Consider the following 144,179-nt stretch of genomic DNA (forward strand, 5'->3'; position numbering starts at 1 on the left):
CTAGGCAACCTCACTCACATCCCATGTCTGGCACATGTGCTCAACTTGGTCGTGCAGAGTTTTTTGAGGGACTATCCGGATCTTGATGCACTGCTGCACAAGGTCCGCATAGAGTGCACTCACTTGCGGCGTTCCAGCAACGCAAGATCGCGCATTGCAGCTCTGCAGCGCCGATTATGTCTTCCGGAACATCGCATCATATGTGACCTACCCACCAGGTGGAATTCAACGTTACATATGTTGGAGAGGTTGTGTGAGCAGCAGGCAGCAATAATGGAGTACCAGCTGCAGCAGGCGCAAACATGTCCCAATGCGCGCCGTTCACTCTTCACCACCATTGAGTGGGCCTCATTGAAGGACATTTGCCACATTTTGCGTGCCTTCGATTATTCCACGCGGATGGCGAGTGCAGATGATGCACTAGTCAGCATGACTATCTCCCTTATCTGCCTGCTTGAAAAAACACTGCAAGCACTAAGGGAGGAGGTTTTGGAAGAGGTGGAGGATGAGGAGTCACAAATGCCATCTGCTTCTGTACAGTCTGCGCAACGTGGTTCCTCACAAAGGCCTAGGCAGGGGACACTTTGTGAGGAGGATGAGGAGGAGTCAATGGAGGAGGAAGACATCTGTCCAGAGGAGGGAGGTACACAATGCTCTAGTAGTCAGTATATAGAGCGAGGGTGGGGTGATGCAGAGCAGGCAGAGATCATGCCTCAAGCAGGGGACAGCGTTTCTTGGCCAGTTGGCAGTCTGCAGCACATGGTTGATTTCATGCTGCAGTGCCTGAGAAACGACCGCCGCATCGCCCACATTCTCAACATGGCTGATTATTGGGTGTCCACCCTCCTAGATCCTCACTACCAGGACAACTTACAAAGCCTCATAACACCGTTGAACCGGGAGCGTAAAATGCGGGAGTACCAAGACGCACTGGTGCATTCCATCATGTTCTCCATTCCAACCGAGAGCAGAGCTGCTAGTGCTTTACAAAGCAGTTCAGTGCGTCGAGGCAGTGGAGGAAGCTCTGCACAAAGAGGGAGCAGAAGCAGCGCCTCAGCACAAGGCAAGACCAGTATGGCCGAAATGTGGCAACGTTTTGTGTCCCCACCGCCACAAATGTCTACACCATCACAGATGGCTCCTGTCAACAGGAGGCAACGTTTCCGTCAGATGGTGACAGACTACATGTCTTGCCCTCTCAGTGTACTCCCAGACGGCTCTTCCCCCTTCAAGTTTTGGGTCTCTAAGCTGGATACATGGCCAGAGCTTAGCCAGTATGCATTGGAGGTGCTGGCTTGCCCTGCTGCTAGTGTATTATCGGAACGCGTCTTTAGTGCCGCAGGTGGTGTACTAACAGACCGTCGCATGCGCCTATCCTCCGATAACGTTGACCGGCTTACTTTTCTGAAAATGAACAAGGCCTGGATCTCGCATGAATTTGCCAGTCCTCTTCCAGAATAAATAATTGGTTGGCAACAGAATCCAGGTCTCCTGTTGTGTTCATGTTTCTACCACCTGAACTGCAATCCCTGAGCTCCAACACCGCCAGTTGCTGCTCAGAAGTGCCGTCTGCACAGTCAACGCTTGCTCCAGTGTTACTGGGGTTCAGTAACGTCAGCTGATCCCCAGCTGTGCGTCCGGCAAATTCTCCTGCTCTGTCCACATCCACTGTACTACTAATTTAAAACTTGCTCCAATTATACCTCTGGCTCCTCTGTTTTTAGTATTTACCCTGGGCTCCAACACCGCTAGTTGCTGCTCAGAAGTGCCATCTGCACAGTCAATGCTTGCTCCAGTGTTATTGGAGTTCAGTAACGTCAGCTGTTCCCCTGCTGTGTGTCCGGCAAATTCTTCTGCTCTGTCCACATTCTCACTACTACAGATTTTAAAGTTGCTCCAATTACACCTCTGGCTCCTCTGTTTTCAGTATTATCCCTGAGCTTCAACACCACCAGTTGGCGCACAGAAGTGCTGTCTGCACAGTCAACACTTGCTGCCGTGTTATTGGGGTTCAGTAACGTCAGCTGTTCCCCTGCTGTGTGTACGGCAATTTCTCCTGCTCTGTCCACATTCACACTACTACAGATTTAAAAGTTGCTCCAATTACACCTCTGGCTCCTCTGTTTTCAGTATTATCCCTGAGCTCCAACACTGCCAGTTGGCACTCAGAAGTGCCGTCTGCATAGTCAATGCTTACTGCCGTGTTTTTGGGGTTCAGTAACGTCAGCTGTTCCCTGCTGTGTGTACGGCAATTTCTCCTGCTCTGTCCACATTCACACTACTACAGATTTTAAAGTTGCTCCAATCATACCTCTGGCTCCTCTGTGTTCAGTATTATCCCTGAGCTCCAACACCACCAGTTGGCGTTCAGAAGTGCAGTCTGCACAGTCAACACTTGCTGCCGTGTTATTGGGGTTCAGTAACGTCAGCTGTTCCCCTGCTGTGTGTACGGCAATTTCTCCTGCTCTGTCCACATTCACACTACTACAGATTTTAAAGTTGCTCAAATTACACCTCTGGCTCCTGTGTTTTCAGTATTATCCCTGAGCTCCAACACCGCCAGTTGGCGCTCAGAAGTGCCGTCTGCACAGTCAACAATTGCTGCCGTGTTATTGGGGTTCAGTAACGTCAGCTGTTCCCCTGCTGTGTGTACGGCAATATCTCCTGCTCTGTCCACATTCACACTACTAGTCTACTACTGATTTTAAAGTTGCTCCAATTAGGCCTCTGGCTCCACTCTGTTTTTAGTATGTACCCTGGGTTCCAGCACCGCCAGCTGTTTCCCAGCAGTGTCTTTGGCACGGATACTCCCTCCTGCCCAGCCTGTTTCCAGCACGCCAGCTGTTTCCGGGTAGTGTCAACGTCACTTTGTCTCCAATACGTTGTCCTGTCGTGTTGCGGTCGGGTTAGCCGACTCTATGGTGCCTGCAGTTTAGGTGACTCCTATGTGGGCTGCGAGATCTGGCAATAAAGGCTAGTTCCATAGTGCCAATAGGACAAGCACCCCCTGTAGGACTGTGGTTTTCGGTAACTGCGGCCAGCTTGCGGCCTTGCAACTTTTTTTTTCATGGGTACCTTCTGCTACCCATCCGAGTTCCAGTACCGTCAGCTGGTTCTCGGCAGTGCCTTTGGCTTAGGTGCCTCCTTCTCGGTATCCAAGTTCCACCAACGTCTGCTGGTCCTTGGTAGTGCTTTCTGGCACAGGTACCTCCTGCTTAGTAACTGAGTTCCAGTACCGTCAGCTGGTCCTCGGTAGTTCCATTGGCTCTTGTACCTTCTGCTACCCATCCGGGTTCCAGTACCGTCAGCTGGTTCTCGGCAGTGCCTTTGGCTTAGGTACCTCCTTCTCGGTATCCAAGTTCCACCAACGTCTCCTGGTCCTTGGTAGTGCTTTCTGGCACAGGTACCTCCTGCTTAGTAACCGGGTTCCAGTACCGTCAGCTGGTCCTCGGTAGTTCCATTGGCTCTTGTACCTTCTGCTACCCATCCGAGTTCCAGTACCGTCAGCTGGTTCTCGGCAGTATCTTTGGCACGGGTACTCCCTCCTGCCCAGCCTGGTTCCAGCACCCCAGCTGTTTCCGGGTAGTGTCAACGTCACTTTGCCTCCAATGCATTGTCCTGTCGTGTTGTGGTCGGGTTAGCCGACTCTATGGTGCCTGCAGTTTAGGTGACTCGTATGTGTGCTGCGGGATCTGGCAATGAAGGCTGGTTCCATAGTGCCAATAGGACAAGCACCCGCTGTAGGACTGTGGGTTTCGGTAACTGCGGCCGGCTCGCGGCCTTGCAACTTTTTTTTTCATGGGTACCTTCTGCTACCCATCCGAGTTCCAGTACCGTCAGCTGGTTCTCGGCAGTGCCTTTGGCTTAGGTTACTCCTTCTCGGTATCCAAGTTCCACCAACGTCTGCTGGTCCTTGGTAGTGCTTTCTGGCACAGGTACCTCCTGCTTAGTAACCGGATTCCAGTACTGTCAGCTGGTCCTCGGTAGTTCCATTGGCTCTTGTACCTTCTGCTACCCATCCGGGTTCCAGTACAATCAGCTGGTTCTCGGCAGTGCCTTTGGCTTAGGTGCCTCCTTCTCGGTATCCAAGTTCCACCAACGTCTCCTGGTCCTTGGTAGTGCTTTCTGGCACAGGTACCTTCTGCTTAGTAACCGGGTTCCAGTACCGTCAGCTGGTCCTCGGTAGTTCCATTGGCTCTTGTACCTTCTGCTACCCATCCGGGTTCCAGTACCGTCAGCTGGTTCTCAGCAGTGCCTTTAGCTTAGGTGCCTCCTTCTCAGTATCCAAGTTCCACCAATGTCTGCTGGTCCTGGGTAGTGCTTTCTGGCACAGGTACCTCCTGCTTAGTAACTGGGTTCCAGTACCGTCAGCTGGTCCTCGGTAGTTCCATTGGCTCTTGTACCTTCTGCTACCCATCCGGGTTCCAGTACCGTCAGCTGGTTCTCGGCAGTACCTTTGGCTTAGGTGCCTCCTTCTCGGTATCCAAGTTCCACCAACGTCTGCTTGTCCTTGGTAGTGCTTTCTGGCACAGGTACCTCCTGCTTAGTAATCGAGTTCCAGTACCGTCAGCTGGTCCTCGGTAGTTCCATTGGCTCTTGTACCTTCTGCTACCCATCCGGGTTCCTGTACTGTCAGCTGGTTCTCGGCAGTTCCTCAGCCTTCTTGTACCTTCTGCTACATTTACAAGTTCAAGCTTTTTGAAATCGTTCTTGGTAATCACTCTGGATCTCCCTGACGAGGACCCTGAAGATGAGGACCCTGAAGACCACCCCGAAGAAGACGAGGACCCCGAAGACGACGACCCTGAAGACGAGGACCCTGAAGACCACCCCGAAGAAGACAAGGACCCCGAAGATGACGACCCTTAAGACGACGACCCTGAAGACCCCCCCGAAGAAGACGAGGACCCCGAAGACGACGACCCTGAAGATGAGGACCCTGAAGACCACCACAAAGAAGATGAGGACCCCGAAGACGAGGACCCTGAAGGCGAGGACCCTGAAGACCACCCCGAAGAAGATGAGGACCCCAAAGATGACGACCCTGAAGACGAGGACCCTGAAGACCACCCCGAAGAAGACGAGGACCCTGAAGACGACGACCCTGGAGACGACAACCCTGAAGACCACCCCGAAGAAGACGAGGACCCCGAAGACGACGACCCTGAGGACGAGGACCCTGAAGATCACCCCGAAGAAGACGAGGACCCCGAAGACGACGACCCTGAAGACGACGACCCTGAAGACCACCCCGAAGAAGACGAGGACCCCGAAGACGACGACCCTGAAGACGACGACCCTGAAGACCACCCCGAAGAAGACGAGGACCCCGAAGACGACGACCCTGAAGACGACGACCCTGAAGACCACCCCGAAGAAGACGAGGACCCCGAAGACGACAACCCTGAAGACCACCCCGAAGAAGACCAAGAACATGACCCTGAAGAAGATGACCAAGAGGACAAAGAACAAGAAAAAAAACACCAAGATACAGAAGAATAAGAGACAGAAAACCAAGAAGCAGAAGTACAAGAAGCTGCAGAACAAAAAGCAGAAGAACATTAAGCATAAGACTAAAAATCAGAGCAAAATATATTATATAAATTATAAGCAGAAGAAGACTAAGCAGTGTATGGGGGTGAGTCCGTTCCTCCTCGTGGTGCCCCTGGAAAAGACCTGCTGCTGCAGGCCAAACTGAACGCGGACAAATCCTGTTGTAAATCTTTTGTGACAGGCAGAACAAAATGTGTAATGTTCAAACTTTTATAGATAACAACTACAGGAATGCCTGTCACAAATAAGAATATGATGAAGAAGAAGAATATGAAGAAGATGAAGAAGTAGAATATGAAGAAGAAGAATAGTTGAATAAGAAGAATATGAAGAATGTAAAAAAAAAGAATAATACGAAGAAGGTTAAGAAGAAGAAGATGAAGAAGGTGAAGAAGAAGTTGATGAAAAAGATGCTGATGCTGAGGATGATGAAGGAGAAAGTGTGGGAGAAGTAAAAAAGAAGGTGAAGAGCATGGAAGTAGTGAAACATAAATATTTGACCAAACATAAAAAAACTTAACATAGTCAATATTTCCGTAACTCAGAACGTCTTAAAAAAAATATTAATTCCTACTATTCCATTTGATTGGGCTAAACCTCTATGCCTTTATTGTCTCCCCCACCTCCCCCAATACATTCTACATTATTCTTAGTTGTTTTCCTTCATGTAGAATTAACCTACAAGGAAAGAAAGGGTTTATTTTCATTCCGATATTTGTGTCCCATTGACTTGCATTGGTTTCCGGTATCGGAATCGGCGATATCCGATATTTTTTGGGTATCAGTCCGATACAATCCGATCCGATATTTCTCGATATCGGAAGGTATCGCTCAACACTAGCCCTGATATGTCAGTCTGAGTCATGACTACATTGGCGACCCAGGAAGGTGAGCCTGGAATATGTAGCAAGGGTCCCCGACCCTTTCAAATGTATGTATAGCTTTTCTATTTTAATATACTAGTTTCTCCAAGTGTCCTACACCATTTAATTTTGTTTTACACTCTTAAACAGTTGGAGGAGCTGGATATATGCAGTGGAAGGCTAATAATTATGTAGCCTGGAGAAAATACCAATTCTTGGAATATCATCCATGACCATGACATCTCTAAGAGGGCGCCGCATGCAGCCTCTTGGATGAGATTCCTTTCCAATGTGCACCAATAGGGTAGGGTCAGAAGGTACATCCGGCTGCATGTGACCCACCGCAATGGCCAATTGCTGTACTATTTAGTTTCACAATTGTGGGGCCTATCCTAAAAGTAATATAACACTCCCACAGATTATGCATCAGATGTGCTTCATCAATTACACACTGTGCGCATCAATGGTTTAGCTGACCGTGTGGCCAGAACTGCCCAATTGCAGTGGCCAATGGCCACACAATTTTTTTCATCAAGTGTACAAGAGGGTATTAACACCCCTTGAGTCCACTCTTTTGTGCAAAAAAAAAAGTGTTCAACAAAATTTGTAACTTTTTATCAGCAAAAAAAAAGCTTTATGTCCTCCGATTTTGAGGCTACTCCTGCTACACCTACATAACACTACACACTACATGTTCATGTTCTGAGATAAGGTATGTTCTGTCCTTAGGGGATTTTGTGACAGTGCAACTGATTTAAAGCTATTCCAATAATCCAGAATGTAGTAACCCAGTATTAAAGTATGGATAAATGAATGAGATTTTTTTATTTGCATTAAAATATTGATTTATTCATGGCAGATTAAAGACATGTAAACATTGCATACATTTTTTTTTTAAATACATTATACAGTTCGATATAAAAAGTCAAATATTTATTTTTAAATGAAGTAAAATAAAAAGTACAAATAACGTTAATAGGTAATGGCAAATAAGAACAAAAAGCATCCATTATTTTTAAATTCCATCTTATCCTTCAGCTTAAATATTAAAGTTGTGATTTGATTGCTATAGAAAACGACTCGCCTAGTTGTAATACATTATGATTTAAGATGCTGGCTACTATCTACCTTTCTATGTAAACGTTTAGTATTCATATATGAGGTATTTATCCCACTACAAGTGTAAGTCTTGTCTGGCTTACAGCATACTATACATAGCAGTATATTAACAAATACTTTTCAAGTAATAAATATTTGGGACACTTTGTAGTGCAATTACTTCTAGAAACCACTGACAAATCAACCACCTAAGTCAGAACGGCCAGCGAACCTCTTAGACAGTATATTAAGTTGTGCTTTTTTAGGTCCTGAATGCAATCCAATGAAAGTGCTGATCTCACCACCATACGGCAGGAGAAGGTGGAATTAATGAGAGTAATGCGGGTGATGTCCATATATTATAATAGAGCAGGAGAAGGGCAATACTTAATATAGTTTTCTCAAATCTAGGTGTGGGAAGTAAGTTCCATAAATGCTTTGCTGTACGTCATAAGATCCTTTACGTCTTTTCAAGCAAAGTAGACACTGTGAAAAAGGAAGGAAGAGATATAATTGTTTTAATAGACAAATTTGCATATTCAACTTTACTAATGTTGCTTATAAAGTGGATCTGAGCTTGATTTACCAGCTATGAGTTCTTAAATAGCCCAGGGTAACTACTTTTACAATGACAACTTTCACATTGATTTGATATATTGTTATAACACATGTTTTGCACTTCAGCAAGAAATATTACTGGTTGTTCTGGTTTTAAAATATGGGCAAGAAGTTTGGGCGGAGTACTACAGAGTAGTGGAATGTTACCACGCTAGAAATCAAAGGTTTTAAGACTGCAATGACTTGATGCTATGTCAGTCATGTATAGGTGGAGCGAAAATCTATAGCAAATACATAATTGAAATTGTCAAATAGATTATTTTTGCAGTCGTATATTATGTACAAAACTCTTCCTCAAAGTTTATATCATGTAAACAATTTATGAATATCACTCCATTCAATTGACATTTTTTGGCTGAATCATGTTAGTTTTTTTTTTTTTTTAAAGCATTTTATTATGCAAATAGTTAGATGTGGAAAAAGAATATTAGAAGTAGGCAGTAAATATAATGCGTCATCATGAGGAAAAAAAAGCATTATTCTTTGAGGTACTGTAAAAAAGCATACAGTCTACATGAATAATAGAAGGCACACAGCAACAAACAGAAAAAAATAGTTAGACTAAAAATTGCAATTTTGGCAAGACTCCTTTATCTATAGAAAACATGATAACTTGCTAATCCCATTACTGACCAAACCACGGATCAAAAGGAAAAGGATCCCATTTATATATGGTGTCAGTTGAGTCGTACACTTCTGCTTCAATAACTAACAGAGATAGCGGAGTGCTCTACACACTCCATTGAAATGCATGAGTTGTATTTTTAATGGCACTAGTAAAAGAGGATCCTTCACCAGTTTGAGCATGCCAAACTGGCCACATCATGGAATAAGGGCTGTGCAGCTGAGTAAAAAGTCATTTTTATTTTTTCATTTCTCCTCTCCATTGCAGAAATATTAACTTGTTAAGTTTAGGTTATAATTTATGATAAGTCAAAGGGGGTGTTAACATACAATAAATTTGTATTTTTAAGTTAACATACAATAAATTTGTATTTTTAAGTTAACATACAATAAATTTGCTTTTTCAAGTATGTATTTCTTCTCCTGAATGATGTTGACTAATAATGCAGGGGGAAGAACATGCCCCTAGAGAAGATTAGAGAAGGCATTCTCCTCTGTGGGATACAGCTGTTGTGTAGAGTAGTGCAGAGCTGAGTCTGAAACCTGGAAGTGTTTGTAATCACACTCAGCTCTGCTGTGTCTCCTTTCCCATACTGACTGCTTTGAGATGAGATCTGGAGATGTTTGTAATCACACCCAGTTCTGCTGTTTATCATTTCATGTCTCAATTGCATGTTCTTCTGACTTTCTGGGGGTGTGTTATTTTTTTCCCCTGCATGATGCCTCCTGCTTATGACTGGTCATCACCATGCAGGAGAAGAAATGCACACACCAAGAGAAGAATTTCTGATAACACCCACTTTCTAAGCTAATATTTCTGCAAAAGAGATGAGAAATTAAAAAATAAAAAATATGTTTTATTCAGCTCTGCAGCCACTATTCCATGATGTGGCCAGTTTAATATGCTAAAGCTGGTGAAAGGTCCTCTTTAATATACCATAGAATATATTGCAAAATGGGGAAAAAAATTGATTGGCAGAAAAGTAATAAACAGCAATTACAACACTGTTTTTGATTACATTTTCATGCTGTTCACAGTGTGGTAAGAATGACATATTACCTTTATTCTGTGGGTCAGTATGATTATTGATGATGCCTTATATGAATTGTTGCTTATGTGTTACTTGTTAAAATATAAAAAAACTTTGCGTTGCTAATTTTTTTGGCCAATGAAGCTGTTATCCATTATTTCTTTTATTTAATTCAGCTGCTTCATGAACAGAATCATTGGGTCATATGTGCATCCTTAAAGGGAATGTGTCACCCCCCTGGGCGATATCAGACCTCTTCTATGGGCATACAGGTGATAGAAAAGTAAGCAGCCAAACGGGGCCGGAGGGAAACAAAGCGCGCTCCATGGGAGCGGGGCTTTGCGCATGCGCGGGAGGGGAGGCAGAGCAGGGCACGTCACAGGGCCTCTCACAGGACCCTGTGACGTGTAGGGGAGGGGGGAATATGGTAATTTAGCACAGGCGGCGATTTAGGGGAATAGTAAGCAGATAGGAGGGGTTTGCTTGGCGTCCCCCGGACGCCAAGCCTCTGGAAAACAGACTTTATAAAACCAGATTTCTCTGCAATCAAACCTCTACTATGGGCCATACAGGTAAGTATAGATTTACTTTTCTATACCCGGTATGGCCATAGTAGAGGTCTGATATCGCCCAGGGGGGTGACAAATTCCCTTTAAGGATGCTACCAAGTTAAAAAAATAATCCAAATCTCCTATTCAAGCAGGCAAGACTCCCTGCAATAAGTTAGTTCTGAAGGAACAAGTTTTATTACAAATAAGAGAATAAGCCTTTGACAGGACATGGAGTACATATTGATCTGGAGTACAGAAGCACAGGAGCTCTGGGTTCTGCCACATAATAAAAGTATAATTTATGAAAGCACATCATTAAATCATTAGAACCTAATCTAAAAGCACACACTCAGCATCTAGGAGATTAAATCTTATATCTGGAGTATTGTAAATCCACAATATTAAGAATAAGCTGCGGCACTCACCCAGTAACTTTAAAAAAGTCCTTTATCCATATGCTGGACAAAAGATACAGTTGGTATAGGAATAAAGAACCATTTTAAAACTACAGGGTGAGTGCCATTAGAATTTAAATATAATATCCCTAATCACATCTATGGTTGTCAAACACAAGCCTAAATCCAGTTACATAGGCCATCATCCCTCAACAGAGGGATAGGAGAGGATAAAGGGAAGGGGTACAGGTCCAACTATAATTCAGATATGTGAATGGACATGGTGGTGAATATTAAAAGTTTATATATTTCACTTACCAAAAAGATGAGCAAGAATATCAATACAAGGGCAAGGAGAACAGCAAAACAAATAAGAATGATTGCCCAAAATGGTAATTCATTGTTCCGGGCTATTTCTGTTATAGATAAAGAAAGAGAGTTCATATCAGAAAAATAACAAGCATTTTATTTTCATACTGTGCATTTACATTATGGAGAAAGTGTAATTACTGTACAGTCTTGACTCAATTTCTTATTCACTAGGTTTTAACATAGCATAAGCATTTGCTAATATGTATCTTTCTTTTGGAAGAAGGTAGCAGAACATTACGATAGGCCAGTCAGACGATATGATCTTTATAGGGATCAGAACTCTCTTCTAAAGATATTTTTCCGTCATAAGGGTCTCAGAAAACAGATCTACTTTTGCATATGATTTTTTTTAATCAAAAAGGGGACTGAATTTTAACACAAATAAAGGGACACATTCTAAAATGTTAATTTTTCCTCTGTCCCTTGTGCCAAGTTGGGGAAAAGAAGCCCCTTGTACAAAGCTCCAAATACCTTGCATCAAAGAATTTTGATTTACACATTTTACTTATTTAGGAAAAGTGTTGCCAACTTTTTTACCTGTGACAGTAATGTCCTTCAGTGCGTACTTTGATCCCAACGTATTTCCTGTAATGGTCCCTAGGAAAAATTCATTCTTTACAGTCCCTGAATTTATAGCTGGGTCATCTTCAAAGTAGCAGTTACATGATGCTATAATAGACCCATTCCTGAAAGTTAACAAACAAAAAAAATAGTCACGACTTGGACAGATTATTCTATTTTTCACACACAATAATTAGGAACTTGCTTATATGGTATAGCAACGTAGCTCAGAAGGACGGAACAAAATCTGATAAAAACATATTGTAGCCACAATACTGTGGCTTATTTTCTTTTCTTTTTTACCAAGATGCAATGAACAATTTATAAAGCTGTATGAACTGCAAAAATTTGTCAGATCATGACCTGGAATAAAGCCTAAGTATATCTGACAAGTACAGTACTAGTTTACTGTAGAACTAAGTTTCTTTACATCCAATAGGTTCTTAGACATAGACTATCGTGACGATTAATACATGAGACCAAGTGATTGATCAGTGGCTATTCACATAAAAATTGAAGGATTCAGGGATTTTGTTTGCTGAAGCAATAATAAATACATTGCTATGTATATTATTTTAGATACTGTATTTTGTAAAAGTAAGGCCTGCTCTTATATAGTAAAACAGCCATATTCTTTCTATGCAAAAAAACCCCAAAACATTGAATTATCAATTTGCTTATCAGGACAAAGCATACTCGTGCAAAGACAACAACTCATTCCTACAGTGGACTGATTCTTTCACGCATATACACATATAGTATACGTGGCTATATATTAGGAAGTTGAATCATTGGCTATTTCCTAACATAATTTTTACTCAAATAGTCACCTTGTCAAAGAAATTTGGCAAAAAAGGTGACCAGGTGACAAGTTTCCCAAATTTTCTCTTTGTTTTGTCATCAAGAGAATATGGACACAATCTATGGCACCTATATTCAAAAACTGATGAGAGGAGTCTTTGAGCCTGTGTTCTCCATCCAGATAGAACTTGTATTTACTTTTTTTAAGACTGCTCCACCAAATTACCCAATAGCCAAAATCTCTAATAGGAAACTATTACAGAATTGCTATAAATGGCATTAACAAACATAAAAGTGAAATTTTATTGAAGGTAAACTTTCCGATGAAGTGAAGAGCGAATAATAATTTATTTTTGTCACAAGAGAAGAGCGGATCAAGCACATTACAAATTTGCCTGGCTGCGCGGATTTTCCCATAAAAAATTCAATTTGCAGAGAAGTTATTCTCTTCAAATTGAATGCCCCTTATTATGCTCTGTGGTATTTTTAGATCCCTTAGCATAATAAGGATAAAATGTAGAAAATAAGAAAAACCTTATACTAATCTCACCACTCACCTCTCCGGCTACTCTGCTCCTCACCATTCCATGTTTGTTCCTCATCGTATCTTCTTATCACCGCTGCAAGCAATGAATCCTCAGGCATATTCATACTAGGGCTGGATTTCTGGCTTTGAAGTGGCCTGGGACAGTTCTGCGCAAGCAGGCGTGAGGTCACGTTGTCACAATGTCATAACGCATGCTGTGACCTTGCACATGCATGTGCGGAAACGTCTTAGACCTCATCAGAGCCTCATTAAGCACACATGGTGTTAAGAAGACACAACGAGCACTAGATGGGTGATGATGAGGAAGGCGGTAAGGTGAATATTATATTTTTTTGGTTTTTACCCTTTTGATGGCCCTTTACGGTTTAGCAAAACTGTGCAATAATAATAATAATAATAAAATAACAATTATTTCTAAATGTCAGAAGGAAAAACAGTTACCTAGTTGATGCAAGCAGGCAATATTTAAACTTCTTCCCAAGTCCACTATTTTTGTATACCTCATTCATCTAGAAATAGAAAGAATATATACAAGATAAAATAACTGTATACCCTAGTATATTTAAGTGTTTACTTAGGTTATCTAAAGGGTAACATTTCTCCTTGAGGAGATTGCTAAGCCAGTGAAAAGAGACTTATAGGCCATGCAATGAAAATAGCCTATTTAAAAAGGAAGAGGGCTAGGACTCTAATGCCACCTTTTAGGGTAGCAATCGTAAAAGTCAATATTGACTCTTTAACAAGTCTTGCCACGTGACTTAGGATAAGAAGCCAAACCAGACCCTTAATTTGCAGACACATATTTTGGGGTGTTTGCCCCTCCTCAGTGCAAAACAAAGAGGGTGTTTGGTTTGGCGAGGCTCATTAAAGTGTCAATGTTGAATTTTAGCATTGCTGCATCTAATGCATGGCATTTGAGTTCCAGTCCTCTTTTTTCTCTGAATAGGCAATTTGTAGTGATTATGTACAAATGCTTAGACTTGCTTCATATTTAATGGGAGAAAATGAGCAAGAAGCTGCAGAAGGACATTTACTATGGATCGTATATATTTACATAAAATGTTTGTACAGATAGCACTGATAAATTTACTAATAATTATTAAACATATGAATTTAATATGAATTATAAATTTATGATTCCCAGAATTCCCTGTGGCTTGAGTGGAGAAACTAGTTTGTTAACAGAGATATATAGCTAAAGAATAATGATAACTATGATGTTATCATTGTGTCCAAATTACATATTAGGATGTTTATTACACAAGAGTCCATATTGTATTTGCATAGTTATATGAAACGGCAATTAAGGTAACCTCTACTTTTAGTTGCTGTTGATTTGTGGCCTATAAGCAGACTATGCTTTCTGTTCTTAATGATACAGTGCATTTCTGGAATGCTGGTATATTGGGCTATATAATATGTATAATTGGTGATAGTATCAAACTAATGTTTGTGGATGAGATATTAGGATTCAATACAGTTTTAATTGTATTCACCACAGTGTCTGTTCCAGAAAAAATTGCACATATATGCAATAAAACAATTTCAAATCACCTTCTGCACTATGTCCTGTTCTAGAAGTTTCCTCTTTTCAGGGTCAGCAGGCAAAGAATTGTTAGTGATGGTAAAATTAATGGCATAGCCAAGGTATTTATTTGTCGGGATGGGTTCAATGGTGGGACTGGTTGTTGTTGTTGTTGTCGTAGTAGCTGTGGTTGTTGTTGTAGTAGCAGTGGTTGTTGTTGTAGTAGCAGTGGTTGTTGTTGTGGCAGTTGTTGTCGTAGTAGCAGTTGTTGTTGTAGCGGCAGTTGTTTCTACATCTGTTCTGTGAACTAAACAGGGAAGCTAATTAATTGCATGACATAGTAAAACAGGTCACTTACTTGTGAAATATCACAGAATGCCAAGACGTGAGCATGTACAATAACAATGATTAAATTCATTTTATTCTGCGATAGCATTTCATTAGAGTTTCCTATCTTAGATCCACTTTAGAGCATAATTCTTGCAGGTCAATTTGAGAGAAATAATGAGTATAGTTCTATCATTGATGCTAAGAAGATACTCCATACTGAAATGTTGTTGAGTTAAAAAATGGAACTTACTATTAACATTAATACTTGAGCTTTTCAAGGTAAAGTTGCCTAGAATGGTACCATCTTCAGTAATGTTTAAGAGCGCTTCTCTGACATCTTCTAATGTGAAGTCTCGGGCTAAGAGATCCACATTAAAGGTGCAGACGGATTCTGCAGTAGTATTTGTATTGGATGGCGTTGACCTAGAAATATAGGAATTTTCTATTTAGTGGTTTGGTTAAAGTGTGACACTGGGTGTCCTCAAATACATTGCATAGAAAAAAGTCAATAATAGTTTGGATCAGATGAAACAGAAGTATGGTCTCCACAGATGGTTGTTTTTTTAGAGAAATTGGGTGAAAAACACAAATTATTTATTCTTGCTAAAATCCTAAATGTGTTTTTTATTGCAAGGGAAAAAAATTTATCAAGTATGGGTAAAGGACAGATCATATATTCATGAGCTTATATCATACAAGCTTGTATAGACCAAGAATACCTACCTGAACCCAGTTAGCTTACAGTCAGAAAACTTGTCCTTTACTTTTGGGTTTTTCCCAAAACCATCATTAAGCTGAGGAAGAAATGTGGAAAGAAATAAGTAGTAGGAGACTTTAGTCATGGCACAAATCTTCATAATTCAAAGAAACATTTGAGTAAGATGTAAATGACTATAACTAAATAGTAGATGAACACAATTAACAGACAGTTGTCTGCAAGCTACAGGCTTATGATTTCTCAGGCTCTCAGCTTCTATCTCCCTAGTGGCATATTCACATTGGAATTCCATGCAATTAGTGCGATTTTAGCATTTGTAGTCTTTGTTGCTCTTATGTCTATGTATATGTCAATATTCTAAGATGTATATCGAATTTTGCAATCTCTTTTATACATCCAAGTAAATCACAATGAGTCCCAATTCACTTTTTTCATATTTTCTAATGTATGTTACAAGCCAACTTACCAGTTTCTCAATAAGCATTTGCACTTTAATGTACTGATCGGAGTCTTTTTGTGTTAAATTGCTGTTATACTTAAGGTTGGTAATGGTGAAGTTAATGAAAAAACTTTTCGGCCCAATAGTCTGCAGAGTGGTCATTATTGGTGGTTGAGTAGCTAAGGAAAATATTGAAAGGGTTATAAGCAAGTAATGAGATAACTCTGTGACAAGAAAGTGGTGTATTGTACATACCCACACAATAAATAATGGCTTTTTTACTGCTAAAAAATGTCTAAACATACACTGCTCAAAAAAATAAAGGGAACACTTAAACAACAGAATATAACTCCAAGTAAATCAAACTTCTGTGAAATCAAACTGTACACTTAGGAAACAACACTGATTGACAATCAATTTCACATGCTGTTGTGCAAATGGAATAGACAATAGATGGAAATTATTGGCAATTATCAAGACACACTCAATAAAGGAGTGGTTTTGCAGGTGGGGACCATAGACCACATCTCAATACCAATGCTTTCTGGCTGATGTTTTGGTCACTTTTGAATGTTGGTTGTGCTTTCACACTCGTGGTAGCATGAGAGGGACTCTACAACCCACAGAAGTTGCTCAGGTAGTGCAGCTCATCCAGGATGGCACATCAATGCAAGCTGTGGAAAGAAGGTTTGCTGTGTCTGTCAGCGTAGTGTCCAGAGGCTGGAAGCGCTACCAGGAGACTGGCCAGCACACCAGGAGACGTGAAGGGGGCTGTAGGAGGGCAGCAACCCAGCAGCAGGACCGCTACCTCCGCCTTTGTACAAGGAGGAACAGGAAGAGCACTGCCAGAGCCCTGCAAAATGACTTCCAGTAGGCCACAAATGTGCATGTGTCTGCAAAACGGTTAGAAACCGACTCCATGAGGGTGGTATGAGGGCCCGACGTCCACAGATGGGCGTTGTGCTCACAGCCCAACACCGTGCAGGATGCTTGGCATTTGCCACAGAACACCAGGATTGGCAAAGTCGTCACTGGCGCCCTGTGCTCTTCACAGATGAAAGCAGGTTCACACTGAGCACATGTGACAGACGTGACAGAGTCTGGAGACGCCGTGGAGAGCGATCTGCTGCCTGCAACATCCTTCAGCATGACCGGTTTGGCAGTGGATCAGTAATGGTGTGGGATTTCTTTGGAGGGCCGCACAGCCCTCCATGTGCTCGCCAGAAATAGCCTGACTGCCATTAGGTACCGAGATGAGATCCTCAGACCCCTTGTGAGACCATATGCTGCTGCACTTGGCCCTGGGTTCCTCCTAATGCAGGACAATGCCAGACCTCATGTGGCTGCAGTGTGTCAGCAGTTCCTGCAAGATGGAGGCATTGAAGCTATGGACTAGCCCGCCCCCTTCCCCAGACCTGAATCCGATTGAGCACATCTGGGACATCATGTCTCGCTCCATCCACCAACGTCACGTTGCACCACAGACTGTCCAGGAGTTGGCGGATGCTTTAGTCCAGGTCTGGGAGGAGATCCTACAGGAGACCATCTGCAACCTCATCAGGAGCATGCCCAGGCATTGTAGGGAGGTCATACAAGCACGTGGAGGCCACACACAATACTGAGCATCATTTTGACTTGTTTTAAGGACAATACATCAAAGTTGGATCAGCCTGTAGTGTGTTTTTCCACTTTAACGTTGGGGGTGACTCCAAATCCAGGCCTCCATTGGTTAATAAATTTGATTTCCATTGATGATTTTTGTGTGATTTTGTTGCCAGCACATTCAACTTTGTACAGAACAAAGTATTCAATGAGAAGATTTCATTCATTCAGATCTAGGATGTGCTATTTGAGTGTCCCTTTATTTTTTTGAGCAGTGTACATACGCTACATATAGGTTCCTACTTATTAAGGCTGACATTCCCATAATGCGTCCCCAGAATTGTATTTCGAAATTAAGAATTTTTTTGTGGGAATTCATCAAGACTGATGTTTTGTATGCTAGCTTTATCCAGAGTCTGCTGGAAAAAGATGCCTAAAATTTATTAAGAGGGGTGTGCTTCTTAATGAATTAGACCTATGTTTTGCCCATGCACTAGTGTTATAAATGTCCTCTGTCACTTTTCTGGTATAGTTTATAATAAATCTGTTAGGCAGCACTAGGTCTTTCCTCTTTTCTATTAGCTCCAAACCCTTTTCAGAAATTGGGCAAGGCTGAAATAACAACCCCAAAGTCTCCAAATTTTTGTACAAATATACAAAAAAATTTCTGGCGTAAAATGCTTAATGAATCGGTAGTATAAACACAAAACCAAACAAAATAACAAACCAAATATAATACTACGATACAGGAAAATATTTTAATAAACATTCCAGCTGCCATATTTCCTCATTAGAGTTGACCCCCTTGGAAACATATTAGATACTTACTTGTTCCAGTCATGATCTTGTTGTAACCTAAATGAGAAAGAAAAGTTATATTAGCTTTATGAGTACATTTTTCTCTTCAGCTACACATATAATTTATTATACAGGTAATCTATTAAAGGGAATCTGTCAGTAGGATCAACCCTCCTAAGCCGTCTATATGGACACGCTGGTCATAGGAAGCTGAATAAAATGATATCTTGATATCTGCGATCTGATGTCTTATTCCAGAGAAATCCATGTTTTTCTTAGTATGTAAATGAGCTGTTAAGATCTATGGGATGGACATAAATCTCCCTGAGAATCTGCCTCTAGGGCTTATTGTAAATTAAAGGGAGAATTACCTATATGAGACATGTGTATCAGGAGTAAAGACTGTCAGTCATTACATGTCTCACATTGATAATGCCCATTTCATTTAATATAAGCTCTGGAGACAAATTCTCGGGGAGATCTATGTCAGACAAATTCTCTGGGAGATCTATGTCCTGCCCATAGATCTTATCAGCTCATTTACATATTAAGAAAAGCATGGATTTCTCAGGAATAAGACATCGGATCATAGATATCAAGGTATCATTTTAATCAACTTTCTATAACTTACATGCCCATATAGATGGCTTAGGATGGCTGATCCCACTGACAGATTCCCTTTAAAGCACCACTCCAGCGTTTTTTTTATATTTTAGTGCTGGAGTGATGTAAGTAATCAAAGTTCTCTGCCCCTAGTAATATACTTACCAGCCACTGTTTTTAGCAATTCCCGGCAACACTCCAGTCTCGTACTGCCATCTTGTGATCTCAACTTCTGACTGACCGGAAGTCAGAGGTAACGGTCTCAAAGTCACTCTATAAGAGCCTCATTTGTTGTGAATTCCAGACCGAAAACTGCTGGAGACCAATCGGAGTGGCGTGGATATCAGATGAAGACTTTGGCTGGTAGGTATAAGACTAGGGGCATGGAATTTAGATTACTTGAACCACTCCAGCGCTGCAATAAAACCACTGGAGTGGTGCTTTATGCCTCCTCCTTGCTACCCATAGTTACCAATTACAGTGCAACTTAAGAAAATGCAGTGCACCGTGCAATTTAAGCAAATAAATCTGAACTCTAATTGTATAATTTATTAAACAGTTTTAATAAATGAAGCCCATGTTATACAGTACTTTAGTACAATATAAGTAAATGCATCGTAAGGAGTGGCTGCCATTCCTTTCTTCCTTTTTAGAGATATGCACTAATCTTTTTTTAAGACTCAACTCATGCAAAAAAAATGATGTTAAAGCCCAATAAGTATCTGTGAAATGTACAAGCATTTTTGACTTGTGCTGAGTAACTCTTACTAATTCACTTTATAGATCCTATTGCTCTTACCATTGACATAGAGGCTGTTCTTGTCCAAAGTATAATTTCCCAGTTTGGTAATGTTTGAAGTCATATGTGTAACTTCATCATAAAAAGCCACTCTATCAAACTGAGTACCAGATGTGTCTTTTTTGATTCTGCAAATGGAGTTTACTTTTGTGTTGTTTACACCAGAAATCCTGAAAAGAAATAAATTTGACAGAAACAAAATAAGCACAAATATTACTGCACTACTGTACTATAATTAAAGGGGTATTCTCAAGTACGTATATATGATGTTCTATGTGCGCTGTATTCTGCGCTAATACTTCAGTCAAAAGTCATGGAACCCTAGAGAAGACTCCTGTGTTAATGTGAATAGAGCCTGAATTGTGTATCATGCTTGGTATACAAGATGTATTGCTGCGATACTAAGTATATATGATGAGCTGTATAACAGAGTGTAAGGGATGAGTGCAGCATTTCCCCTTAGCTGCTGTCCAGTGTCTCCTCCTTCTCGTAGCACCCCCTGCAGATATTCTCTCTCTGCCGTCAGCGTCACCCACTAATGAAGCATCACCAGAGCCACAAGTCAACCTTCTGGGTGTGGTTGGCTCCCCACTTGCCATTTGGATGCCTCACGATTCTGTTTTTCCATTGAATCAATAATGTAAAAACTCAGATTTGCAAGTCATCCAAGGGTCATATTATCCAAATAAATGTGATTAATCCCCCAGCTCCGCCACTAGATCTCATATACTTACCCAAAGCTATCAATGCTACAGCCGACCAGTTTGCTGCTGACTGTGCTGTTCTTCATTAAACTGGTTATCTAAGAAGAGAAAAACGCGTCAATTGTTCCTTATAATTCACAGAAATGTATGGCATATATTTCTAAAGGTAATATAGATATATTATCATGGGTGTATTTTTTTGTAATCTTAAAGAGAATATATTGTTTATTTAAATTTAGTTTCATCAATGAAACTCAACATTGTAGCTATTCTAAAGTTTTGTTGAGAGGGACTATATCTGATACACACTTCCAACACTTCATACAAGGATTTATCTCTGCATACAGTGTTGATATCCTGGATTATGTGGCGTTTAACAGTACAATAGCACAGTCATTAAATCCCTTAGTCTCTGTAGACACTGTCCCAGTCTACACAGCAAAGCTTGTAAGTGCTCCAGACAGCAGAAAATGTCTGTAAACTGGAAGTTTTTTATACGGATGGGAACAATTGAAGATCTAAAAAATGCAGAAGATTTCAAATATTCTAATCACATTAAGAGATTTAATATTAGTAAAATGTGGCATCACTTTTATTATTGGCAGGGGACAGACCTCTGGGACTACTGTAGCACCCTGAGGATTCGGCTGCTACAGGGGTATTGCACCTCAACCCAGAGGTGTGATATTCCACTCCCGGGTAAGGATGGAGTGTGGACCTGAGCTCAGAGAGCTGCATGCACTACACACATCCCATTTCCGAGGAACAGACCAACGGTACTCCCACTTAGAAATGTGCAGGTACGACCGAGTCTGTTCCTGGCTGGAGTGGGAGGGGGGTGGAACATCCCAAGTAGTGTAGGGGCAGATAGGGGGAGCAGCCTGGGTAAAGATAGGAGCTCATTGGGTGCTGGTCACCTGAGCTCACACATAGAGGGAGTATATAAGGTGGGCACCATCAAAGATCAGGGTCAGTCAGTCAGCCTTTGCAGAGGAGTGAAAGAGAGCGGAAGAGCAGAGCAGCCCAGAGTGAGAGAGGAGAAGAAAGAGAGACCCAGAGGGGGTGAAAAGAAAGGATTCTGAGAACCCAAATTCAATCCCCGGGTGAAGAGTCGGCAATAGGGTACCGGATCCCAAACTGGTGGGGGCAAAAGCACACCCTAGCCAGAGACCGGAGGCCGTGGGCAGCGTCTGCCACGGCCACCCACCACATCCACCCCGAAGGCAGACCACGTGGAGGGTCAGGGAACCCAAGGCCAAGGGTCTCCCAACAGAAGGCCCGAGGGAGCTGGACCTAGGTGGATCACTAGTGGGGACGGCCAGAGGAAAGGACAGAAGGAGAGCTCAGGGTCACGCTCCGGACTTGTTTGGGGGTTTGCTGAATCCAGGACCTGGTGGACGCAGCACGGCTCGGGTGGTCACTTGAAGCTGGAGTGACCGGAACATCAGCAGTGAGTAAATACCCTAAACTGCACAACCCGACTCTGTCTTCACTTAACATCTACGCTGCACCACCACAACCCCCATCCTCTGCACCTGACCCCCTGAGGCTATACCCCACCCGTTGGGGGTTATACTACCAAAAGCTGCACCAACACCATCAGCCTCAGCGGACCCTGCTGCAGCGGCGGCCATAGTGACCGCAATACAACGGGTGGCGTAGTCGACATTAAGAACTTTATAACATCTGTAGGACTGCCACATACTCTGAGCTTGACACCCTGGGCACGGACCGGGTCACAGCCACTCGGAAGACTACAACCCCCATCTGATCCGGCTCCGGGTATTCCCCTAAAGAATATGGCCCAGGGGGCGCGTCAACTTTGGCGTAGTCGGCAGGATTACGTGCCCGCAACACCCGGGTACTGCGTGCCTGAAGAAAAGAACAAGTTTACCTCAAAAAGAAGTCTCCTGCCGGTTCCGGAGGGTCCCCGCCATCGGACCCCATCACCAGTCGATTCCCGCCGGTTGTCCGCCATTAACAGCTTTTTCCCGCCATCTGCAGAGTTTCCCGCCACTGGGAAGCGGTTCCCGCCATTTCCAAAGGTTTCCCGCCTTGTCAGAGCGGACGCCATTATGGGCGTGCCAGAGGGTGGCAAGAGGCCACCTCCCATCGTGGGCCAGGACCGAAAATGGCGCCAAAAGTGGAAACCGCCCCCACCAACAGAGACTGTGATGCTAGAGGTGTCTGTCAGCGTGAAAGAACAGCCCCTGGAGCTGACAATCACCAAGTGGCCCCGGGACCGCCCTCGAAGGGGGAGGAGACGAAAGAAGAGAGCAAAGATGGGTGTCGCTTGGAGCAGTCTGGAGCGAGCGCACCCGGAGGCAAGAAGCCTGGAGAAAAGTATCGGAGGAGCTTACCCGGAGATGGCGAGAAAGCAGAGCAGCACCGGCCCGTTGGCCAGGAGCCTGCTAGAAACAGAGGAGGGAGAGCAGAGCAGCACCGGCCCGCTGGCCAGGAGCCTGCTGGAGACAACAGTGGAAGGAGAGCAGAGCAGCACCGACCCGTTGGTCAGGAGCCTGCTGGAAGCAACGACCCCACTAGGCCTAGTGGAGGTCCTAGCACAGCTCCCCCGAGACCGGGAGTGTGCGCAGACCGCTCTGGAGGGCCTCGCAAGGAGGATGGCCCGGGTGCAACGAGAGACGTTGGCGGAGTGGAGCCGTGAGATGGCCCAGCAGACCGAGACCCGTCAGCGGAGCACGCCACCCAAGACGAGGAGACAGACCGCCTCTGAGGATGGCGCAGGAGGACTCAAGGCCGGAGACGGCGCCGAGAAGGGAGCCGAACGAGTGGAGGCAGGTAAAGGGGACGTCTATACCCCAAACCGGGAAACCGCGTACCTGCCCCAGCTCCCCGTCGCAGAGCCCGAAGTACCCCCTGCCGTGCCCGTAACCGCAACGTCACCGCCACAGACTAGGCCTCAACCGGAAGCCGCAGCCGCGACCCCTGTGACGTCACACGCCTCGACCCCGAGCGTGACCAAGCAGGAAGTACCACCAGCCTGGTCGCAAGGCCTAGTGCCCCCGGGCGCCGCAATACCAACAGCGCCCCCTACCTCCGCGGAGCCCCCGGCCTGGTCGCAGGGCCAAGTAGCCCAGGGCGCCGCTATCCTTACGGTGCCCTTCACTTTCCAGATACCCCAGGCCTGGCCGCAAGGCCCGGGCAACCCGGGCGCTAACACCACCGCACCCATAAGACCAAGAGTGCCGCATCTGGGAGAGGACCTGTTTACCCAACACACGTGCCCGGATGGGCAGCCTTTCATCTGGCCCCAGGAATATCATGAACTGGAACGGCAGAGGAAGGCTGGGGCCATGTGTGCACCCCTGATCCCGGCTCCAAAGCCCGTAAAGAGGATCTCGCCCCCGCTAGCAGAAGCGCAGTTTGAGTGGGACCCCACCGGAGAAGACCTCATGGGGTTCACTCAGGAGACCCGGGCAGCTGCAGCGGAGCGTGCAGAGTGCTGCCGGCAGCAGCTCGAGGTCTTCGAGAGGGAGCGGAGAGAGAGGCGGGTCCGGGAACAGCAAGCTCAAATAAGGAGTGCGGAGCAGAAGAGCCGGGCCAGGAGAGACCCCCGTGCAGCGCATAGTCCCCGCACCACCGGGACTGTGATCAAGTTTAACATGCAGCATGGGTGGGGCTTCATCCGAGACCACCGCACCCCAGGCGACGTCTTCGTGACCAGGAGAGACGTTGAGTCCCACCTACCGGAGGGACACAGAGGTCGTGACCTTTACATCGGGGACGAAGTCACCTTCACCCGGCACAAGTGTGCCAAAGGACCCTACGCCCTCCATGTGCATCGCCTGACGGAGGAAGAGCTGCGGTGTGAGGAGGAAGAACAAGAGGACCCGGACGGGTCTGAAGCTAGAGGTAACTACAAAGAAAGAGCAGGAGGACGTCGTCGTTAAGTACAGCGGAGTAGAAGCTGTATATAGTTGCCCGTCGGGGCACAGTGAACTGTTACTGCTGATAATATAGTCCCCGTTGGGACCAGCATGTGTGAACTGTTTACCCGTTTATCCCTTAAATCCCACTGACCGAGGACTGAGAGCGGTCATTCCTCCCTTATACCTGGCCGAGGACTGAGAGCGGCCATATCCCCTGTATATAGTTGCGCGTCCTAAAGCGCTCCCTACTGGTTTTACAGGAAAGCCACGAGTTTTTTTCAAGAAAAGACTGTCGCACTTTACCCGGTCACGCGTTGCACAGTGACCGGAGGAGGAGCTAGAAGCGAGGAAAAGTCTACAAGAATGTTTTATATGAAAAGTTTTATTGATATATATATATATATAATGTTTTGTATGATGTTTTATATGTTTATGCAAAAATTTGTATGTTTTGTGGTGTTTTGTTCTTACAGCCCGAGGACGTGCTGTGATTTACCAGGGGGGAATGTAGCACCCTGAGGATTCGGCTGCTACAGGGGTATTGCACCTCAACCCAGAGGTGTGATATTCCACTCCCGGGTAAGGATGGAGTGTGGACCTGAGCTCAGAGAGCTGCATGCACTACACACATCCCATTTCCGAGGAACAGACCAACGGTACTCCCACTTAGAAATGTGCAGGTACGACCGAGTCTGTTCCTGGCTGGAGTGGGAGGGGGGTGGAACATCCCAAGTAGTGTAGGGGCAGATAGGGGGAGCAGCCTGGGTAAAGATAGGAGCTCATTGGGTGCTGGTCACCTGAGCTCACACATAGAGGGAGTATATAAGGTGGGCACCATCAAAGATCAGGGTCAGTCAGTCAGCCTTTGCAGAGGAGTGAAAGAGAGCGGAAGAGCAGAGCAGCCCAGAGTGAGAGAGGAGAAGAAAGAGAGACCCAGAGGGGGTGAAAAGAAAGGATTCTGAGAACCCAAATTCAATCCCCGGGTGAAGAGTCGGCAATAGGGTACCGGATCCCAAACTGGTGGGGGCAAAAGCACACCCTAGCCAGAGACCGGAGGCCGTGGGCAGCGTCTGCCACGGCCACCCACCACATCCACCCCGAAGGCAGACCACGTGGAGGGTCAGGGAACCCAAGGCCAAGGGTCTCCCAACAGAAGGCCCGAGGGAGCTGGACCTAGGTGGATCACTAGTGGGGACGGCCAGAGGAAAGGACAGAAGGAGAGCTCAGGGTCACGCTCCGGACTTGTTTGGGGGTTTGCTGAATCCAGGACCTGGTGGACGCAGCACGGCTCGGGTGGTCACTTGAAGCTGGAGTGACCGGAACATCAGCAGTGAGTAAATACCCTAAACTGCACAACCCGACTCTGTCTTCACTTAACATCTACGCTGCACCACCACAACCCCCATCCTCTGCACCTGACCCCCTGAGGCTATACCCCACCCGTTGGGGGTTATACTACCAAAAGCTGCACCAACACCATCAGCCTCAGCGGACCCTGCTGCAGCGGCGGCCATAGTGACCGCAATACAACGGGTGGCGTAGTCGACATTAAGAACTTTATAACATCTGTAGGACTGCCACATACTCTGAGCTTGACACCCTGGGCACGGACCGGGTCACAGCCACTCGGAAGACTACAACCCCCATCTGATCCGGCTCCGGGTATTCCCCTAAAGAATATGGCCCAGGGGGCGCGTCACTACCACTATCTTTTGTTGAGGCCCCTCCATTCTCAGGATTGATGGGGATTCCTGGGATCCAACCATGACAGAATATAAAGTGATTATATTTTGCTGGGATATACCATCCCTTTATCAAATGGGAATATCCATTTGCCAGATTCTCTTTCTAATAGTCTGTAAAGTTTAAAGGTAGATTCGTATGCACCATTGATAGACTTGTGCTGAACTTGGCTGGGTCTCCCACCAGGTCCAAAAGCAATATAAAAGTTCAAGAAAGCCGAGGCACCAAAATAGCTGTATGACATCTTTGAGGGCTTGAAAAAGGCCAATTATGGCCAAAACGTTGCCTTCTGTGTCATCCCGTGATGTTTTTAACTGACATGGAATAAAGAACAAATTTTTATCAAGAACCTGCGGTTTTGGTGCCTCGGCTTTCCTGAACTTTTATAGTCTGTAAAATTTGTTGGGTCTAGAAACCTGTTAGAGGAAAATTCCCCAAAAATCAAGTTATGGATATAGGATAACTAGCTGTTTGCTGGGAATTTGACCATTTGGACCCCCCAACGATCCTGAGATCGGGGCCTGAAACACAGAGAAAAGGGTACTGTGGCACCATTCTAAATGGGGCTGAGGTGCTCATATCAGCTTTTATTTCATACATTGTCTAAGGGACTGGTGAGTACATGGCTTGCCTATTTCTGTCAGTCCCATAGACAATGAATGGAGCAGAGACTGTGAATATGCACCAATTTTGGGATTGCTGGAAGTCCCAGTGGTCAGACCCCCATCGATCAGTAAGTTATATATTTTTATACGCCTTTGAGGTTTTTTTTTATTAAAATTAAAGGAATTTTATTTTAATCATATAAAACAAAATAATGGCCAAGGCAATGTATAATTCTTATTGTATGTGTTACTGCTTACCAAGGCAATGACATTTTCAGTAGTGGAGTTATATTTTGCAGAGTTTTTTATCCCAAGGTCAGATGTGTAGATCAGGTTTGTCAGTGTAAGGTTGAGAGTGACATCTTCAAATACTGTGGATTCAACTGGAGGTTGGGTCGCCGCCCCTATAGGAGGCTCAACCGCTGATAAAAGGAATAAAAAGGAGAAGAAATGCTTCAAGATTTGATGAGATGATGTGGCACTAAAAAATCTTTATTCCCCTAAGAAGTGCCAAGCTATTTTGTTTTTTAGTACCAAGGCTGTCAGCAGTGATTAGGCAGCATATATGTGCTGACAGGTCCCCTTTAATACATTACTACAGTACATGACTCAGTTTTATATTGACGAGATTACTTTCATTAGCCGCACACTTTCTTCTAATTATTTTATTTGCATTGTTTTTACAGCCTAACTTTATTAATGTGGAGGACTCTCTAATACAGAATATTCACCAGTCACTATTTTCTTTGCAGGAAATACTTACAAGCAGTTGGGACAATTGGCTGTTTCTCATTATATCCTACAAGATAAGAAAAAAAGTCACCATCTGTAGAAAATGCTTTAGAGCTGAAAATAAATAAAAGGAGATATGGATATTGTTATTACCATTGACATAAAGGCTGTTTGGATCCAAAGTGTAGGATCCAAGTGTGGTGACATTTCTTGTCTGGTCCTTCAACTCTTTGTAGTAAGCGACTGTATTGAATGGGGTAGATGCAGAGTAATTGCTGTACGTACAGATGGCATTAACCTTAGTGTCTTTGGAATTTGCCAACCTAGGACGTGAAAAAAGGAAACAATGTAAAGTTTTCTATTAAATACTAACATTAACTATTACATTTGTTGTTATATACCTCTTGTATGTCATAGTTCATAGATTATGAGATACAGAACAGCACCTGGCCCAGCCATACATAGCCATTTCTTACCTTGCCTCCAATAGTTGGCATCTTGATAGATTTCTTAGAGGTCTCAGCCATGGAAGGTTGAGATAGGACTAACTGGGGTCTTCCAGGGTGAACATAAATTACTGCAGTTATTCTATGTGACTGCATATTGCCAAAGTCTGACAATATCCAGAATGCAAGGACTGAAGTCATTTATCTTCAGCATGGAAAACCCCCTTTAAACATAACAGCACTAGATATGTTTCTCACCTTTACACATCAAATACAATTCTAGTGTGGAAATAACTCAGCATGCCCTGATATTGCATACATAATGAAAGGCTCATTAAATCTCAAGCATATCATTGTCAAAAATTATTTATGTAGCAGAAGTAATGTGCTCTAACTTTACATATATTTATATATATTTTACATATACACATGTATTTGAAAGCAGGTGCCTCATGACATAATGGCAGTCATCACATCATCACTACCCTTTAGTGGTGACTATGATGCAAAATGTATGGCGTGCAAAGAATGCGGCAATAAAGAGGCAGCAACACTCAACAGAGTCCCACAGCATGATTGCTGTGTGTATGGGGAGCCGGTTTCCCCACCAGTCTCATATTGATGGCCTATCCTATGTCATCAATATTAAAATCCTCAAAAATCTCTAGACGTCCCCTTTTTACTCCAGTAGGTGGTTTTCCACTCCTTCATTCAAACACTGACAACTTTTCCTAAAATATATGTTCATATATAAGTTGTCAATTATTAAGTGGTGGTCTCATAAGCCAAGTTATACTAGTTAATTTCCTGCAAAATACGGATACTTGTATGTTTAGTTTCTCCTGTTCTATAACATACCCGTATGTTGTAGCATGTCCAAAATGACAGGTCAAATATACAGCACTGCAAAAAACTTTCCGTAGCCTATTTTTGCAGGAAAAATAAAATGAGAAGGTCCAGAAGCCACGTTGTCACATTGCATTTCTATATCGTCTCTTGGTTGGGTAAGGTAGGAAGAAGGATGGCACTTCAACATAGCCATAAGGAGCCCATACACCAAGGAATGCTCTCATCAAAATGCTCGTTTTGCCAATAGCTATTTTGACTGACCGTACCCCACCGTATCAAGCACACTTGGTTTGGCCAAGCATTCGTGTGTTTTCAGTGCGGAGAGCGGTATAATCAGCCGCCAGGCACTTCTGACAGCAGCTCCTGTGAGAGGTTGGTGGCCAGTGGGGCTGAATTCGGGGCATTCATCTGACATTTCTCTCATGTGTGCAGTGGCCTATAGATTTCTTAGCGTTAGTTCATGAGTTGCAGTTTACCATAAAAATGAGCAGAGTTACATTTTAAATGAAAACAGAATATGTCTTACATGAATTGCTCCACTTTACACACGGGCGAACTGTCCTTCAGGCTAGTTTTATTTATCGCCGCATGCAACTACAGAAGAAAAGAATTAAAAGTCTTAAATAGAAATACATAAGAAAAAATGCATCTTAAAAAGTATCTACATATTTTTGGGGTTTCGGTCAATGGGTAAACCCATTATTTTTATTGAAAAAGCCTTGATTGAAGGGAACCTGTGAGCTGATACACGCTGCTCGTGGACAGAGAAAACGTACTTTAAAAGTGTCCGGAGACCAAACCACACAGACGACTAGTCGGACCAATGTGACAGGTGTCGGCTTATCCCCACACGCTCCCCTGGAGTGACAGGTCTCTCCCTTTGTGCGTATGTAGGGACAAACATGTCAGTCATTGGAAGCAGGTTGGAGAAGATGTCGGGGATCCGCATGTCTGACAAGTCATCTGTGCAACTTGGTGGCTGGATGCTTTTAAAATATCTATTGATTTCTGAAGTGAGTCGACATACATAGGAAAAATAATACAGCCAGTGTTGGATACATGTATCAGCTGTCAGGTTCCCTTTAAAGGTTGCCTTAATGGAGCTGCATTCTACATGTTGCGGCCTTGATATGAATTTGTTGTCAGATAAATATGTCTGATCACGCTTATCATCCTATAGACTATGAATACTGCTTTTAACCTGTACACCTAATTTACAATGACAATTTACTTACCAAAGTTATGATGGAAAGTTGAGTATTGTTGAATACTGAGGTATTTGCTGACCCCATATCTGCAGTGTACGGTAGATTAGTTACAGTGAAATTCAAGGTAAAGCTGTTGACAATATTTGTAGATGTGGTCAGTTTTGTACCTGAAGTAAAAGAGAAGAAAGTGGGCCTAAGAATATACAATGAACATTTAACTAAATTCAAGTTTATTAAAATGTATTTATGTTTGACGATCCAAAAAATATTCCATGTCCTTGGTGCAATGACAGGTTATTTTTATTGCTTTTTACTATGATAAAAATCATTCAATGATACATAAACATTGCCATGCCATTTATTAACTCGTATAACTTACTCTGAGATGGAGCTGGGCTTGGTATCACCTGTTCATTGTATCCTTTGTGAAGAAAAAGATGAACATTTTAGTGTTTTGTTGCATTATTCTTAATTATGCGTTTTGTTTTCAAGATATGTTGACATACAGTTGTATAGTATAGTATTTTATACAAGAAAGAAAGAAAGAAAAAAGAAAGAAAAAGAAAGAAAGGTTGATAATGAAAAAGATGCAGAGATATATTATAGATAGATATATGGATAGGTAGATTGATAGCTAGATACATAGATAGATAATACCATTGACATAAAGACTATTTGGGTCCAGTGTGTAGACTCCCAACTTTGTGATGTTATATGTCACATTTTTCAGTTCCTTGTAGAAATTTACTGTATCAAATACAGGGCTAGCCTTGTTGGTATAGTTGCAGATGGCATCGACTTTGGTGTTATTGTTACTGTTTGTCAAACTGCGGATCAGAAATAAGGCATTTACTCTTTACTGATACTTGTATTTTTTATAGAGATAGTTTGTACCATGTAAAGGTGATAAAGGACTGTTCTACCATAGTTGTATACATTCTTCCATGAATGAAAGAAACTAAAAAAACATGCAAAGATGACAATGCAGTGTTAACTATAGAACAATGTGTGGTGGTCTTCTATACGAAGTATAAACATATTTTAAAGAACATAAACCTCTGAGTTACAAAAACTTTTAAAGAGTATTTGTCACCAGGTGAAAAGTGTCCAGTTTCTGCTCTTATTTTGTTCCCGCTGCTCCCCTTAGTATTCCTTTTTAGTTTATTTTAAATCCACTATACAGTTCCAGAGTTATGGACCTTTTATTTAGTGCTACGTTTATGGTCTTTTCCAAGTGGGTGTGGCTCACAGGATTCTCTGGGGGAATCCTGTGATCACTGCCTCCTTGGTAAAAACTATAACATTTAGCATTAAATAAAAGGCCCCTAGCTCTGGAACTGTATGGTGGCTTTGAAAATAAAATAATGGAATACCCAGGAGAGCACTGGGAATAAAATAAGAGCAGAAACTGAACACCTTTGACCTGGTGATAGGTCTTCTTTAAGGGTGGGTTTACATATTGTGTGTATATATATATATATGTGTGTGAAACCCTCCAGAATTCATGGTCAGACAGGAAAACAAGGCATGTTGCCTCTTGCTGGCTTTGGAACGCATCTGGTGGGTGGTAAAATTACTAAAAATTGCCTACAATGTGCAGTATTCCTTACTTTATTATCTGGCATGAAGGTAAAGAAGAGCCCAGACTGGTGTTGTTCATTACAGCATGCAACTAAAAGGAAGAGAAAAATATTCTGAATTTGAAGAATACTCTAAATTCTCTTCACTTATGGGAAACAGATCTAAATACTCACTTGACTAGTTATAAAAAGACGTATGATAATGAAGTTCCCAGAATTGGGGTTCCCAAAGTCCTCCTGATATTTCAGATTGGTCAGGGTGAAATTCACAGTGAGTATAGAATTTGGTGGAGAGGTGGTAATAGGGGGGAGGGTGGAGGCCACAGTAGCTGTAAAAGAAATACAATGATTACACGTGTAAGCACCTTTGTAACAATATTGCTTAGATTTCATTACTAGTTTCAGTTTCTGATGGTTAATGTAAGTTAACTTACTCCAAGATGATGTTGGCTCATTATAACCTGAAATAGAGAGCAATGTTAGTTATTGGGGCTTGGCTTTTCCCAATACAGGTATAGTGTATGAGCTAAGTTAATCCATTATTACCATCAATATACAGACTGGTGCTATCCAGTGGGTATTTGTCCAGCTTCTTGATGCCACTTGTGAGGTTACTGAATTCCTTGTACACAACTATCCTGTCGAACGCTTGGCCTACCGTATTGTTAATGTATGAGCACACCGAGTTGATACTGAGAGAGTTGGGTATCTTTCCAATCCTGAAAGCATAGAAACATCACAGACATATATTCTTTCAGAAGAAATGGTGATATTATTATATATAGTTCATGTAAAATGTATTCATATGTAGTATGTAGTATATCTTCTTTCCTGACTAAATCGATAGCACATCAACATGGTTCCAATCTTTTCCAGTTGACCTACCAAGGGACTAGGGACAGGCACGTGTACTGTAGCATATAGACAATATTTTGCACTTGACAGCTGTACCTTTATCTCACATATAGTGGTCGCACAAACGGTGATGGCTCTAGCTGGCAAAATCTCAACTTAGGATAGCCTTTCCTTGCCATCATAACTTAAAAATAACCTGTCACTGGATTCATGTTGCCTGATCTATTCCAGCATGAACCAGTGCTTGACTATGACTGGTGTGTCAGAGAAAACATAATTTGCAGAGCGGGTGAAGGAACATAGGGAGAGATGAGCATAGTCCAGTACAGTCCACAGTAGGCTTCTCTCTGCAATGATCTAGTTGGCTGACAGATCTCTCCCTATCTATACACATGAGAGAGACCTATCAATCAGAGTGATGACTGGCCTGGGGTGGAGTCAGATTTTACCAAGTCTTTGTCAAAGTCTGCAAAATTATTAGGAAGCTTGTTTTCCTCAGGAAAAATGGGTCAAACAAGAGATTTAACTAACTCTGAAAAGTGAAAAATTGTTACAAGTCTTACAGCAGAGAGGTGCAACACTCTTGAAATTGATAAGATATTCAGACATGGCAGAAGAACGATCAAAAGTTTCGCTGCTAACAGTCAACGGGGTTGCAAAAACTTTGGGGGGAAATTCATAGCAAATTCAATTAGTTTCAAATCAAGTCTCTGATCTTAATCTCTGATCTTAAGCATATGTCATTTATATCCTAAGGCTGGATACGCCTTTATTTCACCATATTTAGCTGTGAGTTTAGGCCTTACCTGAATATAAGATTCCTGCAGCCTGTAAATGCTCCACCTATACTGGTATTTTGGAACACTTGGTCACTCTATTAAAGAAATGAAAATGTGTTTACATACAGTATACAAATATGATAAAGACTTAGACAAATGGTTCCTATATGACATATCTTACCAGTGATATCATGATAGCTGACATGAAGCGGCTGAACTCGGAAGATGGATTATCAAGCTCTGGGTTGTAGGTCACATTTAGCAAAGTCACGTTGAATGTGAAATCCACTAGGTTTGGAGATCCTGTTGATGGAGCAGCAGCTAAGAGGAAAGATATAATATAAGTATATTAACAGTGCCGATATAGGAAAATGTGTATTCTAGCTTATTAGTAATGATTATTATGCCAGCAGTAGTAAGGTGGTAATGAAAAAATCCGAGCCATATTCTATTAACAGAAGGGGCAATTTTCCATTACAATGACTAAAGTAATTAGTTAAGCCTAGTGGAAAAGAAGTCAGCATCTCCTTCCTGATGGTTAACAGATACAGTTCCTAGTAAAGGTGGCATACCTGTGGTAGATGGTTTTGATGTGGCACCTGTAGGAGATACTGTAGAGGCGGGCACATTGGTAGTGGTTGGAGACTGGCTCACTGTCTGGACTGGTCCAGTACTGATGACTGATGGATTCACTACAGCTCCTGTTGATGGAGCTGCTGCTAAGAGAAGAAATATAACATAAGCATATTATCAGTGTATTTATAGGCAAATATGTATTCTAGCTTATTAGTAATGATGATTAAGTCAGCAGTAGTGAGGTGGTAATGAATATTCTATTAACAGCAGGGGAAATTTTTCAGTACAACAACTAAATAGGGAAACCTAGTAAATATAACAGATCTGTCACCGCCTCCACCCTGATGGTTTCCAGATATATATTTAATTGAAAACAAAGTAATGTAAGTCATGTGAAAATGTGAATTGCTAGTAAAGGTGGCATACCTGTGGTAGATGGTTTTGAAGTGGCCCCTGTAGGAGATACTGTAGAGCCGGGCACATTGGTAGTGGTAGGAGACTGGCTCACTGTGTGGACTGGTCCTGTACTACTGACTGATGGACTCACTTCTGTTGATAACATAAAGCAAGAAATGATGTTACTCACCAAGTGCCGATCATAGTTACAGATGAGGGAATACGTGAGAGAATTTGGATCTCACCAGTAGTTGATGCTGCTGTTGTGTTGGGTCCATTGGGCTGCTGCACCGGCGCATTAGTTACAGGGACAATAGGAGCCTCAGCTGAGGAAAGAACATAGGGATTAAACAAAGGGATCTTGGCAACAGAGAAAATACAATAATACTTTGTCACCAAAGTTATGAAGATAGGAAAGTATTTTGCAATGCTACGAGACATGATCTGTCCCTGTCCTGGGCACTAATTACTATGACAATGCAGAAGACTGTGATATGTTCATGTGTATGAGACCTATAGCTACAAAAACAGTACAATTATTGTTGGCCGACTTTTTTCTTTATGAAAAGCAAGGATTATGGTAACTTTCCTAGAGCTATAATATTCCTTCACCTCTGTGAATGGTACCTAGTTACTGTGTATAGAGGGTTAAAAGAGACCCAAGACCATCAAGTTCAGCCTCTTATTATTACATATGACAATTAATCCAAAGGAAGGTAACAGAACACCTTTTCAAATGTAGTTGTCATTTTATAGCCTCTAGAAAATTTTTGTAATTAATTAAACATCAGGGTTTGGGATATGCAAAAAAGTGCAGCTAATGGTGAACTATATTCCTCCACATAGTTATGAAAGTAGCCTGCACCAAACCAGGAGGACAAGCGGGCAGGAAGGTGCAGAGTCTATACTGCTGAAATCATCAGTCAGCTTTGGAAAGAATCGCTGATTTCTTAACTTGCTTAGTTACTATGGGAAAATGTTTAAAACTTGTTGACTCATCCGAGAAAATATCCCTAAGATCAAGTTATCCATTGGAGATTTAAGAAATGTTGTCCTGCAAGGGTATTCAGCTTAACTCAGCTATTTCAACTTGACAAACCCAGTCTGCAGTTGCTAATCGCCTGTTAATAGAGCTGCAGCTTAGAGAAGAGATATAATATACAGTTAGTATATTAACAGGGCCTACATAGGCAAATGTTAACTCTAGATTATTACCAATGATTATTACATCAGCAGTTGTGAGGTGGTAATGAAGAAATCTGATCCATGTTCTGTTGACAACAGTGACAATTTTTCATGACAATGACTAGTTAAGGAAAAATATTAGATCCATCAACAGCTCCTCCCTAATGGTTTCCAGATATGTGTTTTTATTTTTTTTAATTAAAAGTAATGTGAACATGTAAATGACTCGTAAAAGCTAGCATACCTGTGGTAGATGGTTTTGACGTGACATTTGTAGGAGATACTGTAGAGCCGGGCACATTGGTAGTGGTAGAAGACTGGCTCACTGTGTGGACTGGTCCAGTACTACTGACTGATGGACTCACTACGGCTCCTGTTGTTGGAGCTGCAGCTGAGAGAAGAGATGTATTATAAGTAAAATAACAGTGACTATATAGGAAAATGTGTATTCTAGCTTATTAGTAATGTGTATTATATGAGCAATAGTATGGTGGTAATGAAGAAATCTGATCCATATTCTATTAACAGCAGGGACAATTTTCCATTACAATGACTAAATAACTAAGCCTAATAAAAAAAAAACAGATCCATCAACATCTCTTCCCAGATGGTTTACAGATCATGTTTCTATGTAAAAAAATAACCTGAAAGTGATGTGAAAATCTGAGTTACTCATAAAGGTGGCATACCTGTGGTAGATGGTCTTGAAGTGGCACCTGTAGAAGATACTGTAGAGGAGGGCACATTGGTAGAGGTAGGAGACTGGCTCACTGTCTGGACTGGTCCTGAGCTACTGACTGATGGACTCACTACGGCTCCTGTTGATGGAGCTGCAGCTAAAAGAGATATGTTATAAGTATATTTATAGTATCTATAGAGGTAAATATGTATTCTAGATTATTAGTAATAATTCGTATGTCAGCAGTAGTAAGGTCGTAATGAAGAAATCTGAGCCATATTCAATTGCCAGCAGGGTCAATTTTCCATTAAAATGACTAAATAGCGAAGCTTTGTAAAAATAACAGATCCCTCAACATTTCCTCCTTATTAGTTTCTAGATAAGTGTGCTTTTTTTAAACTCAAAACAATTGGAAAATGTGAGTAGTTACTAAAGGTGGCATACATGTGGTAGATGGTCTTGAAGTGGCCCCTGTAGAAGATACTGTAGAGGAGGGCACATTGGTAGTGGTAGGAGACTGGCTCACTGTCTGGACTGGTCCAGTGCTACTGACTGATGGACTCACTATGGCTCCTGTCGTTGGAGCTGCAGATAAGAGAAGAGATATAATATAAGTATATTAACATTGTCTATATAGGAAAATGTGTATTCTAGATTATTAGCAATGATTATTATGTCAGCAGTAGTGAGGTAGTAATTAAGAAATCTGAGCCATTTTCTATTAACAGAAGGGGCAATTTTTCATTACATTTCTAAATATGGAAGCCTAGTAAAAAATAACAGATCCATCAACATCTCCTACTTGATGGTTTCCAGATAAATGTCTTTAAAAAAAAAAATGAAAATAATGTGAAAACTGGAATTGCTCATAAAGGTGGCATACCTGTGGAAGATGGTTTTGATGTGGCACCTGTAGGAGATACTGTAGAGGCGGGCACATTGGTAGTGGTTGGAGACTGGCTCACTGTCTGGACTGGTCCAGTACTACTGACTGATGGACTCACTACGGCTCCTGTTGATGGAGCTGCTGCTAAGAGAAGAGATATAATATAAGGATATTAACAGTGTATTTATAGGCAAATATGTATTCTAGCTTATTAGTAATGATGATTATGTCAGCAGTAGTGAGGTGGTAATGAATATTCTATTAACAGCAGGGGAAATTTTTCAGTACAACAACTAAATAGGGAAACCTAGTAAATATAACAGATCTGTCACCGCCTCCACCCTGATGGTTTCCAGATATATATTTAATTGAAAACAAAGTCATGTAAGTCATGTGAAAATGTAAATTGCTAGTAAAGGTGGCATACCTGTGGTAGATGTTCTTGAAGTGGCCCCTGTAGGAGATACTGTAGAGCTGGGAACGTTGGTAGTGGTAGAAGACTGGCTCACTGTCTGGACTGGTCCTGTACTACTTACTGATGGACTCACTTCTGTTGATAACATAAAGCAAGAAATGATGTTACTCACCAAGTGCCGATCATAGTTACAGATGAGGGAATACGTGAGAGAATTTGGATCTCACCAGTAGTTGATGCTGCTGTTGTGTTGGGTCCATTGGGCTGCTGCACCGGCGCATTAGTTACAGGGACAATAGGAGCCTCAGCTGAGGAAAGAACATAGGGATTAAACAAAGGGATCTTGGCAACAGAGAAAATACAATAATACTTTGTCACCAAAGTTATGAAGATAGGAAAGTATTTTGCAATGCTACGAGACATGATCTGTCCCTGTCCTGGGCACTAATTGCTATGACAATGCAGAAGACTGTGATATGTTCATGTGTATGAGACCTATAGCTACAAAAACAGTACAATTATTGTTGGCCGACTTTTTTCTTTATGAAAAGCAAGGATTATGGTAACTTTCCTAGAGCTATATTTTCCTCCACCTCTGTGAATGGTACAAGTTACTGTGTATAGAGAGTTAAAAGAGACCTAAGCCCATCAAGTTCAGCCTCTTATTATTACATATGACAATTAATCCAAAGGAAGGTAACAGAACAGCTTTTCAAATGTAGTTGTCATTTCATAGCCTCTAGAACATAAAGACAATTTTTATAATTAATTAAACATCAGGGTTTGGGATATGCAAAAAAAGTGCAGCTAATGGTGAACTATATTCCTCCACATAGTTATGAAAGTAGCCTGCACCAAACTAGGAGGACAAGCGGGCAGGAAGGTGCAGAGTCTATACTGCTGAAATCATCAGTCAGCTTTGGAAAGAATCGCTGATTTCTTAACTTGCTTAGTTACTATAGGAAAATGTTTAAAAGTTGATGACTCATCCGAGAAAATATTCCTAAGATCAAGTTATCCATTGGAGATTTAAGAAATGTTGTCCTGCAAGGGTATTCAGCTTAACTCAGCTATTTCAACTTGACAAACCCAGTCTGCAGTTGCTAATCGCCTGTTAATAGAGCTGCAGCTTAGAGAAGAGATATAATATACAGCTAGTATATTAACAGGGCCTACATAGGCAAATGTGAATTCTAGATTATTAGTAATGATTATTACATCAGCAGTTGTGAGGTGGTAATGAAGAAATCTGATCCATGTTCTGTTGACAACAGTGACAATTTTTCATGACAATGACTAGTTAGGGAAAAATATTAGATCCATCAACAGCTCCTCCCTAATGGTTTCCAGATATGTGTTTTTATTATTTTTAATTAAAAGTAATGTGAACATGTAAATGACTCGTAAAAGCTAGCATACCTGTGGTAGATGGTTTTGACGTGACATTTGTAGGAGATAATGTAGAGCCGGGCACATTGGTAGTGGTAGGAGACTGGCTCACTGTGTGGACTGGTCCAGTACTACTGACTGATGGACTCACTACGGCTCCTGTTGTTGGAGCTGCAGCTAAAAGAAGAGATGTATTATAAGTAAAATAACAGTGACTATATAGGAAAATGTGTATTCTAGCTTATTAATAATGTGTATTATATCAGCAATAGTATGGTGGTAATGAAGAAATCTGAGCCATATTCTATTAACAGCAGGGACAATTTTCCATTAAAATGACTAAATAACTAAGCCTAATGAAAAAAAACAGATCCATCAACATCTCTTCCCAGATGGTTTACAGATTATGTTTCTATGTAAAAAAATAACCTGAAAGTGATGTGAAAATCTGAGTTACTCATAAAGGTGGCATACCTGTGGTAGATGGTCTTGAAGTGGCACCTGTAGAAGATACTGTAGAGGTGGGCACATTGGTAGTAGTAGGAGACTGGCTCACTGTCTGGACTGGTCCAGTACTACTGACTGATGGACTCACTACGGCTCCTGTTGATGGAGCTGCAGCTAAGAGAAGAGATATGTTATAAGTATATTTATAGTATCTATAGAGGTAAATATGTATTCTAGATATTAGTAATAATTCGTATGTCAGCAGTAGTAAGGTCGTAATGAAGAGATCTGAGCCATATTCAATTGCCAGCAGGGTCAATTTTCCATGAAAATGACTAAATAGCGAAGCTTTGTAAAAATAACAGATCCCTCAACATTTCCTCCTTATTAGTTTCTAGATAAGTGTGCATTTTTTAACTCAAAGCAATTGGAAAATGTGAGTAGTTACTAAAGGTGGCATACATGTGGTAGATGGTCTTGAAGTGGCACCTGTAGGAGATACTGTAGAGCCGGGCACGTTGGTAGTGGTAGAAGATTGGCTCACTGTCTGGACTGGTCCTGTACTACTTACTGATGGACTCACTTCTGTTGATAACATAAAGCAAGAAATGATGTTACTCACCAAGTGCCGATCATAGTTACAGATGAGGGAATACGTGAGAGAATTTGGATCTCACCAGTAGTTGATGCTGCTGTTGTGTTGGGTCCATTGGGCTGCTGCACCGGCGCATTAGTTACAGGGACAATAGGAGCCTCAGCTGAGGAAAGAACATAGGGATTAAACAAAGGGATCTTGGCAACAGAGAAAATACAATAATACTTTGTCACCAAAGTTATGAAGATAGGAAAGTATTTTGCAATGCTACGAGACATGATCTGTTCCTGTCCTGGGCACTAATTACTATGACAATGCAGAAGACTGTGATATGTTCATGTGTATGAGACCTATAGCTACAAAAACAGTACAATTATTGTTGGCCGACTTTTTTCTTTATGAAAACCAAGGATTATGGTAACTTTCCTAGAGCTATATTTTCCTCCACCTCTGTGAATGGTACAAGTTACTGTGTATAGAGGGTTAAAAGAGACCTAAGCCCATCAAGTTCAGCCTCTTATTATTACATATGACAATTGATCCAAAGGAAGGTAACAGAACAGCTTTTCAAATGTAGTTGTCATTTTATAGCCTCTAGAACATAAAGAAAAGTTTTATAATTAATTAAACATCGGGGTTTGGGATATGCAAAAAAAGTGCAGCTAATGGTGAACTATATTCCTCCACATAGTTATGAAAGTAGCCTGCACCAAACTAGGAGGACAAGCGGGCAGGGAGGTGCAGAGTCTATACTGCTGAAATCATCAGTCAGCTTTGGAAAGAATCGCTGATTTATTAACTTGCTTAGTTACTATGGGAAAATGTTTAAAACTTGTTGACTCATCCGAGAAAATATCCCTAAGATCAAGTTATCCATTGGAGATTTAAGAAATGTTGTCCTGCAAGGGTATTCAGCTTAACTCAGCTATTTCAACTTGACAAACCCAGTCTGCAGTTGCTAATCGCCTGTTAATAGAGCTGCAGCTTAGAGAAGAGATATAATATACAGTTAGTATATTAACAGGGCCTACATAGGCGAATGTGAATTCTAGATCATTACCAATGATTATTACATCAGCAGTTGTGAGGTGGTAATGAAGAAATCTGATCCATGTTCTGTTGACAACAGCGACAATTTTTCATGACAATGACTAGTTAAGGAAAAATATTAGATCCATCAACAGCTCCTCCCTAATGGTTTCCAGATATGTGTTTTTATTTTTTTTAATTAAAAGTAATGTGAAAATGTAAATGACTCGTAAAAGCTAGCATACCTGTGGTAGATGGTTTTGACGTGACATTTGTAGGAGATACTGTAGAGCCGGGCACATTGGTAGTGGTAGAAGACTGGCTCACTGTCTGGACTGGTCCTGTACTACTGACTGATGGACTCACTACGGCTCCTGTTGAAGGAGCAGCAGCTAAAAGAAGAGATATATTATAAGTAAAATAACAGTGACTATATAGGAAAATGTGTATTCTAGCTTATTAGTAATGTGTATTATATCAGCAATAGTATGGTGGTAATGAAGAAATCTGAGCCATATTCTATTAACGGCAGGGACAATTTTCCATTAAAATGACTAAATAACTAAGCCTATTGAAATAAAACAGATCCATCAACATCTCTTCCCAGATGGTTTACAGATTATGTTTCTGTGTAAAAAAATAACCTGAAACTAATGTGAAAATCTGAGTTACACATAAAAGTGGCATACCTGTGGTAGATGGTCTTGAAGTGACACCTGTAGAAGATACTGTAGAGCCGGGCACATTGGTAGAGGTAGGAGACTGGCTCACTGTCTGGACTGGTCCAGTACTACTGACCGATGGATTCACCGCGGCTCCTGTTGATGGAGCTGCAGCTAAGAGAAGAGATATGTTATAAGTATATTTATAGTATCTATAGAGGTAAATATGTATTCTAGATTATTAGTAATAATTCGTATGTCAGCAGTAGTAAGGTCGTAATGAAGAAATCTGAGCCATATTCAATTGCCAGCAGGGTCAATTTTCCATTAAAATGACTAAATAGCGAAGCTTCGAAAAAATGACAGATCGTCAATATTTCCTCCTTATTAGTTTCTAGATAAGTGTGCTTTTTTAAACTCAAAGCAATTGGAAAATGTGAGTAGTTACTCAAGGTGGCATACATGTGGTAGATGGTCTTGAAGTGGCACCTGTAGAAGATACTGTAGAGGCGGGCACATTGGTAGTGGTAGGAGACTGGCTCACTGTCTGGACTGGTCCTGTACTACTGACTGATGGACTCACTACGGCTCCTGTTGATGGAGCTGCAGCTAAGAGAAGAGATATATTATAAATAAAATAACAATGACTATATAGGAAAATGTGTATTCTAGCTTATTAGTAATATGTATTATATCAGCACTCAGCAGTAGTAAGGTGGTAATTAAAAAATCTGAGCCATATTCTATTAACAGAAGGGACAATTTTCCATCAAAATGACTAAATAGCTAAGCCTAATGAAAAAAACAGATCCATCAACATCTCTTCCCGGATGGTTTGCAGATTATGTTTCTATGTAAAAAAATAACCTGAAAGTGATGTGAAAATCTGAGTTACTCATATAGGTGGCATACCTGTGGTAGATGGTCTTGAAGTGACACCTGTAGAAGATACTGTAGAGGTGGGCACATTGGTAGTGGTAGGAGACTGGCTCACTGTCTGGACTGGTCCAGTACTACTGACTGATGGACTCACTACGGCTCCTGTTGATGGAATGGTACATAGTTACTGTGTATAGAGGGTTAAAAGAGACCCAAGACCATCAAGTTCAGCCTCTTATTATTACATATGACAATTAATCCAAAGGAAGGTAACAGAACACCTTTTCAAATGTAGTTGTCATTTTATAGCCTCTAGAAAATTTTTGTAATTAATTAAACATCAGGGTTTGGGATATGCAAAAAAGTGCAGCTAATGGTGAACTATATTCCTCCACATAGTTATGAAAGTAGCCTGCACCAAACCAGGAGGACAAGCGGGCAGGGAGGTGCAGAGTCTATACTGCTGAAATCATCAGTCAGCTTTGGAAAGAATCGCTGATTTCTTAACTTGCTTAGTTACTATGGGAAAACGTTTAAAACTTGTTGACTCATCCGAGAAAATATCCCTAAGATCAAGTTATCAATTGGAGATTTAAGAAATGTTGTCCTGCAAGGGTATTCAGCTTAACTCAGCTATTTCAACTTGACAAACCCAGTCTGCAGTTGCTAATCGCCTGTTAATAGAGCTGCAGCTTAGAGAAGAGATATAATATACAGTTAGTATATTAACAGGGCCTACATAGGCAAATGTTAACTCTAGATTTTTACCAATGATTATTACATCAGCAGTTGTGAGGTGGTAATGAAGAAATCTCATCCATGTTCTGTTGACAACAGTGACAATTTTTCATGACAATGACTAGTTAAGGAAAAATATTAGATCCATCAACAGCTCCTCCCTAATGGTTTCCAGATATGTGTTTTTATTTTTTTTAATTAAAAGTAATGTGAACATGTAAATGACTCGTAAAAGCTAGCATACCTGTGGTAGATGGTTTTGACGTGACATTTGTAGGAGATACTGTAGAGCCGGGCACATTGGTAGTGGTAGAAGACTGGCTCACTGTGTGGACTGGTCCAGTACTACTGACTGATGGACTCACTACGGCTCCTGTTGTTGGAGCTGCAGCTGAGAGAAGAGATGTATTATAAGTAAAATAACAGTGACTATATAGGAAAATGTGTATTCTAGCTTATTAGTAATGTGTATTATATGAGCAATAGTATGGTGGTAATGAAGAAATCTGATCCATATTCTATTAACAGCAGGGACAATTTTCCATTACAATGACTAAATAACTAAGCCTAATAAAAAAAAAACAGATCCATCAACATCTCTTCCCAGATGGTTTACAGATCATGTTTCTATGTAAAAAAATAACCTGAAAGTGATGTGAAAATCTGAGTTACTCATAAAGGTGGCATACCTGTGGTAGATGGTCTTGAAGTGGCACCTGTAGAAGATACTGTAGAGGAGGGCACATTGGTAGAGGTAGGAGACTGGCTCACTGTCTGGACTGGTCCTGAGCTACTGACTGATGGACTCACTACGGCTCCTGTTGATGGAGCTGCAGCTAAAAGAGATATGTTATAAGTATATTTATAGTATCTATAGAGGTAAATATGTATTCTAGATTATTAGTAATAATTCGTATGTCAGCAGTAGTAAGGTCGTAATGAAGAAATCTGAGCCATATTCAATTGCCAGCAGGGTCAATTTTCCATTAAAATGACTAAATAGCGAAGCTTTGTAAAAATAACAGATCCCTCAACATTTCCTCCTTATTAGTTTCTAGATAAGTGTGCTTTTTTTAAACTCAAAACAATTGGAAAATGTGAGTAGTTACTAAAGGTGGCATACATGTGGTAGATGGTCTTGAAGTGGCCCCTGTAGAAGATACTGTAGAGGAGGGCACATTGGTAGTGGTAGGAGACTGGCTCACTGTCTGGACTGGTCCAGTGCTACTGACTGATGGACTCACTATGGCTCCTGTCGTTGGAGCTGCAGATAAGAGAAGAGATATAATATAAGTATATTAACATTATCTATATAGGAAAATGTGTATTCTAGATTATTAGCAATGATTATTATGTCAGCAGTAGTGAGGTAGTAATTAAGAAATCTGAGCCATTTTCTATTAACAGAAGGGGCAATTTTTCATTACATTTCTAAATATGGAAGCCTAGTAAAAAATAACAGATCCATCAACATCTCCTACTTGATGGTTTCCAGATAAATGTCTTTAAAAAAAAAAATGAAAATAATGTGAAAACTGGAATTGCTCATAAAGGTGGCATACCTGTGGAAGATGGTTTTGATGTGGCACCTGTAGGAGATACTGTAGAGGCGGGCACATTGGTAGTGGTTGGAGACTGGCTCACTGTCTGGACTGGTCCAGTACTACTGACTGATGGACTCACTATGGCTCCTGTTGATGGAGCTGCTGCTAAGAGAAGAGATATAATATAAGGATATTAACAGTGTATTTATAGGCAAATATGTATTCTAGCTTATTAGTAATGATGATTATGTCAGCAGTAGTGAGGTGGTAATGAATATTCTATTAACAGCAGGGGAAATTTTTCAGTACAACAACTAAATAGGGAAACCTAGTAAATATAACAGATCTGTCACCGCCTCCACCCTGATGGTTTCCAGATATATATTTAATTGAAAGCAAAGTCATGTAAGTCATGTGAAAATGTAAATTGCTAGTAAAGGTGGCATACCTGTGGTAGATGGTCTTGAAGTGGCCCCTGTAGGAGATACTGTAGAGCTGGGAACGTTGGTAGTGGTAGAAGACTGGCTCACTGTCTGGACTGGTCCTGTACTACTTACTGATGGACTCACTTCTGTTGATAACATAAAGCAAGAAATGATGTTACTCACCAAGTGCCGATCATAGTTACAGATGAGGGAATACGTGAGAGAATTTGGATCTCACCAGTAGTTGATGCTGCTGTTGTGTTGGGTCCATTGGGCTGCTGCACCGGCGCATTAGTTACAGGGACAATAGGAGCCTCAGCTGAGGAAAGAACATAGGGATTAAACAAAGGGATCTTGGCAACAGAGAAAATACAATAATACTTTGTCACCAAAGTTATGAAGATAGGAAAGTATTTTGCAATGCTACGAGACATGATCTGTCCCTGTCCTGGGCACTAATTACTATGACAATGCAGAAGACTGTGATATGTTCATGTGTATGAGACCTATAGCTACAAAAACAGTACAATTATTGTTGGTCGACTTTTTTCTTTATGAAAAGCAAGGATTATGGTAACTTTCCTAGAGCTATATTTTCCTCCACCTCTGTGAATGGTACAAGTTACTGTGTATAGAGGGTTAAAAGAGACCTAAGCCCATCAAGTTCAGCCTCTTATTATTACATATGACAATTAATCCAAAGGAAGGTAACAGAACAACTTTTCAAATGTAGTTGTCATTTCATAGCCTCTAGAACATAAAGACAATTTTTATAATTAATTAAACATCAGGGTTTGGGATATGCAAAAAAAGTGCAGCTAATGGTGAACTATATTCCTCCACATAGTTATGAAAGTAGCCTGCACCAAACTAGGAGGACAAGCGGGCAGGAAGGTGCAGAGTCTATACTGCTGAAATCATCAGTCAGCTTTGGAAAGAATCGCTGATTTCTTAACTTGCTTAGTTACTATGGGAAAACGTTTAAAACTTGTTGACTCATCCGAGAAAATATTCCTAAGATCAAGTTATCCATTGGAGATTTAAGAAATGTTGTCCTGCAAGGGTATTCAGCTTAACTCAGCTATTTCAACTTGACAAACCCAGTCTGCAGTTGCTAATCGCCTGTTAATAGAGCTGCAGCTTAGAGAAGAGATATAATATACAGCTAGTATATTAACAGGGCCTACATAGGCAAATGTGAATTCTAGATTATTAGTAATGATTATTACATCAGCAGTTGTGAGGTGGTAATGAAGAAATCTGATCCATGTTCTGTTGACAACAGTGACAATTTTTCATGACAATGACTAGTTAGGGAAAAATATTAGATCCATCAACAGCTCCTCCCTAATGGTTTCCAGATATGTGTTTTTATTATTTTTAATTAAAAGTAATGTGAACATGTAAATGACTCGTAAAAGCTAGCATACCTGTGGTAGATGGTTTTGACGTGACATTTGTAGGAGATAATGTAGAGCCGGGCACATTGGTAGTGGTAGGAGACTGGCTCACTGTGTGGACTGGTCCAGTACTACTGACTGATGGACTCACTACGGCTCCTGTTGTTGGAGCTGCAGCTAAAAGAAGAGATGTATTATAAGTAAAATAACAGTGACTATATAGGAAAATGTGTATTCTAGCTTATTAATAATGTGTATTATATCAGCAATAGTATGGTGGTAATGAAGAAATCTGAGCCATATTCTATTAACAGCAGGGACAATTTTCCATTAAAATGACTAAATAACTAAGCCTAATGAAAAAAAACAGATCCATCAACATCTCTTCCCAGATGGTTTACAGATTATGTTTCTATGTAAAAAAATAACCTGAAAGTGATGTGAAAATCTGAGTTACTCATAAAGGTGGCATACCTGTGGTAGATGGTCTTGAAGTGACACCTGTAGAAGATACTGTAGAGGTGGGCACATTGGTAGTGGTAGGAGACTGGCTCACTGTCTGGACTGGTCCAGTACTACTGACTGATGGACTCACTACGGCTCCTGTTGATGGAGCTGCAGCTAAGAGAAGAGATATGTTAAAAGTATATTAACATTGCCTATATAGGAGAAGAGATTATTAGCAATGATTATTATGTCTGCAGTATTGAGGTAGTAATTAAGAAATCTGAGCCATTTTCTATTAACAACAGGGGCAATTTTCCATTACAATGACTAAATATGGAAGCCTAGTAAAAATAACAGATCCATCACCATCTCCTACGTGATGGTTTCCAGATAAATGTCTTTTCTAAAAAAAAAAACCCTGAGAGCAATGTGAAAATCTGAGTTGCTAGTAAAGGTGGTATACCTGTGGTAGATGGTTTTGAAGTGGCCCCTGTAGAAGATACTGTAGAGGTGGGCACATTGGTAGTGGTAGGAGACTGGCTCACTGTCTGGACTGGTCCAGTGCTACTGACTAATGGACTCACTATGGCTCCTGTTGATGGAGCTGCTGCTAAGAGAAGAGATATGTTAAAAGAATATTAACATTGTATATATAGGCAAATGTTCTAGATTATTAGTAATGATTATTATGTCAGCGGTGCTAAGGTGGTAATGAAGAAATCTGAAGAAATTCTATTAACAGCAGGGGCTCACTTCTATTGATAGCATAAAACATGAAATGATGTTACTCACCAAGTGCTGATCATAGTTACAGATGAGGGAATATGTGAGAGGATTTGGATCTCACCTGTAGTTGATGCTGCTGTTGTGTTGGGTCCATTGGGCTGCTGCACCGGCGCATTAGTTACAGGGACAATAGGAGCCTCAGCTGAGGAAAGAACATAGGGATTAAACAAAGGGATCTTAGCAACAGAGAAAATAATAAATTGTCTCTGGAGTTATGATGATAGGAAAGTCTTTTTCAATGCTCTAAGATAGGATCTTATCCTGTCCCTGGCACTAATTATTATGGTAATGCCCAGGACTGTGATATGCTCATGTGTATGAGACCTAAAATTACATAAACAGTACAGTTACTGTTTGTCAACATTTTTTCTTTTATGTAAAAGCAAAAAAAATGTAGTAATTTTCCTGGAGCTATATTTTCTTCCAAATCTGTGATAGGTGCATGGTTACTGTGTATATAGAAGGTTAGAAAAGACCTAAGCCCATCAAGTGCAATCTCTAATTCTTACATATGACATTTAATCCAAAGCTAACACCCTTGTAAATGTGATTTTCATTTTATAAACCCTAGAACATAAAGAAAACCTTTATAATGGATTAGACATTAGGGTTGGGAGATGCAAAGGATAAAAGTGCAGCTAATGGTGAACTATATGACTCCAAGCGGTTATGAGAGTAGCCTGCACCAAACAGGAGGACGAGCGGGAGGTGCAGAGTCCATATAGCAGAAATCATCAGTTAGCTTGGGAAAGAATCACTGATTTCTTACCTTCCTTAGTTACTATGGGAAAATGTTTGAAACTTGTGAAACATCCCTAAGAATAAGTTTTTAGTTAGTAATTTAGTAAATGTTGTCCTGCAAGGGTACATTTTTCAACTTGGCAAACCCAGTCTGCAGTTGCTAAGCGGCTCCTGTTACTGGAGCTGCAGCTTAGAGGAGAGATATATTATAACCATAATAATAGTGTCTATACAGGCCAATGATTATTCTAGCTTACCAGTAATGATTATATTACGTAGCAGCAGTAAGGTGGTAATGAGGGAATTTGAACCAGTTGTAATTTTCTACTATAATGATTAATTAGGGAAGCCTAGTAAAAATATTAGATCCGTCAACACCTCCTCCCTGATAGATTCCAGATAGGTGTTTTACAAAAAAAAAACAAAAGCAAATGTGAATTGCTAGTAAAGGTAGCATACCTGTGGTAGATGGTTTTGACGTGGCACCTGAAGGAGATAATGTAGAGGCGGGCATGTTGGTAGTGGTAGGAGACTGGCTCACTGTCTGGACTGGTCCAGTACTACTGACTGATGGACTCACTACGGCTCCTGTTGTTGGAGCAGCAGCTAAAAGAAGAGATATGTTATACGTATATTCATAGTGTCCATATAGGTAAATATGTATTCTAGCTTATTAGTAATAATTATTACGTCAGCAGTGTGTAAGGTAGTAATTAAGAAATCTGAGCCATATTCTATTAACATCAAGGACAATTTTCCATTACAATGACTAGGGAAATGTAGAATTAATAACAGATCTGTCAACATCTCCTCATTGATGGTCTTCAGACATATGTTAATTAAAAAAAACAGAAAGTGAGGTGATAATGAGTTACTCATATAGGTAGCATACCTGTGGTAGATGGTTTTGAAGTGGCACCTGTAGGAGATACTGTAGAGCCGGGCACATTGGTAGTGGTAGGAGACTGGCTCACTGTCTGGACTGGTCCTGTACTACTGACTGATGGACTCACTACGGCTCCTGTTGATGGAGCTGCAGCTAAGAGAAGAGATATAAGTATATTAGCATTGTCTATATAGGCAAATGTGTATTCTAGATTATTAGTAATGATTATTATGTCAGCAGTAGTAAGGTGGTAATGAAGAAATCTGAGCCACATTCCATTAACAAGGGACAATTTTCCATTACAAAGACTAAATAGAGAAGCTTATTAAAAATAACAGATCAGTCAACATCTCCTCACTGTTAGTTTCCAGATATGTGTTTGTTCAGCAAAAATAAATGTAACATTAATGTGAAAGTTTGAGTTGCTCATAAAGGTGGCATACCTGTAGTAGATGGTTTTGAAGTGGCACCTGTAGGAGATACTGTAGAGGCGGGCACATTGGTAGTGGTAGGAGACTGGCTCACTGTCTGGACTGGTCCAATACTACTGACTGATCGACTCACTACGGCTCCTGTGGATGGAGCTGCAGATAATGGAAGAGGAATGTTATAAATAGTAGTAAGGTGGAAATTAACAAATGTGAGCCATATTCCTTTAACAGCAGGGGCAATTTTCCATTACAATGACTAAATAGGGAAGTATAGTGGAAAAATATCAGATCCGTCAGCATCTACTCCTTGATGGTTTTTAGATAGGTGTTTTACAAGAAAAATAAAAGTAATGAAAAAATCGATGTTGCTTGAAAGGTGGCATACCTGTGGTAGATGGTTTTGACGTGACACCTGTAGGAGATATTGTAGAGGCGGGCACATTGGTAGTAGTAGAAGACTGGCTCACTGTCTGGACTGGTCTTGAGCTACTGACTGATGGACTCACTGTGGCTCCTGTTGTTGGAGCTGCGGCTAAGAGAAGAGATATAATATAAGTATATTAATAATGATTAAATGGAAAAATATGTATTCTAGCTCATTAATAATGATTATTATGTCAGCAGTAGTAAGGTGGTAATGAAGAAATCTGAGCCATATTCTATTAACATCAAGGACAATTTTCCATTACAATGACTAGGGAAATCTAGAATTAATAACAGATCTGTCAACATCTCCTCATTGATGGTCTTCAGATATATGTTAATTAAAAATAACTGAAAGTGATGTAATAATGAGTTACTCATATAGGTTGAATACCTGTGGTAGATGGTTTTGACGTGGCACCTGTAGGAGATACTGTAGAGGCGGGCACATTGGTAGTGGTAGGAGACTGGCTCACTGTCTGGACTGGTCCAGTACTACTGACTGATGGACTCACTACGGCTCCTGTTGATGGAGCTGCAGCTAAAAGAGATATGTTATAAGTATATTAATTGTGCCAATATATAAGCAAATATGTATTCTAGCTTATTAGTAATGATTATGCAAGCAGTAGTAAGGTGATGATGAAGCGATCTGAGCCATAATGTATTTAAATCATGAACAATTTTACATTACAAAGACTAAATAGGGAAACCTAGCAAAAATAACATATCTGTCAACATCTCCTACCTGATGGTTTCTAGATATGTGTTTAAGTAAAAAAATAAATAAATGTGATATGAAAATCTGAATTGCTCGTAAAAGTGGCATACCTGTGGTAGATGGTTTTGAAGTGGCACCTGTAGGAGATACTGTAGAGCCGGGCACATTGGTAGTGGTAGGAGATTGGCTCACTGTCTGGACTGGTCCAGTACTACTGACTGATGGACTCACTACGGCTCCTGTTGTTGGAGCAGCAGCTAAGAGAAGAGATATGTTATAAATATATTAATGGGAATCTGTCAGCAGGTTTTTGCTATTTAGTTTTAGAGAAGCATAATATAGGGCAAAAGAGCCTGATTACAAGGATGTGTCACCAACTGGGCTGTATGTTATAGTTTCAATACAATCAGTATTTTATTCGCAGGAGATTGTCACTTCCTGACTAAGTCTCACATTCACAGCAGTCAGGCTAATCTGTGTAACCCCGCCTCTATACTGATTAGCATTTTGCTGACAATGCACAGTGTACCCAGGAAGCTGCCAATCAGGGGTGTGGGCAGGTTATACACAGCTCAATAATCTGGTCACTGCTACATCCTCAGCATATAAAAAAGGAATTTTATTAAAACTGCATCAAGCAGCCCAATAATTGATACATCCCTGGAATGTGACTCTCTTGCCATATATTATGGTGCTCTCAGATTTCATTGTGGTTTTCTGCTGATGGATTCCATTTAACATTGTCTGTATAGGCAAATGTGTATTCTAGCTTATTAGTAATGTATATTATATTATTATATTACGCCAGCAGCAGTAAGGTGGTGATACAGAAATCTCAGCCATATTCTGTAAACAGAATAGACAATTTTACATGAAAATGGTTAAATAAGTAAACCTAATAAAAATTTCAGATCCATCAACATCTCCTCCCAATGGTTTCCAGATATATGTTTAATAAAAAAAAACAACTGAAAGTCATGTGATAATGTAAGTTGATCATAAAGGTGGCATACCTGTGGTAGATGGTTTTGAAGTGGCACCTGTAGGAGATACTGTAGAGGCGGACACATTGGTAGTAGTAGAAGACTGGCTCACTGTCTGGACTGGTCCAGTACTACTGACTGATGGACTCACTACGGCTCCTGTTGTTGGAGCTGCAGCTAAGAGAAGAGATATGTTATACGTATATTCATAGTGTCCATATAGGTACATATGTATTCTAGCTTATTAGTAATAAATATTACGTCAGCAGTGTGTAAGGTAGTAATTAAGAAATCTGAGCCATATTCTATTAACATCAAGGACAATTTTCCATTACAATGACTAGGGAAATCTAGAATTAATAACAGATCTGTCAACATCTCCTCATTGATGGTCTTCAGATATATGTTAATTAAAAAAAACTGAAAGTGAGGTGATAATGAGTTACTCATAAAGGTGGCATACCTGTGGTAGATGGTTTTGAAGTGGCACCTGTTGAAGATACTGTAGAGGCGGGCACATTGGTAGTGGTAGGAGACTGGCTCACTGTCTGGACTGGTCCAATACTACTGACTGATGGGATCACTACGGCTGTTGTTGGAGCTGCAGCTAAGAGAAGAGTTATAACACAAGTATATTAAAATTGCCTATATAGGCAAATGTGTATTCTAGATTATTAGTAATGATTATTATGTCAGCAGTAGTAAGGTGATAATGAAGAAATCTGAGCCATGTTCTATTAACATCATGGACAGTTTTTCATTACAATGACTAATTGAAAAACCCTAATAAAAATAAGAGATATGACAACATATCCTCTCTGATGGTTTTTAGATGTGTGTTTATGCAAAAAAAAAAATAATAATAATAATATGAAGAAATATGAACTATATCCCTTTAACAGTGCCTATATATACAAATGTGTATTCCAGCTTATTAGTAATATGTATTACGTCAGTAGTAGTAAGGTCATGATGAAGAAATCTGAGCCATGTTCTGTTAATATTATAGACATTTTTTCCATTAAAATGACTAATTAAGAAAGCCTAATAAAAATAACAGATCTGTCAACATCTCCTTGATGGTTTCCAGATATATGCTTAATTAGCAAAAAAACAAAAATCTGAAAGTCATGTGATAATGTAAGTTGCTGGTAAAGGTAGCATACCTGTCGTAGATGGTTTTGACGTGACACCTGTAGGAGATACTGTAGAGTCGGGCACATTGGTAGTGGTAGGAGACTGGCTCACTGTCTGGACTGGTCCAGTACTGATGACTGATGGACTCACTACGGCTCCTGTTATTGGAGCTACAAATAAAAGAAGAGGAATGTTATAAATAGTAGTAAGGTGGAAATGAACAAATCTGAGTCATTTTCTATGACCAAAAGGGGCAATTTTCCATTACAATAACTAATTAGTAAAGTATAGCGAAAAAATAACAGATCCGTCAGCATCTACTCTTTGATGGTTTCAAGATACGTGTTTTACAAAAAAAAAAAAATAAAAGTAATGAAAAAATCTGGGTTGCTTGAAAGGTAGCATACCTGTGGTAGATGGTTTTGAAGTGACACCTGTAGCAGATACTGTAGAGCCGGGCACATTGATAGAGGTAGGAGACTGGCTCACTGTCTGGACTGGTCCTGTACTACTGACTGTTGGACTCACTACGGCTCCTGTGGATGGAGCTGCAGATAATGGAAGAGGAATGTTATAAATAGTAGTAAGGTGGAAATTAACAAATGTGAGTCATATCCCAATAACAGCAGGGGCAATTTTCCATTACAATGACTAATTAGGGAAGTATAGTAGAAAAATATCAGATCCGTCAGCACCTCCTCCTTGATGGTTTTTAGATAGGTGTTTCACAAAAAAAGTAAAAGTAATGAAAAAATCTATGTTGCTTGAAAGGTGGCATACCTGTGGTAGATGGTTTTGACGTGACACCTGTAGGAGATACTGTAGAGCCGGGCACATTGGTAGTGGTAGGAGACTGGCTCACTGTCAGGATTGGTCCAGTACTACTGACTGATGGACTCACTACGGCTCCTGTTGTTGGAGCTGTGGCTAAGAGAAGAGATATAATATAAGTATATTAATTGTGCTTATATAGGAAAATGTGTATTCTAGCTTATTCGTAATGATTATTATGTCAGCAGTAGTAAGGTGGTAATGACGAAATCTGAGCCATATTCTATTACAAGCAAGGGAAATTTTCTATTAAAATTGCTACATAAGGAATCCGAGTAAAAATAACAGTTCTATCAACATCTCCTCCTTGGTGATTTTGAGATATGCATATTTTGTTTTAAACTAAAAGTAATCTGAAAATCTGAGTTGCTGGTAAAGGTGGCATACCTGTGGTAGATGGTTTTGACGTGGCACCTGTAGGAGATACTGTAGAGGCGGGCACATTGTTAGTGGCAGAAGACTGGCTCACTGTCTGGACTGGTCCTGAGCTACTGACTGATGGACTCACTACGGCTCCTGTTGTTGGAGCTGCAGCTGAGAGAAGAGATATGTTATAAATAGTAGTAAGGTGGTAATAAAGAAATCTGAGCCATATTCTGTTAACATCATGGATAATTTTCCATTTTAATTACTAAGTAGAGAAACCTAGTAAAAACAACAGATCCATGACCATCTCCTCCATGATGGTTTCCGGATATTTATTATATTAAAAAAAAACAGAAAGTGATGTGAAAATGTAAGTTGCTCCTAAATGTAGCATACCTGTGGTAGATGGTTTTGATGTGGCACCTGTAGGAGATATTGTAGAGGCGGGCACATTGGTAGTGGTAGGAGACTGGCTCACTGTCTGGACTGGTCCTGTACTACTAACTGATGGACTGACTTCTGTTGATAACATAAAGCAAGAAATGATGTTACTCACCAAGTGCCGATCATAGTTACAGATGAGGGAATATGTGAGAGGATTTGGATCTCACCTGTAGTTGATGCTGCTGTTGTGTTGGGTCCATTGGGCTGCTGCACCGGCGCATTAGTTACAGGGACAATAGGAGCCTCAGCTGAGGAAAGAACATAGGGATTAAACAAAGGGATCTTAGCAACACAGAAAATACAGTAATACTTTGTCACTGAATAATGTCACCGGAGCTATGACATTAGGAAAGTCTTTTGCAATGCTATAAGATAGGATCTTATCCTGTCCCTATCACTAATTATTATGGTAATGCCCAGGACTGCGATATGCTCATGTGTATGAGACCTAAAATTTCATAAACAGTACAGTTACTGTTTGTTGACATTTTTCTTTTATCTAAAAGCAAGAATTATGGTAACTTTCCTAGAGCTATATTTACCTCCACCTCTGTGATTGGTACATAGTTACTGTATATAGAGGTTAAAAAGACCTAAGTCCATCAAGCTCAACCTCTTATTCTTACATATGACAATTAATCCAAAGGAAGGTGACAGAACACTCTTGTAAATGCGACGGTCATTTTTTAGCCCCTAGAACAGAAAGAAAACCTTTCTAATGGATTACACATTAGGGTTGAGAGACCCAAAGAAAAAAGTGTAGCTAATGATGAACTATATGCCTCCACATAGTTATGAATGTAGCCTGCACCATCAGGAGGACGAGCGGGAGGTGCAGAGTCTATACTGCTGAAATCATCAGTCATTTTTGAAAAGAATTGCTGATTTCTTAACTTGCTTAGTTACTATGGGAAAATGTTTAAAATGTTTAAAAGTTGTCGATTCATGTGAGAAAACACCCCTAAGACCAGGTTATCAATAAGTAATGTAAGAAATGTTGTCCTGCAAGGGTACATATTTCAACTTGCCAAACCCAGTCTGCAGTCGCTAGGCGAAATAATTACATGTGCTCCGGGTGAGGGTGGCTACCTCCTTTACTCTTTTTGTAAAACTTTCATTGTTTCTTCATGATGATGATCAGTGTGTTACATGCTTTCCTTGTACTTGGCCTCTCTTCTTGGTAAGCGCTATTATTGTATGATACTGTTTAGTTCACAATGGAGAGACATCTAAAATGGCACGATTGTACTAAATTCACATTATCCAAGTGACCAGATAGCCTGGCACCTCTCTGTCCATCTGGTTCCTTACCTTTTGTGGGCTACAAACATGTGTTGTTCGATGTATTTTGCTTTTAATAATTATTTAATAAAGATTATAATTTTTAGCCATGTTTCCTTGCTATCCTCTCTGGTGTCTTAGAGAGGACAAGTCACTAGTCAAACGTGGCCAGTTTTTGCTCATAATTTACTTGCGCTGCGCCCCTGATTATTTTGCTCTTTGTTTTTTTATTTAGTGCTATTTTTTATGTTCTTTACCAAAGGAGCATTGCTCACAAAAGACATCCCATGAGGATCCTGTTAGCAACGCCCCTTGGGTAGAGACTATAAAAATTAGCACCAAATAAAAGATCCCTTATCTCTGGAACTGTATGGAAGATTTACAAAACAGAATAGACAAGGGAGTAAAATACGAGCAAGAATTTAAAAGCTGCAGCAACCCGAAATGCGTTGACGTTGGACCGCCTATCTAATTGCAATTGGAATGTATATATTTTAATGTACTGTGGATGAAGTTTAACATTTTGAGGATACACAGCCGCTGGCTTCACCTAACCTCTTACAACCTCTGCAAGTACAAGGCATTTGCACTATAGAATGACTTATACGGGACAAGCTAGGTTTCTTCTTTCCTGGTGTTATTATATGTGCTAATTAAGAGGAAGGTAACAAAAACCCTTCCAAATACAGTTGTATTTTTATAGCCCCTATACTGTACAGAATATAGATTAAAATAAATGATTTAATAAATTAAATATAAGGGTTAGAAACGGAAAAAATAAAAAACAATGCAGCTAAACAGAGGGCCGGAACAAGCCCAGTTAAGTGAAGGCCCAACCATGACAGGTTTTGGAGGGGTGGAGGCAATGAAGGGGTTAATTAGAATGGTAGGAGTAGAGATGTGGGAGTTGGGGGGGGGAGAAGAGTGAGCCAGTTATATCTCATGGGATAAAAAAAAAGTTGGTTTGGCTGGAATTATCTGGAATAAGGATTGGGTTCAGTACCTGTTTAAAGAAGAGGAGAAGAAATCTGCATTTGAGTTGGAGCCCATGACCATATAATGACCCTACCACCTGCCATAATGTTTCTCGAAAATAGCTCAGTGGAGTTGGGTAGTTTAAACTATGTCACAGCAGCTGGCGGTGAGGAAGGTAGGGACGGTCTTGACTAAAGTGGTTAAGCTAGCATCAGAGGCATGGTTACACCTATTTATGAGATATGGTTTTTGTTCCAGCTGGGATGGTTCCTGGGGAATAGGTTAAAATGGTACAGTAGGCAGTACCATTCAGTGAATTGTATTATGGGTATGTAATATAGGCTCATTTGGCCATACATTTCCACGTCACTGAGCGTGTGTGTTTTATTCATACAGGCGAAGTCATCGACGTCATCTACAATACCTTAGTCATGATTACCTATATGCCACAGTAATTATTAAAATAGCTTGCACCTAATAAGGAGGACATGTTGGAGGTGCTTAGTCCAAATTGTTGACATTATCAGTCAGCTTTGGAAACAACCACTGATTTTTTAACATACTATGAGAAAATGCTTGAAACTTGTCAACTCAGAGAAAACATCTCTCAGATCAAGTTTTTATTAAGTAATTTAAGAAATGTTGTCCTGCAACTTGCCAAACCCAGTCTCAAATAGCTAAGCAAAATTATTAGACCTGTCAGTTACTGTTTCAATCCCTTGTACAGTTTATTTTAATGGAAATAAATGTAGACATTTACAATATAACTGTCCAATGCTAGGAAAATGTTATATCCAAATCTAACCAAAACTACTTTTTTTTCGTTGATTATATAAAATCTTATATACTTGACTTCCAAAATTTTCATGTTGAACTGGACACATCATGTAATAGTGGCTGCAGAGCAGAATAATTTTTTTTTTTAATTCCGCCTCCCCATAGTGGAGACATTATCAACCAAATATTTGCTACTTAATGAGTTAACTTTAGCGTGTACTTTTGCCTCCTGTATGACACTGACCAATCATAAGCAGGCAGCAACATAGAAGTGCAGAAGTCATAATATCATCAGGATCACATGAGTCCACAGGTCCTGCCAGCTGGAGTGTGCAGCGTAAATAAGCACTGATGGCACATTACACAGCACAGAATTGTGGAAATAACTCGATTTCATCTTCAAAATGCCATCGTTTTTTTGCTTGTTTTTTTACATCACATAGAGTCTGCTACACTTTAAAAACGTAACCCTAGAGCACTACCAACATGTTTTAAATAAAAAAAAGACTGTAGTAGGTAGTGTAATACCAAAAGATTATTGATTACTTATTACCATATTGTGTATCTGAATATTCTTCCCTAGTAGGTAGTTTAGCTTCTGACATGTTTCTCGCATAAGCAACGTTCTTGAGAATTTATGAGATCATGCTGCTGTGTCCCTCAACTCTGCACTGTGTTCAGCGCTGGTCTCCTGACATCAACATCTAGCGGGGGAAAAGAATGGTGCCACGAGGTAGCTGCAGCCAATCAGCAGCTGCTGACAGACTGCAGCCTTCACATTCCTTCTGAATAAATTGTTCCTAACCAAACTTAGGTGGAATTATTATTTTTAGAATACAGAAGTTGGAAGATAACATGATTTGTGGCATAGTAACAGGGTTACTCATTGTGGTGGGCACAGTTACACTTGGAAATGATGTTTTAACTGGTGTTGATGAAACTGGTTATGTTGCTGTGGTTGGTACCCTTGTACTGAACACTGTTGTAGATGAAATATGCCCAAATATTCTTATTGATTATGTTGTTGTTAATAACGATGCACCTGAACTGTAGGACTATGCACTTTATCAGCTGCTATGAAAGTTATATGCATTTTGCTAAGCTCCTTATGACATGTTATTTATTTATTTTTTATTTTTCTGTTCTAATTGGATTAAAATAAGCAACGATAGATTTTAGGATTTTCCTATTTTGATAAATTCTAACTTTTATTCCTTAATTATGGCTTTATACTTTATATCTATTTCTGTTGAGACCAATGAAGTTTTGGGAATGTAGCTATTACTACGGTAAGCATTAATCATACAGTAACTTTATTGCTGACAATATAACTGCTGTATCTACTTTATATGTTGTGTTTATTGATGATGTAATGAACTTTTTGGATAGATGTGGTAAAGTATGATCATTTTTGTTTGCATAAGATAGAATTAAAACAGTCTAATTTCTAATCATTGTGTAACTTTCTTAGTGATTTCTCTCTTGATGTACTTTACATCTGTCTGTGGTACAATAGTTGTTTGGGAAACTAATTAAAGAAAGGCATTTACAATTTTGAATAATTAATTTTTATTTCAAACCCAGTCCATAGACAAATCTTACAATATTCTACAGAGCATAAATGTTACCTACCAGTGGAACTTTGTGTAGTCATTAATGTAGTTGGAATTGTAGATTGGTTTATTAGTTTTGTTGTTGCTGTTTGAACTGTTCCTTGCGAAACTATAATATAGAACATAATAGTTATATATAAACAACATAAACATTTCATTGTTAAGACAAAACCTCAAACTTCAAAGAAAAGAGTCCAAGGTTATAGTTTTGTATGATATCTGTTGTGTGCAAAGATTCACAAAGACTACCCTCAGGCAATGTCGGCAGACATTCTATAGATAGTTTAATCCAAAAGGACATGAATTTCTCATGCACCATATAACATACAGTAACTAAACCTTACCGGTGGAGCTCTGTGTAGTTGGTCTTATGGTTGTGTTTCCTGGAGCCTGGTTTGCTGGGTTTACAGTAACCTGTTGGATTGGCGGTTCTGTTACTGTAAAAGAAATTACAGATATTACAAATAATTATTCACTTATATAACTACGATCTATTGAAAAACCTGTAGGCGGTGTACATACAACATACGTTTTACCCGACAAATGATTGTTTTGGTTGAAATCGTTCAATCTAATATACAGTATATGGAGGCCTTGACTAAACATTACTATTGCATCCCTTTTTGTTAATCTTTGTGTTCAGAAAAAAATAAAAATGGTTAGTTTCCCAGATTTTAATCTATTCCCTCCATTGAATGCCATAAAAATGTAAAAATTTACTTTGTCAGAGTTCTATTTGGTGCAATAGATGGAAGGGAAATTTTTTTGTGGTATCATCAGTTTAACTTACCTATTAATTTTGGAGATGTTCTTACAGTTAAAGCAGTAGTTGTTTCTACAGTTTTTGAACTTCCCGTTGTTGTACTCACTGAAGGTGAGCTTAATTGGCCTAATGTTGTTAATATTTCTGGAAAAGATGTAGTGTTTTTTCCATTTGTTGATAAAAGAGTTATTGTAGTTCCTGATTCAGTTTTTGGAGTACTTGTACTTTCCTGGACTGTTGATAATAGTGTTTGTTCAGAGGTTGTAATTCCAGCTGATTGAGAGGGAACAGTTCTTTGGCTTATTTCTGAAGATTTTGTTATGTCTTGAGATGTAGTTCCAGCTTCAGGTGTTGTAGTAACTGTTGTTTCTTCAATGACTGTAGCTACTATCACTTCAGAGGTTGCAGTTGATGGTAGTCTAGCTGACAGAGCAGCCCCTGAAGTAGATAATGGCAGCACTATAGTTGTTGTACTAGTAATTGTTTCTGTTCCTATTGTAGTGGCTTCAGTTTTTGTAGATAGGAAGTCAGTAGTAGAAGATTGTGAGGAAAAATTTGTTTTGGCTATTGCTGAAGTTGTAGAGTCTGGTGATAAAGTTGTTTCAGGGGTTGTAGTTAGAAAGAGTGAAGTATTTGGTGAACTTGATTTTACATCTATTGCTGAACTTTCAGTAGTTATCACTGTAGCAGAAGAAAGAAGTGGGAAGCTTGTTTGGTATATTTCTGATTTTCCTGTAAAAGGTATAGTGGTTTCTTCCTTTGTAGTTGCAGTTCCTGATTCACTGGTTATAGTAACTTTTATTTCCTGAACTGTTGATGATACTGTTTGCTCAGAGTTTGTAACTCCTGTTGATTCCATTTTAGCTGATGGCATCATCCGTGTTGTTGCTGAGCTTCTACTTATTTCTGTTCCTGTTGAAAAAGCTCCAGCATTTGTGGTCATCAAGTCACCAGTAGAATATTGAGATGAAAGAGTTGTTTGGATTATTGTTGAAGATGTAGTTGTGTCTTGTGATAAGGTTGTTTCTGGGGTCTTTGTTATTAACAGTGATGTAGATGGTGTAATTTTTAGTGAAGTTGTTAAATCTTTTAATGTTGAACTTTCAGTTGTAACTGTGATAGGAGAAAGAAGTGGCAAACTTGTTTGGCTTGTTGTTGATACATCTGTTAAAGATGCAGATGTTTCTCCATTTGTTAATAAAATAGTAGTTGTAGTTCTTGATTCATTTTTTGTAGCAACTGTTGTGTCTCCAAAGGTTGTTGACACTGTTGCTTCAGAAGTTGCTGTTCCAGTTAGCACCTGTTTAGTTGAGTGTGATGACTCTGAAGTAGTTAATGGCACCATGGTTGTTGTTGCTGCTGTTGTTGTTATTGAGGTTGTACTTGGTTTTGTTCCTGTCATTTGAGGATTTGTGGTTTTCAACTCAGAAGTAGAAGATTGAGAAGAAAGAGTTGTTTGGCTTATTGATGGAGTTGAAGTTGTTTCTGGGGTTGTTATTAACAGTTTAGCCGTTGGTGACATTTTTAGTAAAGTTGTTAAATCTTCTGTTGTTGAGCTTTCAGTTGTTGTCATTATTGTAGAAGAAAGAAGTGGAAAGCTTGTTTGGCTTGTTGTTGTTGATAAATTTGTTAAAGATTTAGTAGTTTCTCCATTTGTTAATATAGCAGTAGTTGTAGTTCCAGGTTCATTTGTTGTAGAAACTGTTGTTTCTTCAAAGGTTGTTGATACTTTTGCTTCAGAAGTTGCTGTTTCAGTTATCACCAGTTTAGTTGATTGTGTACTTTCTGAAGTAGCTAATGGTACCACTGTTGTTGTTGAAGTTGTACTTTTTCTTATTCCTGTAGTAGCTTCAGCATTAATGGTTAGCAAATCAGAGGTAGAAGACTGAGAAGAAAGAGTTGCTTGGCTTATTGCTGAATATGTAGTTGTGTCTTGTGATAAAGTTGTTTTTGGGGTTGTTATTAACAGTGATATTGTTGGTGATGTTTTTAGTGAAGTTGCTAAACTTTCTGTTGTTGAACCTGCAGTTGTTGTCATAATCGTAGAAAAAAGAGGTGGAATGCTTGTTTGACTTCTTAATATATCTGCTAAATATTTAGTAGTTTCTCCATTTGTTAATAAAGTATTAGTTGTAGCTCTCAATTCATTTGTTATATAAACTGTTGTTTCTTCAACAGTTGTTAATGCTTTTGTTTCAGAAGTTGCTGTTTCAGTTACCACCAGTTTAGGTGATTCTGTAGTTTCTGAAGTAGTTGATGGTACTAATGTTGTTGTTGAAGTTGTACTTGTTTTTGATCCTGTAGTAGCTTCAGCAATCGTGGTTTGAAAATCAGAAGTAGAAGATTGAGAAGAAAGAGTTGTTTGGATTATTGTTGAAGATGTAGTTGTGTCTTCTGATAAGGTTGTTTCTGGGGTCGTTGTTATTAACAGCGATGTAGATGGTGACATTTTTAGTGAAGTTGTTAAATCTTTTGTTGTACTTTCAGTTGTTGTTAAGCTTGTACTTGTTTTTGTTTCTGTTGTAGTCATTTCAGGATTTGTGGTTTTCAAATCAGAAGTAGAAGATTGAGAAGAAAGAGTTGTTTGGCTTCTTGCTGGAGATGTAGTTATTTCTGGGGTTGTTATTAACAGTGATGTTGTTGGTGACGTTTTTAGTGAAGTTGTTAAACCTTCTGTTGTTGAACCTGCAGTTGTGATTATGGTAGAAGAAAGAGGTGGAATGCTTGTTTGACTTGTTGATATATCTGCTAAAGATCTAGCAGTTTCTCCATTTGTTAATAAAGTAGTAGTTGTAGTTCCAGGTTCATTTGTTTTAGAAACTGTTGTTTCTTCAATGGTTGTTAATACTTTTGCTTCAGAAGTTGCTGTTTCAGTCATCACCAGTTTAGTTGATTCTGTAGTTTCTGAAGTAGTTAATGGTAGCAATGTTGTTGTTGAAGTTGTACTTGTTTTTGTTCCTGTAGTAGCTTCAGCATTTGTGGTTTGAAAATCAGAAGTAGAAGATTGAGAAGAAAGAGTTGTTTGGCTTATTGCTGGAGATGTAGTTGTGTCTTGTGATAAGGTTGTTTCTGGGGTCGTTGTTATTAATAGTGATGTAGATGGTGAAATTTTTAGTGAAGTTGTTAAATCTTCTGTTGAACTTTCAGTTGTAACTGTGGTAGGAGAAAGAAGTGGCCAATTTGTTTGGCTTGTTGTTGATATATCTGTTAAAGATACAGATGTTTCTCCATTTGCTAGTAAAATAGTAGTTGTAGTTATTGATTCATTTGTTGTAGAAACTGTTGTTGCTCCAAAGGTTGTTGACACTGTTGCTTCAGAAGTTGCAGTTCCAGTTGGCACCTGTTTAGTTGATTGTGATGACTCTGAAGTAGTTAATGGCACCACGGTGGTGGTTGTTGTTGAGGTTGTACTTGTTTTTGTTCCTGTTGTAGTCATTTCAGGATTTGTGGTTTTCAAATCAGAAGTAGAAGATTGAGAAGAAAGTGTTGTTTGGCTTATTGCTGGAGATGTAGTTGTTTCTGGGGTTGCTATCATCAGTGATGTTGGTGACGTTTTTAGTGAAGTTGTTAAATCTTCTGTTGTTGAACTTTCAGTTGTCATTATAGTGAAAGAAAGAAGTGGAAAGCTTGTTTGGCTTGTTGTTAATAATTTTGTGAAAGATTTAGTAGTTTCTCCATTTGTTAATAAGGTAGTAGTTGAAGTTTCAGGTTCATTTGTTGTAGAAACTGTTGTTTCTTCAACGATTGTTAATGCTTTTGCTTCTGAAGTTGCTGTTTCAGTTACCAAAAGTTTAGTTGATTGTGTACTTTCTGAAGTAGTTAATGGTACCACTGTTGTTGTTGAAGTTGTACTTTTCCTTATTCCTGTAGTAGCTTCAGCATTAATGGTTAGCAAATCAGAGGTAGAAGACTGAGAAGAAAGAGTTGCTTGGCTTATTGCTGAAGATGTAGTTGTGTCTTGTGATAAGGTTGTTTCTGGGGTTGTTATTAACAGTGATAAGGTTGGTGATGTTTTTAGTGAAGTTGTTAAACTTTCTGTTGTTGAACCTGCAGTTGCCAGAATGGTAGAAAAAAGAGGTGGAATACTTGTTTGACTTGTTGTTGATATATCTGCTAAAGATTTAATAGTTTCTCCATTTGTTAGTAAAGTAGTTTTTGTCGTTCTCAATTCATTTGTTATGGAAACTGTTGTTTCTTCAACGGTTGTTAATGCTTTTGCTTCAGAAGTTGCTGTTTCAGTAACCACCAGTTTAATTGATTCTGTAGTTTCTGAAGTAGTTGATGGTACTACTGTTGTTGAAGTTGTGCTTGTTTTTGATCCTGTAGTAGCTTCAGCATTTGTGGTTTGAAAATCAGAAGTAGAAGATTGAGAAGAAAGAGTTGTTTGGCTTATTGCTGGAGATGTAGGTGTTTCTGGGGTTGTTATTAACAGTGATGTTGGTGACGTTTTTAGTGAAGTTGTTAAATCTTCTATTGTTGAACTTTCAGTTGTTATTATTGTAGAAGAAAGAAGTGGAAAGCTTGTTTGGCTTGTTATTAATAAATTTGTTAAAGATTTAGTAGTTTCTCCATTTGTTAATAAAGTAGTAGTTGTAGTTCCAGGTTCATTTGTTGTAAAAACTGTTGTTTCTTCAACAGTTGTTAATACTTTTGCTTCTGAAGTTGCTGTTTCAGTTACCACCAGTTTAGTTGATTGTGTACTTTCTGAAGTAGTTAATGGTACCACTGTTGCTGTTGAAGTTGTACTTTTTCTTATTCCTGTAGTAGCTTCAGCATTCATGGATAGCAAATCAGAGGTAGAAGATTGAGAAGAAAGAGTTGTTTGGCTTATTGCTGGAGATGTAGTTGTGTCTTGTGATAAGGTTGTTTCTGGGGTCGTTGTTATTAATAGTGATGTAGATGGTGAAATTTTTAGTGAAGTTGTTAAATCTTCTGTTGAACTTTCAGTTGTAACTGTGGTAGGAGAAAGAAGTGGCAAATTTGTTTGGCTTGTTGTTGATATATCTGTTAAAGATACAGATGTTTCTCCATTTGCTAGTAAAATAGTAGTTGTAGTTATTGATTCATTTGTTGTAGAAACTGTTGTTGCTCCAAAGGTTGTTGACACTGTTGCTTCAGAAGTTGCATTTCCAGTTGGCACCTGTTTAGTTGATTGTGATGACTCTGAAGTAGTTAATGGCACCACGGTGGTGGTTGTTGTTGAGGTTGTACTTGTTTTTGTTCCTGTTGTAGTCATTTCAGGATTTGTGGTTTTCAAATCAGAAGTAGAAGATTGAGAAGAAAGTGTTGTTTGGCTTATTGCTGGAGATGTAGTTGTTTCTGGGGTTGCTATCATCAGTGATGTTGGTGACGTTTTTAGTGAAGTTGTTAAATCTTCTGTTGTTGAACTTTCAGTTGTCATTATAGTGGAAGAAAGAAGTGGAAAGCTTGTTTGGCTTGTTGTTAATAATTTTGTGAAAGATTTAGTAGTTTCTCCATTTGTTAATAAGGTAGTAGTTGAAGTTTCAGGTTCATTTGTTGTAGAAACTGTTGTTTCTTCAACGGTTGTTAATGCTTTTGCTTCTGAAGTTGCTGTTTCAGTTACCAAAAGTTTAGTTGATTGTGTACTTTCTGAAGTAGTTAATGGTACCACTGTTGTTGTTGAAGTTGTACTTTTCCTTATTCCTGTAGTAGCTTCAGCATTAATGGTTAGCAAATCAGAGGTAGAAGACTGAGAAGAAAGAGTTGCTTGGCTTATTGCTGAAGATGTAGTTGTGTCTTGTGATAAGGTTGTTTCTGGGGTTGTTATTAACAGTGATAAGGTTGGTGATGTTTTTAGTGAAGTTGTTAAACTTTCTGTTGTTGAACCTGCAGTTGCCAGAATGGTAGAAAAAAGAGGTGGAATACTTGTTTGACTTGTTGTTGATATATCTGCTAAAGATTTAATAGTTTCTCCATTTGTTAGTAAAGTAGTTTTTGTCGTTCTCAATTCATTTGTTATGGAAACTGTTGTTTCTTCAACGGTTGTTAATGCTTTTGCTTCAGAAGTTGCTGTTTCAGTAACCACCAGTTTAATTGATTCTGTAGTTTCTGAAGTAGTTGATGGTACTACTGTTGTTGAAGTTGTGCTTGTTTTTGATCCTGTAGTAGCTTCAGCATTTGTGGTTTGAAAATCAGAAGTAGAAGATTGAGAAGAAAGAGTTGTTTGGCTTATTGCTGGAGATGTAGGTGTTTCTGGGGTTGTTATTAACAGTGATGTTGGTGACGTTTTTAGTGAAGTTGTTAAATCTTCTATTGTTGAACTTTCAGTTGTTATTATTGTAGAAGAAAGAAGTGGAAAGCTTGTTTGGCTTGTTATTAATAAATTTGTTAAAGATTTAGTAGTTTCTCCATTTGTTAATAAAGTAGTAGTTGTAGTTCCAGGTTCATTTGTTGTAAAAACTGTTGTTTCTTCAACAGTTGTTAATACTTTTGCTTCTGAAGTTGCTGTTTCAGTTACCACCAGTTTAGTTGATTGTGTACTTTCTGAAGTAGTTAATGGTACCACTGTTGCTGTTGAAGTTGTACTTTTTCTTATTCCTGTAGTAGCTTCAGCATTCATGGATAGCAAATCAGAGGTAGAAGATTGAGAAGAAAGAGTTGTTTGGCTTATTGCGGAAGATGTAGGTGTGTCTTGTGATAAGGTTGTTTCTGGAGTTGTTATTAATGGTAATGTAGTTGAAGTTTTTAGTGAAGTTGTTAAACCTTCTTTTGTTGAATCTGCAGTTGTTGTGATTATGGTAGAAGAAAGAGGTGGAATGCTTGTTTGACTTGTTGATATATCTACTAAAGATGTAGCTGTTTCTCCATTTGTTAATAAAGTAGTAGTTGTAGTTCTCAATTCATTTGTTATAGAAACTGTTGTTTCTTCAACAGTTGTTAATGCTTTTGCTTCTGAAGTTGCTGTTTCAGTTACCACCAATTTAGTTGATTCTGTAGTTTCTGAAGTAGTTGATGGTACTACTGTTGTTGTTGAAGTTGTACTTGCTTTTGTTTCTGTAGTAGCTTCAGCATTCGTGGTTTGAAAATCAGAAGTAGAAGATTGAGAAGAAAGAGTTGTGTGGATTATTGTTGAAGATATAGTTGTGTCATCTGATAAGGTTGTTTCTGGGGTTGTTATTAACAATGATTTTGTTGGTAAATTTTTTAGTGAAGTTGTTAAACCTTCTGTTGTTGAACCTGCAGTTGTTGTGATTATGGTAGAAGAAAGAGGTGGAATGCTTGTTTGACTTGTTGATATATCTACTAAAGATGTAGCAGTTTCTCCATTTGTTAATAAAGTAGTAGTTGTAGTTCCCAATTCATTTGTTATAGAAACTGTTGTTTGTTCAACAGTTGTTAATACTTTTGCTTCAGAAGTTGCTGTTTCAGTTACCACTAGTTTAGTTGATTGTGTAGTTTCTGAAGTAGTTAATGGTATCAATGTTGTTGCTGATCCTGTATTTGTTTTTATTCCTGTTGTAGCTTCCGCATTTGTGGTTATCAAGTCAGAAGTAGAAGACTGAGAAGAATGAGTTGTTAGGCTTAATGCTGAAGATGTAGCTGTGTCTTGTGATAAGGTCATTTCTGGGCTTGTTGTTATTAACAGTGATGTAGTAGGTGTAGTGTTTAGTGAGGTTGTTAGATCTTTTATTGTTAAGCTTTCAGTTATTTTCACTGTGGTAGAAGAAGGAAGTGAATAGCTTGTTTGGCTTAATGTTGATATGCCTGTCAAAGATGTAGTTGTTTCTCCATTTGTTAACAAAGTAGTAGTTATAATTCCTGGATCTTTTGTTGTAGTAACTGTTGTTTCTTCAATGGCTGTTGATACCTTTGCTTCAGAGGTTGCAGTTCCAGTTAGCACCAGTTTAGCTGATTGCGTAGTCTCTAAATTAGTTAATGGCACCATGGTGGTTGTTGTTGAGCTTGTACCTGTTTTTATTCCTTCATTTGTGCTTATCAAATCAGAAGTAGAGGATAGAGAAGAAAGAGTTGTTTGGCTTATTGCTGAAGGTGTAGTTGTGTCTTGTGTTATGGTCATTTCTGGGCTTGGTAGTAACGGTGATGTAGTAAGTGCAGTTTTTAGTGAAGTTAAATCTTTTATTGTTGAACTTTCCGTTGTTGTCACTGTGGTAGAAGAAAGAAGTGACAAGCTTTGATAAATGTAGGTGTTGATAACTCTTTACTGTGCCATGATATCACAGTTCTGGATTATATGAGTTAAAGATAACCTTTGTTAGAGATGTCATCATTATACTTCATTTATTTTACTCTTTTTTTTTGGATAGACATTATAGATGATCTCAAGGATTCTGTAACTGTGACTGATGAAGTTGTGCTTGAAAATGATATGAAAGAGGTTCTCCACTATTATACGATTTAATGAGTAATGAAGGAAAGAGGGAGGGGGAAAGGAGGGGAAAACTTCTAGCACTCAGGGTGCTGGAAATTTTCTCTTCCTTCCCCCCACCTCTTTCCTTGATTACTCCACTGATAGATCGAGGTTGCAAGCCTGGACGATTCCGTGCTCCGACTCCATGCACATTTTGATATTGCTTGTAGTGTAGCGGCAAGCTGATTTCCTTTAACATATTTTGTATAAAATTTAAGCCTTAATGAACCAAGGGCTGTGTAAAAGAAAGCACAAAAACAAAACAACCTATACACTCCCTGACAGAAGTTATGTCGCTTATCCATGTTATGTAAATAAAAGCTTATAACCGGACGTTAAATTCATCCATTGGTTTTATAAATTACTCTTTTGAAAGCTGAAAACCTCCCAAACTTGGTTTAGGTAAAGAAAATAAATTGGCATCAATGCTGAAATATTGATCATTTAATGAACGCAGAATGGTCCGATTTTGGCAAGACAAAAGTTTTGTTGCCTGGTCATATAATGCACCCAATCCTAGTTTACATCCTCACCAGTGCTCAGTAAATGATTGATTAATTAGTGGGTGTGTATAAAAAGAAACCCAGCACCCCAGACCTTCACTTGAACTGCAACTTGAGCTCTGACAACATGCCAAACATCCACCCTGCGACCAAAGCCTTCATTATCAAGAGGCTGAAGACCAAATACTGGAAAAGTGGCAGAAGGTGGATTTCTCTGATGAATCTTCAGTAGAATTATACCACAGCCACCGCAAATACTGCAGGAGACCTACTGGAGCCCATATGGATATAAAAAAAACAGAAAACAGTTACATTTGGTGGTGGAAAGATCATGGTCTGGGGTTACATTCAGTATGGGGTGTGCAAAACATTTGCAAGGTGAAAGGCAATATCAATAGCCTAAAATATCAAGAAGTATTAGCTACCTCTTACATTCCAAATCATAAAAGGGGTCAAATTCTGCAGCAGGATGGTGTTCCATCTCATACATCCATCTCTACAACAAAGTTCCTCCAGGCAAAAAACATCAAGGTGCTCAAGGACTGGCCAGCCCAGTCACCAGACATGAACATCATTGAGCATGTTTGGGGTAGGATGGAAGAGGAAGCTTGGAAGACAAAACCAAAGATTCTAGATGAACTCTGGGAGGCATGTAAGACTGCATTCTTTGTTATTCCTGATGACTTCATTAATAAATTGTATGAATCATTGTTGAACCGCATGGATGCAGTCCTTCAAGCTCATGGAAGTCACACAAAATATTAAATATGACTCTAATAGCACCACAACTTCATTCACCAATGTTATGCCACATATATTTGTATTTTAAGATAATTATTTGTTTGAATATCACATTACTTTCTGTGGGCGACAAAACTTTTGTCTTGCCAAAATCGGACCATTCTGTGTTCATTAAATGATCAATATTTCAGCATTGATGCCAATTTATTTTCTTAACCTAAACCAAATTTGGGAGGGTTTCAGCTTTCAAAAGAGTAATTTATAAAAACAATGGGTGAATTTAACGTCAGGTTATAAGTTTTCATTTACATAACATGGATAAGCGACATAACTTCTGTCAGGGAGTGTACTCACCTACCAAACCAGAGCCTGCACTACAATCTGCGCTATACACCCAGGCCGGTCAACTGGCATCAATATCTGGCAGGGGGGGGGGTCACATAACTGCTGCTGCTAGTCAACAGCTGCTGATAGTCTAAAGCTTTGTCAGTCTGACAAATTTGTTCCTGTTTGGACTTTTATGATTGTGGAGAACCCTTTTAAAGAAATTGTCCTAAACTAGGTTGTTCTCCCCATTTTACTTAAAGGGGTTTATCACATAAGCAAAAGTGCTGTCTAATTAATACATAATGAAAAATTAAGCAGTTTCACAAATGGATGTGTTTAAAAATAATGTTACTATGCAGAGAACTTGAAAATGGTACACCTGCTGTATCCTGTGTAAGGATTTATGCCCGACCATATAGAAGTGCTTTAGCGGCTGGTCAGCACCTGATGTTTATATTGATCTAAAAAAGGAGGAATGGAAGATAAGTGAATATTCTCTTCTGATATTGCTTGCAGGGGCTATTACAAGCTTATATCATTACTCCTCCCTGCCTGTTCCTTTCAATTAAGTAGCAATGGTATGTACTATAGCAGAGGAGCTTGGAGCTCATCTTAATTAGTCACACCATTGTAGTACATTGAATAGCAGCGTATATGTCCAGCTACTGAGCTTGTTGTACTGAATTGGTGTGATTTATTGAGGTGAGCTCAAAAGTCTTCTGCTATAGCACATACCATTGCTACTTAAATTGGACCGAGATTGGAACGCAATGCTCGAACTGGCCGGCGGTTCTCCCAACCTGAGCATGATAGCTGCATAGAAATGAATGAAGCTGTCATGCTGGGGTGGGAAGAGCCGCTGGCCAGTCTGAGCATTATGGTCCGATCTTGGTCCAGTTTAAACGGCCGTCTGGTTGCACCCTTAGAAGAAACAATCAGGCAGGGAGGAGTAATGACATAAGCATATAATAGCCCTTGCCAGTGCCATTAGTAGAGAATAGTCACTTCTCCCTCCTTCTGTTGTACCAGTGTAAATATAAACATGTCGACCAGCAGCTAAAGCACCTCTAAATGGTTGACACAAGCCACTACACAAGCCACATCATGGCTATTTTCAGTTTATCTCTGCAAAGCAACATTTAAAAAAAAACACACACACTTGTGAAAATGCTTAGTTTTCCATTATCTATCTATTAAACAGCACTTTTGTTATTGGACAACGGCTTTAAGGGTACTGATGTCCATGTAGCATGGTTAATTAGTGTGAATCAAACAAAATTGCTTATTAAGGTGGATACAAGTATTCTTAGAAGTTATGTTGTAATCTGTGTTGATGAAACAGGTTGTTGTTCTGTGGTAGGTACTTTTGTACTAAACACCATTGTACACAAAATATGCTCAGTTTTTCTTATAAATTCTGTTGTTAATAAAGATGCACCTGAATTCAAGGAGTATGCACTTTATCAGCTGTTCCTATATTTTTTCATCTTTTATTTTGTTGTTATTCTCATGAGATGATAGCCAGCAAAGATAAATTTTAGGATTTTCCTATTTTGGTATAATCTTTTATTCCTTCATTGTGGCTTTATACCATTTGATCATGGGCTACAGTGTTTCTTCTATTGAGACCAATGTAGTGTTAATGTTGTATACATGCTTCAAGGACTGAACAAGTTTTGTTTTTTGATGATGCATTAAACTATTTGGACAGATTTAAACTGAAAGATTGGATAAAGTATGATATTTTTAATTTGCATATGAAGAAGCTTTTATGGATGCAACTGTTCAAATTATATATACATTTCTAATAAATCATCTTGTAATAATGTTGTGATTTATCTGTTGGTGTACTTTCCATTTGATTAGGTACAATCGTTGTTTGTACAACAGTTTAAAAAAAGGCATTTACAAATTTGAATGAATTAATTATTTGGAACCCAGTCCATAGACAAATGTAATAATATTCTACCGAATATAAATGTTACTTACCTGTGGAACTGTGCATAGTCAATGTAGTTGGAATTGGAGACTGAGTTATTACATTTGCTGTAACTGTTTGAGTTGTTTCTTCCGTAGCTGTAACATATAAACAAACTTTAGTGGTGTCTTTAGGCATTCTATACAAAGTTTTAACCCAAAAGGACATCAATTGATCAACGGTTGTATGACATATAGTAACTAAAGGCCCCATTTAGACTAAAGTTGAATTGGCGGGATTGGCCAACAGTCTACAGTGTAGCGGTACCTACTCAGATGATGTTGGGGAAAAGAAGGATTCGGTTATTGAAATTTCTAAGGCCAATCCGCTTGTTTGCTGGGAAGATAAGCTGCTGTCAAAAGAGTCCGGTAACGGCTCTCCAATAAAGAAGACAGGAATGCTTGTCCGAGCTGAGCATCTTTGTGTATGGGGGAGTTGCGAGATATAGCTGAATGATTGGGCAGTGGACAGCTATCTGAAATGTATAAGGGACCTTTAAATTTACCTGTGGAGCTCTGTGCAGTTGGAATTGTTGATGTATTTGCTGGAGCCTGGTTTGCCGGGTTAACAGTAACCTTTTGGATTGGTAGTTCAGATACTGTAAAAAGACAATGCTTAGCAAATGATACAATAAATAATACTTAGGTATGTTACTAAAAACTATTGATGCTTTTATGTTAGCTGTAGCCAACCCATTTATACCTTTGCATATTCATTGTTTTGTTGTTTGGTTGTTTTTTTCTGGGAATGTTTTTACATGTACCAATTTGTATAGTACCACCCTCATACACCACCACAGGACTGATAAAAGTAAACTGGGGACTAAATTGGCTTTCTCAGGTTTCCCATGTTAGCGTGTCTTATGGCAGCAAAAGAAATTTAGATTACTAGAATTTGATCCTAATGACCCCCATACTCTTTAAAGTATGCTGCTAGTTGAATAATTGTTTATTGCACAATTAACAAATAACCAAAATGATGACACAGTCATATATATTTTAGTTTATATTGGCCGTTACATGTTCAGTGGCATTAGGTGATGGAGGAGGAGAGTAAGTTGAGATTGTAAGAGGTCCCTCTAGATGGACCTCCAGTGATCATACATTTATGTTAAAATTCCTTTATACTACGAAAACCAGAGCACTGCAAACATTTTCTGCTTGGATCTCAACAACCAAACCCAGGTGATGATGGGCCTCACTAATGGTTGACAATGCTGTGAAAGCAGAAAAACAGTTTTTGCATTCTCATTTTTCCTCATATTTTCACTTTCATGCTGAACACCCAAAGTACATGGCCTAATTTGGCCTTTCAGGGTTCAGTGTTGATATTTGTTTTTTCATTACTGCATTTTAAGGGATTCAACATTTTTCCCATAGACCTATGAGGATTTTTTTTTTGCAGAACAAGTTGTGATTTTTAATGGTTCAATGCTAGTGTACATACATATAACTTGTTAAAGGGGTTATAAGAGAATTTGGATATTTGTTTGTATGAGGCTAAGAACTTATCGGCATAGAGTTGCTAACTACATGCCCGTTCTGCCTGGCCATGATCTCCGCCAGCTTAGGAAATGACTTTCTGCTTCCTTTGACATCATATTAATAGAGCAGCTTATTCTCTTCAGAGAGCAGGCAGCGACAAATCGGCAGTAAATCAGTATGATATCAGCAGAGGCTCTCCATCGACAGAGTAGAGAGAAAGAGAAGAGAAGCTGCTCAGTTGATGTGGTGTCACCGGAAGCAGGAGAATGGCTGGCAGGAGTGGTCTGTGATGACACTGAGTCAACAAAAATCATTTCCAGGCAAAAAAGGCAGGTAGTTAGCAATTACCTACCAGAAAGATCTTAGCCCTGTATAAAAAAAAATCTAATTCCTGGATAACTCCTTTAACTTTCATTTGCAATGCATTATGATTGTAGGTATAATAAACATGTATATGTTTCAGATTTTGTTACATTAGTACAATAGCATCCTGTTTACAGAAAAAAATATACACTGCACAAAAAATAAATGGAACACTTAAACAACAGAATATAACTCCGAGTTGATCAAACTTCTGTGAAATCAAACTGTCCACTTAGGAAGCAACACTGATTGACAATCAATTTCACATGCTGTTGTGCAAATGGAATAGACATTAGATGGAAATTATTGGCAATTATCAAGACACCCACAATAAAGGAGTGGTTCTGCAGGTAGGGACCATAGACCACATCTCAGTACCAATGCTTTCTGGCTGATGTTTTGGTCACTTTTGAATGTTGGTTGTGCTTTCACACTCGTGGTAGCATGAGACGGACTCTACAACCCACAGAAGTTGCTAAGGTAGTGCAGCTCATCCAGGATGGCACATCAATGCGAGCTGTGGCAAGAAGGTTTGCTGTGTCTGTCAGCGTAGTGTCCAGAGGCTGGAGGCGCTACCAGGAGACAGGCCAGTACACCAGGAGACGTGGAGGGGCCGTAAGAGGGCAGCAACCCAGCAGCAGGACCGCTACCTCCGCCTTTGTGCAATGAGGAACAGGAGAAGCACTGCCAGATCCCTGCAAAATGACTTCCAGCAGGCCACAAATATGCATGTGTCTGCACAAACAGTTAGAAACCGACTCCATGAGGGTGGTATGAGGGCCCGACGTCCACAGATGAGGGTTGTGCTCATAGTCCAACACCGTGCTGGACGCTTGGCATTTGCCACAGAAAACCAGGATTGGCAAAGTCGCCACTGGCGCCCTGTGCTCTTCACAGATGAAAGCAGGTTCACACTGAGCACATGTGACAGATGTGACAGAGTCTGGAGACACCATGGAGAGTGATCTGCTCCCTGCAACATCCTTCAGCATGACCGGTTTAGCAGTGAGTCAGTAATGGTGTGGGGTGGCATTTCTTTGGAGGGCCGCACAGCCCTCCATGTGCTTGCTAGAGGTAGCCTGACTGCCATTAGGTACCGAGATGAGATCCTCAGACCCCTTGTGAGACGATATGCTGGTGCGGTTGGCCCTGGGTTCCTCCTAATGCAGGACAATGCCAGACCTCATGTGGCTAGATTGTGTCAGCAGTTCCTGCAAGATGAAGGCATTGAAGCTATGGACTGGCCCACCCATTCCCCAGACCTGAATCCGATTGAGCACATCTGTGACATCATGTCTCGCTCCATCCACCAACGTCACATTGCACCACAGACTGTCCAGGAGTTGGCGGATGCTTTAGCCCAGGTCTGGGAGGAGATCCCACAGGAGACCATTCGCAACCTCATCAGGAGCATGCCCAGGCGTTGTAGGGAGGTCATACAGGCACGTGGAGGCCACACACAATACTGAGCCTCATTTTGACTTGTTTTAAGGACATTACATCAAAGTTGGATCAGCCTGTAGTGTGCTTTTCCACTTTAATTTTGGGGGTGACTCAAAATCCAGGTCTCCATTGGTTAATAAATTTGATTTCCATTGATAATTTTTGAGTGATTTTGTTTTCAGCACATTCAACTTTATACAGAACAAAGTATTCAATGAGAATATTTCATTCATTCAGATCTAGGATGTGTTATTTGAGTGTTCCCTTTATTTTTTTGAGCAGTGTATATTACTTTTGTTTCACCATAAAAGCTGTCTAAGTGAAACTGCCCATCATAAAAAATGATGGTAAAATGCTAGTTATGCCATCAGTTTCTAATAAATGCAAGTTGGACTTCTACTACATTCATGGCTCACTGGAATAAAGAAGCTCAAGATCAGAGAGTGGTGTGTCTTCTTCTAAAGCTCTGAACATTTGATCTCCCTGTTATTTCACAATCAAGAAATCTGCAGTCAGCCTCAACTTGTTGAATGGGCCTTGATGCAGTGGCACGCACAGATATGAATGGTGGGGATGTGACAGCTTAGGATGTTCACTAAACATGAGAATGTGAGTAGTAAAATATATGTTAATTGGTAAAATACAAGCATTAATTGGCTACAATAAAGATACATAGAAAACTTTCCAAATTTCTACTCCCGGTAACGGTAGGGTATAAGTGATCTCTACTCTACTTTGGGTACGATCAGCTGGACGACTCCTGATACAAATGACACAACATTTATGGCATATTGTATGCACATACATTGTTATTCATCAAGATACAAAATTATTAGAAATATAATAACTAACTAAAACTATTAAGTACCTTGTTATGTTTCTGAATATCATTACTGGTTTTTAGCATGTTAATCTATTCTTTGAGAATAATAATAAATTAGATACTTAGCTTCACAGAATTTAATTTGTCTACTCTCTTTCTATAGTATGTCTTCTTCCCACGTTGAAAAAAATGCAATGAAATTTTCACTGTGTATTCATTTTGGAACAAACTGCTGCATTTTGCAGTGCATGAGATTTTAAGAAATTTCATGCATATGCTGAAAAAAATATCTGCTGTGTAAATTGACAAGAGCTGTGGGTGTAAGATCCTCAGCATCTTCATTTATGCAGCTGTTGTTGGTGTGATTTTCACCCTTTATATTGCAGTGTATTAGGCTATGTGCCCAAGTAGCATTTTTGTAGCGTTTTTACGGCCGCGAACACGCTTGTAAAACCATCTGCCATTCAAAGCAATGTGAATTCGGATGTGCTGTGCACATGATGCGCTAATTTGCGCGCCAAATTCGCATTTCGTTGCAAAACGCAGCATGACCATTTCTACCACAATTACGCCGCAAATTCGCGGCTATTGAGGAACATTGAAACACAGCAAACCCGCAGGTATATGTGGATTTGCTGCGTTTCAATTAAATTCAATGGCCACGAATTTGCGGCGTAATTGCGGTGCATGTGGTACCCATGATGAAGAGGAAACTACAACTCCTCTTCATCCCAGCTACCACGCGGTGAAAAAAAGAAATAAAAAGGTTACAAATGAAAAAAAAAACTGTATACTCACCTCTCCGGTCTGCTCCCGGCCACGTCTTCTCTTCTCGGCGTCCCGCGGTGTACTTGAAGGACCTGCGGTGACATCATTTAGTCAGCTGATGGTCATGAGACCGCTGACGTCAGCGGTCAGGTGATGGTCGCGTGACCATCAGCTGACTAAATGACGTCACTGCAGGTCCTGCAAGTACATCGCGGGACGCCGAGGAGAGAGGATCACCGCCGGGAGGAGACTGGAGAGGTGAGTATACAGGTTTTTTTTTATTTTAAACTTTTTAATTCTTTTTTTTTTTTACTATAGATGCAGCATTTAAAGCATCTAAGTTGGTCACACAATATAAATCCATGCCAGTTGCATGGATTTATATTGTGTGACCAACTTGTCAAGCACTTTTCCAAGTGATGCTCAAAATCGCTTGGAAAAGTGCTTAAAAAAACGCTGCTGTAAAAACGCTGAAAAAACGCTTCTCTCTGGCAGAAAAAAAGCATGTAAATCTGCATGCGTTTTTTTTCTGCCAGAAAGAGGCAAAAACGCACTGCATCAAATCTGCTACATGGGCACATAGCCTTAAGTGTAGATTCTCTGTACCTTCTCTGCAATAATATCCACAGCAGTAAATATTATTTCTGGAATCACTTAGAGACCTACTCGGCAAAAGGACTACAACGGATATCCTACATTGGGTAATGTGAAAAATGCAACATTTAACTTTATGTAACTGTTCCACTAGTTTCTTCCACTAGTATGTTTCACGGTAGTGAGTGCATATTATCTGTGCTATCATCACCATAACTTACCTGTTAATTCTAGAGTTGTTGAATCCAGTTTAGTTGATTGTGTAGCCTCTGACAAAGTTAATGGCAACACGGTGGTTGTTGCTGAGCTAGTACTTGTTTCTGTTCCTGTTGTAGAAGTTTCAGGACTTATAGTTATAACATCAGTAGTGGAGGACTGAGGGGAAGAAGTTGATTGGCTTACTGCAGGAGACAAAGTTGTTGTTATTAATAGTGAAGTTCTTGGTGAAGCTGTTAAATCTGTTGTTAAACTTTCAGTTGTTGATGTGGTAGAAGAAAGAAATGGCAAGCTTGTTTGGCCTGTTGTAGATGTTTCTGATACAGAGGTTGTGGTTTCTCCATTTGTTGATAAAGCAGTAATTATCGTTGTTGACTCACTGGTAGGTACTGTTGTTTCTTGAACAGTGGTTGATACGATTGCTTCTGAGGTGGTTTCCAGTTTAGTTGATTGTGTAGTCTCTGAAGAAGTTAATGGCACCACAGTGGTTGTTGCTGAGCTAGTACTTGTTTCTGTTCCTGTTGTAGTAGCTTCTGGACTTGTAGTTATAACATCAGTAGTGGAAGACTGAGGAGAAGCAGTTGTTTGGCCTATTGCTGGAGATGTAGTTATTTCTTGAAAAAAGGTTGTTAATGGGGTTGTTGTTATTAATACTGAAGTTATTAAATCTGTTGTTAAACTTTCAGTTGTTGCTGTGGTAGAAGAAAGAAGTGGCAGGCTTGTTTGGCCTGTTGTTGATGTTTCTGGAACGGAGGTTGTAGTTTCTCCATTTGTTGATAAAGTAGTAATTATCGTTGTTGGTTCACTTGTAGGACCTGTTGTTTCTTGAACAGTGGTTGATACTATTGCTTCTGTGGTGGTTTCCAGTTTAGTTGATTGCGCAGCCTCTGAAGAGGTTAATGGCACCACGGTGGTTGTTGCTGAGCTAGTACTTGTTTCTGTTCCTGTCGTAGTAACTTCAGGACTTGTAGTTATAACATCAGTAGTGGAGGACTGAGGAGAAGCTGTTGTTTGGCTTAGTGCTGGAGACGTGGTTGTTTCTTGTAATAAGGTTGTTAATGGGGTTGCTGTTATTAATATTGAAGTTGTTGGTGAAGTTGCTAAATCTGTTGTTAAACTTTCAGTTGTTGCTGTGGTAGAAGAAAGAAGTGGCAAGCTTGTTTGGTCTGTTGTTGATGTTTCTGAAACTGAGGTTGTAGTTTCTCCATTTGTTGATAAAGTAGTAATTATCGTTGTTGAATCAGTTGTAGGAACTGTTGTTTCTTGAACAGTGGTTGATACTATTGCTTCTGAGGTGGTTTCCAGTTTAGTTGATTGAGTAGCCTCTGAAGACGTTAGAGGCACCACAGTGGTTGTTGCTGAGCTAATACTTGTTTCTGTTCCTGTTGTAGTAGCTTCAGGACTTGTAGTTATAACATCCGTAGCGGAAGACTGAGGAGAAGCAGTTGTTTGGCCTATTGCTGGAGACGTAGTTGTTTCTTGAAATAAGGTTGTTAATGGGGTTGCTGTTATTAATAGTGAAGTTGTTGGTGAAGTTGTTAAATCTGTTGTTAAACTTTCAGTTGTTGCTGTGGTAGAAGAAAGAAGTGGCAAGCTTGTTTGGACTGTTGTTGATGTTTCTGGAATGGAGGTTGTAGTTTCTCCATTTGTTGATAAAGTAGCAATTATCGTTGTTGAATCAGTTGTAGGAACTGTTGTTGATTGAACAGTGGTTGATACTATTGCTTCTGAGGTGGTTTCCAGTTTAGCTGATTGTGTAGCCTCTGAAGACGCTAGAGGCACCACAGTGGTTGTTGCTGAGCTAATACTTGTTTCTGTTCCTGTTGTAGTAGCTTCAGGACTTGTAGTTATAACATCCGTAGTGGAGGACTGAGGAGAAGCAGTTGTTTGGCCTGTTGCTGGAGACGTAGTTGTTTCTTGAAATAAGGTTGTTAATGGGGTTGTTGTTATTAATAGTGAAGTTGTTGGTGAAGTTGTTAAATCTGTTGTTAAACTTTCAGTTGTTGCTGTGGTAGAAGAAAGAAGTGGCAAGCTTGTTTGGACTGTTGTTGATGTTTCTGGAATGGAGGTTGTAGTTTCTCCATTTGTTGATAAAGTAGCAATTATCGTTGTTGAATCAGTTGTAGGAACTGTTGTTTCTTGAACAGTGGTTGATACTATTGCTTCTGAGGTGGTTTCCAGTTTAGTTGATTGTGTAGCCTCTGAAGACGTTAATGGCACCACAGTGGTTGTTTCTGAGCTAATACTTGTTTCTGTTCCTGTTGTAGTAGCTTCTGGACTTGAAGTTATAACATCAGTAGTGGAAGACTGAGGAGAAGCAGTTGTTTGGCCTATTGCTGGAGATGTAGTTGTTTCTTGAAAAAAGGTTGTTAATGGGGTTCTTGTTATTAATAGTGAAGTTGTTAAATCTGTTGTTAAACTTTCAGTTGTTGCTGTGGTAGAAGAAAGAAGTGGCAGGCTTGTTTGGCCTGTTGTTGATGTTTCTGGAATGGAGGTTGTAGTTTCTCCATTTGTTGATAAAGTAGTAATTATCGTTGTTGGTTCACTTGTAAGAACTGTTGTTTCTTGAACAGTGGTTGATACTATTGCTTCTGTGGTGGTTTCCAGTTTAGTTGATTGCGCAGCCTCTGAAGAGGTTAATGGCACCACGGTGGTTGTTGCTGAGCTAGTACTTGTTTCTGTTCCTGTCGTAGTAACTTCAGGACTTGTAGTTATAACATCAGTAGTGGAGGACTGAGGAGAAGCTGTTGTTTGGCTTAGTGCTGGAGACGTGGTTGTTTCTTGTAATAAGGTTGTTAATGGGGTTGCTGTTATTAATATTGAAGTTGTTGGTGAAGTTGTTAAATCTGTTGTTAAACTTTCAGTTGTTGCTGTGGTAGAAGAAAGAAGTGGCAAGCTTGTTTGGTCTGTTGTTGATGTTTCTGAAACTGAGGTTGTAGTTTCTCCATTTGTTGATAAAGTAGTAATTATCGTTGTTGAATCAGTTGTAGGAACTGTTGTTTCTTGAACAGTGGTTGATACTATTGCTTCTGAGGTGAATTCCAGTTTAGTTGATTGAGTAGCCTCTGAAGACGTTAGAGGCACCACAGTGGTTGTTGCTGAGCTAATACTTGTTTCTGTTCCTGTTGTAGTAGCTTCAGGACTTGTAGTTATAACATCCGTAGTGGAGGACTGAGGAGAAGCAGTTGTTTGGCCTATTGCTGGAGACGTAGTTGTTTCTTGAAATAAGGTTGTTAATGGGGTTGTTGTTATTAATAGTGAAGTTGTTGGTGAAGTTGTTAAATCTGTTGTTAAACTTTCAGTTGTTGCTGTGGTAGAAGAAAGAAGTGGCAAACTTGTTTGGACTGTTGTTGATGTTTCTGGAATGGAGGTTGTAGTTTCCCCATTTGTTGATAAAGTAGCAATTATCGTTGTTGAATCAATTGTAGGAACTGTTGTTTCTTGAACAGTGGTTGATACTATTGCTTCTGAAGTGGTTTCCAGTATAGTTGATTGTGTAGCCTCTGAAGACGCTAGAGGCACCACAGTGGTTGTTGCTGAGCTAATACTTGTTTCTGTTCCTGTTGTAGTAGCTTCAGGACTTGTAGTTATAACATCCGTAGTGGAGGACTGAGGAGAAGCAGTTGTTTGGCCTATTGCTGGAGACGTAGTTGTTTCTTGAAATAAGGTTGTTAATGGGGTTGTTGTTATTAATAGTGAAGTTGTTGGTGAAGTTGTTAAATCTATTGTTAAACTTTCAGTTGTTGCTGTGGTAGAAGAAAGAAGTGGCAAGCTTGTTTGGACTGTTGTTGATGTTTCTGGAATGGAGGTTGTAGTTTCTCCATTTGTTGATAAAGTAGCAATTATCGTTGTTGAATCAGTTGTAGGAACTGTTGTTTCTTGAACAGTGGTTGATACTATTGCTTCTGAGGTGGTTTCCAGTTTAGTTGATTGTGTAGCCTCTGAAGACGTTAATGACACCACAGTGGTTGTTTCTGAGCTAATACTTGTTTCTGTTCCTGTTGTAGTAGCTTCTGGACTTGAAGTTATAACATCAGTAGTGGAAGACTGAGGAGAAGCAGTTGTTTGGCCTATTGCTGGAGATGTAGTTGTTTCTTGAAAAAAGGTTGTTAATGGGGTTGTTGTTATTAATAGTGAAGTTGTTAAATCTGTTGTTAAACTTTCAGTTGTTGCTGTGGTAGAAGAAAGAAGTGGCAGGCTTGTTTGGCCTGTTGTTGATGTTTCTGGAATGGAGGTTGTAGTTTCTCCATTTGTTGATAAAGTAGTAATTATCGTTGTTGGTTCACTTGTAAGAACTGTTGTTTCTTGAACAGTGGTTGATACTATTGCTTCTGTGGTGGTTTCCAGTTTAGTTGATTGTGCAGCCTCTGAAGAGGTTAATGGCACCACGGTGGTTGTTGCTGAGCTAATACTTGTTTCTGTTCCTGTCGTAGTAACTTCAGGACTTGTAGTTATAACATCAGTAGTGGAGGACTGAGGAGAAGCTGTTGTTTGGCTTAGTGCTGGAGATGTTGTTGTTTCTTGTAATAAGATTGTTAATGGGGTGGTTGTTATTAATATTGAAGTTGTTGGTGAAGTTGTTAAATCTGTTGTGAAACTTTCAGTTGTTGCTGTGGTAGAAGAAAGAAGTGGCAAGCTTGTTTGGTCTGTTGTTGATGTTTCTGGAGCTGAGGTTGTAGTTTCTCCATTTGTTGATAAAGTATTAATTATCGTTGTTGATTCAGTTGTAGGAACGGTTGTTTCTTGAACAGTGGTTGATACTATTGCTTCTGAGGTGGTTTCCAGTTTAGTTGATTGTGTAGCCTCTGAAGAAGTTAATGGCACCACGGTGGTTGTTGCTGAGCTAGTACTTGTTTCTGTTCCTGTTGTAGTAGCTACAGGACTTGTAGTTATAACATCCGTAGTGGAGGACTGAGGAGAAGCAGTTGTTTGGTTTATTGCTGGAGACGTAGTTGTTTCTTGTAATAAGGTTGTTAATGGGGTTGTTGTTAATAGTGAAGTTGTTGGTGAAGTTGTTAAATCTGTTGTTAAACTTTCAGTTGTTGCTGTGGTAGAAGAAAGAATTGGCAGGCTTGTTTGGCCTGTTGTTGATATTTCTGGAATGGAGGTTGTAGTTTCCCCATTTGTTGATATAGTAGTTATTATCGTTGTTGATTCACTTGTAGGAACTGTTGTTTCTTGAACAGTGGTTGATACGATTGCTTCTGAGGTGGTTTCCAGTTTAGTTGATTGTGTAGCCTCTGAAGAAGTTAATGGCAACACGGTGGTTGTTTCTGAGCTAGTACTTCTTTCTGTTCCTGTTGTAGTAGCTTCTGGACTTGTAGTTATAACATCAGTAGTGGAAGACTGAGGTGAAGCAGTTGTTTGGCTTATTGCTGGAGACGTAGTTGTTTCATGATAAAAGGTTGTTAATGGGGTTGTTGTTATTAATAGTGAAGTTGATGGTGAAGTTGTTAAATCTGTTGTTAAACTTTCAGTTGTTGCTGTGGTAGAAGAAACAAGTGGCAAGCTTGCTTGGACTGTTGTTGATGTTTCTGGAATGGAGGTTGTAGTTTCTCCATTTGTTGATAAAGTAGTAATTATCGTTGTTGAGTCAGTTGTAGGAACTGTTGTTTCTTGAACAGTGGTTGATACTATTGCTTCTGAGGTGGTTTCCAGTTTAGTTGATTGTGTAGCCTCTGAAGACGTTAATGGCACCGCAGTGGTTGTTGCTGAGCTAGTACTTGTTTCTGTTCCTGTTGTAGTAGCTTCTGAACTTGTAGTTATAACATCAGTAGTGGAAGACTGAGGAGAAGCAGTTGTTTGGCTTATTGCTGGAGACGTGGTTGTTTCTTGAAATAAAGTTGTTAATGGGGTTGTTGTTATTAATAGTGAAGTTGTTAAATCAGTTGTTAAACTTTCAGTTGTTGCTGTGGTAGAAGAAAGAAGTGGCAGACTTGTTTGGCCTGTTGTTGATGTTTCTGGAATGGAGGTTGTAGTTTCTACATTTGTTGATAAAGTAGTAATTATCGTTGTTGGTACACTTGTAGGAACTGTTGTTTCTTGAACAGTGATTGATACTATTGCTTCTGTGGTGGTTTCCAGTTTAGTTGATTGTGCAGCCTCTGAAGAGGTTAATGGCACCACGGTGGTTGTTGCTGAGCTAGTACTTGTTTCTGTTCCTGTCGTAGTAACTTCAGGACTTGTAGTTATAACATCAGTAGTGGAGGACTGAGGAGAAGCTGTTGTTTGGCTTAGTGCTGGAGATGTGGTTGTTTCTTGTAATAAGGTTGTTAATGGGGTTGTTGTTATTAATATTGAAGTTGTTAGTGAAGTTGTTAAATCTGTTGTTAAACTTTCAGTTGTTGCTGTGGTAGAAGAAAGAAGTGGCAAGCTTGTTTGGCCTGTTGTTGATGTTTCTTGAGCTGAGGTTGTAGTTTCTCCATTTGTTGATAAAGTAGTAATTATCGTTGTTGATTCAGTTGTAGGAATGGTTGTTTCTTGAACAGTGGTTGATACTATTGCTTCTGAGGTGGTTTCCAGTTTAGTTGATTGTGTAGCCTCTGAAGAAGTTAATGGCACCACGGTGGTTGTTGCTGAGCTAGTACTTGTTTCTGTTCTTGTTGTAGTAGCTACAGGACTTGTAGTTATAACATCCGTAGTGGAGGACTGAGGAGAAGCAGTTGTTTGGTTTATTGCTGGAGACGTAGTTGTTTCTTGTAAAAAGGTTGTTAATGGGGTTGTTGTTAATAGTGAAGTTGTTGGTGAAGTTGTTAAATCTGTTGTTAAACTTTCAGTTGTTGCTGTGGTAGAAGAAAGAAGTGGCAGGCTTGTTTGGCCTGTTGTTGATGTTTCTGTAATGGAGGTTGTAGTTTCTCCATTTGTTGATAAAGTAGTAATTATCGTTGTTGTTTCACTTGTAAGAACTGTTGTTTCTTGAACAGTGGTTGATACTATTGCTTCTGTGGTGGTTTCCAGTTTAGTTGATTGTGCAGCCTCTGAAGAGGTTAATGGCACCACGGTGGTTGTTGCTGAGCTAGTACTTGTTTCTGTTCCTGTCGTAGTAACTTCAGGACTTGTAGTTATAACATCAGTAGTGGAGGACTGAGGAGAAGCTGTTGTTTGGCTTAGTGCTGGAGATGTGGTTGTTTCTTGTAATAAGGTTGTTAATGGGGTTGTTGTTATTAATATTGAAGTTGTTGGTGAAGTTGTTAAATCTGTTGTTAAACTTTCAGTTGTTGCTGTGGTAGAAGAAAGAAGTGGCAAGCTTGTTTGGCCTGTTGTTGATGTTTCTGGAGCTGAGGTTGTAGTTTCTCCATTTGTTGATAAAGTATTAATTATCGTTGTTGATTCAGTTGTAGGAACGGTTGTTTCTTGAACAGTGGTTGATACTATTGCTTCTGAGGTGGTTTCCAGTTTAGTTGATTGTGTAGCCTCTGAAGAAGTTAATGGCACCACGGTGGTTGTTGCTGAGCTAGTACTTGTTTCTGTTCCTGTTGTAGTAGCTTCAGGACTTGTAGTTATAACATCCGTAGTGGAGGACTGAGGAGAAGCAGTTGTTTGGTTTATTGCTGGAGACGTAGTTGTTTCTTGTAATAAGGTTGTTAATGGGGTTGTTGTTAATAGTGAAGTTGTTGGTGAAGTTGTTAAATCTGTTGTTAAACTTTCAGTTGTTGCTGTGGTAGAAGAAAGAATTGGCAGGCTTGTTTGGCCTGTTGTTGATATTTCTGGAATGGAGGTTGTAGTTTCCCCATTTGTTGATATAGTAGTTATTATCGTTGTTGATTCACTTGTAGGAACTGTTGTTTCTTGAACAGTGGTTGATACGATTGCTTCTGAGGTGGTTTCCAGTTTAGTTGATTGTGTAGCCTCTGAAGAAGTTAATGGCAACACGGTGGTTGTTTCTGAGCTAGTACTTGTTTCTGTTCCTGTTGTAGTAGCTTCTGGACTTGTAGTTATAACATCAGTAGTGGAAGACTGAGGTGAAGCAGTTGTTTGGCTTATTGCTGGAGACGTAGTTGTTTCATGATAAAAGGTTGTTAATGGGGTTGTTGTTATTAATAGTGAAGTTGATGGTGAAGTTGTTAAATCTGTTGTTAAACTTTCAGTTGTTGCTGTGGTAGAAGAAACAAGTGGCAAGCTTGCTTGGACTGTTGTTGATGTTTCTGGAATGGAGGTTGTAGTTTCTCCATTTGTTGATAAAGTAGTAATTATCGTTGTTGAGTCAGTTGTAGGAACTGTTGTTTCTTGAACAGTGGTTGATACTATTGCTTCTGAGGTGGTTTCCAGTTTAGTTGATTGTGTAGCCTCTGAAGACGTTAATGGCACCACAGTGGTTGTTGCTGAGCTAGTACTTGTTTCTGTTCCTGTTGTAGTAGCTTCTGAACTTGTAGTTATAACATCAGTAGTGGAAGAGTGAGGAGAAGCAGTTGTTTGGCTTATTGCTGGAGACGTGGTTGTTTCTTGAAATAAAGTTGTTAATGGGGTTGTTGTTATTAATAGTGAAGTTGTTAAATCTGTTGTTAAACTTTCAGTTGTTGCTGTGGTAGAAGAAAGAAGTGGCAGAATTGTTTGGCCTGTTGTTGATGTTTCTGGAATTGAGGTTGTAGTTTCTACATTTGTTGATAAAGTAGTAATTATCGTTGTTGGTACACTTGTAGGAACTGTTGTTTCTTGAACAGTGATTGATACTATTGCTTCTGTGGTGGTTTCCAGTTTAGTTGATTGTGCAGCCTCTGAAGAGGTTAATGGCACCACGGTGGTTGTTGCTGAGCTAGTACTTGTTTCTGTTCCTGTCGTAGTAACTTCAGGACTTGTAGTTATAACATCAGTAGTGGAGGACTGAGGAGAAGCTGTTGTTTGGCTTAGTGCTGGAGATGTGGTTGTTTCTTGTAATAAGGTTGTTAATGGGGTTGTTGTTATTAATATTGAAGTTGTTAGTGAAGTTGTTAAATCTGTTGTTAAACTTTCAGTTGTTGCTGTGGTAGAAGAAAGAAGTGGCAAGCTTGTTTGGCCTGTTGTTGATGTTTCTTGAGCTGAGGTTGTAGTTTCTCCATTTGTTGATAAAGTAGTAATTATCGTTGTTGATTCAGTTGTAGGAACGGTTGTTTCTTGAACAGTGGTTGATACTATTGCTTCTGAGGTGGTTTCCAGTTTAGTTGATTGTGTAGCCTCTGAAGAAGTTAATGGCACCACGGTGGTTGTTGCTGAGCTAGTACTTGTTTCTGTTCTTGTTGTAGTAGCTACAGGACTTGTAGTTATAACATCCGTAGTGGAGGACTGAGGAGAAGCAGTTGTTTGGTTTATTGCTGGAGACGTAGTTGTTTCTTGTAAAAAGGTTGTTAATGGGGTTGTTGTTAATAGTGAAGTTGTTGGTGAAGTTGTTAAATCTGTTGTTAAACTTTCAGTTGTTGCTGTGGTAGAAGAAAGAATTGGCAAGCTTGTTTGGCCTGTTGTTGATATTTCTGGAATGGAGGTTGTAGTTTCCCCATTTGTTGATATAGTAGTTATTATCGTTGTTGATTCACTTGTAGGAACTGTTGTTTCTTGAACAGTGGTTGATACGATTGCTTCTGAGGTGGTTTCCAGTTTAGTTGATTGTGTAGCCTCTGAAGAAGTTAATGGCAACACCGTGGTTGTTTCTGAGATAGTACTTGTTTCTGTTCCTGTTGTAGTAGCTTCTGGACTTGTAGTTATAACATCAGTAGTGGAAGACTGAGGTGAAGCAGTTGTTTGGCTTATTGCTGGAGACGTAGTTGTTTCATGAAAAAAGGTTGTTAATGGGGTTGTTGTTATTAATAGTGAAGTTGATGGTGAAGTAGTTAAATCTGTTGTTAAACTTTCAGTTGTTGCTGTGGTAGAAGAAAGAAGTGGCAAGCTTGTTTGGTCTGTTGTTGATGTTTCTGAAACTGAGGTTGTAGTTTCTCCATTTGTTGATAAAGTAGTAATTATCGTTGTTGATTCAGTAGTAGGAACGGTTGTTTCTTGAACAGTGGTTGATACTATTGCTTCTGAGGTGGTTTCCAGTTTAGTTGATTGTGTAGCCTCTGAAGAAGTTAACGGCACCACGGTGGTTGTTGCTGAGCTAGTACTTGTTTCTGTTCCTGTTGTAGTAGCTACAGGACTTGTAGTTATAACATCCATAGTGGAGGACTGAGGAGAAGCAGTTGTTTGGGTTATTGCTGGAGACGTAGTTGTTTTTTGTAATAAGGTTGTTAATGGGGTTGTTGGTAATAGTGAAGTTGACGGTGAAGTTGTTAAATCTGTTGTTAAACTTTCAGTTGTTGCTGTGGTAGAAGAAACAAGTGGTAAGCTTGTTTGGACTGTTGTTGATGTTTCTGGAATGGAGGTTGTAGTTTCTCCATTTGTTGATAAAGTAGTAATTATCATTGTTGAATCAGTTGTAGGAATTGTTGTTTCTTGAACAGTGGTTGATACTATTGCTTCTGAGGTAGTTTCAAGTTTAGTTGATTGTGTAGCCTCTGAAGACGTTAATGGCACCACAGTGGTTGTTGCTGAGCTAGTACTTGTTTCTGTTCCTGTTGTAGTTGCTTCTGAACTTGTAGTTATAACATCAGTAGTGGAAGACTGAGGAGAAGCAGTTGTTTGGCTTATTGCTGGAGACGTAGTTGTTTCTTGAAATAAAGTTGTTAATGGGGTTGTTGTTATTAATAGTGACGTTGTTGGTGAAGTTGTTAAATCTGTTGTTAAACTTTCAGTTGTTGCTGTGGTAGAAGAAAGAAGTGGCAAGCTTGTTTGGACTGTTGTTGATGTTTCTGGAATGGAGGTTGTAGTTTCCCCATTTGTTGATAAAGTAGTTATTATCATTGTTGATTCACTTGTAGGAACTGTTGTTTCTTGAACAATGGTGGATACGATTGCTTCTGATGTGGTTTCCAGTTTAGTTGATTGTGTAGCCTCTGAAGAAGTTAATGGCACCACAGTGGTTGTTGCTGAGCTAGTACTTGTTTCTGTTCCTGTTGTAGTAGCTTCTGGACTTGTAGTTATAACATTAGTAGTGGAAGACTGAGGAGAAGTAGTTGTTTGGCCTATTGCTGGAGATGTAGTTGTTTCTTGAAAAAAGGTTGTTAATGGGGTTGTTGTTATTAATAGTAAAGTTGTTAAATCTGTTGTTAAACTTTCAGTTGTTGCTGTGGTAGAAGAAAGAAGTGGCAGGCTTGTTTGGCCTGTAGTTGATGTTTCTGGAATGGAGGTTGTAGTTTCTCCATTTGTTGATAAAGTAGTAATTATCGTTGTTGGTTCACTTGTAGGAACTGTTGTTTCTTGAACAGTGGTTGATACTATTGCTTCTGTGGTGGTTTCCAGTTTAGTTGATTGTGCAGCCTCTGAAGAGGTTAATGGCACCACGGTGGTTGTTGCTGAGCTAGTACTTGTTTCTGTTCCTGTCGTAGTAACTTCAGGACTTGTAGTTATAACATCAGTAGTGGAGGACTGAGGAGAAGCTGTTGTTTGGCTTAGTGCTGGAGATGTGGTTGTTTCTTGTAATAAGGTTGTTAATGGGGTTGTTGTTATTAATATTGAAGTTTTTGGTGAAGTTGTTAAATCTGTTGTTAAACTTTCAGTTGTTGCTGTGGTAGAAGAAACAAGTGGCAAGCTTGTTTGGCCTGTTGTTGATGTTTCTGGAGCTGAGGTTGTAGTTTCTCCATTTGTTGATAAAGTATTAATTATCGTTGTTGATTCAGTTGTAGGAACGGTTGTTTCTTGAACAGTGGTTGATACTATTGCTTCTGAGGTGGTTTCCAGTTTAGTTGATTGTGTAGCCTCTAAAGAAGTTAATGGCACCACGGTGATTGTTGCATAGCTAGTACTTGTTTCTGTTCCTGTTGTAGTAGCTACAGGACTTGTAGTTATAACATCTGTAGTGGAGGACTGAGGAGAAGAAGTTGTTTGGTTTATTGCTGGAGACGTAGTTGTTTCTTGTAATAAGGTTGTTAATGGGGTTGTTGTTAATAGTGAAGTTGTTGGTGAAGTTGTTAAATCTGTTGTTAAACTTTCAGTTGTTGCTGTGGTAGAAGAAAGAATTGGCAGGCTTGTTTGGCCTGTTGTTGATATTTCTGGAATGGAGGTTGTAGTTTCCCCATTTGTTGATATAGTAGTTATTATCGTTGTTGATTCACTTGTAGGAACTGTTGTTTCTTGAACAGTGGTTGATACGATTGCTTCTGAGGTGGTTTCCAGTTTAGTTGATTGTGTAGCCTCTGAAGAAGTTAATGGCAACACGGTGGTTGTTTCTGAGCTAGTACTTGTTTCTGTTCCTGTTGTAGTAGCTTCTGGACTTGTAGTTATAACATCAGTAGTGGAAGACTGAGGTGAAGCAGTTGTTTGGCTTATTGCTGGAGACGTAGTTGTTTCATGAAAAAAGGTTGTTAATGGGGTTGTTGTTATTAATAGTGAAGTTGATGGTGAAGTTGTTAAATCTGTTGTTAAACTTTCAGTTGTTGCTGTGGTAGAAGAAACAAGTGGCAAGCTTGCTTGGACTGTTGTTGATGTTTCTGGAATGGAGGTTGTAGTTTCTCCATTTGTTGATAAAGTAGTAATTATCGTTGTTGAATCAGTTGTAGGAACTGTTGTTTCTTGAGCAGTGGTTGATACTATTGCTTCTGAGGTGGTTTCCAGTTTAGTTGATTGTGTAGCCTCTGAAGACGTTAATGGCACCACAGTGGTTGTTGCTGAGCTAGTACTTGTTTCTGTTCCTGTTGTAGTAGCTTCTGAACTTGTAGTTATAACATCAGTAGTGGAAGACTGAGGAGAAGCAATTGTTTGGCTTATTGCTGGAGACGTGGTTGTTTCTTGAAATAAAGTTGTTAATGGGGTTGTTGTTATTAATAGTGAAGTTGTTAAATCAGTTGTTAAACTTTCAGTTGTTGCTGTGGTAGAAGAAAGAAGTGGCAGACTTGTTTGGCCCGTTGTTGATGTTTCTGGAATGGAGGTTGTAGTTTCTACATTTGTTGATAAAGTAGTAATTATCGTTGTTGGTACACTTGTAGGAACTGTTGTTTCTTGAACAGTGATTGATACTATTGCTTCTGTGGTGGTTTCCAGTTTAGTTGATTGTGCAGCCTCTGAAGAGGTTAATGGCACCACGGTGGTTGTTGCTGAGCTAGTACTTGTTTCTGTTCCTGTCGTAGTAACTTCAGGACTTGTAGTTATAACATCAGTAGTGGAGGACTGAGGAGAAGCTGTTGTTTGGCTTAGTGCTGGAGATGTGGTTGTTTCTTGTAATAAGGTTGTTAATGGGGTTGTTGTTATTAATATTGAAGTTGTTGGTGTAGTTGTTAAATCTGTTGTTAAACTTTCAGTTGTTGCTATGGTAGAAGAAAGAAGTGGCAAGCTTGTTTGGCCTGTTGTTGATGTTTCTTGAGCTGAGGTTGTAGTTTCTCCATTTGTTGATAAAGTAGTAATTATCGTTGTTGATTCAGTTGTAGGAACGGTTGTTTCTTGAACAGTGGTTGATACTATTGCTTCTGAGGTGGTTTCCAGTTTAGTTGATTGTGTAGCCTCTGAAGAAGTTAATGGCACCACGGTGGTTGTTGCTGAGCTAGTACTTGTTTCTGTTCCTGTTGTAGTAGCTACAGGACTTGTAGTTATAACATCCGTAGTGGAGAACTGAGGAGAAGCAGTTGTTTGGCTTATTGCTGGAGACGTGGTTGTTTCTTGAAATAAAGTTGTTAATGGGGTTGTTGTTATTAATAGTGACGTTGTTGGTGTAGTTGTTAATTCTGTTGTTAAACTTTCAGTTGTTGTTGTAGTAGAAGAAAGAAGTGGCAGGCTTGTTTGGCCTGTTGTGGATGTTTCTGGAATGGAGGTTGTAGTTTCCCCATTTGTTGATAAAGTAGTAATTATCGTTGCTGATTCAGTTGTAGGAATTGTTGTTTCTTGAACAGTGGTTGATACTATTGCTTCCGAGGTGGTTTCCAGTTTAGTTGATTGTGTAGCCTCTGAAGATGTTAATGGCACCACAGTGGTTGTTGCTGAGCTAGTACTTATTTCTGTTCCTGTTGTAGTAGCTTCAGGACTTGTAGTTATAACATCCGTAGAGGAGGACTGAGGAGAAGCAGTTGTTTTGGTTATTGCTGGAGGCGTAGTTGTTTCTTGTAATAAGGTTGTTAATGGGGTTGTTGTTAATAATGAAGTTGTTGGTGAAGTTGTTAATTCTGTTTTTAAACTTTCAGTTGTTGCTGTGGTAGAAGAAAGAAGTGACAAGCTTGTTTGGCCTGTTGTTGATGTTTCTGGAATGGAGGTTGTAGGTTCTCCATTTGTTGATAAAGTAGTAATTATCGTTGATGATTCAGTTGTAGGAACTGTTGTTTCTTGAGCAGTGGTTGATACGCTTGCTTCTGAGGTGGTTTCCAGTTTAGTTGATTGTGTAGCCTCTGAAGAAGTTAATGGCACCACAGTGGTTGTTGCTGAGCTAGTACTTGTTTCTGTTCCTGTTGTAGTAGCTTCAGGACTTGTAGTTATAACATCTGTAGTGGAGGACTCAGGAGAAGCAGTTGTTTGGGTTATTGCTGGAGACATAGTTGTTTCTTGTAATAAGGTTGTTAATGGGGTTGTTATTAATAGTGAAGTTGTTAAATCTGTTGTTAAACTTTCAGTTGTTGCTGTGGTAGAAGAAAGAAGTGGTAAGCTTGTTTGGCCTGTTGTTGATGTTTCTGGAATGGAGGTTGTAGTTTCCCCATTTGTTGATAAAGTAGTTATTATCGTTGTTGATTCACTTGTAGGAACTGTTGTTTCTTGAACAGTGGTTGATACGCTTGCTTCTGAGTTGGTTTCCAGTTTAGTTGATTGTGTAGCCTCTGAAGAAGTTAATGGCACCACGGTGGTTGTTGCTGAGCTAGTACTTGTTTCAGTTCCTGTTGTAGTAGCTTCTGGACTTGTAGTTATAACATTAGTAGAGGAAGACTGAGGAGAAGCAGTTGTTTGGCTTATTGCTGGAGACGTGGTTGTTTCTTGAAATAAAGTTGCTAATGGGGTTGTTATTAATAGTGACGTTGTTAGTGAAGTTGTTAATTCTGTTGTTAAACTTTCAGTTGTTGTTGTAGCAGAAGAAAGAAGTGGCAAGCTTGTTTGTCCTGTTGTTGATGTTTCTGGAATGGAGGTTGTAGTTTCCCCATTTGTTGATAAAGTAGTAATTATCGTTGTTGATTCAGTTGTAGGAACTGTTGTTTCTTGAACAGTGGTTGATACGCTTGCTTCTGAGGTGGTTTCCAGTTTAGTTGATTGTGTAGCCTCTGAAGAAGTTAATGGCACCACAGTGGTCGTTTCTGAGCTAGTACTTGTTTCTGTTCCTGTTGTAGTAGCTTCAGGACTTGTAGTTATAACATCTGTAGTGGAGGACTGAGGAGAAGCAGTTGTTTGGGTTATTGCTGGAGACGTAGTTGTTTCTTGTAATAAGATTGTTAATGGGGTTGTTGTTAATACTGAAGTTGTTGGTGAAGTTGTTAAATCTGTTGTTAAACTTTCAGTTGTTGCTGTGGTAGAAGAAAGAAGTGGCAAGCTTGTTTGGCCTGTTGTTGATGTTTCTGGAATGGAGGTTGTAGTTTCCCCATTTGTTGATAAAGTAATTATTATCGTTGTTGATTCACTTGTAGGAACTGTTGTTTCTTGAACAGTGGTTGATACGCTTGCTTCTGAGGTGGTTTCCAGTTTAGTTGATTGTGTAGCCTCTGAAGAAGTTAATGGCACCACAGTGGTCGTTGCTGAGCTAGTACTTGTTTCTGTTCCTGTTGTAGTAGCTTCTGGACTTGTAGTTATAACATCAGTAGTGGAAGACTGAGGAGAAGCAGTTGTTTGGCTTATCGCTGGAGACGTAGTTGTTTCTTGAAATAAAGTTGTTAATGGGGTTGTTGTTATTAATAGTGACGTTGTTGGTGAAGTTAATTCTGTTGTTAAACTTTCAGTTGTTGTAGTAGAAGAAAGAAGTGGCAAGCTTGTTTGGCCTGTTGTTGATGTTTCTGGAATGGATGTTGTAGTTTCTCCATTTGTTGATAAAGTAGTAATTATCGTTGTTGATTCAGTTGTAGGAACTGTTGTTTCTTGAACAGTGGTTGATACTATTGCTTCCGAGGTGGTTTCCAGTTTAGTTGATTGTGTAGCCTCTGGAGACGTTAATGGCACCACAGTGGTTGTTGCTGAGCTAGTGCTTGTTTCAGTTCCTGTTGTAGTATCTACAGTGTATGTGGTTAATAAATCTGTAGTAGATATACTTGTAGTTCCTGATTCAGTTGAAATTGGAGCTGTGGTTGCTGTTTCATTTGTAGTACTTTGTGCCCTTGAAGCTTTTGGAAATAAAAAGAATATCGTTATAAATACCATTATTTTTATAACTTTTTAATGGATGACCTTCAGCTGTTCACTTTTATTTTATTTAGAGGTGTTTTTTCATTTTTGAAGTGATATCATTTTATTATAGTATGGCATCGCTTTATGATCAGTACGTGGCTTACCTCCATGACTCCCTACAGAGCGAAGGAGCAGTAGAGCTGAATAACTCCTTTATGACATGTTATGTACTATGATATGTCTAATTTCTTTCTTAGATGCAAACTGATTAGTAGACCTTACATAATTTCCATCAGACACTTTCTTTTTTACTCAGCCATCGTCTGCCTTTAACAGTTGTTAGTGGAGCTGAGCTGTGTCCGCTGTTGATAAACTTTAAAAGCCACTGTCAGTCTACGACAGTGGCATTTAATCAGCACAAACCATGGGGGAATGCTTCTATCTGCTCTTTTCAGCACATTTGAAGGGTGCTGATGGATTGCTATGGCAGCATTGGGTCTAAAGATTTCCGTGCCTGACATTTTATTATTCTTGTGAAGACCAGTCTGGCGCTAGTGTTTTTTTTTTTAAAAAAAAATCTAAAAAAAAAGTATTTAAATTTTGGTATCACCTCCCTTTTTCCCCCATTAAAATTAATACAATTTAAAGAAATAAAAAATACACATATTTGGGATCTACATCCTTAAAAGTCTGATCTATGAAAATATAAAATTAATTATTCTAATCAGAAAATGGTAAATACAGAGAAAAATGGGAACACTTTTTTTGGCTACCTTACCACCCCAAAGAAATGCAAAAAAAGCACTCAAAACATTTCTTCCATTCTAATATGGATCAATAAAAACATCAGTGTGCCACCCAAAAAAAAACATAACATCACACAGTTACATTTATGGAAAAATGAAAACCTTACAAGTCTTAGAAAAGGACAATACAAGCAAATTTTTTTTTTGTGAATTTCCTAATTTTTTCACTGGTTTAAAAAATAACTATACATGTTTGGCATTGCCGTAATTGTACTGACCTAACAGTATCATGTTGCCACTTTTTATTGCACAATGAACACTGTAAAAACAAAAATGCAGAATTGTGTTTTTTGCACAATTTTAGCACACTTGGACTTTTTTGCCTGTTTTCCAGTACATTGTATTGTAAAATGAATAGTCTCATTCAAAATATGCAATATATTTATATTAAATTAATATTAGCAATATGCTAATGACACTCAGCTCAAGCTGTGCTGCGAATGTGAGCCGAATATCAGTGCTCTGTGCTCCGATTCTCTTGCATGAGAGAATCGCAGCACAGCTGTAGAGGAGACGGAGAAAGTCATTTCTCCATCTCCTTCATTGCCGGCACCTGCTGTAATCACACTCCACTCAGATGACATCCATGTGCATGACATGAGTGCAGTCCGATATTTCACATGCACCCATAGGCACCGATTCTTGGATGCAATTGCTGCATGCTACGCTAGTTCTCTCATGCCGTATCGGCATGAGAAAATAATCGCAGATCTGAGCTGCCCCATGGAATAACACTGGTCCGAGTGCAATCCAATGTTTTATTGCATAGCACTCGGCCATGTGATACACTTGTGCACCTCACATCAGTGCCCTTACTTTTTTTCAAGATGCGCTGCTCACTTGTTATGAATACCGCTATTTATACACAACACGTGAACAAGCAATAATTAATAACTATGTCGCTAAAGCCACAAAGGTGTTTCTTTACATTGCTTTGATCGGTCCAATCAGTGCCTAACAATGTCATAGCGTCCTTTCCTAGGTCTCGCAATTTTTTTTAATGAAACATCTCTAGGAAAGGTGTTCTAAAACTGCTGATCACAGCTAGCCTGTCTAGTTGCCAACTTACTGACTGATAAGCATAAAGGGCTCTTAAATGAATAGCTCCCATAATGCAGAAAACATACGATTATGGGAACATCAGTTGTTATTAAATAGGATCTGAGTGAACAGTTGAGAGGTCCTCCTTAACAATTGAAGCAATTGAAAATTATAACAATTAAAAACATTGCATGTAAAAAGAACAAGTTGTTTGACTGACAAAGATGATATTTTACTTGAATACCATCTTCTATAAGGAATTACATTTTTTTACATTTAGTTCATAATAGTGTCATATTTAACTTTTCTAATTTTTACTTCGCTAAAATACCAGTGTCATTTAAAAACAATCATTTTTTTTAGAATTAGTAAATTAGTCACACATGCTATTAGACTGTAGTTAATTTTTCATATCATTTCCTTATAGGATTCAAAACCTAATTTTTCTAACACAACCATATTTAGACACTAAAGATAATTTCATAGGAAATTATTGTATCAGTATATTTTCTAAAGCATCACTATTGTTTTAATAAAAATATGAATGTTGTGTTAGGTAAGGAATATGGCATGTACCCAACAAAAAGGCAATGGAAAATATTTCATGGTCAACTAAATGATCTGAAGTGATGCAAAACAGCAATAATACCAATGAAATTGACTAGCGATCCAAGAGTTCTGGTTGTTATATATTTTTTTTAAGCTTTTATAATACCAACATATTGCACAGCAATGTATAGAGATTCTCAACATTCACACAATCTAATTTCCTTGATAAACACACTTCATAGCTAATTTTACAGGAAGTTAATAATTAGTGTTTTCGGAGTGTGAATAATTGTGAACAAATCTTAACGATGAGTTTTTTTAAATCAATTTTTATGTTGGAAAGATTTTATGCTGATATCACATTTAAAAAAATAGATTTTTCTATTGATGAGGTTTTTTTTTAAGAGGCATTTGTCTCATCACGTAACCAAATGTGGTGTATTGCCTTGCCCGGAAAACATGCCAAGAATTTTTTTTTTCTAAAAAGGCATGTTTTACCATTAAAATAAATGTAAGTATTTTTTGTGCGCCCTCTACACCAAAATCCCACAAAAAAAACTCTATGCTAACAAACACAGTATGTTGATTATGTTCTAATTAGTCGAAAAATATCATCAAAATGAAGTGAAGGGAATTCTATATAATGCTTACAAACTAGCCACTGATATTACAGTAAGAGTCCAATGCCAATTACAATGTACATTAATTCTAGTATCCTGGAAGAACACTACTTATGTTTTAGGAATTGTCCAGCGCAAATTTCCTAGATATGACAAGATATTCACTAACATAGATTATTTTCCTATCTACTCTAACAATGATTTAAAAAAAAAAGTTCAGTTTTATCCACACTATTCATGATTAATTGAAAACCATGATTGTTTTATTTACTATACATAGACTGAGATCAATAGGTATTGGTAAGAAATATGAATAGATAAATTCTATCTACACACATAAATGAATAATAGATAATAAAATAGATAACAAATATTTAGAATCCATACCTAATTGCATGCTGAAAAGAACCATCAAAATAGCTGTATACCGTAGTTGAGGTGGAAGAGCATGGCTGTACCAATCCATTCCTCCTGCTTCGTATGAGAGGCTGTGAAAAATAATCCTTGCTGTGTCCCTTTTCTACCTCAAAGACTTATGATAATGAAAAGTTGCAGTTGCTTAAGCACCTGTGTTAACTTTTTTAGGAGTGAGGCAAGTGACACACCTGTGCCTGAAGCAAGTACAGTATGTCACTTTATAAATTCTATTGAGAGGTCCAAGGTAAAGAATTTTGGAAAAAGGTCATTGACTGAGTCATTTTAACCCAGCCCAAACAATTGCCCAGTTGAAATAAATATTTGCTGACTATGATCAGAGGAATGTACGTACATTGATGGATTCATGTTTATCTGAATCACTGTACTTTACCACCTGAAATCCTTCAGCCACAAGAGGCACACAATAGCTACCTCCCGAAACTGCAGTCAGTGTCTTAAAGTCTCTTATGCTGGTAAAAATTCAGGATGATATACCTTATCAGATTATTTATTGCTTATATATTGAACCACATGTGTTAACATTGACTCATTAGTAGAGATGAGCGAACTATTTTCAATTTGAATTTGTAGGATTCGCCGAATTGTCTTCAAAAATTGGATTTGAAGCAAATAAATTCGCTACAAATCAAAGTACTGCAAAGCCTGTAATTGCACTCAGTGTAGGTGTATAATGCAGAGGTCTCCTAGGACTGTAGGGAATCCATTTTGAGCATATTAATGCAAACTGCCTTATTAATGTCCAAATGATGTCTACCTATCTGGCTAGATGAAAATGTCTCGCCCAGGGGGAGATGTGGGGGGACTCGGTACCCGGGCCTTTACCTTCTTTGCAGGATATCACGGCGGTCGGCTCCCGGGCCTGTCCTCTGGGTCACTGTTTAAAAGGGGTTTTAGTGTACAGTTTGTCTCGTGACGCCACCTGTGGTTTCCGGTAATGGTTACCGGCGCTGCTGCAGACCTCCGGGGGTGATGGCATGGCAGCTGGGATGTTTCTGCTCCCCACAGGCGGAGCGAGCCCCCGGGGCAGGGTAGATGGATGGGATGCAGGTGAGAGATGGCGCAGCAGCAATAACCGACAGAGACAGTGGAGTGCAGTCATCCGATTTTACTACAGTTCTTTCTAGATTCCTCAGTACACTGTACAGGTTACCGCTTCCCGCGTCGCGCTGCTTTCACCAAGCAGGGGTTCAGAAGTCCCTCCGGCAATTCGAGAGTACTTATTGGGACCCCCTTTCTATATGTACCTTTCCTCAGCCGACTTTCCGCGCTGGGTATTCTCCCTCCTGCCCTGCGCTCCCCACACACTGTCCCGATCGGGTGCTCTGAAGTCCCTCTGGGCAACCTGGAGTTCCCGGACCTACTAGATGCCCTTCACGGCGACTAGGGTGAGGCTGTGGCAACTGCACCATAAAAGTCAGAAGCCTCCGGTTTCCTAGCCGAGACCTGAAGTGACACGACTAGCCCAGGGACCGGTTCCCTAGTTGCGGCCTGGTCCGTCTGACACTTGACAAATTAAAGCGTACGGGTGGCTTCCTGATCATTCTGTACCCCTGGGACCCCTTCAGTTACCGGAGCCTTCCTCCTCGGCTCCCCTCCTCTTCTCTCCTCTGCTGGGCCTCATTTACTAGGCCCACTCTGGAGCAGAGATCCTTTGGAGCACCTGCTCCTCTCCTTACTGCTCACTTCACTGCACAGCACTGCACTGCCACCCTAAGATGGCTTCCCTTTATATATACCTCCTATACGTGTGCTCCCCTGTTCTACGTCCTCCACCCACACCCACTACTGGTTCCCCCTCTCTTTGCTTCCCACCACTCCAGCCAGGGACAGGGCTGAGCAGAAACATAGTGCATCTTGCCCTTCCTGCCAGCCTGGAGCAGTGTAGTGTTGAATGCGGGTGTTGGGGTCCCGGGCAGTACTCCCTCCTTACCTGAGAGTGAGGCACCACTAGATGTAGTACCTCTGTGGCGACTGAACCCTCAGGGGCGCCACACTCCCCCTTGACAAAGCTCAGCACGTCCGCGGGCTGGAACAGAGTAAAACACGGTATATTAAAGACATGCAAAATTTTAGAATGCATTTGCATATAAGATAATAAACAAACTTTCTTCCCTTTATGGGAGGTACTTTTTCTTGAACGCTACTGGTTACATTTTTCAGAAACATTATAAAACTTTTTAAATAACATTTTCCCTAACACTTATAAAACATTTTCTTAAAGTTACGATGAGTCCCAATACCAGGTGTCCGTTTCACTGGTAAAGGCGCAATTTGAGCAGCATGAGGGACCCGTCTGAAAACCCTCAACGTAGGCCCTGGGCTGGGCTACAGGGCATAAGTGATCCAGGTGTTGGACCACGTCTTCGGCCATGCCAAACGGGTTTTTGTTCAGTGGTCTTTTACTTTAGAACCAATATGGGGCAATTTAATAAGTAATTAATTAGTAACTATATACAACGGAAAGCTTTTGGCTGCTCACAGTCCTCAGCCTACAAGTCTCTATACCCTTATGGGTAACTTAATGCACACATAATTATTTTTAGTTTACACAAAAACAAACTTTCTTTACTGTACACTTATGGGTAACTATGTACAGTACTTTTCAGCAGTTCAATAATAGTGCTCCCTCCGGGGAAGCACCTGTCCACAATTGGCTGGCCAAGCCGGGTCATCAGCTCTAGATGGCGAGGGTTCACTCTCCTCCACCACCCTGTGGACGTTCAGGGCATACCAGCCCCTTTCACCTTGGTGCTTGGTGTAGATGACGTGATCACCAGGGTACAGGTCTGGGGTGTGAGGGCCCGGGATAAGCGGTTCCGGCAGGGGGACCAGGGACGGTGCAGCGCCAGCTGCGTCCGGGACAGGGACATCACTCCTACCTGCTCACGCGACCGCTTCAGCTCGGCCTATCACCTCCTGATCCATGAGCAGCTCCGTCGGGGCTTGGACGCCGCTGATCACTTGCAGTGCCGACCGCTGCCGGGTCGCCAACTTCTCCACAAGCTCCGCTTTCCAGGCAGCGATCTCAGCTTGCAGGGCCACTTCTATCAGCCGACCTAGTTCTTGTATCTCAGCGTGGAGGAACTCCGCATCCTCCAGGGATAACTTTGCTAGCACCCCCTCCAGGGTGAGAGGCACTTCTGGCCGCTGCAGGCCATGGATGGGAGCTTGCTCAGGACTCTCCTCCATGTTGCCTGCCGGGTGCGGTCTGTCTAGATTGGTTAAGACTAGTGTTGAGCGAGCATTAAAATGCTCGGGTGCTCAAAGCTCTGGCCGAGCTCACCGTGATACTCGGGTGCTCGACCCGAGCAACGAGCCCAATGTTAGTCTATGGGAGACCCGAGCATTTTTGCGGCAGCACCCCTGCCAGTCTGTAGAAAGCCTAAAAAGTGCCCAAAGCGATATTGACAGTGCTCAAAAGACATGGGGGCAGCATGGGGATCGCCCCTGGAAGCATTTATGACCCCCAGGTCACTGCTGTCAACAACGTGGTCAGAGGTATTAAGCCACTTTTACGGGCTCACTATAAAACGTTCAAAAACGAAACTGAAATGGTTTTCCTGTGAAATATGTTAAGGAATTTCCTTTCCAGGGTAAAGACTTGTGTATAAGGTAAAATAAATAACCAAAAACAAAAATACTCCTCCACACCTTGGGCTATGTTCACAAGTAGCATTTTTTATGCGTTTTTGCACTTTTGTATTGCTTTCAACCGTGACAAATGCATTCACCTGGAAATGTCATTTTAACATTTTACAACCTTATCTGGCCATGTGCTGTGTGACACATGCATACAGTGCTGAAAAGACATGGGAACAGCATGGGGAAGACCTCTGGAAGTATCTCTGACACCCAGGTCACTGCCTAAAAGTGTGCCCATCAGAAGTGATCCTTGCCGCATCAGAAGATGCAGACTTGCAACTATCCCCGTGCAAGTCCTTGTCCCAGGGCAGTGTTCAATTGTACCTCCCCCATTCCTTGCAATGCAAGCACAAATATGCAGCCAACCACCCACCCACCCGCAGGCTGCAATACCATACTGCTAGCTTTCACTTGAAATGGGGCCTTTTAGTTTGGAGTAGGCCAAAGCTGGCCACTACTTCATGGCTGCTTCGGCGGCCTGGTATCCATACTCAGTCCCCAGCTGCCCGGCGGCCGGGTGTCCATACTCGGTTACCAGCCGCCCCGCGGCCGGGTGTCCACACACGGTCCCCAGCCGCCTGGGGGCGGCCGGGTGTCCATAAACGGTCCCCAGCCGCCCCTATTTCTCCTGTCACCTTCCCACACACTTTTCTTAGCCTGGCCTGCTTTAAGGCAGCATTGGATGAGCCACCAGAGAACCAGACTCCTCCGGTGGGCCCTGGCTTCTCCATCAGGGGAGTTGAGAGTGTCAAGGTGAGGAGCATGATGATTATGATAGAAGTTAGCATCTGCTTTGTTTTCTTTTAATGCAAGCGTAAGTGTGCAGCCTGCCACCCACCCACCCCCAGGCTGCAATGCCATACTGCTAGCTTGCACTTGAAATGGGGCCTTTTAGTTTGGAGGAGGCCGAAGCTGGCCACTACCTCATGGCTGCTTCGGCGGCCTGGTATCCATACTCAGTCCCCAGCCGCCCGACGGCCGGGTGTCCATAAACGGTCCCCAGCCGCCCCTATTTCTCCTGTCACCTTCCCACACACTTTTCTTAGCCAGACCTGCTTTAGGGCAGCATTGGACGAGCCCACCAGGAGAGTTGAGAGTGCCAAGGTGAGGAGCATGATGATGATGATAGAAGTTAGCATCTGCTTTGTTTTCTTGGAATGCAAGCGCATGTATGTAGTAGCGGCTAGACCTGAGGTGGTCAGCATTTTGGCGCATATCCTACCTCCTCCGAGGATTGCTGGATGTTTTCCTGCTACTATCCCAGTTCTATGACTCCCGTTAAAACAAAGCTTCAGGTGATTAATGATGGATGAGGTGGTGGCAAAGGAGAAAGAGCAGGAGGAACAGGGACCATTCACATCAATATCAGGCTAGTCAACCACACATGTCTTGTAGGATATGTTTCTGTACCAAAAGGAGCGGTTCGGCTACACAGTTATAGGGCATACAGTGAGTGCAATGCCTACCAAAAATTTAGAGGCACTCCAATGCCCATTGGAAGTGACATGGAGGTCAGAGGGCCTTAACTAAACCATTTTTTCCATTTATAGCAACTAGGTCTCCTGTGCACTGTTGGCCTAAGCAGTGAATGGAAGGCTTTCCAAAAATTATGAGGAACTGCAATGCCCCTTGAAACAGACGTGGATTACAGCGTACTAAAAACCTTCTACCCATTATTGGGGAGTGGGTCTCCCTTAGTGTTCGCCTATTCATTGAAAAGCAAAAGCTGACTAAAATTAGGAGGAAAAGCAATGCCCGTTGGAAGAGTCGTGGAGGTCGCAGTAGCTTAACAAGACGGTTTTAATGCCCCTTGGAAAAGTGGTGGAGGTCACAGTAGCTTAACAAGACGGTTTGAATGCCCCTTGGAAAAGAGGTGGAGGTCGCAGTAGCTTAACAAGACGGTTTTAATGCCCCTTGGAAAAGTGGTGGAGGTCACAGTAGCTTAACAAGACAGTTTTAATGCCCCTCGGAAGAGACGTGGAGGTCGCAGTAGCTTAACAAGACGGTTTTAATGCCCCTTGGAAAAGTGGTGGAGGTCACAGTAGCTTAACAAGACGTTTTGAATGCCCCTTGGAAAAGTGGTGGAGGTCGCAGTAGCTTAACAAGACGGTTTTAATGCCCCTTACAAGAGCCATGCAGTATAGCATATTACAAACATTATTCCCATTATTGGGGAGTGGGTCTCCCATAGTCTTTGCCTATGCCTTCCAAGCAAAAGCTGCTAAAAATTAGGATGGAGGAACTTGCAATGCCCCTTACAAGAGCCATGCAGTATAGCATATTACAAACATTATTCCCATTATTGGGGAGTGGGTCTCCCATAGTCTTTGCCTATGCCTTCCAAGCAAAAGCTGCCAAAAATTAGGACAGAGGAACTTACAATGTCCCTTACAAGAGAAATGCAGTACAGCATATTACAAACATTATTCCCATTATTGGGGAGTGAGTCTCCCATAGTCTTTGCTTATGCCTTCCAAGCAAAAGCTGCCAAAAATTAGTAGGAAATGCAATGCCCGTTCGAAGAGTCGTGGAGGTTACTGTTAATTAAAAACAACATTTCAATGCCCCTTGGAAGAGCTGTGGAGTTCAGAGTGGTTAAACAAGATGCTTTTAATGCCCCTCGGAAGAGTCGTGGAGGTCCCAGTAGCTTAACAAGATGGTTTTAATGCCCCTCGGAAGAGACGTGGAGGTCTCAGTAGCTTAACAAGACAGTTTTAATGCCCCTTGGAAAAGGGGTGGAGGTCACAGTAGCTTAACAAGATGGTTTTAATGCCCCTTGGAAGAGACGTGGAGGTCCCAGTAGCTTAACAAGATGCTTTTAATGCCCCTCGGAAGAGATGTGGAGGTGGCAGTAGCTTAACAAGATGGTTTTAATGCCCCTTGGAAAAGTGGTGGTGGTCGCAGTAGCTTAACAAGACGGTTTTAATGCCCCTTACAAGAGCCATACAGTACAGCATCTTAAAAATATTATTCCCATTATTGGGGAGTGGGTCTCCCACAGTCTTTGCTTATGCCTTCCAAGAAAAAGCTGACAAAAATAAGGACGGAGGAACTTTCTACAATGGCAACACGGACCACGGTCACCCTGGTGGTATAGTGGTGATGGAGGCTGAGGATAAGGAGAAGAACATAAAACAGCCGAAATGAGGAAGCGTATACCCATGTGTGGGTGTGAAGCGGTGCATGTGAATATACCTCCCGAAATAACACAGTGGATTTGACTTTATGTTACTGTGCTGTCATTTGGTGGTGATGAGAAGTCTGGCCCAATCCAGCCCTTGTTCATTTTGATAAGGGTCAGCTTTTCAGCATTGTCAGTTGACAGGTGAGTGCTCTTATCAGTTATAATTTCCCCCAGCGGCACTAAAAACACGCTCCGATAACACGCTAGTGGAGGGGCAGGCCAGGACCTCCAAGGCATACAGAGCGAGTTCATTCCAAGTGACCAGCTTGGATACCCAATAATTAAAAGGCACAGAGGAATCACGGAGAACGCTGGTACGGTCGGCAAGGTACTCCCTCACCATCTTTTGAAACTTTCCACTCATTGTGAGACTACCCCGCGCCTCAGGGTCTGTCCGAAGGGAGGATCTGAGAAAACTGTCCCAGAACGTTGACAGTGTTCCCCTGCCTCTGCTGGATTGGAGTTGCGCATGTACGCCTTGGTTGGGCAACGAACTGTGACCTCTGCCGCTAGCGTGTTCAGATGGGAATTTTTTAAACAGTTCTGCAGCAAGGGCCTTCTGGTACTGCCCCATTTTTGTAGACCACTCCACCTCAGGAATAAGAGAGTGAAAGTTCTCCTTGTAGCGGGGGTCTAAAAGTGTCACCAACCAGTAATGACTATCACCCAACATTTTGACAACGCGAGGGTCACGGTTAAGGCAGCGTAACATAAAGTCAGCCATGCGTGCCAGACTGGTAATGGGCAAGACTTCCGTGTCCTCACCAAGATGACGACTGACCATGCTCTCCTCCTCCTCCTCCCCCCTGTCCTCAGGCCACCCACACTGAACCGACGGTATGACAGTTGTACAGGTACTACCGTCTACAGCGCATGATACAAGCTCCTGTTCTTCCTCCTCCTCCTCCTCCTCCTCCTCTCCCTCATTGTCCCCCAATGCACATTGGGATGAGATGAGGCTGGGCTGTGTGTAATCGACCGCTACGGTTTCTTGATCCATCTCATCATACTCTGGCTGCAATGCCTCCTCTTTAATTTTCTGCAGAGAGCGTTGCAAAAGACAGACAAGTGGAATGCTGACACTAATGATGGCGTCATCGCCACTCACCATCTTGGTGGACTCCTCAAAGTTTGTGAAGATGGTACATATGTCAGACATCCAGGTCCACTCCTGAGGTCTTATGTGTGGAGTCTGACCTGAATATCGACGGCCTTGTTGCAGCTGGTACTCCACAACTGCTCTCTTCTGCTCACAAATCCTTTGCTACATGTGGAGGGTAGAGTTCCAACGTGTGGGGACATCACACACCAGTCGGTGTGACGGAAGCTGCAAATGCTGCTGCAACACAGCAAGGGTGGCGGAAGCTGTAGCCGACTTGCGAAAATGAGCTGACAGGCGGCGTACTTTGACGAGCAGTTCTAGCAACTCAGGGTACGATTTAAGAAACCGCTGAACCACGAGGTTAAGCACATGAGCCAGGCATGGTACGTGTGTGATCTCGCCTCGCCTCAGAGCCGCCACCAGGTTACGGCCATTGTCACACACGACCATGCCTGGATGTAGGTTCAGCAGTCTCAGCCACAGATCTGCCTGCTCTTTCACAGCTGTCCACAACTCACAAGCAGTGTGAGGTTTCTCACCTAAGCTTATGAGTTTCAGCACAGCCTGTTGCCGCTTGGCGAAGGCAGTACTGCAGTGCTTCCAGCTTGTAACTGATGTGGTGATATCTGAGATGGAGGCTGAACATGAGGAGGAGCAGGAGGATGATGCACATGAGCTGTACACTGTGGGGGCAACTCTGACTGACATAGGGCCCGCAATCCTCGGTGTGGGGAGGATGTGTTCCGTCCCAAGGTCTGACTGGGTCCCGGCTTCCACTATGTTTACCCAGTGTGCCGTCAGGGAGATGTACCGTCCCACAAGCACTTGTCCACGTGTCCGCTGTCAGGTGGACTCTCCTCTCCCAGTAACTGCATTGTTGAGGGCACGGCAGATGTTTTGGGACACGTGCTTGTGTAGTGCGGGGATGGCACACCAGGCAAAATAGTGTGGGCTGGGGACCGAGTACCGAGGGACGGCCACCGCCATAAAGTTGCGGAAGGATTCCATCTCCACGAGCCTAAAAGGCAGCATTTCCAACGCAAGCAGTCGTGAAATGTGCGAATTTAGGACTGTGGCCTGTGGGGTGTTGGCTGCGAATTTCCGCTTTCATTCAAAGGTCTGGGATATGGACAATTGAACGCTGCGGTGGGACGTGGACGTGGACGTTGATGCTGTTTCTTAGAAACTGCCATAACAAGTGAAGACTGAGAGGAGAGGGCATCTTTGCATGCAGTATGGACAGGGGATTGCCTTGCACACACAACAGGGGGTTCTATTGCACGCACAACAGCGGAAGAAGCAGTGGTGACACCCGCTGACACTGGTCGTGGACCCTGGGGTTTGCCCCCCAAAGTCGGGTGCTTTGCTGCCATGTGCCTGATCATGCTGGTAGTGGTCAGGCTGGTAGTTTTGTCACCCCTGCTGATGCTGGCCTGGCAGGTGGTATAAATGGCCTTTTTGGGGTTATCAGCAGAGTCTTTAAAAAAATTACAGACTCTGGAAGACCTACAGGTTGTACTGGCAAAGTCCCTCGTGTTGATGTTATGGGGAACTGTTGCCTGCCTTCTGTGTGTGGCCACCACACTGCTTCTTCCTGCCTGTTGGGGTACTCTGCCTCCCTCACCCTGTGTGCTGCTGGCCTCGCTCTGCATGTCCTCCTGCCACGTTGGGTCAGTTACTAGATCATCCACCACCTCCTCCTCTTCCACTTGCGCACCACGATCCTCCTCCTCACTTCGTGGCAATTGTGTCTCGTCATCGTCCACCTCTTGTGACAAATTGCCAGCGTTGACTTCCTGTGGCCGTGGCTGTTCAAATATTTGGGCATTGCTACATGGGATCTCCTCTTCCACCACTTCAAGCGGAGCAGGCGAGGGGCACAAATCTGGAAATGGACCAGTGAATAGCTCTTCAGAGTGTCCAAGTGTGGGATCAGTTGCTGTCTAACGACACTCGGCATGGTGGGAGGAAGGAGCATCAGGGTGAGGAGGAGTATGCGGTCGAGACTCACGGCTACTAAAATTGACCGTGTGGAAGACAGACCGGAGGTGGTGGTGCCCAGGTAACTGGAAGTATTATCTGCTATCCAATTAATAACCTGCTCACACTGATCAGTTCACAATACTGGTGTTGTAGTGTGCTTCCCTAATAATTCGGTCAAGAAGTGGGAGCGAGTAGATGTTGCTGTTGGTTGTGGCACTTTTTCACCTTGGCCACGGCCCCGTCCTCTACACGCACCATCACCAGAACATCCAGTTCCACGTCCCTTGCCACGCGCCTTGCCCATTGTAAATGAAGTAAAATAGCTTACACTCGCACTATCAATGGAAAAAGGGTAATAAAAAGAAGATTAGAACTGTGGAAGAGGAAAACCACAGTTCTATTTGTCTGGCCTATACCAGAATCTTTTAAACAGATATATTTGTGACTGACAGACAGGGAGACACTATTACTGTTTTTTTTTACGTAAAACAGGCCAAAAGCAGGATAATACAGAGATTTGACCTGTGGAACTGCTAAACCACAGTTCTATTTCTCTGGCCTACACCAGACTCTTTTAAACAGATATATTGGTGTCTGATCAGTCAGGGAGACACTACTACAGTTTTTTTTCACAGCAAAAAATGCCAAAAACAGGATAATACAGAGATTTGACCCGTGGAACTGCAAAACCACAGTTCTATTTCTCTGGTCTACACCAGACTCTTTTAAACAGATATACTGGTGTCTGATCAGTCAGGGAGACACTACTACAGTTTTTTTTTATGGCAAAAAATGCCAAAAGCAGGATAATACAGAGATTTGACCCGTGGAACTGCAAAACCACAGTTCTATTTCTCTGGCCTACACCAGACTCTTTTAAACAGATATATTGGTGTCTGACCAGTCAGGGAGACACTACTACAGTTTTTTTTTTACGGCAAAAAATGCCAAAAGCAGGATAATGCAGAGATTTGACCCGTGGAACTGCAAAACCACAGTTCTATTTCTCTGGCCTACACCAGACTCTTTTAAACAGATATATTGGGGTCTGACCAGTCAGGGAGACACTATTACAGTTTTTTTTTATGGCAAAAAATGCCAAAAGCAGGATAATACAGAGATTTGACCCGTGGAACTGCAAAACCACAGTTCTGTTTCTCTGGCCTACACCAGACTCTTTTAAACAGATATATTGGTGTCTGACCAGTCAGGGAGACACTACTACAGTTTTTTTTTTACGGCAAAAAATGCCAAAAGCAGGATAATGCAGAGATTTGACCCGTGGAACTGCAAAACCACAGTTCTATTTCTCTGGCCTACACCAGACTCTTTTAAACAGATATATTGGGGTCTGACCAGTCAGGGAGACACTATTACAGTTTTTTTTTATGGCAAAAAATGCCAAAAGCAGGATAATACAGAGATTTGACCCGTGGAACTGCAAAACCACAGTTCTGTTTCTCTGGCCTACACCAGACTCTTTTAAACAGATATATTGGTGTCTGACCAGTCAGGGAGACACTACTACAGTTTTTTTTTACGGCAAAAAATGCCAAAGGCAGGATAATACAGAGATTTGACCCGTGGAACTGCAAAATCACAGTTATAGTTATGTGGCGTACACCAGATTCTTTTAAACAGATATATTGGTGTCTGAACAGTCACAGACGCACTCAATTTTTTGGGGGGGAGAGGGGGGAATACCAAAAGGTTAGTAACAATGAAAAAACAAGGGGAAAGGGAAAGGGAAAACGTATGTCAGCTCACCATGTAATAGCCAGACTCATCCAGTCCCAACGAAGTCTTGCAGCGGAGATGCCCAGGTCACGGGCTACCAAGGTTCAAGTAATGAGAAAGCAAGCAAAGATGTCTCCAGCAGGACCAGGGTTGTATATATCTTGTTAAAACTTCACTTTTAATTTCAAATTGTAAAAGCCAAGGATGAGTTACAGAATGAGCAATATAGCGGCTCTTAGGTACAGCACATTCCAACGCGTTTCGGCTAAACCTTATTCATGGAATAATGTGAGAACTAAGCCTACTAGCTGAAGTTAAATAAAAAACACTTCTTGGTGATTGCTTCAGGTGTTGGACCCCAGCCCAGAGGAGAATTAACCCATTATTGGCAGCTAAAATTAACTACAGCAAAAAAGCACAAAAACTACATAAAATTGGACATGAGATAGAATGGAATACAAAATTAGTGAAAATACAAAATGAGTGAGAGATACATGCAGAAACAAAAGCAAAAAGATCTTTTATGCCGTGGAGCAGTAAAACACATAATAACGATCATAATAATCACTAAGCATCCTTTGTGTCTGGTGAGCATGACTGTTTAAACACCATTAGAGTATAAATATAGTTAGTATATGTGGTCCCATTAAAAAAAAAAAAAAAACACACACAAAAAAAATATATATATATTTTCTTTTTTTCTTTCCCTTTTATGGAAAAATCATGCAAAAGTCATAAATATAAGCATTGAACAATAAAGCAGTTAAACAGTTAGACAGTGCATTCTATTGTGACCACAAAGGAAATATATTATCAAAGTACTGTCGAACATGAATACGTGAGACTAAGTGTATTGTAAAATGAGATCCTGTCTCACATTCAAACCTTGCGGAAATCTAGTACACAGGAGAAAAATCCAGAATGATTCTCGGTTCAGGATTTTTCTCCTGTGGTCACCACCTCTCTCCGGCTTAAAAACTTTTTCTATTGCTTTAAATCTGAAGTTATTTAGATCTCCATGGTGGACATTTGCAAAGTGTTTTGAAACTGCCGATTTGTTTAGGCTGTTAGGATTACATGCATCCGACATATGACGACGGATGCGTATTTTTAAAGGTCCTGTGGTACAGCCTACATACTGTAGCTTACAAGCAATACATTCTGCAAGGTATATAACCCCTTCTGAATTGCAGTTTAAGAAGGTGCTGATTTTGTATATTTTTTTGGTGATTTCAGCCTGAAAGGAAACACTTTTGTGTGCGTATTTACAAGAAATGCACCTACTATGGCCACAATTATAAAACCCTTTTAAAGTGAGCCAGGTTTCTGATGGAAAATGAGAATTTTTTGTACAAAAAAGACTCGGAGAAACCAGTGAACCTATAGTGGGAGCTTTTTTAGCTATATATTTTATGGAACAATTGTCCATGATTTTCACTAGAGTGGGGTCCTGATTTAGCATGGGTATATATTTTTTTATGATATTGACAATACTGTTGAACTGTGGGCTAAATTGTGTAGTAAACACAACCGTATTTTTCGTATTTTTAAATCTGCTTGGTTCTTTTTTGGATCGATTTTTCAATAAATCCTTTCTGTCTATATTAGCTACTATTTTTTCTGCTCTGTTTAGAATGCCTTTAGAGTATCCTCTTAAAGCTAGTCTGTTTTTAGTGCTGGAGGCTGCCTCTTGATAACTCTTTTCTATTGAGGAGTTCCTCTTTAACCTGATCATTTCTCCCACTGGGATATTTTTAATATTGTGGGGAGGATGGCAAGAGCTTGCTTGCAGAATGCTATTACCTGCCGTTTTTTTCCTAAATGGTGAGATCAAAACTCGCTTCATATCATCATTACCTTCAAGTGTTACATCTAAAAAGTTAATAGATTTTTTGTCAGTGTGAGATGTAAATTTAAGATTATAATTATTTTTATTGATATATTTGACAAAATCTGTGATAAGATGGGGAGAGCCTGTCCAAACAAGAAGTAAATCATCTATATATCGCCCATACCAAGCAATATATTTCAAAAACGGGTTTGAATCTGAAAAAACATCGGTCTCCTCCCAGGTGGCCATGACAATATTATGGGGAGAATTTTCCCCCCATGCTGACTCCACGTTTTTGCAGATAATAGCGACCATCAAAGGTGAAAAAATTATTATTCAACAAAAATCCTACTGCTGAAATAAGAAAATTTTGTATATTGGTTTCATAAGAGCTATATTTTTCAAGGAACTTATCTAAACAGCGAATGGCAATATCGTGCGGTATAGAGGGGTATAACCCCTCTACATCGCATGTAAGCCATTGAAAATCCCTGTTCCACTCAAATCCATCAAAAGTATTGGCGATAGTTTTAGAATCTCTAATATATCCTGGTATATCAACAACCAAAGGTTGTAAGTAATGATCCACCCATTCTCCAAGTCTCTCACCAAGAGAGCCAATTCCTGAGATGATGGGTCTAAGCGGAGGGGGAAAGACATCTTTATGTATTTTAGGAAGTGAGTGGAGAATGGGAATAACAGGATGTTCTATAGCAAGATATTCAAAGATTTTTTTATCCAGTGCTCCCAAACTTAGGCCTTCATTCAATAAAGAAAAAAATTTTTTTTGAATAATACTAGTTGGATTAGTTGGCAAATTTTGGTAAATGGTGTTATCATTGAGCATATTTAAATTAAGTTTTTTATAAAGACCTGCATTTAATGCCACTATTGCCCCTCCTTTATCAGCTCTTTTAATTATTAAATCCTTGTTCTCTTTGATTTCCTCTAAGGCTTTTTGCTCTTCTTTTCTCAAATTCTGCAGAGCAAAGGTATGGTTATTATTCAGATTGACCAAGTCTCTTTCAATTAGTTCTTGAAAGTTGTCTAATACCGCTGGTCTAGATTTAAGCGGATAAAACAAGGGATTATGTGTTTTGAAAGACTTATTTAGTGAAATTTCTGGAGTTCTAGAGTCTGTAGATTTCTTAAGAGTGTTAGATTACATAAGTCTTTAAATGGTGGAATCAATTCTTGTGCTTCATGCAAAGGATCCTCAGGAAAAAGTAAATCACGTGTCTCTCTTTCATTATAAAAATGACATTTGATCGTAAGATTTCTAGCCAGTTTCTTGACATCAAGAATAGTTTTAAACAGATCAAATTCCGATGTTGGTGCAAAATTCAGTCCTTTTGATAAGACATTTATCTGATTTTCTGATAGGATGTAGGAAGAAAGGTTCCATATCTCTGAAGTCAATACTAATGGTGAAGATGTTGTTTTTTCGTTTGTTTTCTTTTTATGTTTCTTGCCCCCTCTCCTTGATCGTTTTTTGAAGTCAAGAGATGTTTATCACTGCTTGATCTTAAACTGTATGATGAGCTGGCTTCTGAATTTAGTGAGGTATCTGACCCGTTTTCCCTTGATGTTGACAGTGAGGAGTTAACAGAGGTGTTGTAGCTGGCAAAGCTGACCGATCTGTTTCTGTACCTGTCTTTTCCTCTGGTTAACCGTCTATTAGCTTTCCAGGAGTAAACTTCATTAGTTTCATAATCCTGTAGGTCTCTGTTGAACTTAGATTTTTTATTTTCAATCAGTTCATTTTCCAGTTTTTCAATATTTTGAAGGATTTCTTTGTTTAATGCTGTAATTTCTTCATTGTGCCCATAAGAATTTATTGAGCCACGTACAGAATTAATTTCCTCCTTTATTTTTATAAGTTCCATATCTTCATATTTAATAATCAAAGACATCAGATTTAACGAACATGTAGAGAGTATTTCATCCCACTCCTTTTTGAAATTTTCTGGATAAGGAAAAGTGCAGGATTTTTTTATCCTTAATAGTGTTGAGCCACCCCCGTAGTGTTCGAGTTCGGTTCGGTTCGTCGAACACCCGTGTGTTCGCCGAACTGTTCGTCGAACTGTTCGTCGAACACCTTCGAACACCGTTAAAAACAATGGCAGGCAAACAAAAACACATAGAAACACATAGAAAACACCTTCAAAGGTGTCCAAAAGCTGACAAACTGCTCAGAAGACACAACTAACACATGGAAAAGTGACAAGTACATATAGTCATGCGAAAAGAAAAGAGGTGGAGGAGTAAAAGGAGGGGGAGACACAGATATAGGCATGTCATGCCCTTCTAAAATCCAAAAAGTGAGAAGCCGAGACGGCCAGTCCGCTCCTGCCCGTGCCACCTCCGTGTCGCCGGGTTTGTGCCAGAGCCGCGGTGAACCCTGACGGCCAGCCCCCCTCTCCCAATACTGGTGCCTGTCCGCTGGTGGGTCGAGAGAGCCCCCCTGTGGTGGAGGCAGCTCTAAGCTTTTTAATTTAAATTGTCCCTCTAATTTGAATGAATACACTTTAAATCCATTTACAAGGATCTATTGGAGGGCAAGTCTCATGCCAGCAGCCGCGTAATTCCAGCTCCAGTAGCGTCCACTAAAGCTGCTGCAGTTAAAAAGCTTTTATAAGGATCGAGCTCGGCTGTCCACCGCAAGGCATCCTAGTGCCAGTCCCAGCCCCTATGCCTTGGGGTGCCTCCTGATGCTCTTCACTAAGTATCCCGTGGTCCCGAAGCATTTCCTTTGAAAAAATTAAGTGTCCAAACTACAGGTGGTGTAGCTTGCTTAACAGCCGGGATAATCCGCTGACTAGCAGACACTGCTACTAGGCACAAAGTATTTCCTGGGCTAGATGCAGTTAAAAATTTGTAAGTAGATACTCTCGTTGGATGCTGAGAAAGCATTCCATAGAGTCTCCTGGCACGCCATATATGATTCTCTTAAAAAGCTTGGGGTAGGGGTCTAGGGGACCCTTTTATAGCCAAAATCACGGCCCTGTATCACAATACGTCACCTAGGCTGAAGATAAATGGAACTGTAGCACCGAGGGCTCGGTTGCTACAGACGTATTGCACCTCACCCAGAGGTGTGATATCTCACTCTCAGATAAGGATGGAGTGTGGATCAGGACCCGACACCTGCATGCATTACACCACATTGCCGTGGGGCAGGGCGACCAATATGCCCCTGAGATGGGCACGACAGTCCCTGTCCCTGGCTGGAGTGGAGGGAGGGAACACTGAGGAAGGGGAACCCTGCAGTGCAGGAGCAGGGAGGAAGCAGTTCCTGGGTACATTGAGAAGGGAGTATAAAAGGTGGGCACCATCTTAGTTCAGTGCAGAGAAGTCTGAGCAGCAGTGGCAGGGAGCAGGGGCTCTGCATGAGCTCTGCTCCGGAGGCGGGCCTAGTAACAGAGGCCCAGGCCTGCAAGAGGGAGAAGGAAGGAAGAGGAGCGGAGAAGGCTCCAGGAACGAGGAATGAAGGGATCCCAGGGGTGCGGACGGGCGAGTCGCCACCGCACGCCCGAATCCACCTGCGTGGAGGGGTCAGGCCAAAGGGGGAGACCGGTCCCCGAACTAGTGGAGGCAGGAAACGACCCTCAGCTAGAAACCGGAGGCTCTGACATTTTATGTGGCGCAGCCCCTTGCTCCACCCGCTAGGAAGGCACCACATAGGGTCAGGGAAACTGGCGCCAAGTTTACCAAGAGGAGGCCCGAGGCAGCCGGACAGAAGTGTTGGTAAGAAAGGTCAGACAAAGGACACACAAAGGGGGTCCTGTGAAGCGCTCCAAAGTTATCTGGGAGTTGTCTGAGCCCCTCACCTGGTGAGCACAGTACGACGTGGGCAGCCGTTACCTGCAGACGTGGTCTGGATAATAAGAACTGTGAGTAAAGGCCCTGAACTGCATCACTGACTCCGTGTCGTTACTGCTGCTGCCCTGCACCATCACCCCCATCCTCCGCATACACTGCCCTGAGGCTATACTCCTCCCGTGGGGAGTTATGCTACGCTCTGCTGCACCCACAACACCAGCCTTAGCGGTCTGCCCTGTAGCGGCGGTTCACTCTGACCGCAATCCACGGGTGGCGTAGTCGGACATTTAAACATCAAAACCACATAAATAGTTCCGCCACTGGTTTGACCGCCCTGAGCCACGGAACCGGATCGCCGCCACGAAGACTACAACCACCAGCATCCACCAAAAAGGGTCCGGCTCCGGGTGTCCCAAGGCCCAGGGGGTGCGTCAGAACATTTTCATCACCTTTCACAATCACCAATGGGACAAGGCAGGGATGTCCTCTGTCCCCTCTCTTATACATCCTAGTGACGGAGCACCTGCTCTCATCAATTCGCCATAACCCCAATATTAGGTGGATTGAGGTGGGAGGCACCGAGTACAAGTGCTCTCTATTTGCTGATGATGTCCTAGTATATATCACTCAATCACATATATCCATCCCTGCTGTTATGGCTGAAATAGATCACTTTGTTACATGGTAAAATTTTAAAATCAATGCAGCGAAGTCTGAGGCCCTCGATGTCTCCCTCCCTAAATCCATATAGGATTCCATCCAGTCCAACTTTCCCTTTGCCTGGCCCTCACAGGGTATCAAATACTTAGGAATTCCTATTCATAGAGACCTCTCCCATCTATGTTATCTTAATTTTGGGCCCTTTATTGAACAATTCCATACAGACCACGGTTGGCAAGTTAGAACTGTAAGATTCACTACGTGAACCACTGGTGTTTTGTGGAAAAGCACATGTACACCGCGTTCCAAATTATTATACAAAAAGTGTTTAGGAGTGATAAGGGAAGAATTTGTTTGTTTGTCAGTTAAACTCATTGATGGTGATGTGTGTCAGGGCTCTTTATATCACTGTAAGCAATTGCAGACACCTGTGCTAATTAGTTTGGCAGGTGTGTCCAATGAAAGGCAAGACTACTTAAGAAGGCTCTCTCACATTATTAAGCAGCCTACATTTTCTGCCAAAATGGGAAAGAAAAAGGATGTGTCGGCTGCTGAGAAGCAACAAATTGTGGAGTGTTTAGGTCAAGGCATGACTACAATCAACATTGTGCGATGATCAGGATGAAGTGTCTTGGCAATCAAGAAGTATGTAGCTGATTCACAGTACACACGTGTGCGTGCTGATAAGGGCAAATTGAGGACTCTTTCCTACAGGCAATTACGTCAGGTTGAAAGAGCAGCGGCAAAAAAGCCTTGTCATAGCAGCAGACAAGTTTTTGAAGCTGCTTGTGCCTCCAACGTCCCCCGAACAACAAGATGCAGGGTCCTTCAGAGGTTTGCAGCTGTGCATATGCCATCCTGTCGACCTCCTCTATCCACTTCACACAAGCAGAAACGGCTCCAGTGGGCCAAACATTACATGAAGACTGATTTCAAAACTGTTTTGTTCACGGATGAGTGCCGTGCAGCGCTCGATGGTCCAGATGAATGGAGTGGAGGATGGCTGGTTGATGGACACCCCACGCAAACACGGCTACAGCGCCAACAAGGAGGAGGTGGAGTAATGTTTTGGGCTGGAATCATGGGGAGAGAGATTGTCGGCCCCTTTAGGATCCCTGAAGGCGCTAAAGATGAACTCCATAATGTATGTGGATTTTCTCAAACAGCACTTCCTGCCATGGTTCAAGAAGAAGAACCGTGTATTTCACAGCAAGATCATTTTTCTGCATGATAATGCACCATCTCATGCTGCACATAAAACATCTGCATCTCTGGCTGATATGGGCATAAAAGGGGACAAACTTATGGTGTGACCCCCATGCTCCCCTGACCTCTACCCCATTCAGAACCTTTGGAGCATCATTAAAAGGAGTGTCCATGATGGCGGGAGGCAGTTCACATCTAAGCAACAGCTCTGGGAGGGTATTCTGTCCTCATGCAAAACAATTGAAGCAGAAACCATCCAAAACCTGACAAATTCAATGGACGAGAGAGTTCAGAAGCTCCTTTCGAACAAGGGGTCCTATGTGAAAATGTAACATCACCTAGAATAAAGTTTTGAGTTGAAAACTGTTTGATTTCAGTTTCTAACAACCTGCTAATGCTTATAATTTCAAAAATGACCATTTTTTTGGTCTTTATTAAAATGAAAAGGTTGATCGAAAAGTTTGGGGGATCTAAGAGTGTGGCAACCCAGTAGTCATGATTACTTCGAATTCTGACAATATGAGGGTCATGCTGCAGGTAGTGCAGCAAGAAGGCACTTATGTGTCTTGCGCATCTCGGAGCCCCAAAATTATTTTCCGGGCTAGATGCAGCTAAAAATTATTTTTAATTTTAAATCTGGTGAAGCTTATTATAGATGGCCTAATAGGATCAGTGCTGCACACTGCTACAAAGCCCAAATTATTTTCCAGTCAAGATACAGATAAACATGATTAGTAATTTGAAAGCTTAAAACGGTTGGTAGGGTGATTTTAACCAATCATCAAGCTTTTACTCTCCCCAGGATGACACAGGGGTAGAAAAGTCGTTTCGGATCCATGATTTGTTCATCTTTATGAACGTGAGTCTGTCTACATTATCAGTGGAGAGCCGCGTGCGCTTATCTGTCAGCACACCACCAGCAGCGCTGAACACACGTTCAGACAGAACGCTGGCTGCGGGGCATGACAAGATCTCCAAGGCGTAAGTGGCTAGCTCCGGCCATTTATCCAGATTGGAAGCCCAAAAAGAGCAAGGGTCCAGTGACACAGTCGTGGCTTCAATGTTTACTTGGAGATACTCCTGTACCATCGTCTCTAGGCGTTGACTATGTGTCAGACTTCTTGTCTCCTGTGGCCTTGCAAAGGATGGGCTAAAAAAGTGGTGAAATGATTCCGCAAAATTGATGTTACCAGCAGATACTGTGGTTCTGTTACGGTTTGAGTGCTGAACACTTGACGGTCCCACGGTTGGCAAGTTGGAACTGTGAGATTCACTACGTGCACCACTGGTATTTTGTGGAAAAGCACATGTAAGATTCTGCAACAGTCTCTGCTGATACTCCTGCATGCGTGCATCCCTTTCTATGGCAGGAATAATTTCTGCAAATTTACTTTTGTACCGGGGATCTAACAGTGTGGCAACCCAGTAGTCAGGATTATTTCTAATTCTCACAATTCGAGGGTCATGTTGCAGGTAGTGCAGCAAGAAGGCACTCATGTGTGTTGCGCATCCAGGAGCACCAAGTCCCTGTTGTGTTGGTGGCGAGGTAACAATCATGCTTCCTTCCTCTGTCCTCTCCCCCCAACCTCGCACAACAGAAATGTGATCAAGGTCTCCCTCATCTGATGAGTCTTCCATCAGTTCGTCCTCCACTTCTTCCTGGGCTCCTGCACCTTCCTCACTAGTTTGGCTGCTACCATGCGCCCTGGTAAAACCATCTCCCCCACCCTCACATGCCTGCCGCCTTGGTGCTGCCGACCGTCTGGACCTTGCAGATGTTAGCCCTTCCGCATACAACTCCTCCTCCTCTACTTCCTCCACCTCCTCTTGTGCCACCACCTGACTCCGAATTCTGTTTAACATGTGCTCCAGCATGTAAATCACCGGAATAGTCATGCTGATAATGGCATCGTCAGCACTAAACATCTTCGTCGCCATTTCAAAACTGTGCAGAAGGGTGCATAGGTTCCTGATCTGAGACCACTCCTCCAGCGTGATTTGCCCCACCTCTGAATCTCGTTGGCCCAGGCTATACGTCAGAACGTATTGCACCAGGGCTTGTCGGTGCTGCCACAGTCGCTGCAACATGTGCAGAGTTGAATTCCACCGGGTAGGCACATCGCATTTTAGCCGGTGAAGTGGCAGGCCCAACGACTTCTGTAGAGATGTAAGTCGCTGAGCTGCGGGATGCGAACGGCGGAAGTGAGCACACAGCGACCGTGCCCTCTGCAGAAGGCCATCTAGTCTGGGATAGTGGGCTAAAAATTGCTGGACAACCAGGTTCAACACGTGAGCCATACAAGGCACGTGTGTGACATTGCCCCGGCGAAGGGCCGCACCCAGGTTTGCAGCATTGTCGCACACGGCCTTCCCTGGTTTCAGGTCCAGTGGAGACAACCATTCATGAAATTGGTTCTCCAGAGCTGACCACAACTCCTCAGCTGTGTGACTCACATTTCCCAGACATTTCAATGTAAAAACCGCCTGATGACGTTGAGCCCTACTGCCAGCATAGTAAGGAGGTGTGCAGGATCCCTTCTGCGCAGTTAGAAAGCTTGTGGCATGACCAGACAGGCTTTGGGTGCAGGTGGAAGACCGAAAGGAGGTTGAGGAGGCAGAAGCAGTGGAGGAACTTTGACATAAAGAGGATTGACGCACAACTCGTGGGGACGGCAAGACTTGGACAGCAGCCCCTTGTCCTGCTGTCACCATAGTTACCCAGTGCCCAGTCAGCGACATGTAACGCCCCTGTCCATGCCTACTCGTCCAAGTGTCTGTGGTGAAATGCACCCTGTCACACACAGAGTTTCTCAAAGAAGCGGTGATGTTGTGTGCGACATGCTGGTGGAGCGCAGGCACACCTTTCTTTGAGAAGTAGTGCCGACTGGGCATCTGGTACTGGGGCACTGCGACGGACATAAGGTCTCGAAAATCCTCTGTGTCCACCAGGCGGAAAGGCAGCATTTCTGTAGCCAAGAGCTTGCAGATGGTGAAATTCAACCTCTTAGCTTTCTCATGGCTAGGAGGAAATGGTCTTTTACTTGTCCACATCTGAGGGACCGAGGGCTGGCTATTGTGCTTAGACGGGGTTGATAAAGGTGTCCCCGGCAAACTGCCGGTCTGTGAGGAAGATGCAGGCGGACATGTTAGGTTGCCTTGATCCAAAGGTGGTGCTATCGATGTCGGACAGCGCTCAACACCAGCTGGTGTTACCACCTCCAAAGAAAATGATGACCTGCCAATCACGCTGGCTGTTGCGGGTAAAGAGGTGGCAGGTCTGCGCCCCAAAACAGGTGTGACTGCTGTCCCCCCAGTCACAGAGGATGAAGAGGCCGCGGATGCACAAGATATGGCAGACGGTGATTGGCCCGGCCGGCTAGGCCGCATTGTAGCACACTGAGCTTCCCACTGCAACTTATGCTTCATGTCCATGTGCCGGTTCATGCATGAAGTACTCAAACTATGTATTTTTTGGCCTCTACTTAGCTTTTGCTGACAAATGTTACAGATAACACGAGTTGGGTCATCTTTATCGATCTGAAAAAATGCCCAGGCTATGCAAGGCTTAGCACCCATGCGACCTGAAGAGCCACCACGACTTGTGGTGAGAGGCAGAGTTGTGTTTGAGGATGCAGTTGTTGACGTGCTTCCAGTACTACGTCTCTGTCCAGGAAGGCGCAACCTGACCTCGTCGTCACTAGCATCTTCCTCCACCTCCTCTGCTGACCTCATCTCTTGGCTGACTGTGGGTTGACAGTAAGTGGGATCTCCGACCTCATCATCATCACCCTGTACGTTATCACACCCGTCGTCCTCAGAGCCAACCTGTTCCTGCCCTGACAAAAAACTAAAGTTGTCGCTCCAATCAGGTATTTGAGTCTTATCATCGTCTTCCTCATTGTCTCCACCAACAGGAGTTACAGTTTGGGAATGAGGGTCTACATTATGGTCAGAACCTTCTGCGTCTGGTCCTGGATCCGACTCATAAAGATTCTGGGCATCAGTGCAGATCATTTCCTCGTCTGGATTCACAGAAGCGCTGGAGTCGACCTCTGATTCCCAGGCTATAGTATGAGTAAACAGCTCTGCAGACTCAACCATCTGTTCTACCTCATACTCAGACGGGCAGCTGGAGATTTGGGAGCTGTGAGGAAGCAAGTGCGATTTGGGTGACACCTTTGAGGACTGGAGTATTTGTGATGTTGAAGTTGATGTGGAGGAGAGCCCACTTAAAGGAGCACTTGATATCCGTTGAAGCACCTGCTGTTTTTGTGCCTCATCTGGAATTTGTAGCGATTGGCGTGGCCGTAAGAAAGGGATCTTATCACATTGTCCGCTAAAAGAAGTAGACATTTTAGTTTGGCTGGAAGATGGTCTTTCTTCTGCACCTACCCCACGGACACAACCTTTTTTCCCCTTCCCAACACGCCTATTCCCCTTTCCACCAGCAGCAGGCCTTTTTCCACTCATTTTGGTGGTTAACTAATTCACAACTCTGGAGTTGTTTGCACAAAAAAACAATGGATGGTAACCGAGCAGAGCTGAGTGGCCAAACTGTGGTATTAGGCCAAAACTATTGGCTGGGTTAGATGCAGAAAAAAATTATTTTTAATTTGCAACCTGATGGAGGTCAGTATAGATGGACTAATAGACCAAGTCCCACACACCGCTAGAAGCCCAAATATTTTTTCAGAGCTAGATGCAGAAAATTTTTTTATTCAATTTGCAACCTGATGGAGGTCAGTATAGATGGACTAATAGACCAAGTCCCACACACTGCTAGAAGCCCAAATATTTTTTCAGAGCTAGATGCAGAAAAAAATTATTTTTAATTTGCAACCTGATGGAGGTCAGTATAGATGGACTAATAGACCAAGTCCCACACACCGCTAGAAGCCCAAATATTTTTTCAGAGCTAGATGCAGAAAAAAATTATATTCAATTTGCAACCTGCTGGACGTCAGTATAGAAGGACTAATAGAACAAGTCCCACACACTGCTAGAAGCCCAAATATTTTTTCAGAGCTAAATGAAGAAAAAAATTATTTTTAATTTGCAACCTGATGGAGGTCAGTATAGATGGACTAATAGACCAAGTCCCACACACTGCTAGAAGCCCAAATATTTTTTCAGAGCTAGATGCAGAAAAAAATTATTTTTAATTTGCAACCTGATGGAGGTCAGTATAGATGGACTAATAGACCAAGTCCCACACACCGCTAGAAGCCCAAATATTTTTTCAGAGCTAGATGCAGAAAATTTTTTTATTCAATTTGCAACCTGATGGAGGTCAGTATAGATGGACTAATAGACCAAGTCCCACACACTGCTAGAAGCCCAAATATTTTTTCAGAGCTAGATGCAGAAAAAAATTATTTTTAATTTGCAACCTGATGGAGGTCAGTATAGATGGACTAATAGACCAAGTCCCACACACTGCTAGAAGCTCAAATATTTTTTCAGAGCTAGATGCAGAAAAAAATTATTTTTAATTTGCAACCTGATGGAGGTCAGTATAGTTGGACTAATAGAACAAGTCCCACACACTGCTAGAAGCCCAAATATTTTTTCAGAGATAAATGAAGAAAAAAATTATTTTTAATTTGCAACCTGATGGAGGTCAGTATAGATGGACTAATAGACCAAGTCCCACACACTGCTAGAAGCCCAAATATTTTTTCAGAGCTAGATGCAGAAAAAAATTATTTTTAATTTGCAACCTGATGGAGGTCAGTATAGATGGACTAATAGACCAAGTCCCACACACCGCTAGAAGCCCAAATATTTTTTCAGAGCTAGATGCAGAAAAAAATTATATTCAATTTGCAACCTGCTGGAGGTCAGTATAGAAGGACAAATAGAACAAGTCCCACACACTGCTAGAAGCCCAAATATTTTTTCAGAGCTAAATGAAGAAAAAAATTATTTTTAATTTGCAACCTGATGGAGGTCAGTATAGATGGACTAATAGACCAAGTCCCACACACTGCTAGAAGCCCAAATATTTTTTCAGAGCTAGATGCAGAAAAAAATTATATTCAGTTTGCAACCTGATGGAGGTCAGTATAGATGGACTAATAGAATGATGCTATGCCCAAAAGATTTTACTTCACTAGGTGCAGTAAAAAAATTGGTATTCTATACACAGGTGGTATATCTTGCAACACAGATAGGCTACTCCACTGACTAACACACTCTGCAATAGGCCAAAAAGGATTAGCTTTGCTAGATTCAGCCAAATGCTGTGAAAAAAACTTGCACAGCACTGGCACAGACCTGCCTGGCAAAAACTGATAGGAACTGATGTAACCTAGTCCTGAAAAGGACTCCAATTACAATTAGTCTTTACTCCCACAATCTATCTATTTAAGAGCACAGACCTGCCTGATAAAAGTCGTAGGAAATGCTGTAACCTAGTCCTTAAAAGGACTGCAATCACAACTATTCCCTACTCCCAAGCTATCTGTATATTTGTGCGAAAATTGGCTTGAAATTAACAAGGTATAGCGCACACAGCAACAGCGGTGCCGTCTAACACGCAGCTGCAGCAGTGAGAAAATGGTGGCGACGGGGAAAATGGCTTGGTCTTATAGGGCAAGGACATGTGACATACACTGCCAATCACACATGCCCTTGCTTGTGTGAAAAAAAGCACTTCGCTCCGTGTGTGCGCTGCTGATAGGCTGACAGATTGCACCTCCCCACTGCAAATGCGGGAAAGAGAAAAAAAAATGGAGATCTTCATTGTTCCTGCAGAGATCCATCCCCTGCCCCTCCCCCCGCCCCGCTGTACACTCAAACTGCGTATTAACATTAATTTTCATCATTACTGAGAAAAAATCCAGTTATGATTTTGGTGCACGAACAGTTATCGAACATAACCTCGAACAGCCGAATTTTTCTCAAATTGTTCGTGTTCGCCGACCGGCTCGAACACCGCCCAAAACAGCTCGAATTTGAGATTGGCGAACAGTTCGAGTAGAACAACGCTCATCTCTAATCCTTAATCCACGCGGGATCATGTTTCTAGAGACATAGGATTTTAAAAAAGTGCAATCCCACCACATTTTTGTTTCTTTTCTCATTTTTGATTCCAATTCTTTAAAAAGAGATTTAAAATCGCAGTTTGAAGAGCCGCTAGTTGTGGGTGTACTGGCTTCTGTATTTACAGAAAAAATGGAGGCTAATTTCTGTTGTCGTTTGTTTTCATCATTATAGTTCTCCATTTCAATATAAGGAGAATAGAGTATATTAGACAGCAAAAATAGGGAGCAAGACTAATAGGACCATCCAAGTAACAATGAAAAAACAAGGGGAAAGGGAAAACGTATGTCAGCTCACCATGTAGTAGCCAGACTCATCCAGTCCCAACGAAGTCTTGCAGCGGAGACGCCCAAGTCACGGGCTACCAAGGTTCAAGTAATGAGAAAGCAAGCAAAGATGTCTCCAGCAGGACCAGGGTTGTATATATCTTGTTAAAACTTCACTTTTAATTTCAAATTGTAAAAGCCAAGGATGAGTTACAGAATGAGCAATATAGCGGCTCTTAGGTACAGCACATTCCAACGCGTTTCGGCTAAACCTTATTCATGGAATAATGTGAGAACTAAGATATATACAACCCTGGTCCTGCTGGAGACATCTTTGCTTGCTTTCTCATTACTTGAAAAGGTTAGTAAGACCCGTATTTGTACAGTCTGACTGAGGGAAAAAAAAAAGGATTTAGATGAAAAAAAAAAAAGGATTTTTCCTGGCCCCTGAGACCGGGGGATAAGTCTAGCAATTTGACCAACAGGAGCACACAGGACTGTAATGCAGCGTTTTCTGGTATAACCACTGCGTCTCCTATACAGCCTGCCTGCCTGCCTGATATCTGGGATGGATATTAGTCCTGAGAAGGACTGTTTGTTTGATTTGGCAGGCTTTAGAGACCCTACTCTAACTATTTCGTAGTATAAATCTCTCCCTAGCTCAGCAGCACTGACCCTACACTAGCTGATCCGGAGTGACTGTGTCCAAGATGGCGGCGCCCAGTTTTAAATACTCGAGGTGACGCTGTGCGGCCAGCCAATCACTGTAATGCCCACAAGCAACATGGCTGCGGCATGACAGTGACTGGCTGGCAATCCCTACATGTTCAATGGCTCTGTAAAGAGCGCCAAACGTGCAGGGCGGAGACCCGAGCTCCCTCTCGAGTAACCCGGAAATGCTCGGTGCTCGCCGAACATCCCGAGTAGTGAGATGCTCGGGCGAGTAACGAGCAGTGTCGAGCATGCTCGCTCAACACTAAATGCTATTAATCTACAGATATAAGGATAATCTGCAGGTTAATATGATGCCTGGTTGCAGTACTGAAAGTGTAGCACCCGGAAAAAAATTAACTTTATTTCTTCTAAGAGCCGCCGGCTTTCAGTAATGCAGGTGTGCCCAAAGCAATTATAGTCACTGCTCACAGCATTGAGATCGGTGGCTGTAAGCAGATGCATCAGTGCAAAGCTGGCTGTCAGTCAGTGCTGGGTTATGCTTACAGCTGCCACTCTCAATGCTGTGAGTAGTGACTGACCGTGCGGTGGAAAAAAATTTGTTTTTTATATGCAGAGAGTCTAAAAATTATCCCTGTTTGGGGAGTATAAAGATCTTTATTCTTTGCAAAATTAAGTCATTATAGCTTCTTCACAAGCCATACAAAATTATCCCTTTATTTAGGGAGGCAAAACATGTGTATTGTTTTGAAAGTGAAGAAGTATTGGCTTCTCAACTAGGATTGAAAAAGTATCCATTTTGGGATCTTCAGCAGGTTTGTTATTCACAAAATTATTAAAGGGGTTGTCTGCAATATAACAGTGAATAAAATAATCAATATATAATGATTTAATTGTAAAAACCAACTACCTTTGTTTCGTACATCAATCAAAAATTTCCTATTGTTCCCTCAGTACTTTAACTTATCGTATGTTTTGGACTATAAGACCTACTCTTTTTTCCCAAAATTTGGGAGGAAAATGGTAGTGTATCATATAGTCCAAATGTAGCTTACTAGCAGCGGGGAGTAGTGGAGCAGGGTCACAGTAGGCAGGGTCGCCGCTGCAGGAAGCCTGCAAGAATGGGGCAATGTTGCAGGCCCTGGGCTGGGAGGAGGGTGTGTCCCGGTGGTGCACAGCAGGAGCCATTGATCTGCCAGCAGTGGGCTTCAGGAAAATGGCCACCGGAGTCGGCGGATGCGCAGATTGAGAGATTGAGATCTTGGCTCAATGACGAGCCGAGACCTCAATCTGCGCATTGGCCACCTCCGGCACCATTTTCCTTAAGCCCACCACCGGGAGATCAATGTGCAGAGCAGGGACTCCATTGCTGCCTTGCACCGCTGATATTTTCCTGAAGTCTATTGCCGGGAGATCAAAAACTCCTGCCTTGTATCACCTGAATCACTTCTGTGCGTGTGTCTTACAGCCATCCAGCGCTGATCAGTGACGCACATAACTAATTGGCATCCGACTCTTGTTTTTTGGGGTTTTTAGATTAGTTGATAGGACTAGATTGGGGACAGTAAAAATATATCAGAGAGCCAAATTGACATCTCGATCCAAGTTGCTCATGAAAAAACCTTTGGAAAAATCTCAGGATAACTATACAGTGAGATTTATTTCCACATATAATTCAAAATGGGAAAATATTCGGTCCTTTCTCAGTAAACATGGGAACTTCCTCAAGACGGACTCCACATTAGCCGTGACCTTACCTGACAAACTCTTATTAACTGCACATGGGAATAAAAACATCAAGGATCTAGTTTTAAGAAGCCATTACGTTGGAAAATCTATTTCACCTTTTAACACCAAAGGCCCAAGATGGGGATATTTCCCCTGTGGTAATTGCCTTGCATGTAAAGACATGGTGCAGACTTCCACATTCGATTCATCTGATGGTAGAAAACAATTCCGTATTACTAGCTACATCTCATGCAGCACCTCTCATGTTGTGCATTATGCCACCTGCCCATGTAAGTTAGGCTGCGCGCACACGATGCATTTTTCATGCGTTTCCGCTGCGGAATTTCCGCAGCGGAAACGCATCAAAAACGCATGGTAATCCGCACCCCATGGTCCCCAATGGCATTAAGCAATGTCAATGCACATGCTGCGGATTTTTCCGCAGCGTTTCTGCAGCGCTCATAAATCTGCAGCATGTTCATTATTTTTGCGGAAGCGCCGCCATTGACTTGCATTGAGACGCATAGAATCCGTGTCTGTACATTTGTACAAGCGGATAATATGCGTTTCAATGTGCGGATGGTACCCAGCTCTGGAGGAGAGAAGACTCTCATCCAGATCTGGGTACCATTGTACCTGTGAAAAAAAGAATAAAATAAAAAATAAAGTTTATATTCACCTGTCCGGCGGCCCCTGCAGCGCTTCTCCTTCCAGGACCTGAGATGACGTCGCGGTCATGTGACCGCAGCCTGTCTCGCGAGATGCCGGCAAGCCAGGAAGGAACCAGGAAGGAGCGCGACAGCACACGCGGCGGCATCGGAGGTAAGTATAGCTTTATTTTTTTTATTTTTACGGTCACACTGTATAAATCCATGCTGTTTGCATGGATTTATACAGTGTGACCTAGTTGTCAAGCATTTTCCAAGCGATGCTATCGCCTGGAAAGTGCTTGTCAGTCCGCATGCAGAAACACATGCGTTAACGCATGTGGATACGCATGTGAATCCGCATGTATTCCGCATGAATTCTGCAGGAAAAACGCATGTACAATCTGCATGCGTTTTTTCTGCCAGGGAGATGCAGAAATGCTGCAGAAATTTTTAGCTTCATGTCTGCATCGTGGGCACATAGCCTCAGTGATGAGCGACCGTGTTCGCCACTGCTTGTGGCTCGCCCAAGCATCTCACTGCCCGAGATGCTCGGCGAGTATTTCTGGGATGCTCGGGCGGGAGCTCAGGTCCCCGTCCCGCATGTTTGGCGCTCTTTAGACAGCTAATTTACTTGCAGGGATTGCCTTCCACTCACTGCAATGCTGTAGCCATGTTGGTTGTGGCATTACAGTGATTGGCTGGCCGCATAGTGTCATCAGGTGTATATAAGACCTGGTGACCCTAAGCTCGTCACAGTCTACCCTTCAGACAGGCAGAGTAGGGAGAGGTGCTGCTGAGTGAGGGACAGAATTGGCAGTTTAATAGTTAGATAAGATATAGATATTCCACAGCAAGATATATATCCATCTGAACTAACAGTCCTTCTGAGGACTAATCCAGCTGCATATATTACTGGTGATAGTAAGTTAGGCAGGCAGGGTTTGTGGACAGTGTATACAATCCATTGCACGTTATGTCTGCTGCTGCTGTTACAGCTATCCATAGACCTACATATCAGGGCTATTTTTTTTTGCTTTTAATCCTGATTATTTGCTTAAAAAGCAATACAGTACACCATTTTACTGCTCCATTAGCTTGGTGGCAGAATACAGCCAGATATTTTTTATTTTATTCGCATTGCTGTATTGTGGAAGCAGAGAAACTTTTCCATCATCAGACGTCATCCCATATTACTGCGGTAATAATGCAGATATTTTGTGCAGCGTGCCAAATATTAACCTCCATTTAAAGTCAGCTAGCTGTGTTTTGTTGAATCTATTCACACTTGGTCGCTGACCAATACCACATCTATAAGGCCACTTCCTAAAACCGTGGTCATTACACATGATCCCACATTACTGCGGCAAAAATCATCACATTTTTTGGAACGTCTCAAATATTACCCTCCAGTTAAAGTCAGCTAGCTATGTTTTGTTGACCTATTCACACTTGGTGCTGACCAATACAACATTGATAAGGCCACTTCCTAAAACCGTGGTCATCACACGTGATTCCATATTACTGCAGTAATAATCGTCACATTTTTTGGAGCGTTCCAAATATTACACTCCAGTTAAAGTCAGCCAGCTGTGTTTTGTTAAACCTGTTCACACTTGGTCACTGACTAATACCACATCTATAAGGCCACTTCCTAAAACCGTGGTCATCACACATGATCCCATATTACTGCAGTAATAATCGTCATATTTTTTGGAGTGTTCCAAATATTACACTCCAGTGAAAGTCAACCAGCTGTGCTTTGTTGAACCTATTCACACTTGGTCGCTTACCAATACCACATCTATAAGGCCACTTCCTAAAACCGTGGTCATCAGACGTGATTCCATATTACTGCAGTAATAATTGTGACATATTTTGGAGCGTGCCAAATATTAACCTCCATTTAAAGTCAGCCAGCTGTGTTTTGTTTAACCTATTCACACTTGGTCGCTGACCAATACCACATCTATAAGGCCAGTTCTTAAAACCGTGGTCATCAGACGTGATTCCATATTAGTGCGGTAATAATACAGACATTTTTTGGAGCGTCCCAAATATTGCACTCTATTTAAAATGGTCAACACAACAAACACCCACATCATGTCGAACTACCTTCCTGTCCCAATTACTAGGGGGCCACAGAAAACCACTCTTGAAGTCAGAGCAGTGTGAAAAGGTTATTGGTTGGATAGCAGATAATGCTTCCAGTCAGTTTGCCACCACCACCACCCTGTCTTCCACACGGTCAAGTCTCAATAGCCATGAGTCTGGACCACATATTCCTCACCCTGATCCTCCTTCCTCCCACCATGCCGAGTGTCCCGAGACAACTTAAGTGTGGCAAGAGGAGATCGCATGTAGCGATGCCCAAATACTGGAGCAGCCACAGTCACATGAAGGTGACGGTGGGAAACTGTCACAAGAGGTGGATGATGATGATGAGACATAATTGCCACCAAGTCAGAAGGAGACCCAGGGTGCGTAAGTGGAAGACGAGGTGGTGGATGATGAAGTTATTGACCCAACCTGGCAAGAGGACATGCATAATGAGGACAGCAGCACAGAGGGGGGGGTGTAGCACCACAATAGGGAGGAACAAGCAGTGGGGTGGCCACTGACACAAGGTGAGCAACAGTTTCCTGGAACACCAACACAAGGGAAGTTGCCAGTCCAACTGTTAGGTCTTCCAGAGTTTGGCTCTTTTTTAAAGACTGTCCATATAACCTCAAAAAGGCCATTTGCCCCCTCTGCATGCCAGCATCAGCAGGAGCAGCAAAACTACCAGCCTGGCCACCACCAGTATGCTCAGGCACATGACAGCAAAGCATCCCACTAGTTGGGCCGAATGCGAAGATGCCTCACTCCCTGCGCCTATCGTTGCACACTCGCAACTACCACCATCAGCAAACAGGTCCACATCCTTGTCCCAGCGCAGTGTTCAGTTGTCCCTACCCCAGTCCTTGGAACACAAGCGCAAATATGCAGCCAAAGCCCCACACTACTAAACTTACACATTTCTCGAATGCTTGCACTTAAAATGCTGCCTTTTAGGACAGACGGAATCTTTCCGCAACCTGATGACGGCGGCCGTCTCTCGTCACTACGTCCCCAGCGGCCACTATTTCTCCCAGTGTGCACCCTGTCGGACCCTGGGAAGGAAGACGTCCTCCCGACGCCAAGAATTGCGGGCCCTGGTTCAACCAGGGTTGCCCCCATATTCTACAGCTCCTGCACATCCTCCTTCTCCTCTTCAGTCTCCATCTCTGAAATGACCACATCAGTCGGAAGCTGAAAGCACTGCAGCATTGCCTCGGCCAAGTGGTAACAGGCACTGCTGTAGCTAATATGCTTAGGGGACAAACCGCACACCTCTGAAGAGTTGTTGACTGCTGTAACAGAGCAGGCAGATCTGTGGCTTACACCGCTGAACCTACAGCCAGGCATGGTCTTGTGTGACAATGGCCGGGACCTGGTGGCGGCTCTGAAGCTAGGCAACCTCACACACGTACCATGCCTGGCCCATTTGCTCAGCCTAGTGGTTCAGCGGTTTCTCAAACCTACCTAGATCTGCCTGAGCTGCTTGTCAAAGTACGCTGCGTGTGTGCCCATTTTCAAAAGTCACCTACAGCTTCTGCCAACCTCGCAGTGCTTCAGCAGCATTTGCAGCTTCCAGCTCACCAACTGGTGTGTGATGTACCTACATTTTGGAACTCAACGCTGCAGACGTCGGGAAGGATTTGTGAGCAGCAGAGGGCAGTTGTTGAGTACAAGCTTCAACACGCCCGTCGTATTCAGGTCAGCCTCCACTCATAAGAACTGATGAGTGGGCATGGATGTCCTCCAAAACTTTGAGGACTCAACCAAGATGGTGAGAGGCGATAACGCCAAAATTAGCATCACCGTCCCACTACTCTGTCTTCTGAAACGCTCGCTGATCACAATTAAAGAGGAGGCATTGCAGGAGCAGCACGATGAGATGGAACAAGGAACCATACAAAGTGATGCCACACAGCCCAGCCTCATCTCATTCAAATGCAGATTGGGTGACAATAAGGATTAGGAAGAGGAGGAGGAACAGGAGCTGTTTTCCTGCGCTACAGACGGTACTACCCACACAACTGTCATACCTTCTGTTCAGCGTGGATGGCATGAGGAAAGGAAGAACGAGGAGGATGAGGAGGAGAGCATGGACAGTTGTCCTCTTGGTCAGGACATAAAATACTTGGCTGTTACCAGTCTGGCTGATATGGCTGACTTTATGTTCCTCTGCCTTTCCCGAGACCCTCACGTTGTACGCATTTCGGCCGACAGTAATTACTGGTTGGTCACACTTCTAGACCCATGCTACAAGGAGAACTTTCTATCTCTCCTTCCCGCGTTGGAGAAGTCTAGTAAAATGTTGCAGTACCAGAAGGCCCTTGTTGAGGAATTAATAAAAAAATTCCCGTCTGAAAACACTGGCGGCAGAGGTTATAGTTCCTTGGACAACCAAGGAGTACAGGCGAGAGAGACACAAATACAATATAGCAGAGGCAGGGGAACACTGTCAAAGGTGTGGGACAGTTTTCTCAGACCCTCCCAGCGCCCAGGCCCTGATGCGCAGGGTACTCTGACAAGGAGGGAAAAGTTTTGGAAGATGCTGAAGGAGTACCTTGCTGACCGTACTAACGTCGTCCGTGCCTTATAACTATTGGGTATTCAAGCTGGACATGTGGCATGAACTGGCTCTCTATGCCTTGGAGATCCTGGCCTTGGAGATCCCTGCCGCTAGCATTTTGTCAGAGCGAGTTTTTAGTGTCACTGGGGGCATTATAACTGATAGGCGCATCTACCTGTCAGCTGAAAATGTTGACAAGCTGACTCATAACAAAATGAGCAAGGGCTTGATTGGGACAGACCTCTCAACACAACCGGATTATAGCAGAGGAATATAAAGTCAAATCCAGAGGCTTTTTTTTTTGGGGGGGGGGTCTATTTCCATGCACCTCTTCACACCCAGATATGGGTATATGCTTCCTGATTTTGTCTATTTTTTATTGTCCTCCTTCTTCATATCACTAGGGTGACCGTGATGCAACACCCACATCATTTTTTTAAGGGTGTTTATGATGAACGTAGGAAACTTTTTAGAGGCCTACCTCTAACATTTTGTATGTTATACAGTATGGTCATGTATACCCCTCAGGGGTAAATGTTTTTCAGCCCATGCACTTAGTGCATGGGCATTACCAGTATAGAAGACCTATTCCTTAACAATGGTAACATTTTTTTTAATGAGGACCTCCTCTACGTCTCTTCAAAGGGGAATTGTAACGCGTCCAATTTTTGGGCAGCCCTTGCAGACACTGCATGGACATTATCACTATAGGAGACCCGCTCCTTAATAATGGGAACATGTTTTAAACTGAGCTCCTCGTCTATGTCTCTTCAAAGAGGTATTGGGTTTTTTCAAATTTGGGACAGCCCTTGCAGTCACTGCATACACAATAACAGTATAGGAGACCCGCTCCTTTATAATGGGAACATTTTTTAAACTGAGGTCCTCCTCTATGTCTATTCAAAGGGGTATTGGGGTTTTCACAAATTTAGAGCAGCCCTTGCAGTCACTGCATACGCAATAACAGTATAGCAGAGCTGCTCCTTTATAATGGGAACATTTTTTTCACTGAGCCCGTCCTGTACGTCTCTTCAAAGTGGTATTGGGGTTTTTCCAAATTTTGGGCAGGCCTTGCAGTAACTGAATACGCAATAACAGTATAGGAGACCTGCTCCTTTATAATGGGAACATTTTTTAAACTGAGGCCCTCCTCTATGTCTCTTCAAAGGTATATTGGGGTTTTCCAAATTTTGGGCATGTAGCCACCATGTTACTTCATTTTTCTGCTACCACTCACCTCACACACTGCAAATGCAGCTCCTGTGTGACCTCACTGCAGACATGGCTGATGTATCACACATTTAGTGCAGTATTATACAGATTCTTCATGAGTTCTAGGCTGCTGGTGACTGTATTATATGGGGAACAAGGGCTGTGAGCAGATATCTGCCATAACTCTGTAATAGTGGAGGACAGAGCAAGAACATATACTTTGTCTGCCATTACTATCGTGGAGCTGGGCAGTCACACGCACTAGTGACTGGTGAGAGAGGAGCCCATTTTCCCCGTTGTTTTTGGGGTGACAACCTGCCTTCTGTCCACATTAGTCCACTTAAAAAGGAGTTTAGTGCCCTACGCAAAGCAGTAGTCCAATCATTTCCTACTGCCTGCTACCAAGCACACACCACGCCATTTTCCCCACTGTTTTTGGTGTGACAGCCTGCCTTCTGTCCACATTAGTCCACTTAAAAAGGTGTTTAGTGCTCTACGCAAAGCAGTAGTCCAAACATTTCCTACTGCCTGCTACCAAGCACGCACCAGGCCATTTTACCCACTATTTTGGCTGTGACAGCTAGCTTGGCTTGTGCCATTAACATCTGAAAATCTGTCAATAAAACACAAAATGCCTAAAAAGCCTGTTGTTAAGGGACGCGGACGTGGTGTTCTCAGTGGTGCGCGAGAAGGCACTCAGTCTGTGTCAGGTCAGAAGAAGCTTGATGCATCCACTATGTTCCTGGAAAAATTTCCCAGTCTGGAACATAAACGTGTGTGGAAGCCAGAAGAGCGAGAGCAGATTCGGTCTTGGAAAGCAGACAAGACCTCTACGCATTTGCCAAGCAGCAACAAATCTTCCACGACCACACTGTCAATACACAGAAGGCTGGCCCATCCAATCCTGAAGCTGGTTCTCCTTCCTCCCACCATTATCCGTCACAGGAGACATATGACCCCAATCTTGACCACTCCGAGGATCTGTGTTAGAACCCTCATGTTTGTTTTCTCTATCTTGTGTTTTGCGGTCACGTGACCATCTGCCTATATATTCCAGCTCCGCCCTTCTGGCTTTGCTGGACTTCAGTGTTGTTTGACTGTCTCTCTAGCCAGGTGCTTCGGTGCCTATCTCTCTCTAGTTTGCTTGGTCCTCTGGGACCTCTAGTACTTTTTGTCAGTTTCTTTTGTGTTCTGCAGCAACTCCTGTTAGGAGGTGTCCCTTTTTTGTCCCAGTCCTTAGTACTTTTAGGGACCCTTCTCTTATTTCTATAGGTCTCCGTTCAGACTAGCCGAGGACAAAGGCGGGTCTGTTCACAAGGAACAGGCAGCCCGCTACATCGTAGGGATTCAGCTTAGTCTTATTTTAGGGACAGCTTTCCCCTATCTTTCCTTAGTTCTTGTTGCAGATCATAACAGTAAGTCCAGCCCAAAAAAAACTAAAAGGAAAGAAATTCGGGGATCAGTATGGTTTCCGTCCAGGAGTTGGCTCAACACCTGCAGTGTTTGTCTCTGGAGGTGGCCGAGCTTCAGCAACACGTGAGTAGCTGTTCTGGAGCGCATTTTGTGGAACCGAAGGTAGGACTGCCTGATGTTTCTTATGGTAAACAGCAAGATTTTTTTTCTTTTAAAAATGCTTGTTTGTTATATTTTCATTTGAGACCAAGATCCTCTGGGAATGAATCACAGCGCATTGGTTTTATTATGTAACTTTTGGCAAAGAACCACAGGGTTGGGCCTTTTCTCTCCAGCCTAATGATCCGTGTTTAAGTTCTGTTGAAGAATTTTTTTCTGCTATGGGGCTATTATATGACGGTCCTGATTGAATCTCATCTGCTGAATCAGAACTTAGATGTTTGTATCAGGGGTCTGATGATGTTGAAAATTATTGCACACAGTTTAGATGGTGGGCTTCAGAAGTTAAGTGGAATGATTCGGCGCTGAGATGTTTATTTCTTGCTGGTCTAAGTGAAAGGGTTAAGGATTTGCTAATTGCATTCCCTGCACCTGAGACTCTGCAGGAAGCTATGCAGTTAGCTGTTCGCATAGACAGGAGACTGAGGTGCAGGCTCAATGAGGTAAAGACTCCTGTAATGTCAGGTCCCAGTCCCCAGAAAATCTGCTCTGACGGTGGGGAACCGATGGAGGTTGGGGGTATGTCGATCCGCTCTCAGGAAAAAGACCGGAGGTTCACTGAGGGATTCTGTCTTTATTGTGGTAAAGGTGATCATTTGATTAAGTATTGTGAGCGTCGTTTAAGTAAAGAAAAAAAAAAGGTCAGTTATGCCCGTATAGCTTGTTTAAGCTCTGCAGGAGTATTCCTTTCTGGGAGTGTTACTCTGCAGGGAGATTTGATTGAATTTCAGGTATTTGTGGATTATGGTTCAACACATAATGTAATTGATAAAGGGTTTTTGGAAAACCTTAAATTGAAATCCAAACCTTTGTCATCACCTATTTCTGTGGTTGTAATTGATAACACTCCTTTGAAATGCATTACTCACAAGACTGCTGCATTTCCTCTCACTATCAATGGAGTTCACCAAGAAATTTTGGACTTGGTTGTTTTGGATAATTTACTGTCTCCAGTTGTTCTAGGATTGCCTTGATTAAAACTGCACAATCCTTTATTGGACTGGTCTACTAATGTGATTAAGTCTTGGAGTCCGAAGTGCTATAATAAATGTTGTAATGGTCGCATTGCGGCTGTGGAAAAAGTGGAATTACCTGTACCTATTCAAGATTTTTGGAGGTTTTTTTCAGAGGAGGAGTCGCAAGTTTTACCTCCTCATAGGGATTATGATTGTGCCATTGAGTTTGTTCCGGGTGCTACTCTTCCCAAAAGTCGCTTGTTTAATCTGACTATCCCTGAAAGAAAGGCCTTGGAGGAGTACATACAGACTAGCCTGGCTGCTGGTCACATTAGACCTTCTAAGTCGCCTGTGGCAGTTGGATTGTTCTTTGTTAAAAAAAAGGACGGCGGTTTATGTCCATGTCTGGATTTTCGTGAAATTAATAAGATTACCGTACGCAATTCCTACCCATTACCGTTAATTCCTGACTTGTTTAACCAGTTAGTGGGAGCCAAGTGGTTCTCCAAAATTGATCTCCGGGGGGCATACAATTTGTTACGTGTGAAGGAGGGTGATGAATAGAAAACTGCTTTTAACACTCCGGTAGGACATTTTGAGAATCTGGTGATGCCTTTTGGTCTTACCAATGCACCTGCATTTTTTCAGAACCTTATTAATGATGTCCTGAGACGTCTGATTGGTAAGAATGTGGTTGCGTATTTGGATGACATTTTGATTTATTCACCAGATCTGGAGTCCCATTGGCAGAGTGTACGTGAAGTTTTGCAGTTATTGAATGATAATTCACTCTTTGCTAAGCTGGAGAAATGTGAGTTCGCTGTGCAGAAAATTAGTTTTTTGGGCTACATTGTCTCCAGCGAGGGCTTTGAAATGGACCCTGTGAAGGTTCAGGCTCTGCAGGAATGGCCTAGGCCTATTGGTTTGAAATCTATACAGAGATTTTTGGGTTTTGCCAATTATTACAGGAAATTCATTAAGAATTTTTCTGTAATTGTTAAACCTCTAACCGATCTCACCAGGAAAGGTGTGAATACGGCCCAGTGGACTACTGAGGCCATTGAAGCGTTTGCGTATCTCAAAGAGAGGTTCAGTTCTGCCCCTATCCTTATGCAGCCTGATGAGACCAAGCCTTTTTTGGTCGAGGTCGATGCTTCATCGGTGGGGGTCGGAGCAGTTTTGTCTCAGGAGAACAAGGGTGGAGTACATCTTTGTGCCTTCTTTTCGAAAAAAATTTCGGAAACCGAACTGAATTATGATGTTGGAAATCGGGAGTTGCTGGCTATTAAACTCGCGTTTGAACATTGGCGTTCATTTTTGGAAGGCGCTAGATTTCCTATTCAGGTTTTCACAGATCTTAAGAATTTGATCTATCTGGATGCTGCCAAGCGCTTGAATGCCCGTCAAGCTAGGTGGGCACTTTTTTTTTCTCGGTTTCATTTTTCTGTTACCTATATCCCTGGTACTAAGAATGTTAAGGCCGATGCTTTATCTCGCAGCTTCTCTCCTACGGTCGGTGCCGAGGAGGAGAGCATTTTACAGAAAGGAGTTGTGGTGGCGGCTTTGGACTCCATTTTGGAGAATGGGATTCTGAAAGCTCAAAATGATGCTCCATTTAACACTCCCCATGGGAGGTTGTTCGTGCCTAGAGCCTTTAGGAGAGATTTGTTTGTGGAGTGTCATGAGTCTCTGTTGGCAGGTCATCCAGGAATTTCGGAGACTAAGAGACTGATCAGTCGCAGTTTTTGGTGGCCTGGATGGCAGAAGGAAGTCATCAAGTGGGTGCGTCAGTGTACTGTGTGCGCTAGGTCAAAGGCTTCACATACTCCTGCTGCGGGGTTGCTTTGCCGTCTGGAAGTTCCTAGTGCGCCTTGGACGCATCTCACTATGAATTTTATTACTGATCTTCCTGTATCCGAGGGTTTTACTGTCATCTGGGTGGTCGTGGACCATTTTAGTAAGATGTGTCATTTGGTTCCATTCATTAAGTTGCCCTGCGCCAAGACACTCGCTAAGGCGTTTGTTAAGGAGATTGTCAAGCTCCATGGCGTTCCCACAGATATTGTTTCTGATAGAGGACCTCAGTTTGTGGCTCGCTTTTGGCGTGCTTTTTGTGACAGGTTGGGAGTCCATTTGTCATTTTTGTCTGGTTATCATCCTGAGTCTAATGGACAGACTGAACAGGATGTTGAACAGTTTTTGCGTTGTTTTGTGGCAGACAATCAAGAGATGTGGTCTGAGTTTCTGCCTCTCGCAGAATTTGCTCTTAACAATCATACATCCTCCTCTGCTGGGTGTTCTCCTTTTTTTTGCTTTACTGGGAGACATCCGTCTTTTGGTTTGTTCTCCAAATTAGGGTCGGCGGTGCCGGAGGAGGAGAATTTTTCCGGTGATTTGGAGACAGTTTGGACTAATGTACGTTGCAACCTCCAAGAGACTAACAAGAAGTCCAAGAAGTATTTTAACAGGAAACATAAAGAGGTTTTGTTTACTGTGGGTGACATGGTTTGGTTGTCCTCGAAGAACCTGCGGTTGAGTATTCCCTCTAAAAAACTGGGTCCTAAGTTTGTGGGTCCATTTAAAGTGCTTCAGGTTGTTAACCCGTCTGCTGTTAGGTTGGATGTCCCTACTTCCTGGAAGATTAATCCTGTGTTTCATGTTTCCTTGTTGAAAAAGGCTGATGTATCTGATAGGGACGTCACTGTCACAGCTCCCCCTGTGGTGGAAGACGGCGAATTTGAAATTTCGCGTATCTTCAATTCTAGATGGCATAGAGGGAGATTACAGTATCTTGTCTCCTGGAAGGGTTTCGGTCCCGAAGACAACTCCAGGGTAAGGCAGGATGATGTCTCTGCTCCTAGGCTTGTTAAACCTTTCCACAGGAGGTTTCCGGATAGGCCTGGGCCTGGAGGATCCGGAGGATCCTCATAAAAGAGGGGGTACTGTTACAACCCTCCTGTTTGTTTTTTCTATCTTGTGTTTTGCGGTCACGTGACCATCTGCCTATATATTCCAGATCTGCCCTTCTGGCTTTGCTGGACTTCAGTGTTGTTTGACTATCTCTCTAGCCAGGTGCTAATGGTGCGTATCTCTTTCTAGTTCGCTTGGTCCTCTGGGACCTCTAGTACTTTTTGTCAGTTTGTCTTTTGTGTTCTGCAGCAACTTCTGTTAGGAGGTGTCCCTTTTTTGTCCCAGTCCTTAGTACTTTTAGGGACCCCTCCCTTATTTCTATAGGTCTCCGTTCAGACTAGCCGAGGACAAAGGCGGGTCTGTTCACAAGGAGCAGGCAGCCCGCTACATTGTAGGAATTCAGCTTAGTCTTATTTTAGGGACAGCTTTCCCCTATCTTTCCTTAGTTCTTGTTGCAGATCATAACAATCTGTTTGGTACGTATCCTTTGGTTGGCTCTGGCCTATAACTGTGCAGCATTGAGGAGGGACAAGAGGAGGTGGCGTGCATTGATGCTCAAGTATTTGAGGCTCTACGGCCAGAAGAAAGCCACTTGGAGGAACGTCATTTACTGTCTCCAGAGGTGGTGGCTGATGATGATGAGACACAGTTGCCATCAGGTCAGTCTACAATGTCAACTGGGAAGGAGGATGAGATGGAAGACAAGGTGGTCGATGATGAGTCCACTGATCTGACCTGGACCGTTGGCATGCATAGCCATGACAGCAACACAGACGAAAATGGATATGCAGCACTAACACAGGCACCAAGGCTTCGTGGTTTGCCCAGAGTGTGTCAACAGTTCCCAAGAGCACTCCTGATATGCGCCAAGTCACGGCAAGGGGGCGTTCAGCAGCTGTGTGGAATTTTTTTTTCTGAAAGTCCTTCAGAGAAAAACATTGCAGTCTGTAGCATCTGCCATACCAAGTTGAGCAGAAGCCAGGGCAAAGGCAACATAAGCACCACCACAATGCGAAACCACATGGCAGATAAGCACCCCAATAGGTGGGCGGGACATCAGGGTACCAAATCTGCATCTGCGGGTCAAACCAATGCCATGTCGCCTGGGCTATGTCCTTCAGAATCTGCTGTTCAGGAATCAGGCACTCATACCTCCTGCCCACAAGCTGCGGTTGCTCAGAACAACAAACATCAGCCACTTCCACTTCCTTGTCCCAGTGAAGCGTCCAATTGTCCGTGCCTGAGAGCTTGGAAAGAAAGCATAAATACCCAGCCACGCACCCACAGGAACAAATACTAAACTCGCACATTGCCAAATTGCTAGCTGTGGAGATGTTGCCGTTTAGGCTTGTGGGAATACAATCTTTCCGTGATCTCTTGGCTGTGGCTGCCCCATGATACAGTGTTCCCAGCCGCCACTATTTTGCCCGGTGTGCCATCCCTGCATTACACAAGCACATGTTAAACAATCTGAACCGTGCTCTCGCCAACGCCACAACCGGGAAGGTCCACACAACAACAGACACCTGGACAAGTTGTTGTGGACAGGGACGATACATTTCTGTCACGGCACACTGGGTGAACGTGGTGGAGGGTGGGACTTCTGTCAGGGTTTCCGACTCTTCAGAATCAACTTTCTCTCTCCCCTCCTCCTGCTCCTCCTCCTCTGCTGAATTACCCTCCCCATCACTGCCAAGCTGGGACCTGTGCAGCAGCGCATCAGCAAAGCGGAAAGACGCTATGCTGAAGCTGATCTGTTTAGGTCAGAAAGAATACACTGCAGAGCTGTGGCAAGCTTTAAAACAACAGACCGATCAGTGGCTCTCCCCGCTGCACCTCCAACCCAGTCTGGTCGTCTGCGATAATGGGCGTAACCTGGTGGCGGCTTTAAAGGTTGGCAAGCTGGTATACGTGCCATGCATGGCTCAAGTGCTGAACCTAGTTTTTCAGAAATTTCTGAAAGCTTACCGTGACTTGCCGTACCTACTTGAGAAGGTACGCCGTATTAGCGCCCATTTCCGCCATTCCTCTACCGCTTTTGCTGCTCTTACAGTGCTGCAAAAGCGCTTGAATTTGTCAAGTCACCGACTTATTTGCGACCCGCCCACGCGGTGGAACTCAACCTATCATATGTTGGCGAGGATTAGTGAACAGCAGAGGGCAGTAGCTGAATACCAGCTTCAACATGCCCGTCAGACTGAGAGTCAGCCACCACACATAACAACTGTCAAGTGGGTGTGGATCGCTGACATTTGTGAGGTTCTTGAGAAGTACTGCACCAAACTAGTGAGCGATGATCAGGCTATTATCAGCGTAACCATCCCGCTGCTGTGTCTCTTGAAACAGTCACTGCATAATCTCATAGAGGAAGCTTTGAGTGCCCAGCATGTTGGTATGGAGCCAGATTTTCCCAATGGGTGATACTACCCATCCCAGCCAATATTCTGGGGCAAGATTGGGTGATGAGGAGGAAGATGAGGAAAATGAGGACTTGTTTTTCTGTGCTACCGAGGGGACTCGTAATGCTACAGGGGGGACACCCAACCCAAGCTTCATGTCTGTCCAGCCTGGATGGGCTGGAGAGGAGGAGGTGGAGGAGGAGGAGGCGAGTCAGCGTGAGGAGAGGATGGGTACTGTTTCTACTGTTGGGGACACAGAAGATTTGCCTTTTTGCAGCTTGACCCACATGGCACAGTTCATGTGTAAGTGTCTGTGGCAAGACCCTCATGTGATACACATTTTATCCAACAACCTATACTGGTTGGCCACCTTTCTCGATCCACGGTACAAGGAGAAATTTCCTTCTCTCCTTTTGTAGTCACCAAAGAGTTTTACAATGGAATCATTCAAGAGGGCCGTTGTAGATCAGTTGCTGAAAACATCACCCTCAGACAATGCTGGTGGCAGACGTACCGGCTCTTTCCAGCACCAAGGGATAATGGGGAGAGACACGAACACCAGCTCCAACAGAGGTGGGGGGAAAATGTGCACAAATTGGGCAATTTTCAATAAACCAGCACAACAGCAAAGGCTATCTGTGCCTGTAACAATGCCAAGGAGGGATAAGTTGCAGAACATTGTCAAGGGGTACTTAAGTGACCATATGTGCGCCCTTTCTGACGATTCAGTTCCCTTTAATTATTGGGTGTCTAAGCAGAACACTTGGCCTGACCTCTCCTTATATGCCTTAGAGGTGCTGGCCTGCCCGGCTGCTAGGCTAGTGTGGTGTCAGAGTGTGTTTTCAGTTCCACTGGGGCAATTATCACTGATAGGCGCACACGCCTCTCCACGGAAAATGCAGACAGACTTATCCTGATTAAATTCAACAAGGACTGGATATCTCCACAGTTTGTAATCCCTCCAGATGACAGCAAGCCAACCTAAATTCACCAAAAATGCAGATTCATGCCACTGCTGTTAGCGTCTCCCCCTTCCCATAAAAACCCGTTTCCTTCCTTCGTCAACCATGACTCAGCCCATAGGGTTAATTTTTACAAACCCTATGCACATTGTGCAGTGGACAAACCAGGACAGTATTCCTACTCCAGCCTAACTACTATTTGTGATTGGAGGCCCTTGGGATGGTGGCTTCTGGCATCAAACATGACTCAGCCCATAGGGCTAATTTTTACAAACCCTATGTACATTGTGCAGTGGACAAATCTGGAATGTACAGCGGTCCTACCAAACTAATATTTGTCATTGGAGGCCCTTGTCACAGGTTGTGCCACATTGTGACTGAGATAGGGGATATATATACATATTCAATAGAAATGTACTGTCAGTCACCCTATTTGGCCCAAAAAAAAAAAATGCCTGGCTTGTTCCACATTGTGACTGAGATAGGGGATACATATTCAATAGAAATTTACACTGACTGTTGATGACCGACTGATGGCCCTCTGAAAACTTGAATTAAGGGACACAATTATTATTATTAATAATTATTAATTATTACATTATTAATGTTTGTCAAGGGAGGCCCTTGTCATGGAATCTTCCTGCACCTCTGACACAGCCCCCAGCCCCAGGAGTAATTTTTGTAAATACGATGCACATTCTGCACTAGATCAAGTAGTACAGTATCAAGAAGCCTTTTCTTCCTATAAAATCTGGGGAATATTGTCAATCAAAATCTCTGAGCCATTTGGAGAAACTTCTCCAACCCATCCTGGAGGGGGACACCATATATCCTTTGTCCATTGACTTGCACAAGTGATATATTTCAGCTCGTCATCCAGTTGACTAGTGCAGCTTTATTTTTCCGGTTGACAGAGTTCAGCCATACCTGAGGATCGCAGGCCGCACTCACTGCTACCTTCTAGTACTCCATGTCTCTTGGCCATTTTCTCTGTAGTCTCTGCCCTTAAATGAGTTAAATAATAGAGTGAGGGCCCTACAATATGAATAAGTGAGGGCACTCTGAAATGTACACAAGAGGCACCTCCAAAATCTCTAGAGGAGGGCACTTCAAAATGTATGTCACAGGGCCACACGAGGGCTCTCACAAAACTCAGCTTTCCTGCCTACTGCAGGCCCTCTGAACATTTGAATTTAGGGCCGCAGTATCACATGGTGGTGGAGGAGGAGGAGGGTCAAGCCCAACGCTACAATGGGCACATTGTAAACTGCTATGGAATATGTATTCCACTTTCTGAGTGTCAATGATGGAGGGACCACCCAAATGTCGTAGTAACAGCTGTCCTTCCAAAACGCATGTTACAGAGCCACCTGAGGCCTCTCAGGTCAAAGATCAACATACCTACTGGTGCGTTCCAGCTGTGCTTGTAAAGTGCTGGGGAATAGCAAACTAAAAATGATGTATGACAGAGGGACCTACAAAATGTATAAGTCAGGGCCCTCCCAATTGTAAAAGGCGAAAAAAAGCCACAACAGTATGTGTGAACAAAGGCTAAAAAGGATATTTTTTTTGTTTCTCTGGTTTATTTAGCCTTATATACAAGTGATTGTGCAGGAAAAACTGTTTCTTAACCTTTTTGGCCTGTTAAATGCAATTTAGGTTAGGTTTGGTAGTTGTTCTTGTGTGTCTGTAAAAGTGGCGTCACACTGTGACAAACTTATTCCCAGAAACCATATGTGAGTCAGAAATGCATGCAGGCACATTCTCCAGGCTCTTCCCATCCATTTCAGCCCTTTCCTCAGGCCCCCAGACCCCTCTGTAGGGTCCAGCAGAAAATGACTCACATTTCCCATTGACTTACATTGTACTCGCAATTCGGAACGAATATGCAATTATTATAAAGTTACGAGTATAGCGATTACGAATATTACGGTACTCGCTCATCACTAGTACTAGAGACTGGTGAGAGAGAAGCAGATGGGGCCGGGGGATGGCAAAAGTATGATAGGACAGAGCATGGGCACATAAAGTGTCTGCCATTACAATATTCTCTTTGGTGGAGCTGGGCAGTCACATTTACTAGAGACTGGTGAGAGAGGAGCAGCCGAGGTTGGGTGATGTTACAGTATATGTATGATGAGGAGAGGCTGCACATAATGTCAGTGCAGCGTATACTGCCCCTGCTGTGTGCTGATTACCCCCCCCCCTCTTCCCATGTATGGAGTCTGGTGACCTGTATGTGACCTCTTCTATGTAATACATACTGATCCTGCAGCGTGTCCAGATCCTGTGTATCCAGGGTATTCTCCTCACTATATATGTGTAATCTGGGTAAAGATCCATCACTGTGCTGTATACTTATCATGTATACAGATCCTGTGTATCCAGGGTATTCTCCTCACTATATATGTGTAATCAGGGTAAAGATCCATCACTGTGCTGTATATGACGCGCCCCCTGGGCCTGTGTTGTGCAGGGGAACCCGGAACCG

General features: G+C 41.6%; 1 protein-coding gene across 1 annotated transcript; it reads right to left on the reverse strand.

The window, feature by feature from the left end:
- Positions 1–7,301: 7,301 nt before the first annotated feature.
- On the reverse strand, positions 7,302–97,552 carry MUC16 (mucin 16, cell surface associated). The gene is made up of 72 exons (XM_073642485.1): positions 97,383–97,552; positions 77,704–93,975; positions 72,513–72,605; positions 72,019–72,105; positions 60,097–68,193; positions 59,651–59,743; positions 59,326–59,415; positions 54,828–54,908; positions 54,613–54,735; positions 54,238–54,384; positions 53,800–53,946; positions 53,427–53,567; positions 53,049–53,189; positions 52,346–52,489; positions 51,913–52,059; positions 51,010–51,156; positions 50,573–50,719; positions 50,141–50,287; positions 49,768–49,908; positions 49,331–49,477; positions 48,898–49,044; positions 47,759–47,839; positions 47,375–47,518; positions 46,939–47,085; positions 46,495–46,641; positions 45,303–45,383; positions 45,088–45,210; positions 44,658–44,804; positions 44,219–44,359; positions 43,785–43,931; positions 43,340–43,486; positions 42,391–42,519; positions 41,941–42,087; positions 41,506–41,652; positions 41,062–41,208; positions 39,870–39,950; positions 39,655–39,777; positions 39,220–39,366; positions 38,776–38,922; positions 37,584–37,664; positions 37,369–37,491; positions 36,939–37,085; positions 36,500–36,640; positions 36,066–36,212; positions 35,621–35,767; positions 34,437–34,517; positions 34,222–34,344; positions 33,792–33,938; positions 33,401–33,540; positions 33,247–33,314; positions 32,132–32,304; positions 32,020–32,046; positions 31,760–31,914; positions 31,616–31,677; positions 30,663–30,832; positions 30,385–30,426; positions 30,033–30,172; positions 29,324–29,391; positions 27,656–27,825; positions 27,534–27,569; positions 27,029–27,192; positions 20,563–20,630; positions 19,829–19,998; positions 18,457–18,483; positions 16,054–16,205; positions 15,593–15,663; positions 15,120–15,292; positions 14,569–14,846; positions 13,456–13,523; positions 11,643–11,791; positions 11,052–11,149; positions 7,302–8,000 (listed from the first exon to the last, which is right to left on the reverse strand). The coding sequence occupies exons 1-72, from the start codon at positions 97,459–97,461 to the stop codon at positions 7,902–7,904; spliced, it is 33,036 nt and encodes an 11,011-aa protein (XP_073498586.1). The 5' UTR covers positions 97,462–97,552; the 3' UTR covers positions 7,302–7,901.
- Positions 97,553–144,179: the final 46,627 nt, after the last annotated feature.

This window comes from Phyllobates terribilis, unplaced genomic scaffold (assembly GCF_046119375.1).
Source record: "Phyllobates terribilis strain yellow unplaced genomic scaffold, ASM4611937v1 Scaffold_1__5_contigs__length_1240528914, whole genome shotgun sequence".
NCBI lineage: Eukaryota > Metazoa > Chordata > Amphibia > Anura > Dendrobatidae > Phyllobates > Phyllobates terribilis.

What these genes read in the sequence shown, in the direction of transcription:
- MUC16 (XM_073642485.1), bottom strand. Translation starts at nt 97,461, where the DNA reads ATGGATTGGTACAGCCATGCTCTTCCACCTCAACTACGGTATACAGCT. An exon ending in TGCAGGAATCTTATATTCAG is followed by an intron (nt 32,305 to 33,246) that starts GTAAGGCCTAAA and finishes CTATGCTTTCAG; the next exon opens with GATTGGAAAGATACCCAACT. An exon ending in TGTAAGCTAACTGGGTTCAG is followed by an intron (nt 15,293 to 15,592) that starts GTAGGTATTCTT and finishes CTATATTTCTAG; the next exon opens with GTCAACGCCATCCAATACAA.